The sequence below is a fragment of the Arachis stenosperma genome, chromosome 1, assembly GCF_014773155.1.
Source record: "Arachis stenosperma cultivar V10309 chromosome 1, arast.V10309.gnm1.PFL2, whole genome shotgun sequence".
NCBI classification, from domain to species: domain Eukaryota; kingdom Viridiplantae; phylum Streptophyta; class Magnoliopsida; order Fabales; family Fabaceae; genus Arachis; species Arachis stenosperma.
In genome coordinates, this window is record NC_080377.1 from 115,658,571 (window position 1) to 115,767,160 (window position 108,590).

The 108,590-nt window shown below is 35.7% G+C and overlaps 7 protein-coding genes and 1 non-coding gene across 10 annotated transcripts; 4 read left to right on the forward strand and 4 right to left on the reverse strand.

Moving 5' to 3' along the window:
- The first annotated feature begins 12,724 nt into the window (after positions 1-12,724).
- On the forward strand, positions 12,725-13,318 carry LOC130983905 (pectinesterase inhibitor 3-like). The gene has a single exon (XM_057907562.1). It carries the CDS (start codon positions 12,725-12,727, stop codon positions 13,316-13,318), a length of 594 nt encoding a protein of 197 aa, XP_057763545.1.
- Positions 13,319-32,990: 19,672 nt separating this feature from the next.
- On the forward strand, positions 32,991-41,562 carry LOC130966908 (uncharacterized). Its single transcript, XM_057891730.1, has 18 exons — positions 32,991-33,562; positions 33,886-34,411; positions 34,554-34,814; positions 35,081-35,172; positions 35,636-35,845; positions 35,931-36,329; positions 37,279-37,457; positions 37,539-37,632; positions 37,737-37,793; positions 38,151-38,291; positions 38,435-38,506; positions 39,044-39,157; positions 39,334-39,495; positions 39,592-39,723; positions 39,863-39,964; positions 40,049-40,128; positions 40,445-40,570; positions 40,770-41,562. The coding sequence occupies exons 1-18, from the start codon at positions 33,062-33,064 to the stop codon at positions 41,341-41,343; spliced, it is 3,822 nt and encodes a 1,273-aa protein (XP_057747713.1). The 5' UTR covers positions 32,991-33,061; the 3' UTR covers positions 41,344-41,562.
- Positions 41,563-41,995: 433 nt separating this feature from the next.
- On the reverse strand, positions 41,996-47,908 carry LOC130966914 (3-oxoacyl-[acyl-carrier-protein] synthase II, chloroplastic-like). Its single transcript, XM_057891736.1, has 14 exons — positions 47,266-47,908; positions 45,561-45,766; positions 45,282-45,485; positions 45,000-45,110; positions 44,792-44,887; positions 44,572-44,617; positions 44,403-44,482; positions 44,052-44,120; positions 43,679-43,763; positions 43,070-43,224; positions 42,832-42,912; positions 42,690-42,749; positions 42,432-42,595; positions 41,996-42,328 (listed from the first exon to the last, which is right to left on the reverse strand). Exons 1-13 carry the CDS (start codon positions 47,600-47,602, stop codon positions 42,479-42,481), a joined length of 1,647 nt encoding a protein of 548 aa, XP_057747719.1. The 5' UTR covers positions 47,603-47,908; the 3' UTR covers positions 41,996-42,328; positions 42,432-42,478.
- Positions 47,909-56,225: 8,317 nt separating this feature from the next.
- LOC130941305 (probable inorganic phosphate transporter 1-7) lies at positions 56,226-57,800 on the reverse strand. Its single transcript, XM_057869762.1, has one exon. The coding sequence runs from the start codon at positions 57,798-57,800 to the stop codon at positions 56,226-56,228; it is 1,575 nt and encodes a 524-aa protein (XP_057725745.1).
- A 21,630-nt stretch (positions 57,801-79,430) lies between these two features.
- LOC130937160 (FCS-Like Zinc finger 14) lies at positions 79,431-80,569 on the forward strand. The gene is made up of 2 exons (XM_057867064.1): positions 79,431-80,142; positions 80,228-80,569. The coding sequence occupies exons 1-2, from the start codon at positions 79,526-79,528 to the stop codon at positions 80,364-80,366; spliced, it is 756 nt and encodes a 251-aa protein (XP_057723047.1). The 5' UTR covers positions 79,431-79,525; the 3' UTR covers positions 80,367-80,569.
- Positions 80,570-81,709: 1,140 nt separating this feature from the next.
- On the reverse strand, positions 81,710-86,161 carry LOC130971569 (oligouridylate-binding protein 1-like). Its single transcript, XM_057897120.1, has 12 exons — positions 85,832-86,161; positions 85,454-85,515; positions 85,037-85,139; positions 84,812-84,888; positions 84,666-84,727; positions 84,475-84,562; positions 84,273-84,348; positions 84,127-84,157; positions 83,469-83,588; positions 82,998-83,083; positions 82,624-82,797; positions 81,710-82,264 (listed from the first exon to the last, which is right to left on the reverse strand). The coding sequence occupies exons 1-12, from the start codon at positions 85,910-85,912 to the stop codon at positions 82,022-82,024; spliced, it is 1,203 nt and encodes a 400-aa protein (XP_057753103.1). The 5' UTR covers positions 85,913-86,161; the 3' UTR covers positions 81,710-82,021.
- Positions 86,162-88,707: 2,546 nt separating this feature from the next.
- Positions 88,708-90,271, reverse strand: LOC130941979 (protein TIFY 10A). Of its 3 annotated transcripts, none has more exons than XM_057870656.1 (5): positions 89,968-90,240; positions 89,527-89,647; positions 89,246-89,451; positions 89,104-89,161; positions 88,708-89,026 (listed from the first exon to the last, which is right to left on the reverse strand). In XM_057870656.1, the coding sequence occupies exons 1-5, from the start codon at positions 90,140-90,142 to the stop codon at positions 88,930-88,932; spliced, it is 657 nt and encodes a 218-aa protein (XP_057726639.1). In that variant the 5' UTR covers positions 90,143-90,240; the 3' UTR covers positions 88,708-88,929. The 3 variants fall into 3 exon arrangements, with proteins under 3 accessions (XP_057726639.1, XP_057726633.1, XP_057726626.1); XM_057870650.1 differs by having other exon boundaries at positions 89,527-89,650; positions 89,968-90,234; XM_057870643.1 differs by having other exon boundaries at positions 89,246-89,647; positions 89,968-90,271.
- An 11,956-nt stretch (positions 90,272-102,227) lies between these two features.
- LOC130952665 (small nucleolar RNA R71) lies at positions 102,228-102,331 on the forward strand. Its single transcript, XR_009074847.1, has one exon. It is a non-coding gene; the product is annotated as a small nucleolar RNA R71 (small nucleolar RNA).
- Positions 102,332-108,590: the final 6,259 nt, after the last annotated feature.

Genomic DNA, 108,590 nt, shown 5'->3' on the forward strand with positions numbered 1-108,590 from the left:
TGAAGCAATAACGATCAAGTATATTTCGCTATCGGAAATCATAGAGAGATAGATATTAATAATACACATTTTTTAATATAGTCGTGCAATCACGCATTACATCAAAATTAATTTCATTTTCAATTCGATTAACAATGTTGGTTTTAGACGAGAATGCATGGTCAGAGTTAATGCTAATTATTAGAGCAATAATTCAATGTTAATTGTGATTTTTGCAACGAATTTGAGCTAATCACCGTACCCTTTTTCCCCCGGACCAGATGCATGGAACTTCTTAATTCTTATTTACAAACTGTATTGGAGTTTTACATCCCAAAATAAAATAATAATAATAAAAGCTTAATTAGGATAATGATGATCAGATATATCATGATGTAGGCTAGTCAAATGATTATCTTTCTTAGCTTTTCATCCTTTTTTAAGGATACTTAATTAACAGAAATGTTTAGCAACAAACAAAAATTAATCAAAAATAATTATAATTTATCTTATTTAACATTCATTAATTATTATGATAATTAATAAATATTAAATAAATCACTAATTTTTTTATCTTCCTAACATTATCACTTAATTAATTAGTCACTGATTAATTCTTCTTTACATTGAAAGCCATTTACCAAAAATCTTATTATATTAATAGTTGTTCTTGCTTGTGGAATAAGTTGGTTCTCGTGACAAACGATTGTCGAGCTATCTCCTTGAAAACTGGATGACTTAGCCTTTGAATTCGAGCTTTTTCTTTTGGTGAGACGTGAGAACAATGAACAAAAAGTAGTGTACCTGTAAAAGCACTTAAATGCTTAAGTTAATATTGTGTATTTTGAACTTTCTAAAAAAGATACTTTACCTTGCTTTTGTATGATGAGTTTCTCGTCAGTTATGATTTTAGCATTTACGTCGGGTTGGAGAAGATTGATAACGTATCTGATCATTGTATCGTTTGTTTGGCAGTTACAATTTAAAACGTTAATCGATTGAATTATAGTTCATAAAAACCGAGTTGTAACATCCGATACCGAATTATAGACGAACTATAACGTGCCATACCAAATTATAAATCATATTTGTAACTGCCATATCAGTACTCATTAATCATTATTCCTCAATAAAAAAAATAAGTAGTGATATCAATTATATTGTTGGCACAACAGCTATTAGTTGCGTGCAATTAGCGACAACTAACTCTGTCTAATCCCAATTCAATTAGGTATGAAAAGTTGGAATGCATGGTCTAATAAAGTTCGATTTAAATGACTATATTAGTCCTTTAATTTTGTAAAGAACAAATGAATAATCTGTTGATTAGAATAGAACAAAAGTTTCATACGCAAATTGGTGACCCGAGAAGCCCAGAAAAATAAGATATACGAATTTTGATCCTAAAAGCAAAAGGGAAAAAACCCTAAGGAAAAAAAAAGTATGATAAAAAACAACAATAGGAAATACCTAGTGGGTGTTAAGTGCTTAATGGAATTGGGCCAGTGAGGTCCTTGTATAATCCTAAAAATTAGAGTTACATCACGACCAAAAAAAAAAAATAATAATAAATCGAGATACATCATACATTCCCATTTATTAAATTTAATTGAGGCCTAAAGAAAGATTCCCTTTCTAATATTCTAGACTTGGGTAGGTCTTGGTCTTTTTATTATTTTTTCCTATCAAAGGAACTCTCTTAACTAATTCTGTAGTTAAATCCTCGTTGCAAGATCTTTCAATCAAAGCTCAAGATTGAGTACATGTGACTCGTTTGAACTCTTGTATTATTAATTACTTAATTGCGTGTAATTAAGAACTAACTATTGAAAAATTAATTCCACTAGACAAGAATTTAGTCAACAACAAATTGACAAGTACTTTTAAACTATATTTTATATTAATTAATTATTATTAATTAGTAATTATTTAAATGTTATCTTTTAAAAAAATACAAAATTAATAATTACTAATTACAATTATTTATCTATAATTTTTCTAAAAAATTTCGGCACTTGAGTGAATAAATCCCTTTGATTTAGCTTAGATTTGAAAACTATAAATAAAGTACTACTAACTATGATTTGTGCAAAACGATTCTCTTACATCTACATCTTGCATGCAAATTGGTAACTAACAAGTAGCCGTTTATTGGGGATTGCGCACGCTAATTAATGATGCTTAGCTTTGACCTACAATTTATTATTTCTTTCACCATTTTTCATGCATCATATAGTTCCTCCATGTCGCTAATTGACTTATGCAAGTGTGCAACTTTAGATTTTAGTGTCGGCAATTCCCTGTATTAAGCGATACAAAGTTTGTATTATTTCCTGTTTTTTTTTTCAAATAGCATAGTAAACTTTAATTAATGATGATAATGATACTTATATAGCTTCTTGTGAACTAAATAATGATACTTTTATTCATAACCTTGTTTATTGAAAAACCTCGTTGCTATGTGTCAAACTATGTTCACCTCATGAGGAAACATATTTTTGAAATTAATATTTTTGGAGACTTTTTAATTTGCAATAAAATAATATTGTATGTTGCATACCTAACATAGATTAGTGTTCCTTGGTAGTAAAGAATAATGGGTGCATCAAAATTGAAGAACCACGGCGTTCTCCGCTCCCCACGGGTCTGGCCACTAGCCGGCACAAGTGCATTTATTTAATTTCTTTATTATTGTTGCACTCAAAATTAATATATACTAGACCCTTTTCCTTTTCAACAAAATGAAAGACAATAATAAGTAAAAAAATTAAAGAGCACGCTTTCTTAATAATAGTATGGACCTACTACACATACAAGCAAAAATTCTCTACAAGCGTTACAAGTTGGCCTAGCCCAATAACGCTACATGCGCACTCATTCCCATTGAATAGAGCGTCAATGTCACGCGCGTCACTCAACCGTTACGGATCGCAAAAAAGCACTCGTTATGGTGCACTCTTCCACTTCTCCTTCGAAGAAAACACAAACCGTCAACCTTCGAACAACATTCCAAATTGAAGAGATAGAAATCGTCGCGAAGATTAGCAGAAACCATCAACAAAAGATAGAACTCTCCATTAACAATCTTTAGAAAAAACGAAGAAATATTACTCAAAGTACGTTACTATTTTAGTTATCTTGTAGATTTTTCACATTTCGAAATCGAATAACTAGGTTTTATTGTTCTTCTATGTTCTTCTAGGTTTTACTGTTGTTCTTATTCTATCTCTCATTTTACTATTTTTAATATTCTTCTTGTTCTACGTTTTACTGTTCTTCTTGGTTCTAGATTTTACTATTCTTCTTAGTTATCTTAGGTTTTACTGTTCTTCTTGTTCTAGTTCTTCTCGTAACTGATTTTTAGGAGTATATTGCGTAATTTGTTGGGTGTATATAGCATAATTTGTTGGATATAAATTTCTGAACTGATATAGTGTAATATAATCAACTGTTGCAACTATTCTAATATTGCTTGTCCTTGTAATATTGCTTGTCCTTGGGTGTATATGGCATAATTTAGTGGGTGTATATGGAGTAATTTGTTAGGTGTATATGGCATAAATTGTTGGGTGTATCTGAATCATAACTATGGGTGTATAATACTGATATATATGGGTGTATCTGAATCATATCTATGGGTGTATCCTACTGATATCTATGGTTGTATCTGACTTATATCTATGGGTGTATCTTACTCATATCTATGGGTGTATTTTTCATTTCAGAAAAAATGGCAGCGAGAAACCAAGCTGAAAAAAATGTAAGAACAAATATATGTTTTAGATGAAATCAGTTGTATATAATAGAAATATATCTGACTATAATTTTATTTTTGTTTACAGCAAACCAAAGACCTTAAGTGTGCAACACATTTATTAAGTGAGAACTTCAGAAACATGAGTGAGGAGAAGAAAATAATTGTGAGGGATTTGGGATTCGGTGGCCTGATGCACATCCCGCCACTAAGGGTGAATCACCAAGTATTAAAGGAGTTGGCTAACAACTTCAAATTAGGGGCGCACAGACTGGAAACTGGATACAGTTCTTTTAAAATAAGTCCAAAAACAATAGGTGATGTGCTTGGTATCAACGCATCGGGTAACTCACTAAAAATTATAGGTGTATATTAACTGATTCTTGGGTGTATTTATGTTTATGCTTGGGTGTATTTGAACTAATTTTCATACTATGTTGTTTTCCTTTTTGTAAGGGATCTATTTCCTCAGAAAGTCAATTATAAGAAACTTTCTGAGGATGATAAAAAAATTTTTAGAAGATTTCAGGGCAAGACCCTCAAAAATCTTACAGATGAGATGATGGATATTGGCGTTGGTAACAAATAGGATCGCCTAATGTTCAAGAGGATTTTCATCCTCTATATACAGATGACATTCCTTTTACCAACGACAATAAACAAAATCTCACCTGTGCACCTGGCCCCAATTTTTGAGATGGACACCATAACAGAGCGAAACTTGGGAGGGCATGTTTTGAGTTTTATAATCAAGGGCATAACCGATTACAATGAGAAAAAGAAAAATGCAATTGATGGCTGCCTCTTTGCCCTGATGATAATTTACTTTCATCTTTCTAAAAATAAGGACAAGAAGAGGGCAGAAAGACCTCCAAAACCCTGGATTGCAAATTGGAGTAAGGAGCAGTTAGTCGAAAGAATGAGGGCGAAAATAGAGAAAAATATGGTAAGTGAACATAATATGTTGGGTGTATTTTATTTACCTGAATGCTGCTAACTAAAATTTCTAATATTTCAGGGGATTGTAAAGATGGCTGAAACAAGAAAGAAAATGAAAAAAATAGAGAAAAAAGAAAAAAAAAACAAGAAATAAAGAAAAACAAAAAAAGGAAGGCAAGTTCAACATCGTCTTCGGAGACAGAAGCAACTAATAGAGACAGTTCTACCTCTGAGTCTAAGACTCAAGAAGACTCAGAGAATTCACCAAGAAAATAATCCAGTAAAAAGGGAAAAAAGTAAGTACCATACTTGGGTGTATTTTCTTTATCAAGTTGGGTGTATTTTGTTGAACCATTTGGGTGTATTTTGTTTATCAAGTTGGGTATATGTTGTTTATTAAAATGGGTGTATTTTGTTTATTGTGTTGGGTGTATATTGTGCATTCATTTGGGTGTATTTTATATCTTTACTATGTTTTAAATAATGATTGTTTGCCTTCCAGAATCGACTCCAAAAAAGAAAGAAGAGTCAAGAAGATTCTGATGCAGAATTTGAATCAACTGATGAGTAATGTTCTGAAATTATTACTCCTCTCTTTTGGCTTTATTATCAAGATTTCATGTATTAACAGAAGTGTCTCTTAATAACTTATAGAAGCGAAGAATCATCATCGGTGAAGAAGCAAAAAAAAAAAAGAAAAAGACACAAAGAACACCAAAAAAGTAAGCACTTCTTTGGATAATATTTTGTGATAAAATTAATTTTTTATTTTTGATTCATACTTGTTTTTTCCACCCAAAACACAATCCAAAAAGAAAAAGGTTGTTGTTGAGCATTCATCTCCTAAAGACGATCAATCCTATCATGGGTACAGTACTTTGTAAGCTATATTACCGTCTATCATCATGATTATTTTTGTTAACATGTTCTTTTATGAATGTACTGACAGATCTGAAATAGGAAGTAAAGATCTAGATGAATTCTTAAGGAAAAATAATGAAAATTCTGCTGCACAGGGGTATGTCTTGTTGGGGTGTATATTTTAGATTTTAGCGTGTTTTCTTTGTTAATAACTGTTTCTTGTTTCGCAGGGAGAAGGAAGCTGACCTGCGATCGACGGAAGGTCACTATATCTCCTCTGAAACGTAAGAAGCTTTATTTAATAAAATCTTGTTATCATGATTTAACTGTATGATATTTTGTCTGAATAACATGAACTCTGTTTAGAATACCGGACGTAAACTTGGGAAGTGATGATTCTTCCTTTGAAGGACACACAATACAAAGTAGCGTAAACAGACCGGCAGACAGCATGTAATTTCTCTTTCAAATAACCATTACTTTTGTTCTTTTATTACCTTCTACTTCTAATTCTGTATATTTTTTTTAGAAAAAAAAGCCCTTTATTGTTTTATTCGAGAAAAAAAAGGCAAGAAAAAAAAACCAAAAATTGCAATTATGTAAGTTCTCAAAAAACAAAGCCTGTCTTTCTTTTGAATTGTTCGGGTGTATTTTTGACTTTTTTTGGGTGTATTTTAGAATGAGTCTGGTTGAAGAGTCAAACAGTGAGTCGGCTGATTTGAATATGATGGTTGTGAGGAAAGAGACACCGTCCGAAGCTCTTGCAATGTGAGTTTTTCAAGAATATTTCACTCTTATAACCTTTTTTATTTTCAAAGGCATTGTTAACCTTTCATTTTTCTTCTTGTTTAGAGTTCCGATTCAAGTTTGTCTACCAGTGTCCCAAACAACCGCTGTGCCGGAATTTGAAGAAACACCTGAGACAAAATATGAACCAACCCCTCTGCTACAAATTGAATGAACTACAAAAACGTAAGAAATATTATTGGGTGTATATTGGGTTACAGTTTAGGTGTATATTGGGTTACAGTTAGGGTGTATATTGCCCCTGAATAGTTTTATTTACGTCATGATTAATTTTATGTGTTGTGTAGCACTCCTGAACCCCCCTAAGAACTTGAAGAAAGCACACCCACACTTCCCCCAACTCCATCTAAAATGTAAGTTTATTACAGTAAAATCAATGTTTTAGTTATCATCCGTATATTCTTATTGTTATAATATGTTATAAATGATCACGCAGTAATCCAGTCCCAGAAGACGCTGCTACGTTGATGATGATGGCACGGACAGCATCGTATGTTCCTAAAAAAGATTCATTGCCATCATTCAGCCTTGGCTTCACTGATTCGAGCCAAGAAGAAACAACAACGCAGGAGGGGGCGTCAACGCAAGATGAACACGTGGCAAAAACTCCAGAAACCCCAACACTTCTAGAACAATTAGAGAATCTGGTACATAAAATTGCAAGTGGTGGGGTGACAAAAGAAGAAAAAAGTCCACAGATTCCAAAGGAGAGTGCGGTAGAGAGTTTCGAGAAGTTTGAAACTCCTGTCAGGCCGAATTTAGATACTACTGACATGAAACAGAAATGCTACCACTGGGCTATACGAGTGAAATCTTACTCAAATGAGCGAACTAATGAGTTTGACGACATCGGCAGACTCCAAGCCGGAGATATATACACTTTGTCAAAATTTCACCTTGCATCACTTGCGCCTAAAACACATATAGAAGCTAAGGTAATATCACAACAATATTAATTTTTTTATCACCAAAATTAAGTACAATCATGATTGATGTGTATTCTGTTTTTCTAGATTGTCTCTCCCATGTGCTTCATCTTAAACCAACAAAATATTCAAAGGTTTCAAGAAGAAGTATACTGTCTCCCCCTGATATTGTGGTAAGGGTTGCTTCAACGAATTTTGGGTGTATTTTCTGCATTCCTTAGGATATATTGTTTTTCTTACATTGGGTGTATTCTGTTTATTCATTTGGGTGTATTTTCTGTGTTCAATTGGGTGGGAGTTGTTTATTCGTTTGGGTGTATTTTCTGGATTCATTTGGTTGTTCTCAATTTTTGCAGAACATGGCGATTGTAAATCATCCAAAGGTGGTATTCTTAAACGCTAAAACTAATAGGCCATTCAGGGTGGAAGACTACCCAATGTTTATACCCTTCTTGGACCTTAAAAAATTAGCATCACATCGTTATGTAAGTTTTCATTTCAAAAACTTCTTATTACGATTTTTTACTTATGTGCTAAATAAATTAAAACAGTGTTCAATCTGAACATATTTCAGATTTTTGCACATGTTTGCCATTCAGACCATTGGTGATTATGGATCGCTGATACAAGAAAGAAGAAATTTCATATAGTCGACCCAGTACACAACAAATCTCCTACCGAAGAGAGAACTGTGCTGAATACATTTGTTGTAAGTTGGTTCTGTGTTCTGTATATATATAGTTGGGTGTATTTCTGTTTAATATAAGGGGTAACTATTAACTCCTTTGGGTGTATCATTTTATTGAAATTATTCATTTATTACTAATTTGTTTTGTGTTTTAAGGGATACGTAATATCACGAATTAAAATATATGCTGGGGGGCACCTCTAAAATCAAAAGACCAGGATAGGAAAATTGTAGCACCATACCTTCACATCTCGGGCCAAAAGACAAGGTATAAATCTTTCACTTTGAAAATTAAACTTTCCTATATGTAATTTATAATTTATTTTTCTGTTTTCAGCTATGACTGTGCTATCTACATAATGAAGTGGCTTGAGATATTTGAGCCCGCAAACATTAAGAGGCGAAAGTATGAGTGGGACAATTGGACTCAGGTAAATATGTTTAAAACTAAATAACTCTGTATTACATTACTCAATTAACATGGTTGATTAAACAGAATATTCTTTTTTACTGTAGGACGAGGTGGACCACTTTAGAGTAGAATATGCTTCTCGAATTCTATTCCATGACTTGAATCTAGACAAACATGAAGCCATTAGGGGAAGTAATGCAATAAGACTGTCCAAGCCATCCTCGTTGTTATTGAGTCCATATTGTCAGATAGATTCTGAGGATGTTGACACTGCTTAATGTAATAGATTCTCAGGATGTTGACATTGCTTAATGTAAATCTTATATAGTCTTGTAACAAATGGAAGACATGTTGTAAATATTTGACAATTATAATGCATTTTATTGTGAAATTTCTTTCAATTATTAAACTCTGTGTGCTGTGTTCAAAATGTATGAATTACAGGTACTATAATATGAAGGAAAACATCGAATCAAATATATACCCATAACCTGCCATTTTTTACACCCAAGGAAAGTTGAATATACATCCTTAAATCTATCCCCCTGATGCTTTGTGCCTAAAACCCTGAACCCTAAACACTTAAAACCTAAACCCTTACCCCCTAACCTGTAAATCCTAAAACCCTAAACCCTAATACCTAAAACCATTAAACCATTGTAAAAAAAAATAGAAGATTCTGAAGTATATATATGTATCTATATGTAAAATATGAATCACCATAAAATTCACAAAAAATACACCCAAAATAACATTGATTTTACACCCATATTATGTAACTATACACCCAAAGAGTTGTCTCCTGCTGCTGGTACCCTGAACTGATAATTCATAACATGTCCTTGATATTAGCTGGAATTTGAATGCACCACTGATGCAGCATCAAACAGGTTTATCTGAATATAACAAACTCACATATTAGCTAAACTATTAACGAGAAAAATAAACTCAATCACCACAAATTTAAAGAACATCACTTTTACCTCGCTTAAAACTTTCGTTTTCTTCTTCTTTGTGGCATTTGCAATCTGTTTGTCCAACTTTGAACCTAGCCTATTTTTTGGACGTCCTCTTGTTCGAATCCTTGGGGGGCTTTGAAGCTCGTTAACGGATTCCAAGGTGGCGTCTTCGTGAGATAAAGAAGATGTACCCTTTCTTTTGGCTTTCAATGATTCAATCTCAGTCATAACGTTATCGTACGCCCGGTGCAGAATTGCAGTCAGCTCCTCCGATTCGGATGCAAATTCGCAAATATTTTGCGAACGAAAAATTAATTTGTCAAACCTCTTGCTTCTTGGCTCCAACAGTGGCTCGTCGTGGCTGCTCTTGATGTGTGTGTGTCGCCTCTTTACCTTCTTGCTCAATCGTTCTAGTATATATCTAGGTGACAATTGGCTTACTTGTTCAAAGCTTAACACGCTTAGTGCGTGACGACACAGTATCCCTCTCGACTCGAATAATAAGCATTGGCATTTTATCTCGGCTGCAACTCAGTCGTAAGTAACCACAAACTTGTTGAATATTGAGTTGGAAACTTGTTCTCCAAACTCATATACTGAATAGCCTAGAGCAGAATTCGTTAATCTAGTGATGCAATTCACCTTTCCTCGGAATTGCGCTTGGACTTCCCTAAACTTTTTATGAGTGTACACATCTTGAAACTGAGCTTCAATGGAGGATTTGGTTGCACACGGTATGACCGTATGAAAATCTGCAGCATCTGATTCTCTCTCTGCTTGCTGCCTACTTCTGAGGCAATTATCGTATTGTTTGACGAATTGAATAAGCGAGCAGTTCTGTGTAATAAACTTGTTAAAAAATGAATGCATGTTCTCGCTCCTTTGTGTGCTTCTCATCCCTTCCCAGAAGTGGTGATCCAAATATATTGGAACCCATATATGACGGTCTGCATAGAGATCTGTATAATACACCCAAACACAGACTATAAATACACCGGATAAAGATTAAATTTACACCTCTACTGCATATTTTAACCCAACACTACCTGAAAGCCACTTGTTGTCCACAAGACCAAAATTTAGCAGAAAATCATTCCAATTCCTATCAAATGAGTCTTTGATATGAGAGTTCCAAACAACTTCGCTCATTTGTTGTTCAATATCTGCATGTCCCTTGTACACGTTTAATTTGCTTGGAATCTTCTTCATGATGTGCCAAATACACCAACGGTGAATTGTTGTTAGCATACAGGCCTCTAAAGCCCTTTTCATTGATGCGCATTGATCGGTGAGAAACCCTTTCGGAGCATTTTCTCCCATGCAACAAAGCCAACATTGAAACAACAATTTGAATGATTCAATTTCTTCGTTTTTCATCAAAGAGCATCCGACAAGTGTTGATTGACCGTGGTGATTCACCCCGACAAAAGAACCACAAGCTAAATTATATCTGAAACAAATTACCATAGTGCAGAATGAAAAATAAATACGTACACCCAACAAATGCTTTCTATATACCCGAAAAAACCTAAATATACACCTTTGCGGCAGATTCATAAAACACATTAATTTAGAATCATAAAAAGGGACAGTTTGTTACCTGTTTGTATTGTACGTGGTGTCAAATGAAATAACATTTTCAAAATACTCAAAGGCAGCTCTACTTCTTGCATCTGCCCAAAAAGCAAATTTAATCGATTGATCCTCCTCGAGTTCAAGCTCAAAAAAGAAATTATGATTCTTCTCTTTCATTCTTAACAAATATTTCCCAAATTTCTTTGCATCTTCTTGTTCGGAAATATTCCGCACTTCCTTGGTAATGTAATTCCTCACATTTTTTTCAATAAAATTTAACTCGCGGTGACCCCCGGCAGCCACAACAAATGATTGATAAGTTTTGCTTGGTCTGATACCAGCCTCCTCGTTATTCTCTATTGTACGACGAATGGACATGCTTAGTTCCCTATGCTGTTTGAGCATCTCTGCTTTACTTGAACAGTAAGGGTGTGAATGATCCAGCACAACCTTTGAAATTATCCAAGCACCAACATCCTTCAATGTGTGTATATAAATTCTTTCAGGACAGTTTAAACCGGCTGTCGAATTCGTCTTCTCGGTCGGAGATATTTTAGATTTCCATTTTCCCTCTCTGCTACATGTAATCAATTGATTCTTAATCTCGTTTCCCTTCCTATTTGTGCTCCGAACTCTTGTAGAAAAACCTGCAGCCTTAGCATAGTTCCTGTAAAATTTTCTAGCATCTTCAATGGTGGTAAAGGTCATTCCAACCTTCGGAATAAACTGGTCATCAATAACAGAGAGAGGCTGCATAATACACCATGTCAAAAACTATAAATACACCCAATCATTGCTAATATAATACACCCGAACGGCACCAACTCAACTATAATGACAATAAAAGCCATAAGCTGTAAACACACATGCTGCAGAATACACCATCACAAAAACTAAAAACACAGCCAATCATGTCTGATATAATACACCCGAACGACAACAACTCAGCTAAAATAACAGAAAAAGCCATAACTGTAAATACACCCACACTACCGAAACAAATACACCCAAAAAAGTTCTGATCTACACCCGAGCGTCTGCTATAAATTCCACATAATCAATCAAAACTAATACATTACATTCAATCCACAGATTTATGTTGACGTGTTAGTCTCACAGTCAATGTTCAGGAATTATTCAGCTACACAATACTATACAAATTACTGCAATAAAATTCAGAGTAATCGTATGTAAATCAAACCTCAAGAGCTTTGTTGGATTCAAATTTATAATCCACTTCGCCTTGATTCAGCTGAGAATCTGAGATTGAATCATCCATTATCTTCAAAACGAGTTCAAACTTTAATTTCAAAAAACAAAAAATCGATAGAAAACGAAGTTGAAGTTATAAAGAGAGAATAACGAGAAGAAGAAGAACAAGAAGAAGAACGAAGAAGGAAACAAATCTAGAAATAAGAAGAACGAAAAAAGAAACAAATCTTTTAAATTTGATAGTTATATATACATAAAATTTTTATATAACGTGTGTATTTAACGTAGATTTTGCAGCGCGTTTTGCGAGTTTATTGTTAAAAGGACTTGTAAAGGATACAAGCAGAGCTTTTCCCTAATAGTATTTACTGTCACATTTGTAACTTGATGTCGGTGAAGGTTTGTCGTTAACTGGAAGAATATGAAAACTAAGTTCGTTTGGAAAGCATACAAATAGGAGTGTTTATGATAAAATAATTTTAATTAATTAATTATTAATTACTACTTAAGTACCTAGTAGTAGCGGTATATAAAAGGCCCTTTGCATGCATATATGTAGCACCACCACATCCACACTTCCAATTAACATCACAACACACCAACACTAAGAATATGCAAACACATAACGGAAATTACCATTTTATCCTCCTGTTCATCTTGTTTGTGTCGTCGTTCTCGGCGACGGCGCAAGATCTGCTCCGTTCATCGTGCAGCCACGCAAGGTACCCCGCGCTCTGCATCAAAACCCTATCTCCATACGCCACTAGTTCCGCCACCCCGATGGATCTAGCTCAAGCCGCTGTTAGGGTTAGCCTGGCCCGCTCTCGCTCACTCTCCACATATGTTACCACTCTTCAGTCTCAGATGCAGCAACAGGCGCCGCCTTCCACCGACCGAGCCGCTCTCAAGGACTGCGTGCTTCAGATTGCCGACTCCGTGGATGAGTTGACTCGGACGCTGACCGAGTTGAAGAACATGCGGGTGGGAACGGCGTCGTTCCAGTGGCACCTCAGTAACGCGCGGACGTGGACTAGCACCTCCTTGACCAACTGTTACTCTTGCATCAGCGGATTTGGCGGCAGCGACGGCAAGGTTGGGTTGGACGTGAAGCAGAGAGTGAACAGCGTAGGAATGCTCACCAGCAACGCGCTTTACCTCATCACCCGAATCGGTGGTGCTGATAATGGCGTTGGTGGAGGAAACTGATGATCATCAACATTTCTTTTTTCGCATGCATGCATGTACAATCCTTGTGACCCTTAGCTAGTGCGATTGATTAGTGCGTAAAAGTTTTTCTACTAATCAAGGTCTAAGTTTTTTTTTTCTTATTCTCGTTAATTAAACTTTGTAATGATGATGGTTTTTCCTACATAATATAGTGTAATATAAACTTTCTTATTCAACGTTTCGCAAGAATTATATTATTAATAATTAGTATGATTAATTTCTTCGTTTAACTTAATCGCTTCTAAATCGACAAATTAATAGTATGTATGGTTTGGCAACCAATAATTTGGTCCCTGAAAATTCATGTAATATATATCAATTTAGTTTTTGAAATTTGTGTGTGATATATTCATATATTGTAATGATGCATGGACGGTGGATTTAGATCTTTTAAATTTTAGATTTTATTTTAGAAGAAAAAATATGATCTCTCATGATTTATTTTATAAATAAAATTAAAAAAATATGTAAAAAAATATTTAAAAATAAAAAATTACATTTTATCTTATTTTTTAAAGTAAAAATTTAAAATTTAAAAGATTTAAATTCATAAATGGTTAGACTTTTGTTGGAAAAAGTAATAAAATATAACGAGAAATGGTTAGACTTTTAAAGGAAACAATAATAAAATACAACAATAGATGGTTGGGGTTTTGAAAGGAAAATTAATAAAATATAAAGATAGATGATTGGATTTTTTTAAGGGAAAGTAATAATTTATTAGTAATAATATTAAATTATTAAATTTATTATTAAAAATAATTATTAGTATAAAATATATATTAAAATATAAATTATATATTAAAATTAAATTAAATAATATATATTTATATATAAATATATAATAATTAATTTTAATATACAAATAATATTTTTATTTATCAATATAATTAATTAAGCCACACTCTCTTTCAGAAACCCAATCATCTAGTTACATTATATTTACTGCGTACTTTTCTTTTTTAAAAAAGCTAACCATGTATTATTACATATATCTTTCGGAGATTTAAAAGATCAGAATAACACTTTTGCTTAGGTTTTTTAGAGGTTAATAAGCATATGTGTTGCAAGTTTTTTTACGAATTAGTTGATATATACTATAACTTTACAGTAGTGACTAAATTGCTCATATTACACGCATAGTGTACTATTTATAGATTATTGGATATCTAGTTTGGTTTAAATATTGAAATTTATGTGTGTTTCGTCGAAAAGCATCTAGCTATCTAGTAACAACTCAATAACAAATAATTAAGTTTCAGAATCCTTTTGGGGGAATTAGGATATTTATTAGCTTAAATAAACTCGATCAGTAGTTTTAAAATTAATAACCTGTGGAAAGGCCTGTATCAAAAAATTAAATCAAATGAGAAGCATAAATTCAGTCACATGACTCGTGATGACTCCTATTGAGTGTTGACTAATAAATATCATAAGAAATATTCAAGTAGCTTCTTATGTGTGCTGTGCCGACCCAAGTTGGAACACGTGTTTTTGCTACTATATTATAATTTATAAGTTTATACCAGTACCTGCTACCTTGTAATCCGGAAGGATATGCACAACTTGGAAGATATAATTGAATAAACAAATAACATTGTGGGCAAATAACTTAAGACAAGGATGAAAAAATTACATAAATCACTCCAATTAAAAGTTAATTCATGAATTAATCAGTTTATATTTTTATATAGTTCGAATCATTCTGATTCAAACTTCATTCCTATTTAATTTGAATTATACTAATTCGAATTATTTACACATGCACACACTCACTAATTTGAATCAATCTGATTCGAATTATATCCACGCTAATTCGAATTAGGTTGATTCGAATTATAAAAATTTGGTGCACAAAATTGTGATCTTTAATAGCGTCAACAACTTGGTACGTACAATTGTAATATCACTCTTTTTCACAATTTCGCATAACTAACCAGCAAGTGCACTAGGTCGTCCAAGTAATAAACCTTACGTGAGTAAGGATCGATCCCTCGGAGATTGTCGGCTTGAAGCAAGCTATGGTCACCTTGTAAATCTCAGTCAGGCGGATTCAAATGGGTTATGGAGTTTTAATGATTAAAAGATAAATAAACAGAAAATAAAGATAGAGATACTTATGTAATTCATTGGTGGGAATTTCAGATAAGTGCATGGGGATGCGTCATTCCTTCTGAATCTCTGCTTTCCTACTGCCTTCATCCAGCTTTCATACTCCTTTCTATGGCAAGCTGTATGTAGGGCGTCACCGTTGTCAATGGCTACTTTCCATCCTCTCAATGAAAAAGGTCCTCTATGGTTTCCCGTATGGCTAATCAGCTGTTGGTTCTCGATCATGTAGGAATAGGATTTACTATCCTTTTGCGTCTGTCACCACGCCCTACAATCGCGAGTTTGAAGCTCATCGCAGTCATCCCATCCCAGATCCTACTCGGAATACCACAGACAAGGTTTAGACTTTTCGGATCTCAAGAATGCTGCCAATGGATTCTATATTATACCACGAAGACTCTGATCTCACGAAATGGAAGGCTCAGTTGTCAGGCGAGGCAACCATGCGTCGTGGGTCAGGAATCCAAGAGATACACACTCTAGCTTTCGCAGGTAGAACGGAAGTGTTTGTCAGGCACGCGTTCATAAGTGAGAATAGTGATGAGTGTCACGGATCATCACATTCATCAGGTTGAAGTGCGAATGAATATCTTAGAATAAGAATAAGCATGAATTGAATAGAAAACAGTAGTAATTGCATTAATACTCGAGGAACAGCAGAGCTCCACACCTTAATCTATGGTGCGTAGAAACTCCACCGTTGAAAATATATAAGCGATAAAGGTCCAGGCATGGCTGTGAGGCCAACCCCCAAAACGTGATCAAAGGATCAAAAGATAATCAAAAGATGTTCTAGATGTTCCAAGATCCAGAGATCTGAATACACTAGTAAAAATTTCTATTTATACTAAACTAGTTACTAGGGTTAAACGATACAGAAATCCACTTCCGGGCCCACTTGGTGTGTGCTTGGGCTGAGCATTGAAGCTTTCACGTGTAGAGGTATTCCTTGGAGTTGAACGCCAGTTTGTAACTTGTTTCTGGCGTTTAACTCTGCTTTGCAACTTATTTCTGGCGTTTAACGCCAGAATAGGGCAGAAAGCTGGCGTTAAACGCCAGTTTGCATCATCTAAACTCGGGCAAAGTGTGGACTATTATATATTGCTGGAAAGCCCTGGATATCTACTTTCCAACGCAGTTAAGAGCGCGCTATTTGGACTCTTGTAGCTCCAAAAATTCTATTTCGAGTGCAGGGAGGTCAGAATCCAACAGCATCAGCATTCCTTTGTCAGCCTCTGAATCAAATTTATGCTCAGGTCCCTCAATTTCAGCCAGAAAATACCTGAAATCACAAAAAAACACACAAACTCATAGTAAAGTCCAGAAATGTGAATTTTGCTTAAAAACTAATAAAAATATACTAAAAAGTAACTAAATCCTACTAAAAACTATATAAAAATAATGCCAAAAAGCGTATAAATTATCCGCTCATCACAACACCAAACTTAAATTGTTGCTTGTCCCCAAGCAACTGAAAATCAAATAGGATAAAAAGAAGATAATATACAATAAATCTCACAATATCAATGAAATTTAGTTCCAGTTAGATGAGCGGGGCTAGTAGCTTTTTGCCTCTGAACAGTTTTGGCATCTCACTTTATCCATTGAAATTCAAAATGATTGGCATCTATAAGAACTCAGAATTTTAGATAGTGTTATTGATTCTCCTAGTTAAGTATGTTGATTCTTGAACACAGCTACTTTATGAGTCCCTGGCCTACCTTTGAACACAGCTACTTTATGAACATAGCTACTTTTGACTAGCTTGAAGTTAGTCCCTGGCCTACCTGCCAATGGTTGAAACTAGAGAGTAACGGACTTCTTTCCAGCTATCCTAACCTTCTGGCATGCGAATATAGGAAGGATCAAATTGACCTCTGGCAAAGGCCAAAAGCGAAAGAATTTGTGATCCCTAGCTTTCCACTTAAACAAATGAAGTAGATCGGCCAATATCCATTGCAGGAGAAACCTCTTCAACAACAGCAGCCAACAATTGAAAGAAAACATTGACATTCAATTAAGTAGAAGGGGATTTGTCAGTCAGTGATTAGAGTTGTTGGCCTAAGGCGTGAAAGCCCGGAGGAATCTTGTGAATACCTGAAGCCCGAAATGTCAATCGAAATCATCTAGGAATTTTTCTTGGTTTGCTGTCCTCTGCTCTAATAGGCGAAAGCAATCTTCCTTCCCGCGAACTCTATACACAACATGCCATTATTTATAGTTTTCCCAGCCAATAGTTTGAAGTCAGAAAGAGCACTGGATCAAATCTTAGTCGATTCCATCCATTAGATAGACTTCTCTGACTCTATTCCTAGAGCTTTGGATGGACAAGTTGCCAAATGCTTTTAAAAGAGATACCTCAGATGGTGTACCACAAGCAAGAAGTCGGACTCCATTATCACGATAGTAACTTATAAGGGGTTCATACTCCTGCCAACGATTGGCCAATGCAACGTATATGACTTTAAGCTCTCACCATCAATCCTGACATAGAATAAAAGTTCAATAATGGAAACTCAAATCATATGAATCAAATTGGGATTCATATCAGGCTCTCAAGCCCACGGGGTCCTTGTACCCCGTTTATGTGACACATGACATGTATAGGCATTCTGAAACCAACCGGTTGAGAGGTCCCTCACTGATGGGACATGGTCCCAAAAAACTAACCGAGGTATCCACCTTCTTAATGAATGTGAGCCATAAAAAGAGAAGCCCTGTGCTTTATTAGGCACAGTGCTAGAAGCAGCGAAGGCAGGAACCGCGCGAACAGCAGAGCAAGCAGCCCATGCGAGAGCGCGGTTATAGCGTTAAGGGAAGGGAGCGCGCTATTGCGTTGCGAGCTGCGGTGCGCTCTTTAGTATTGTGTGGCTTCTGAATTCATTCTTCTCAAAAGAATCGGTGGGTAGGTAAAGGCGAAATCTTTAACCGGAATCGTTGCCCGACCAGTAGTCGAGGATGGTGAGGAAGGATGAAGCAGAGGCTTCAGCCGAAGCTGCAACCAAAGATGAGTATTCGGGCACCGAACTATTGGCTTTAGCGACCCAATGTCTGTAGATGAAAGACGAGTTCGGAAGTACTGCAAAGGTGCCTCTCCCACGAAATGTAGCTTATGCGGAACCTATTACTCCTCAACCACCAACTAGCAGCTCTTGATAGAGAAGCTCTGTAAGGGCTATTTTAAGGCAGGCCCCACTCAATGCGGTTTTTGTCTTTTCTTGATGAAATCCAATCCTTATTTTATTTATTCTTTGTGTTGATAGGGAAGCCCTTTCTTTTGACGACATAAACCTAAAAACATCCTCTTACTGGGCAGGTAGTAGCGTTAGCGTACTAAGAGCCCTCTGGTTGCATTGAAAAAAGATGAGCTTTTTCCCCCTAACTACGGTGGTTCAGAAGATGCCACATCTGCCTCAAGACCCACAGCTTATTCAACAGCTTACGCCCCGCGATTTGTTGCTTCCAAGGTTTTCGATTGGTCTTATTTCTACCCGGCTTTCAAGCCATCATCTCAGTCGGTGGCCTAAGATAAGCCAACTTATAAGATCGGATTAGCAAATTATGAAACCTGCCAAAAAAGAGCTTTCAATCGCATATTGCACCCATACTAGTACCTTTTGTTGTACCTACTTAGGCCACATCTCCTTTCTTTTCCTTCCCAGCATGTCTGTCGTCTTCTTTCAAAGAGGCCATTCTTGGTCTTTCGTTGTGGGAAATCTTCCTCCTAAAAAAGAGAAATAGTAAAGTGAAGGAGACCCACATGCCCACTTCTCCTTCCCCGCCCCATTTCTGGGACGGGCCTCGTTCTTATTTGAGGGCTCAAATAAAAACTACAACCCCCGGCAAGAATCTTAAACCCACATATCCTTTACATCATAGCATAGCATAGAAAGCAGTACCATTGATCCTATATTCAATTTAATTGGTGTGTATATCTACTACTAATTCGATTTTTAACCTTGCCCCTCATTCATTCCCGCCACAACCACCAACGGCAATCAAGCCAGCCAAGCCCAGGGAGCTGCTTCACCTTCTCCCCCCCCACTGATCCCACACTTTTCCTAATTCCCACCTCTTTATTTTTTTCACTTTTGTCAAAAATAGATTAGACGAACAGATGGCATCTATAAGATTATGATAGGGTCGGGACCTGTGGGTCCCAAATTCCACCTCTTTGACATAAGAGTCGTATTTCTTAAAAGAAAGAAGTTTCCCCTTGGGGTAGAACAAAAACCCCCGAATTTCATTTCGTTTGTTCAGTTCATTCAGCTCATCCCGGGAATACCCGTCGGAGAGCAGAGCTTTCTCAATGGCCCTTTCTATTTTTACTTGTGCGTCCAGCACTTTTTCTTTCTGAGATTCCGACAACCCCACAAAATGAAACCCCGCGCGCTCATCTAGTTCGGCGCGACGAGTGTTGTCATCCAGTAAAGGATGGTAAACGTCAGGGTCAGGGGCAGCAGGCGGAGCTGGGTCGGTGGGGTCTGGTGCGGAGTTTAGACTGGGTTCGGACTGTGGTACCCGCGAAGATTCTCCTAATTAAGTATGTTGATTCTTGAACACAGCTACTTTATGAGTCTTGGCCGTGGCCCTAAGCACTTTGTTTTCCAGTATTACCACCGGATATATAAATTCCACAAACACATAACTGGGTGAACCTTTTCAGATTATGACTCAGCTTTGCTAAAGTCCCCAATTAAAGGTGTCCAGAGCTCTTAAGCACACTCTTTTTACTTTGGATATCGACTTTAACCACTCAGTCTCAAGCTTTTCACTTGGACCTGCATGCTACAAGCACATGGTTAGGGACAGCTTGATTTAGCCGCTTAGGCTTAGATTTTATTTCCTTGGACCCTTTTATCCATTAATGCTCAAAGTCTTGGATCCTTTTTACCCTTGCCTTTTGGTTTAAAGGGCTATTGGCTTTTTCTGCTTGCTTTTTCTTTTTATTTCTTTTTTTTCACTACTTTTTTTCACTGTTTTTTCTTGCTTCAAGAATCGATTTCATGATTTTTCAGATTATCAATAATATTTCTCTTTGTTCATCATTCTTTCAAGAGCCAACAATTTTAACATTTATAAACTTCACTATAAAAAATATGCACTGTTCAAGCATTCATTCAAAAAATAAAAAGTATTGCCACCACATCAAAATAATTAAACTAATTTCAAGATAAAATTTGAAATCCAAGTACTTCTTGTTCTTTTGTAATTAAGCACATTTTTCATTTAAGAGAGGTGAAGGATTCATGGAGTTATTCATAGCTTTAAGACATAGACACTAGACACTAATGATCATGTAATGAAGACACAAACATAGACAAACATGAAGCTCAAAAACTGAAAATAGAAAATAAATAGACAAGGAGATTAAGGAATGAGTCCACCTTAGTGTGGGTGGCGTCTTCCTCTTGAAGAACCAATGGAGCGCCTAAGCTCCTCTATGTCTCTTCCTTGCCTTTGTTGCTCCTCCCTCATAGCTCTTTGATCTTCACTAATCTCATGGAGAATGATGGAGTGCTCTTGGTGCTCCACCCTTAGTTGGTCCATGTTGTAACTCAAGCCTTCCAAGGAGGTGTTGAGTTGTTCCCAATATTTGTGTGGAGGAAATTGCATCCCTTGAGGCATCTTAGGGATTTCTTGATGAGGATCTTCCTCATGCTCTTGTTTTCCCTCCAAAATTTTCGAAAACAAGGAGCATTAGATCTAAAAATTTTAAGTCTTGTGTCTTTTGTGTGTTTTTCTCTTTCATAATAAAATTCAAAAATAAAAAAATTATTTTCCTTTAATTGCTCATAATTTTCGAATCTCTTGGGTTGACTTGGTCAAAATTTTTTAAATTATATCCTTTTAAGATTTTTAAAATCATATCTTTTTCAAAAACATCCTAACCACTTTCTCTCTCCTCACTTTTTCGAAAATCATCATAAAATATTTTCAAATCTTTTTTTATTCATTTTAGTTTTTTTATTTATGATATTTTTTTAAAAATTTTTTTAATAAAAATAATAAAATAAATAAACTAAATTCACGTCATCTCCCTTTCTCCATCATGGACCTAAGTGGAAATGAACAGTCCAGAAGGACTCTGGGGTCATATGCTAACCCCACTACTGCTTCGTATGGGAGTAATATCTGTATACCGTCCATCGGAGTCAGTAGTTTTGAGTGGAATCCGCAGCTCATTATCATAGTGCAGTAAAATTGCCAGTATTTCGGTCTTTCACAAGAAGAATCAACTGAGTTTCTGGCACAGTTCTTACAAATTGCTGACACAGTACATGATAAGAAAGTAGATCAGGATATCTACAGATTATTACTGTTTCTATTTGCTGTAAAAGACTAAGCTAAGAGGTGGTTAAATAACCAACCTAAGGCCAACATAAGAACATGGAAACAGTTGTCAGACAAGTTCCTGAATCAATATTTCCCTCCTAAGAGGATGACACAACTAAGGCTGGACATTCAAGGCTTTAAACAAGAGGATAATGAATCCATTTACAATGCCTGAGAGAGGTACAGAGAGATGCTAAGGAAATGCCCCTCTGAAATATTTTCAGAGTGGGTGCAGTTAGACATCTTCTACTACGGGCTTACAGAAAAAGCTCATATATCTCTAGACCACTTAGCTGGTGGATCTATACACATGAGAAAAACAATTGAAGAGGCTCAAGAGCTCATTGATACAGTTGCTAGAAATTGGCATTTGTACTTAAGTAGTGAGTCATCCATAAAAGAAGAGGCTAAGGCAGTATCCACTGAACTTAATCCTCTAGAACAAGTTGCTGAAATCAATCAGCATTTATGTTATCTGACAGAACAGTTGGCAGAATTTAAAGAGATGTTACAAGACACTAAGGATGCTAACAGGAACATGGAAGCACAACTTGACCAAACAAGACGATAGTTATCAAAATAGATAACAGAAGAGTGCCAAGCAGTTCAATTAAGGAGTGAAAAAATATTGAATACCTCAACTCAAAGCAGCAGAAAGCCAAGAAAAGAACAAATAATCGAGGATGAGCAGACTGCTACCCAAAATTCCTCTGAGGATAGTAAGAGTCCAGAGAGGAATGATTCTGGCGTCTAAACACCAGAAAAGGGTGAAAAACTGGCGTTAAACGCCCAGTGGACGCCAGTTCTGACGTTCAAACGCCAGAAAAGGGAGAAAAAGTGGCATTAAACGCCCAAATCATGTTCTGTTATGGCGTTCAAACGCCAGAAAAGGGAGAGAATCTTGCGTTAAACGCCAATCCAGCCCCCAATCCTTGCGTTCAAACTCCTATGAGAGGTCAGACACTAGAAAGTGCTGATAATAACCCCCACAAGAAGGCTTCTCAACCTACCTCTGTAGGAAATAAACCTGCAGCAACCAAGGTTGAAGAATACAAAGCCAAAATACCTTATCCTCAGAAACTCTGCCAAGCGAAACAAGATAAACAATTTGCCCACTTTGCAGACTATCTCAGGACTCTTGAAATCAAGATTCCGTTTGCAGAGGCACTTGAGCAAATACCCTCTTATGCTAAGTTCATGAAAGAGATCTTAAGTCATAAGAAGGATTGGAGAGAAACTGAAAAAGTTTTTCTCACTGAAGAATGCAGTGCAATCATTTTAAAGAGCTCACCAGAGAAGCTTAAGGATCCTGGAAGCTTTATGATACCATGCACATTAGAGGGAACCTGTACCAAGACATCTCTATGTGATCTTGGGATAAGTATCAATCTAATTCCTGCATCCACTATCAGAAAACTTGGCTTGACTGAAGAGGTCAAACCAACCAGGATATGTCTTCAATTTGCTGATGGCTTCATTAAATACCCATCATGCGTGATTGAAGATATAATTGTCACAGTTGGGTCATTCGCCTTTCCCACTGATTTTGTAGTGCTGGAAATGGAGGAGCACAATAGTGCAACTCTCATTCTAGAAAGACCTTTCCTTGCAACTGGACGAACCCTCATTGACGTCCAAAAAGGGGAAGTCACCCTAAGAGTCAATAAGGATGAGTTTAGGCTGAATGCTATTGAAGCAATGAAGCACCCAGACACATCAAAAGACTGCATGCGTGTTGATATTATTGATTCCCTGGTACAGGAGATCAATATGGCTGAGAGTCTCGAATCAGAGCTAGAGGATATCTTTAAAGATGTTCAGCCTGATCTGGAGGAACCAGAGAAAATAAAAGAACCTCTGAAAATTCCTCAGAAAGAGGAGAAACCTCCTAAACCCGAGCTCAAACCACTACCACCATCCCTAAAATATGCTTTTCTGGGAGAAGGTGAAACTTTTCCTGTAATCATAAGCTCTGCCTTAGAGTCACAGGAAGAGAAAGCACTAATTCAGGTGCTAAGGACACACAAGACATCTTTTGGGTGGTCCATTAGTGATCTCAAGGGCATTAGTCCAGCCAGATGCATGCACAAGATCCTAATGGAAGATAATGTTAAACCAGTGGTTCAACCACAAAGGTGGCTGAATCCAGCCATGAAGGAGGTGGTGCAAAAAGAGGTCACTAAATTACTAGAGGCTGGGATTATTTATCCCATTTCTGATAGCCCCTGGGTCAGCCCTGTCCAAGTTGTACCAAAAAAGAGAGGCATGACAGTGGTTCATAATGAGACAAATGAACTGGTTCCTACAAGTACAGTTACAGGGTGGCGCATGTGTATTGACTACAGTAGACTCAATACAGCCACCAGAAAGGATCATTTTCCTTTACCTTTCATAGGCCAAATGCTAGAAAGGCTAGCAGGTCATGACTATTACTGCTTTCTGAATGACTACTCAGGCTACAACCAGATTGCAGTAGATCTCCAAGATCAAGAGAAAATAGCATTCACATGTCCATCTGGAGTATTTGCCTACAGAAGGATGCCATTTGGTCTGTGTAATGCACCAGCAACCTTTCAGAGATGCATGCTCTCTATTATCTCTGATATGGTGAAAAAATTTCTGGAAGTCTTCATGGACGACTTCTCAGTATTTGGAGACTCATTCAGCTCCTGTCTTGATCATCTAGCACTTGTTCTGAAAAGGTGCCAAGAGACTAACCTGGTTTTAAACTGGGAGAAATGTCACTTTATGGTGACTGAAGGAATTGTCCTTGGGCACAAAATTTTGAACAAAGGCATAGAGGTGGATCAAGCTAAGGTGGAGGTTATCGAAAAATTACCACCCCCCACCAATGTTAAGGCAATCAGAGTTTTCTGGGACATGTAGGATTCTACAGGAGGTTTATAAAGGATTTTTCAAAAATCGCAAAACCTCTGAGTAACCTGTGAGCTGTTGATACACCATTTGTCTTTGACACAGAGTGTTTGTAGGCCTTTGAGACTCTGAAGGCTAAGCTGGTCACAGCGCCTGTTATTTCTGCACCAGACTGGACATTACCATTTGAACTAATGTGTGATGCCAGTGACCATGCTATTGGTGCAGTATTGAGACAGAGGCATGACAAGCTTCTGCACGTCATTTACTACGCTAGCCGTGTTCTAAATGATGCGCAGAAAAATTACACAACCACAGAAAAAGAATTGTTTGCTGTGGTTTATGCCATTGACAAGTTCAGATCCTATTTAGTAGGATCAAAAGTGATTTTGTACACTGACCATACTGCTCTTAATATCTACTTACAAAGCAAGATTCAAAACCCAGGCTCATAAGATGGGTGTTGCTTCTGCAAGAGTTTGATATAGAAATAAGAGACAGAAAAATGACAGAGTATCAAGTAGCAGATCACCTGTCCCGGATAGAACCAGTAGAAGGGATGTCTCTACCCCTCACTGAGATCTCTGAAACCTTTTCGGATGAGCAACTCTTTGCCATTCAGGAGGTGTCATGGTTTGTAGACATCGCAAACTATAAAGCTACAAGATTCATTTCCAAGGAGTTCAGCAGGCAGCAAAAGAAAAAATTGCTTTCTGATGCGAAGTACTACTTGTGGAATGAATCATATCTCTTCAAGAGATGCGCAGACGGACTAATCCATAGGTGCGTGCTTAGAGAAGAGGCGCAGAAGATCCTATGGCATTGCCATGGATCACAATATGGAGGACATTTCGAAGGTGAGCGAACTGTCACCAAAGTCCTCCAATGTGGCTTCTACTGGCCTACAATCTATAGAGATTCTCGAGAGTTTGTACGTAACTATGACAGTTGCCAGCGAGCTGGTAATCTGTCTCATGGTTACGCCATGCCTCAACAGGGGATCTTAGAGATTGAGTTGTTTGATGTATGGGGTATTGACTTCATGGGGCCTTTCCCACCATCATACTCAAACACTTACATTCTGGTAGCAGTCGATTATGTATCTAAATGGGTGGAGGCAATTGCAACACCCACTAATGATACTAAGACAGTACTGAAGTTCCTCCAAAAATATATCTTCAGCAGATTTGGTGTCCCTAGAGCACTAATCAGTGATGGAGGCGCTCATTTCTGCAATAAATAATTTTATACTGCCATGGTCTGATATGGGATTAGCCACAAGGTGGCAACTCCATATCATCCACAGACAAATAGGCAAGCTGAAGTCTCTAATAGAGAACTAAAAAGAATCCTGGAACGGACAATAATTGCCCGTAGAAAGGATTGGACAAAGAGCTTGGATGAAACTCCATGGGCATACAGAACAGCATTCAATACTCTTATAGGAACCTCTCGATACCAGCTTGTGTATGGGAAGGCCTGTCACCAGCCCGTGGAACTGGAGCATAAAGCCTATTGGGCAACCAGATTCCTAAACCTTGATGCAGAATTAGCTGGAGAGAAAAGATTTCTCTAGCTGAATGAGCTAGAAGAATTCAGACTCAATACTTTTGAAAATGCCAAAATTTACAAGGAGAAAGCAAAAAGGTGGCATGATAAGAACCTGTCATCCAGAGTCTTTGAACCAGGAAAAAAGGTTCTGCTGTTTAACTCTAGGCTCAGACTATTTCTTGGGAAACTAAAATCCCGGTGGAGAGGACCATATGTGATTACAGGTGTATCACCATATGGATATATAGAGCTTCAGGATATTGACTCTGACAAAAAGTTCATTGTTAATGGACAGAGAGTTAAGCATTATCTTGAAAGAAATGTCGAGCAAGAATGCTCAAAACTGAGACTAGATTAAAGCTCAGTAAAAGTCCAGCTAAATACAGTAAAGAAGCGCTTATTGGGAGGCAACCCAATCTTATTATCTATGTTAATCACTTTCTCATTTCATTTTCCATTGTTATTTTATGTTTTCTTTAGGTTGATGATCATGTGGAGTCACAAAAATAACTGCAAAAATCAAAGAAAAATAAAAAACAACATTAAAAAATAGCACACCCTGGAGGAGAAACTTACTGCGTTTAAACACCAGTAAGGATAGCAGAATGGGCGTTAAACGCCAGAAACAGGCTACAATCTGGCGTTAAACGCCAGAAACAGGTTGCAGACTGGCGTTTAACGCCAGGAAAGGAATAAAAGCTGGCGTTTAACGTCAGAAATAAGCAGTAGTCTGGCGTTAAATGCCAGGATTGTACATTAAGGGCATTTTTGCACGCCTAAATGGAACAGGAATTAGAAGTCCTTGACCCCTCAGGATCTGTGGATCCCACAGGATTCCCACCAATTTCAACTCATTCTCTCTCCCTCCATCTCCTCCATTCTCTTGTTCTTCCCCTTCCTTCTTTCTTCTTTTGCTCGGGGACGAGCAAACCTTTTAAGTTTGATGTGGTAAAAGCATTGCTTTTTGTTTTTCCATAACCATTTATGACACCTAAGGCCGGAAAAACCTCTAGAAAGAGGAAAGAAAAGGCAAAAGCTTCCACCTCCGAGTCAAGGGAGATGGAAAGATTCATCTCAAAGGTCCATCAAGACCACTTCTATGAAGTTGTGGCCAAGAAAAAGGTGATCCCTATACAATTCAGCTGGAATTGTCATAGAAGAAGACATCTTCATTAAAGAGGACAAGCCTATCACTAAGAAAATGATGGAGCAAACAAGAGAGCCCACTCATGGACCTCAACAAGAGCATGAGTAGGGATGGCAAGCGGGGAAGCCCGCCCCGCCCCGCCCCACCAGAAGCCCGCCCTTTGGCGGGCTGGCCCGCTCCGCCCCGCCTAGTGAGGCGGTTCTAGAATCTTAGCCCGCCCTGCCTAACTGCGAGCTGGCGGGCTGGCGGGTTAAGCCCGCCAAAGCTCCTCTTTTTTTTTACTATTAACTACTAAGTAATATATATAATTTCACAACCATATTAATAAATTTAATAATTTCTAATGGCATAAAAAATTATATTTTTTATATTAACAAACATTAAAGTCTTTGTAATTATAAATATCTAATAAATATAATTATAAACCAAATTTTCATTCAAAATATAAGTATAAATAATCTCTCCAAAGCAAAATAAACATAATCCAAAACATAATTATAAATATTGTCTCTAAAATAGCATAAACATAATTCAAAACACTCAATTTTTATCTTCATACTCTTGTAAGTTAGGTTGGGGGAAGTTAGGTTTTGGCAAAAAATTACAAAAATACCCCCTCACTAAAAAAAACCTTAGCCCGGCGGGGAAGCCCGCCCCGCCCCGCCAAAGCCCGCCAAACCTCGCTGTTTAAGCGGTGTGGGTTAGGCGGCCTTTTGCTATTTGGCGGTCCCGATTTTCCAACCAAGCCCACCTTTTTTGGCGGGTTACGCGAGCCGACCCGGCGGGTTTAGGCCCGTTTGCCACCCCTAAGCATGAGGAATTTCCTCATCAAGAAATCCCTGAGATGCCTCAAGGGATACATTTTCTTCCACATAACTATTGGGAGCAACTAAGGATAGGAGCACCAAAATCACTAGGGATGGAGCAACAAAGGCAAGGAAGAGACATAGAGGAGCTCAAAAGCACCATTGGTTCTTCAAGAGGAAGACGCCACCCTCACTAAGGTGGACTCATTCCTTAATCTCATTGTCTATTTATTTTTCTATTTTCGGTTTTGAGCTTTATGTTTGGCTATGTTTTGTGTCTTCACTACATGAACATTAGTGTCTAGTGTCTATGTCTTAAAGCTATGAATAATTCTATGAATCCTTCACCTCTCTTAAATGAAAAATGTGCTTAATTACAAAAGAACAAGAAGTACTTGAATTTCAAATTTTATCTTGAAATTAGTTTAATTATTTTGATGTGGTGGCAATAATCTTTGTTTTCTGAATGAATGCTTGAACAGTGCATATTTTTTATAGTGAAATTTATGAATGTTAAAATTGTTGGCTCTTGAAAGAATGATAAACAAAGAGAAATGTTATTGATAATCTGAAAAATCATGAAATTGATTCTTGAAGCAAGAAAAAGCAGTGAAAAAAAAGAAAAAAAAAGTAGCAAAAAAAAAGAAAGAAAAAGAAAAAGCAAGCAGAAAAAGCCAATAGCCCTTTAAACCAAAAGGCAAGGGTAAAAAGGATCCAAGGCTTTGAGCATTAATGGATAGGAGGGTCCAAAGAAATAAAATCCAGGCCTAAGCGGCTAAACCAAGCTGTCCCTAACCATGTGCTTGTGGCATGCAGGTCCAAGTGAAAAGCTTGAGACTGAGTGGTTAAAGTCGTGATCCAAAGCAAAAAGAGTGTGATTAAGAGCTCTGGACACCTCTAACTAGGGACTTTAGCAAAGCTGAGTCACAATCTGAAAAGATTCACCCAGTTATGTGTCTGTAGCATTTATGTATCCGATGGTAATACTGGAAAACAAAGTGCTTAGGGCCACGGCCAAGACTCATAAAGTAGCTGTGTTCAAGAATCAACATACTTAACTAGGAGAATCAATAACACTATCTAAAATTCTGAGTTCCTATAGATGCCAATCATTCTGAATTTCAAAGGATAAAGTGAGATGCCAAAACTGTTCAGAAGCAAAAAGCTACTAACTCCGCTCATCTAATTGGGACTAAGTTTCATTGATATTGTGAGATTCATTGTATATTCTCTTCTTTTTATCCTATTTTATTTTCAGTTGCTTGGGGACAAGCAACAATTTAAGTTTGGTATTGTGATGAGCGGATAATTTATACGCTTTTTGGCATTATTTTTAGATAATTTTTTAGTATGATTTAGTTAGTTTTTAGTATATTTTTATTAGTTTTTAAGAAAAATTCACATTTCTAGATTTTAATATGAGTTTGTGTGTTTTTCTGTGATTTCAGGTATTTTCTGGCTGAAATTGAGGGACCTAAGCAAAAATCTGATTCAGAGGCTACAGAAGGACTGCTGATGCTGTTGGATTCTGACCTCCCTGCACTCGAAATGGAATTTTTGGAGCTACAGGAGTTCAAATGGTACGCTCTCAATTGCGTTGGAAAGTAGACATCTAGGGTTTTCCAGCAATATATAATAGTCCATACTTTTCCCAAGTTTAGACGACGAAAACTGGCGTTCGACGCCTGCTTTCTGCCCTGTTCTGGCGTTAAACGCCAGAAACAAGTTACAAACTAGAGTTAAACGCTAAAAACAGGTTACAAACTGGCGTTTAACTCCAAGAATAGCCTATGCACGAGAAAGCTTCAATGCTCAGCTCCAGCACACACCAAGTGGGCCCTAAAAGTGAATTTCTGCACTATTTATCTTAATTTACTCATTTTCTATAAACCTAGGTTACTAGTTGAGTATAAAAACTACTTTTAGAGATTTATTTTGTACCTCATGACATTTTTACATCTGAACTTGTATCTTTGACGGCATGAGTCTCTAAATCCTATGGTTGGGAGTGAGGAGCTCTGCAGCGTCTCGATGAATTAATGCAAGTATTTCTGTTTTCTATTCAATTTCGCTAGTCTCTATTCTAAGATATTCGTTCGCACTTCAACATGATGAATGTGATGATCCGTGATAATCATCACCATTCTCAACCTATGAATGCGTGCCTGACAACCACTTCTGTTCTACCTTGGATTGAACGTTTATCTCTTGAATTTCTGGCTCACGAGTTTGACTGCCTCTCCTGACAACAGAGCGTTCAATCCGTGATTTCAGAGTCTTCGTGGTATAAGCTAGAACCAATTGGCAGCATTCTTGAGATCCAGAAAGTCTAAACCTTGTCTATGGTATTTCGAGTAGGATCTGGGAGGGGATGTCTGTGACGAGCTTCAAACTCACGAACGTTGGGCATAGTGACAGACGTAAAAGGATTATCATATCCTATTCCAACGCAAGCGAGAACCAACAGATGATTAGTCATTTACATGGACCATTTTCACCGAGAGAATGGCTGGTAGCCATTGACAACGGTGATCCACCAACATACAGCTTGCCATAGAAGGAGACCTGCGTGCGTGAAGAAGGAGACAGTAGGAAAGTAGAAATTCAAAGGACAAAGCATCTCCAAAACTTCAACCCATTCTCCATTACTGCGTAACAATTATTCATTTCATGCTCTTTCACTTTTACAATCGAAACTAAAGAACCCTATTGGTATCCTGACTAAGAATAATAAGATAACCATAGCTTGCTTCAAGCCGGCAATCTCTGTGGGATCGACCCTTACTCACGTAAGGTATTACTTGGACGACCCAGTGCACTTGTTGGTTAGTTGTGCAGAATTACATAGTGTGAGTGTAATTTTCGTGCACCAAGTTTTTGGGCAGATTCGAATTGGGCAGATTTGAATTACTCAATTTAGAACAATTAATAAAAAATTTAAAATTATATATTTATCGAGTGATAACTTAAAAAAATTTATTAAAAAAATTAGTAAAAAAATTAATAATTTAAAAATTAAAAATATATATTTTATTTCATACGTTAAAAAAAGCTAACAAAATATTTAATTACGAAATTTTTTTAAAATATTAATAAGCTATCAATTCGAATTCATACAATATTCTTTTGCCCATTTTTAATAGCTCGTGAATATTTTTTAATAAATTTTTTAATAAATTTATTTAAATTATACTACAAAAAATATTTTATTCTATGCAAAATAATTTAAAAAAAATGGCTTAAAAAATATTAGGAGTACTATAAAAATTTGTAATGTTCTAATGATTTAGGTAAATACATGCATGTACTCAAATTTTAAATAAAATACTCTACATAGTCAATAATAATTTAGAAATTAAAGAAAATATTTTATTCCATACAAAATAATTAAAAATATATTTTATTCAATACAAAATAATTTAAAAAAAGTTTAAAAGATGTTATGAGTACTATAAAAATTTATAATATTCTAGTGATTTAGGTAAATACATGATAAAAATATATTTTTTTTAATTTTTATAGTACTCCTAACATCTTATAAGCCATTTTTTAACACTATTTTGCATAGAATAAAATATTTTTTGTAGTATAATTTAAATCAATTTTATAAAAAATATTCATGAGCTACCAAGAATGAGCAGAAGAGTATTTGTATAGAATTCGAATTGCTCACCGTATAATTCGAATCGAACTTCCACATGCGTAATTCGAATCATGTAATATCTCACCATATAATTTAAATAAATTTATTTAAAAAATTTATTAAAAAATATTCATGAGCTATTAAAAATGGGCAAAAGATTATTGCATGTAATTCGAATTGATAGCTCATTAATATTTTAAAAAAATCTCGTAATTAAATATTTTGTTAGCTTTTTTTAATGTATGAAATAAAATATATATATTTTTTAATTTTTAAATTATTAATTTTTTTAATAAATTTATTTAAATTATCACTCGAGAAATATATATTTTTAAATTTTTAATAATTTTTTTTAATTGAGTAATTCGAATCTGCCTAATTCGAATTACTATGTGCACGTGTTTGTGTATAATTCGAATCAACCTGATTCGAATTAGTGTGGGTGTAATTCGAATCAGGTTGGTTCGAATTAGTGGGTGTGTGAGTGTGTAGGTAATTCAAATCAGTATGATTCGAATTACATGTAAATAAAGTTCGAATCAGGATGATTCGAACTATATAAAAATGTAGAGTGGTTGATTCATGAATCAATTTTTGATTTGGCTAATTCATATAATTTTTTCATCCCTTTAGTTTAAATAAGTTATTTGCCCTAACATTGTGATATATATGAAATTAATTCCAATATACCATTCATGTAAAATTTTCTGTATTATCGATTATTTGTATTTGATAAATTAAGTTTTTCTGAAGCAAATCAAACAAATATTTTCAAGATACACCGTGAAAATTTGTATAAATGCATCTCATATGAAACTTTTTATATTAAATTTACTTTTGAAAATTTTCACCCAATTTATATTCTCAACCAAATATACTATGGATCAATTTTGTTCTCTCAATCGAAATCAAGATATCTACCACCAGTTCACATGGAGCGTTTTTTTTGGACATTTATATGGAGCCTTTTTAGGTCTGTGGCCCGAAGGTTAATAAAAAATTGATTTTTGTTAGACTGGGCCGAAAGGCCCAATGTTTCCCGCGAATCCATAACGCACCGTTAGTTAGCCGCCATCATGAAGAAGAGCAAAAAAAATAACGCATAGCAATAAGTCGTACGGCCCAAAAGGGGTTCTAATTTATTAACCTCTCACTTCACTTGCATCTCCTCGTTGAGTGCTTAAACCTCTGCTGCTGACGGAGCTAGGGTTTTACTGCACTTTCCGGTGATTAATCCGATTACATCATCCTCCATGGACGACTTCGAGATGGACGCACCATCCATCTTCGGGGAAGGTTCGAACGATGATTTCTGCGACTCAATCCTCTCTCGCTTATCCGGCTCCACCAAGGAAAGCCACTTGCATCTCTGCGCCGTAGTCGGTGCCATGTCTCAGGAGCTCAAGGACCAAAAACTCCCCTCCTCCCCTGTCGCTTATTTTGGCGCTGCATGCTCCTCCCTGGACCGCATATCAGTGGAACCCGACCCTCCCAGCCACGTCATCGGTGCCCTCCTCACCGTTATATCCCTCCTCATTCCGAGAGTGCCCGCTGCGGTGCTGAAGAAGCAGAGGGAATTCTTGTCGGGCCTGGTGGAGCGAGTTCTTCGGTCGTTGGTGGCATCAGAGATTGTCATGGTTTCAGGATTGAAGTGCCTATCACATTTGTTGATTAGAAGGGACAGTGTGGATTGGTCGGATGTGTCTCGGTTGTTCAATGAGTTGTTGAGGTTCCTTACTGATTCACAACCTAAGGTATACTAGCTTCTCTGTAAAAACAAAATCCGAATTTGCAGTTTGTAAAAATCAATGGATATGGGGGCGATAGGGATACCATGATAAAGCTTCCACAGTAATGAGGGTATTGTTTTGTGCTATGTCCCCAAGTTCTTACAACTTTTATACTTAGTTGATCCTGTTCTAATAAGAATGGTACATTACCTATGGTTGGGTCTTGCATATAGCTTCTGTCCCGCTTTAAGATTTCTGCCTCTGTTCTTGATTATAAGGATACTGAATGCTTGCTAAACTGCGGTGCATATTCGAATCTTGTGTGTGCTAACTAAATCTTTTAACAGGTTAGAAGGCAATCTCATTTGTGTCTTCGTGACGTTTTGCTGAACTTCCAAAATTCTTCTCTCTTGGCCTCCGCAAGTGAGGGAGTCAGAAAACTTCTGCAAAGGTCTATTCTGCTGGCTGGTGGAGGAGATGCTAATGCCAGCGAAGGAACTGTTGGAGCCCAGCAGGTTCTGTATATTCTTGATGCTTTGAAAGAAAGTCTTCCCTTCTTGTCACTGAATGACAAGACCACCATTCTCCAGCACTACAAAAAACTCTTGGATTTGCATCAACCTCTAGTCACAAGGCGCATAACAGATGGCTTGAGTTTTCTTTGTCTCTACCCAACATCAGAAGTTTCGCCCGACCCATTACTCGAGTTGTTATGCTCGTTGGCTCATTCTATCTCATCAAATGAGACTTCCGGAGATGGAATGACATTTACATCTACTGCTCGCTTGCTCGCTACTGGAATGAATAAAGTTTATTTGAGCAACAGGGATATATGTGTGGTTAAGCTCCCTCTTGTCTTTAATGCTCTCAAAGGTAAGATATCATACCCCCTTTTCCTTTTTGAATGATTTAATTATGTTGCGCTTCTTAATGCTCTCTATGTGCACATGTTCAAATGTGCTTACCTGTTTCCAAGGTACTTCCTCAAGTATTGTTTTTTCCTTTGAATATGCAGATATTTTGGCATCTGAACATGAAGAGGCAATATATGCAGCCACTGATGCCTTTAAGAGCATGATTAACTCTTGTATTGATGCAAGGTTGATTATGCAGGGAGTGGATCAGATCTCTTGCAGTAATGACAGAGAACCGAGGAAGTCAGGACCAACCATTATTGAAAAATGCTGTGCAACTATTGAGAGCTTACTTGATTACCACTATACTGCTGTCTGGGACAGAGTATTACAAGTTGTTTCAGCTATGTTTAATAAATTAGGTACTTTGTTTGCTGTCAGATCTCACTCTTCGTTTTTGCACTGATAACTTTTTGCTTGGTGGTGATTAGACTAAGAGAGGCCAACTAGTATTATTTCTAATATAAGAATTATGCTTATGGTTTAATTTGTCTAAACCATGGATGGTGTGTTTAATTTGCCGATATTTGTTTCACCTCTGTTTTTGAGTCGCCTTTTGTAATCTTGTTCTTTAAAATGTATATACTGCAAATTACTTATGTTTGGGACTTTGCTATCATCAATACAGGAAACAGTTCTCCTTATTTTATGAGAGGAATACTCAAAAACCTGGTAGATGTGCAAAAGCTACATGATGAAGATTTTCCCTTTAAGAAACAGGTCTGTTATTTTCCTATTGAAACATTATGTTTTGTCTTAGTTTGAATGGTTTTCCATTAGAGTTGACTAGGAAAAAGTTGGATATATTTTGTATTCTATTATAATATTGAAGGTTTGAAACTTTAAAGTGACTGGGTTGGTTTTAGCAACCATTTTGTTTCTAGGTTACAAATCTTCGATTTGCTCATGTAATTAGTATTGATAGGGACATTTGGTGCTGTCAATGCTGCTGATTGCGTGCTTAGCAAATAATAGAATAGCTGCTCTGTGCTGCAAACTTCTGTTGATTTTTATATTTATTATGATTTTTCAAGAATTGGGAGCAAACCTTTTGACTCAGTTCCTTTCTTAGCCTATTTGCCCATTAGTATGTTGTTGACAAGATTCTGGATCTATTTTTTATGTTATAGTTTTCTTTGGGCAACTGATTACTTATGTATGGTATACATTCTACATCTTGTAGCTGCATGAATGCTTTGGATCAGCTCTTGCTGCAATGGGACCTGAACGATTGTTGTCCTTTATACCTCTGAATTTGGAAGCTGAAGACTTGTCAGATGCAAATATCTGGCTGTTTCCAATCCTAAAACAGTATATTATTGGTGCCCGTTTAAATTATTTTAAAGATGAAATCTTACCTATGATTGAGCGTATAAGGGAGAAGGCTCGAAAGGTGGGAAACAATTTATTATTTATTTATGAGTTGCAGTATTAGCCTCCCGCAGAGATTTTCGTTACTTACTTTCTCAGTTTTGCAGCTTGAGAAGCAAGGTTTCAAGGTTTCATCAAGGAATGCAGATGCTCTTGCTTACTCTTTGTGGTCTTTGCTGCCTTCATTTTGCAACTATCCTGTGGACACTGCTGAATGTTTTGTGAATCTACAAGGACATTTATGCAGAGAGATAAAAGAGGAACCTGACGTTCGTGGAATAATTTGCAATAGCTTGCAGCTTCTGATTCAGCAAAATAAGAATGCTGAGGAAGCAAATAACACAGATTTTAATGGGCAAGATATGGACAAACAAGGTCTTGTCTGTTATTCTCAACAGGTTGCCAAGGACAATTTGAACGTGCTGAAGTCATCTGCAAAGCACTTACTAGTTGCTCTGGCAGATGTATTCCTGAAGCCCTCAAAAGATGATGGTGGTTGTTTGCAGGTACTAAACTTTGTAAATTGGGAATTGTCTCTTTAGTGTTCAGCAGTGGTGCAGTAATTATGCATCCCTAAATGACTAGTGTATTGCAACATAGAAGATAATTTATAATAAGATGTTAGACATTCTGTTTATGTGGTGGGTCTGTGATAGTTCCCTCTACTTTGTTGGCTACATGTGATATTCATCATTATCATAATTTATCTGTTCTAGAATATTCATATACTTTGTTTGCCATGTAATGCTCATAGGGAATCCTTATTTTGTGTAACTTGGTTGCGGCATTTATGTTTTTCTGTACAATCACTTTGATAGGAGTGATAGAGACTGTATGTTTATTGGAGAAATATTTGGGCTATTCAAAAGCATTAGTTAACACTGTATGTTTAGTAAAAGCAGCAAGTTCATGTGCTATCAATTTAAAAAAATTAGGGGTGCTGTTGAAAGGATTTATGATAGAATACAAAATAAGGAATATCTGGATACATTCTAACTCTTTATTATATTTGTGTCTATTGAAGTCGTCTAAAATTTTAAAGCAATTTTACCAAGTACTATTATTATAGCTTGTACTTATTGAAGAATACTTCTATTTTGTTTTACCAAATATATTTGCTACAACTTCTGAAAAGCCTTATTTGAAAAAACAAGAAAAATAAGCAACTTTAAAGCAAAAACTTTACCAAACCCATCTTATGTCAATGGCAAAGGATCTCCCTCCACCAGTGTGAAAATGAAGCATGTTTTTTGCATACTGTTATTTAATTGTTTAGTCTTTCTATAGACAAGTTGTTGGTATATGAATATTTCATGGTATGCTGTATCCGTTTAGTGATTTTACTAACTGGACTTGTCTTTAGATTCTTCATTGTCTTTGAATTGAATGGATAATTTCTTTGTTACATTTGGCTGGTGCAACAAGTTTATAGAGATGGTTTTGGTCCATTTACAGCGAACTATTGGTGATATTGCTTCCATAGCAGATAACACAGTTGTGGGGAATTTACTCATCCGCAGAATGAGAGAGATGGGAAAACGCCTTAAAGATGCTGGCAGAGTAGACAATTCCCAGAATTTCAGTTCTATGCAGATTGATGAAGCATCAAAAGAAATTTCTTCATTAGTTATCAAGTATCCATAGTCATCTATTTCGTGAATTGTGTATATATGGATTTACTTCATAAAGTTGTGACATATTTCTTTCTATCCCAGGGCACAGTATGTTGATTTTGCAGTTTCCCTGTTGCCTGGTTTAACGGCTGAAGGGATTGATGCATTATATGATGTGATAAAGCCAGCATTAAAGGTCTGACTAAGTATAAGTGTATTTAACTTCGTTCTATTATAGTAGTTCCCCCAACCCCCTTTCACATTTGAAGTTAGAAGTATTATAGTTTTAACTAATTGCAGGACGCCGAAGGTGTCATGCAGAAGAAGGCATACAAAGCACTTTCAATCATTCTCAAGGTAGTCTATACATCATTTGATTTGGTTTTCTGGTCAACCAAAAAGTCTGGGTTGATGTGGTTAAAGCATATTCCTAAAAAAGTATTGATGCTGTATGAACTGTAGCTACAATGCTTCAATTTGTGCTGTTATTTGATGGGGATGCATAATATTGTTGAAAGATTGGTTACCTGTCCAATGGTTAAGTTGAAGTTATTCTAAATATTTCACCACTATATGTTTTCTTTCTTGGATCACTAAAAACTACCTTTAATTGGTGTTTTTACTGCTGAGCTATATTTCATGTTGTGAATATATTTTCTTTGATAGTGTTTACTATTTTGGCTTAAACATTCTGATTTGTGTTTTTCTTGACAGAGTTCAGATAGTTTTGTTTCTTCAAAGTTGAAGGAACTTTTTGAGCTGATGGTTGAAATTCTTCATTCATGCCATTTTTCTGCCAAACGTCACAGGCTTGATTGCCTTTACTTCTTAATAATTCATGCTTCAAAGTCAGAGGTATTAAAAAATGTGTTTTGGCTTCTTTGTTTGTTACCTTGAGTTATTTTTGTAATGATACATCTGATAAGCTGTAGAGTTTTTTGCATCACCTAGTGTTACTGTGTGAACGTAAATAATGTGAAAGCATGCATTGCCTACAGGATAGTTTGGAGGACTTGTGGAGAAAAGATGTTGAAGTTTTCCTTGTCGAAATAATAATTGCTGTTAAAGAGGTAATGTGTTAATTGTGGAATGTTCCAAAATGAGTCGGCATGCAATGTCTTCAACTGGTATTTTCCCCTCTAGTTTATGTATGTATAAGCAACATTTTTCAAATGTGTGGTGTTTTATTTGAATACTAAATGTCTAAATTTGAGCCATCGTTGCAACAGTGCATTGATAAATATTATTGATCAATTTATATTGGGTTTTTTCTATCATTACAAATGTTGTGGACTTTGTTTTTCTTGTGTTATTGACGCTGATTTTGAATAAAATCTTGTTCTGTTAATGTATTTATTTCTTCATTTTGGTCTTGGCACCCGTCAAATTCAATACTACCTAGTCGGTCCTTTTTTTTAAATAGTATGTTGTGGCTGTTCTTGGTGATCATGTCAATGAACAGTGGGTGATCATTCTTCAATGTGTTTTTCAATATGGAGCACTTGGGAATGTTGTTTGGCAAGGACATCAGATTCACCTGAAAATAGTTTCTTAATTCACCTTCATAAGGCTGCTGTGGTGCTAAATTTGGAAGAGTATATTTGCAGGTTAATAAAAAAACCAGGAACAGGGCTTATGATATACTTGTCCAAATTGGCCATGTACTTGGAGATGAGGAGAGAAATGGGAACAGAGAAAAATTGCTGGAGTATTTTGACAAGGTAATATCTCACTTGTGCTTTTACATCTTCATTAGTTTCTTAATAATCAATATCACCTGCACATCCTCTATTTGATGTGATGTACAGTATTCTACTCATCAATCTTTAGTCTTGAACACGTCATTTATATTTCTCCCTCATTGGGTAATGATTTTGTGAGATCTTCATGAGCTCAGATTGCTGGGGGTCTGGGCGGAAAAACTTCACATATGATAAGTGCAGCTGCAAAAAGTTTAGCTCGCTTGTCATACGAATTCACTGATCTTGTTATCCCTGCTTTCGACTGGCTCCAATCGACATATCTCCAACTCCCAACAGAAAATAGAGAGATAATTAAGGTCTGTCCTTCTCTATTTGATTGATTAATGATGATTGAAGGAAATGATATTTTGCCAAACTTCAGGACAATGTGTGTTTTTCATGTCATGCTGCAGGCGAATTTGGGTTTATTGAAGGTATTAGTAGTCAAATTAGAAGCAGAATGTTTAAAAGGGAAGCACCTACGGAGCATGGTGGAAGGTTTGTTGAAGTGGCAAAACAGTACCAAAAATCATTTTAAAGCAAAGGTTGCTTGTTATTTTACGTGTTTTTGTGGAAAACTGCAATTTCATTGATCTGTTATCATGGATGACTGTTGTTTTGTAGATAATGGTGCTTGTTCATGCTGTAAACTGCTAAGTGCTAACACATTCAAATTCTTTGCAGGTTAAACTTCTCTTGGGAATGCTTGTCACAAAGTGTGGACTGGGTGCTGTTAAAGATGTCATACCTGAAGAACATATGAAACTTCTTACCAACATACGCAAGGTAATTTGGACAAGCATTATAGTGTATTTTTTTTCCTTTCCTTTGGAAGAGTTTTTCTGAGATTTTCAATCAATTTCGTAACAGATCCAAGAACGGAAAGAGAGAAAACGGGGTGCTAAATCTGAGGAAACTAAATCACATTTCTCCAAAGCAACCAAGTCCAGGTAATGGTCAAAGTATTTGGTTGCATTATTAGGGACAGAGAAAATAGTTTCAGCACCAGAAACCTATGTGACTCTTGAATTTCTACCCAATTTCACATTTGATGTAGTATTGTTTTGCAAGTGTGTATGATTGTTGCGTATATGAAAGCAAAGTGAATGTTACTATAGTGACTAACTAGAAAAGCTACATCCAGTATGGTGCACCAAATGCCATTTTAAAACATGTTTGTGTATTAATTTGGCATTGAAGCTGTGATTTTTGTTATTATGCACGATTCTTTTATGCACTGACAAATATATGTAAGCTTATTTTCAGGCAAAGTATGTGGGATCATACAAAAATCTTTTCAGATTTTGATGAAGAAAGTGGCGGGAGTGATGTGGACTATCTAAATGCCAAGACAATCTCTGGAAGGGGCAAATCAGCAGCAACTTCGTTGAGGTAAGATGTATCTTCTGACTTGCCCATTCTTATTACTGGCTGGATTCTTTTGCTGATTTTATTATTCTTTTTAAGATTTAATGAGTAAATTGTCATAGGTCAAACATTTTGTAAGATTTGGCTTAATACTGCAAAATTTATTTTGGTATGTTCTAGAACTTAAAAATGGACTGTTCCCAATTGTTGGTTGTTTCTGTAGGTCCAACATCAGGCTAAAGAAGAATTTGCCTGAGCACTTGTCTGACGAATCAGATGATGAACCGCTTGATCTGCTTGATCGCAAGAAAACATGGTCTGCTCTGAGATCATCTGAGCATCTCAAAAGAAAATCAAGGTCCGAAGATGATGAGATGGAGCTAGATCCCCAAGGACGTTTAGTTATCCGCGAGGAAGGGAAACAGAGGAAGGAAAAGCCTGCCGAACCTGAGTACGATGCTAGGAGTGAGCCTGATAGTCACTTGTCTGGGAAGTCTGGGACTAAAGCCCAGAAGCGAAGGAAAACATCAGACTCCGGGTGGGCTTACACGGGGAAGGAATATGCTAGCAAGAAAGCCAGGGGAGATGTGAAGAGGAAAGACAAGCTCGAACCATACGCATACTGGCCACTTGATAGAAAAATGATGAGTCGCCGACCGGAGCAGCGTGCTGCAGCGAGAAAGGGTATGTCGAGTGTTGTTAAGATGACCAAAAAGTTTGAAGGTAAGAGCGCTTCTGGTGTGTTGTCGATGAAGAGCTTGAAACTAAAGAAGAAAGGCAGCAAAAAGAAAATGTGAATAAGGTCAATGTATATTTGTTTATCATTGATGAGGTAGATAACCATCCGGCAGTTTTCTTTATTTATGAAATCGATTTTAATGTTCTCTTTTGTTTTGTCCTCCGCCCAATGTGTACATCACAAAAATTGATTCTAGAGTAGGTCAAAGCCATTTTGAGTAGGTTTCTTGTTTGTTCTCCAGCAAATGCAAGAACTTTCGGATGTACATTTACTGCTACTCGATTTTGTTTTGCATTTACTCCAATCCGAAGAAAAAGTACCTTTGCATCAAGGATGGATTGCTTTTGGTTAATTTCTCGCATTAAACATGAGCAATATCTCAAGGTTTTTCTGATTCTGATGAGCAATTGTCAAGTTTTGAAACTGACCTTTAATAGAAAGGCGGCAAATAAATCTCAATTTGATGCTGTTAAGGAAAAACCAAAGATATTGTATGATGGAAGATAATATCTAACATCAATTGGAATATAAATTGAGATCTATTTTAAAGAAAACGTTATTTGTCTTTGATATTTAGAGCACAAGAAAAAGAATAAGAGTATTATTTTCCAATAATAATAATAAAACTAAAGAGGGCATTTCCTGAGAGATTAAAATCATCCCCCTTTTCCCTAAATGGTCTGGTTTAAGGGCAATAGAACAAGGCAGCGAAAAAATAAATTGCAATTTGTTATTGCACAAACTATTTGGGTACATAGGGAATAAATAAAACAGAAGAGCTTATATATACTGCCAAGTGGATTTGTTTAAGAGTCACATCAAAGTGGGTCAAGTCCTACTCTATAAAGGCAATAGCAGCCATTCATGTTCTTCATCGGTGGATAGAACCGGCTCCACCATGTATCTCGGCCAGACAATCTAAACCACGAAACCATCTCTTAACAATGTCCTCAAGAGTTTCTGCTCCAACCATTTCCACATATATTTTCATCCAATTCATGACTTTGATCATGCGTGTAACAATTGCCTGGCTACCTTAGTAACTTAACATAAAAACAACACACAATTTAATACATGTTCAAGGAACATCCACAGTCATCCAAATTAAATGTTTCTCGTACTAGGACGATATATTTAGAGACATACCTTCTGTATAATGGTAGGGAAGGTATTATTCTGAAACATGTATTCATTCACTTATACGGAGCAAATATGATTGAAGAATTGTGGCCCCCAAAACCAAATGAATTGGATAGGGCAGCCTTGATATCTAGTCTCTCTTTCTTTGATCCCACAAGCACTTTGGCATCCTGAATTTTTCTCATCAATTTGGACATGTTAGATTAAAAGATTAAAATTAAAATTTTGAAATGAAGGATGGAATGATGCAACAAGAAACATTACCACTCCTTGATCTGGGTTTTCCAGGTTGATATTGGGATGCACCCACCCTGTCCTAATTGCCTGTATAAAGAGAGAGCAAACCTCAGGACCATTTTAGTCACAAAACGCGGGGTACCGAACTAAGTGATCCATTGGGTTTTACCTGGACTGTTGCTACAGCTTCCACGCCACCAGCTGCTCCTAGTAGATGACCAATCATAGATTTTGTAGAATTCACTCTTAGCTGAAAAAACAAGACACATTAGTATGGATGACCATATCAGAAGTACCAGTGTTTTACTCAACATGAACTCCAGAAGAACAAGAGATCATGTTTGCCATAGAATTGATCACCAAGATAACAATGTTGATAGTGGTGTAACTTAAAAAGATAGATGTACCTCAGGATTTTGACCAAAACAATGAAGCAGAGCCTGGAACTCCTTAAGATCACCAGCAGGCGTGGATGTGGCATGTGCATTTATGTAGTTCACATCCTCTTTTGATACTCCAGACTGAGCTAATGCCTTTTCAATGCAAAGTATAACGCCAGCTCCTATTTAACATGGAGTAAAGAAACATGAATGCAAGTTCCGCAGGGAGATACAAATCATTCCTTGTCAAGTCATAGAATACAAGAATCATAAAGGAAATGTGGTAAAGTACAAGCAGATACTAATTATGACTAGGATTACTAGGTCCACTAATATATGCATATTATTAAATCCCAGGTCCATATTGTCGAGACAAGTCATGATCGCAACATGCAGTTTCAAATTCCATAACGATCTCTGAAGAAGAAATTCCAGTGCCAAACAAGAAAAATGCAACATATAGTATATTTCTAAATACTTAACCCTAACCATCAGCAAATTGCACACATAATTCTAAATATATAAGAATACCCTTGTCACATTCTTTTGCCTTGTTCTCTTCGGATTTTAAGCATGGTAATCATAGCATGCATAAAAATGCTTTAAATTTTGCTAGTAAAGGATTTGATATTTTACCATCGGGACGTGGCTCTGTCACATGATATGCATCACAGGTGAAGCTTCCACCAAGGAATTCAGCATATATGGTTGCACCTCTTTTCTGCAATGTAAAAGAGATGCATTTGATTCAGTTGCAAGACAAATGTCAAGCGCAGATTTGACGTGAGAAGTAACAGGTGAATTTTTATGACAAGCAGCAGCCTGAAAATCAATCCTAATTCAAGAGAGAACAGGTGTATGAAGTCCTTTAATACTGTTTGAAGGAACTGAAGGATGCACTAAACGAAATAAATTACATGCACGAGTCTGCAGTAATAATATCAAAAGATGCACTGTCATTTCACAAGGGATGTTCTGTTCTAAAATTATTAGATCAGATTTCCTGTACCTTTGCATGCTCCAAGTCCTCCAAAAGTAAAACTCCAGCTCCTTCCCCCATGACAAATCCATCTCGGTTCTGGAATATCATAAACAGCCTAATTAGAAAAACTGAATTTGCCATAGCTCATATCCATAGAAGACAGCATTTTTGTGATCAAAAGGAAAAGTTGTATCTGTGACCATTGTAACGTTAGTTTTTAATAAACTATGCTGTTCAGATTACAAGAAAGGATACAAGACTTGGTCATCAAATTTCATTATAATTATAGTCGTATTATTTCAAAAATAAAAAATGATGAAAGCCTCAGCAATACAAAACATGGTGAGTAGCAGAAAGAATGAGCAGGTGTTGTATTACAATGTCCCAAGGGCGTGAAGCTTTGGTAGGGTCTGTATTCCTCTGTGATAGGGCTCTGCATGCCACAAAACCTCCCAAACCTGTACCAATGATTAGTGGATTCATATCAGCTAGATTTATGGCACGATAACCGTATGCAGGTGAAAAAGAATCAATGGTGAGATCATACCAATGGGTATAATAGCAGCATCTGAGCCACCACAAAGCATCACATCCTGCATGAATATTTTCATATTAAATTTATCAATACATTTTGATGATGCAATGACCATATCATTACACCAAACTGTCTCAGGAAAAAAAGTTAAATAAATAAATAAATAGAAGGTATAATATTGGATACGAAAAATTCACCATCATGAGAGTAATATCAAAGCATGAATACTTACAGCTTCACCTCTTATGATGTGGTTTGCTGCATTCAATATACAAAAGTTACTTGTAGCACAAGCTGTCGAGATTGAATAATTAGGGCCCATCCATCCCTGTAATCCATAAAAGATAACAATGTTTGTTAGAAGCTGAAGACAACATAGCCAAAATAAAAGCTTGGTACGAAACAAAACACCAATTTATGGTGTCCATGCAACAACAGACCAGATCCATCGCAAGTATGGCAGATCCCATATTTGTTGTGGCAAAAGGTACACAAAAAGGATTCATCTTCTTATATGATACTCTTAAAGCTTCAATGGCATCATTAAAAACCTGCTCAATAGAAAAAGCACCAAAAATCATAGTCAATAAAACAAGGGCACAAGGTTGAAAATATAGCACACTCTTCTGCTCCATTTGGATTGCAGTGGCATTAAATTCAGTCCACAACACCAGCTGGTTTTACAAGATTTGTATCTCAACATGAAAGTAAGACAAGGTTACCTTCATGCCACCCATTGCTGAGCCAATCAAAACCCCACATTTTTCCTTATTCAACTCATCCATTACATCTTCAGTAATTCCACCATCAACTAAGGCCTTTTTACCGGCTGTTAGCAAATAGAGCATAAATTTATCCATTCTCTTCGAAAGTTTTGGTGCAACCCAGCCATCGGTGGAGAACGACTTGATCTCACCAGCAATCCTCTGGAAACGTAGAATATTCAGAACAAAAGCTACAACAGACAACAAGAAATACAATTTCAATTATATATAACTTGCCGTTGGATATTCAGCACAATCAAATGTCTCGATCTCACTAATGCCGCTAACACCATCAAGTAAATTGTTGTAGTAAACATCTGGTTCGTGACCAAGAGGTGTAACAACGCCCAACCCGGTCACAACTACTCGCCTTTGTTTTGTAGGAGGTTTTTTCGTTGTTGTGACTTCATGTGCAGGTTCCACAGCTACAGCCATTGTTTTACCTTATAGTTTTGCAATTCAGAGGAATAAGTCAGCAATAATAAAAATTGCATGCAACCGCCTATCATTCAAGAAATTCGTATCAGAAGCATACGAACGGCCCACAGCTTATAGTTCAACATGATGCATGTGTAGTTTCCAATGATCATGATAAGGATATGTTCTTTTGGGAAGTAGAAATGGGGTGAAATTTTTACAATAAGTTCTATGAGTGAAATTACACATGGGCCACATCCATTGTAAATTCCCAACCCATTTTTAACCCCTAACAGAACATACCCTTGGTGCACATTAATGTTGAGCAGGAAATGCAACCCCAGCCATTAACAAAAATATGCTTAGGTTTATCCAAGGTAGTAATTCTAAGACTATGGTAACAAAAATGCTATGAAACCTCGAAAAATTCATCAGACCCAACTTATATCCCTTACTTTAAATCAAAACACTCAAGACCACTGAATACTAGAACCCATCAGGCAGGGACATGCATGCAGCAGTAGTAGACTTGTCCAGTGTGTTAAAAACATACTAAAGAACTAGGAGCAAAAATAACTTGTGGATAGTTTGTGCCAGAATCATCTATTTTACATGATAATTTAAAAAAAAAAATTGAGGGAAAAAAAAAGGAGCCTCTGACTTGCTTATGTGTGCTTATGACAAAGGCATAACTTACCTCCACTATTTTACATAGAGAAACAAAAAACTAGAGAGAGAGGGAGAGAGAGGTAATCCCACGTGGGGGCGATATTTACATAGTAGTTAACTTCAGAACACTTCAGTGTGATTATTATTTTCATGAAGAAAAGCAAAAAAAAAATAAAAATAAAAGTCAAAAGAAATTTATTTTTGTTTGAGTTGATTCTGTGAATATGCTGAACCACCTCAACGAGATTGCAAGAAATTCAAAGTGATGATGCGAACATTAACCAATATTTAATGGGAACTTTATGTAGATACCTGAGTGTACGATAAATACAAGGAAATGAAGTAGGAATGGGAAATGAAAGCAAAAAGCATGGGCAATGGCATAGTGTTGTAGCAACATGTCCTAATTAAGTGACACAGGTGCACCATCAACCTCAGCAAAGAAAGAACAACAACTACCCCCATACTCCTAATATTATAAACCGTACCCTCAAAACAGTTAAACAAAGCAGGTAGAACAACCCTCCACACTAAACCACCAAGCAACCCCATTTATTAGGATGACCAACCAAAAGACAAAGATCCAAGCTAACACTTGTGCATTTTAAGTAATTCAGAAAAAAAAAGGGAAAAAAGCCACACACACACATCCTTCAGAAGACCAGAAAATCAGAACCCAGATTTCATAACCATAATAAAAAAACTATTATTATTATATTAATACAAGAAAATTAAATAAATGAATCAAATTGAAATACCCAGTACGGGGTACAGATTAAAATTGCAAAAAGCACCAGAAATATCTTAACTTGAGGTGATTTAAGTGGGGAAAATTAAAAAAAAAAAAAAAGTTTACCAGAATGAGCAAGTTTATTGAGACGGGTGTGTCTGCGATTGGGAGTTGTGGATCGAAAGAGAGAAGAGAAGGCATTGTGAGTGTTGCAGTAGTCATCGCAGGGCTCGAAGGAGCTTATGAGTCCCTGAATGCTGGATCCGTAGAGCGAAGAAATCAATCTCATGTTCAATTGGGAGGTGTTTGGTGGCAGCGCCTTCGTCCTCCTTGACCTCTTGGATGAGCGAAGCGCTGCCTTTGGAGTCCCGGCGCGGTCAGCGTGGCACGTGACTGACATGCAAGCTGCCACCAGCCACGTGCAGAGGGGTGAGGCCATGGATGAAGCAGCGGAATGTATCATGTTGTCTAAAGCAGAAGCTCGCAAGAGAATCGAGGACGTTTCAGTGAAGATACATGTACATGTATGTATGTATGTATATACAAAGAAGAAGAAGAAGAAAAAGAAAGTGAGTTGTGGGGGTTTTGAAGAAGGTTGAGAGTTGAGAGAGTGAGAAAGAGAATCGATCTGAGAGAAGAAGGAAAAGGGAGGCGTTGTGAAGTCTCAAAGAAAGAGTCTCAAAGTCTCTGCTTTTTCTGCAATCTGACTCTCACTCGCTCCTTCGCTTCTCATTTCATTTGCTTTCCCTATTATTTTAATTTTATTTAATTTTCTACTAACCTCTCTTCTTTTTCTTCGCTATTCATCATTATTTATGCAATATTTTCTACTTATATTGTACTTTATTTTTTTTGTCATTAGTGTAAAACGTGACATAGCATTTATTTTATTCTTGCTTTCAGATTTTCTTTAGTCAAAATAATACTTTATTCTCTTGTAGGACTTTTTTTTTTTACGAAAATTTGAAAGTAAATACCAAAATTAGTTAATAATTAAGAGATAAAGATCAGTTTAACTTGATTTTAAAAAAATATTTAGTTTTTATTTTTTTAAATAATATTTTTAAAAAATTTAAATATTAAAAACGTTTTTTGTTTCTATTTTTTTAAAAGTAAAATATTGTTAACTTTTAAAAAAGTAAATTGTTTAATTTTTTAATAAATTAAAAAAATGTATCTAAATAAATTTAGAATTGAATAAAAAATACTTTAATTTTTTTTTAAAAAAATATTTTTCACTCGAAAAAGCTAATCCAAATCAACACTAAAACCTAATTTGCTCATAAATTTTCATCTAATAATTAGTTTGGCTTTTAAATTTTAAACAGAAGCTATTTTTAACCGTAAATCAAATTAGTTTTTTTAAAAAATAATCTAATTAATAAAATGCTTAAAATACTTATGAGATGCTCAGTTAGTTAAATGTCATGTAAACAAGTTGAGAGACATTACTATCTGCAAGCCACTGATGAGCTGTTAATACTTAATAGTTATCTGCACACATAAGTATTCATGTAATACAGTAATAGAATGGGTGACAAAATGACTTGATTGAATTATAGTTATAAAACTCATTATCAAATTAAGTATGTTTAAAATTTATATTAATTATCAGATCAAATTCATGAATCAAAATTTATCTTATCTCTAATTATATGATAAATAAAAGAAAATATTTGAATTTTTTCTCTTGATGATTATTAAAAAGTCCCATATATGTAAACTAGTAGTTGAATATGATACAAAAAAATGAAATTAATCCGTATATATTATCATATATATTCTAAAAAATAAAGACCACAAAAGAAAAGGAAAAGAAAAATGCTGGTGCATATCAGTGTCTCCTTTTGCTGGCTACGTGACCTGAAATAATGTAACAGAGATGCAAATTGAAAATTAATATTACTTTTTTTTTTTGGTAAGAGAATGGAAAGCACTTCTGAATGCTATGAACCTTTTTCTATTGCGGCGTGCAAGTGTCACACATCCAACATTGTATCACATTTATCACATTACTCAAATTTCAATATCAAATTGATTCAAATTCACCAAAAAAAATTTTTGAAACATGAATATTGGTTGACCTGTCGAATATGACACTCAATGGATACTATTTTGTTTACATGTGTTTCATATATATTAAGTATGTGTATTAATAGAACATAAAAAATACTTTTTAAGTTTTTCAACTATGGCACACAAAAAAAATGAATGAGTTTCTAAGTTTTTTCAAATATAGCTCGCGAGAAAAAATTAATGAGAAAGAGATTGATGGAAAGTGGAGATAGCCGAACTTGATTTATGTTGATTTGCTCAGAAAACAACATGCAACCACTGATTCTAGATTCTACCCACGAAATTCGAAATGCTGGCTCAACTAATGTTACGAGTTGTTGTTTGTTACAAAGTAGTTGCTTTAAATTACTAGTTCCCCAAATATTGTGTAGGCTATATAGATAAAAAATATTACTAGTATACTAAAATTAAAATTAATTACTAATATATTTATATATAAATACATATGTAGTTTAATTTATTTTTAATATATATTTATATTTTAATATATATTTTATATTAGTGATTGACTTTAATAATTGATTTTGGATATATATATATATATATATAGAAAATCGATTTTGTTTCTAGTTATTGCAAATGAAGGAAGGACAATCATCCATACATACGAGTCCAAACCCAAGGAATGACAATTCACAGATATATGATTCTTTTCTAATAAACGCATATTTTCACCTAACATGTGCTATCTCTATACATAAAAGAGTAGAGTGTTTATCGATAGACAATTGACTTTTTATATAATGTGAACAATAAGTTTTAAAATTAATTTAATAAAATAAAAATATATTACATTTCTATTAAAATTACGGAAATTACAAGTAAAAAAAAAGAGATTATTGTATACGTAATTGTATTATTCATTAAATTTATTATCTACCTATATTTTTTTATCAGTATATATTATTTTTATATCAAAATAAGACTTTGAGTGCCACTATAGAAATTAAATCATATTACAATCTAATAATAGTAATACTTCAAATTTAAAAACTTGTTTTAACATATTTGATATAGAATTTGATTTAATATAAAAAAATTAATTGAAAAGTTTTATGTTGTCTATTAAAATTTCGTTAAGCACTACTTTGTTAAGTTTTATTGAAAAAACGTTTGAATACTACATTTTATAGTGCATTTATCGTTAGAATTTTTGTTATAGCAAAATTTTATTAATAATGAAGTCCAGTGTGAGAATTGAGTGAGTTATTTATGTTTCGATTATATGGGAAAAAAAGTAAAATTCCTGAGGAAAAAAGGATAAAATTCTTGTGAATATGATAGGAAAAGGTACCATCTTTGTATTGTGCACAAAATATTCAATTTTTGTCCCAGTTAGTGAGAGGCAGATAATATCATTTATTATCTTTGTTGTTACTTGTACTTATTTGGGCCTGTGAGGATAATATCATCCTTCAAATGTTACTATAATTTTGACCAACCAAAATTAAAAAAACAATAAAGACCCCTGAACTATAATCAGGCTAGTACAATGCAGTAAATTTTTTTTGAAAAAATTAGGTCGGACAACTTTATTTTAACTTTAGATATTATAAATATATTATACACACAATATTAAGAATTTTCATGTATTATTTATTAGTCATAGTCAAATTTCCAATCCAAATATATCTATTACAATTTACAAGATACAAGATAAGAAATTTTACCGCTAAAAGTAAGATTTTAAGTGCGTTCAATGCAATAATTAAATGAGGTAGCTCAGGCTGTGGAATGAACAAACCTATAATACTGCAATTCTGCAAATAAAGTGCTTTTAATTTAAGCCTATTAAGTATTAACTCTTGCGGTGGGTCAAATCCTAACATTGATTAAGGGTATGTTGCTTAATGAATGTTAATTATATTCATTAATTCTCAAAATATGTGTTAATTCAATATATGTTTGGTTTACCTAACTATTGTTGTTATGTTTTATTTTTGGAATTGATTAACTTGTGTTCTTAAAACACATTTTTAAAATGTAATAATAAGATTTGTTCATTATTTTTAATATATTCAATGTATTAATTAGAAATATAAAAACTTTTTTTGGTAACAATTTTTATAAAATATTTTTTATGGTATTTTTTACCTATGTTTTTAGAGTACAAATTAGTAAAATTCTTAATTATTTTTGTGACTAAATTAACTTTAAATGGTTTAACTTTTAAAGATGCATATTAAAATTCTTGTCCATAGAAATTATTAATTTTTTATTTCAATAATACATAAAAATTTTCGATAATTTTGTTTTCAAGTAATAATTTTAACATTATTCTAAGAATACATAATAACTAAACTCTTCTGTAAATAATACTTTAAAAAATTCCACAAAATCATTTGATTGCTTACTTAAATAGCATTACATTATAATAACTCAACTATCTGCATTCTTAAATGCATTCTTTCATTTCTTTTTCTTTTTTTTTTCCTTGCAGCATATGATAAATGAAACCAAGAAGAAGAAAATAATGTCAAGGCCCTATTTAGATTTTGATGGAAAGTTTTATTAGCATTATTCTTGTTGAAATTTTTAAAGGTTAATTTCCTCCAAGAAAAAAAAATAGAGATAGAAGAAGTAATTAGGTGGGCTAAATATATCTTAAATAATACAATATTTAATTAAGAATAATAAGTGAGTGTAATTAATTTTCTTAATCTGTGTCTTCAAATCCTTGTTTTTCTGGGATGTAACGCTCGTCTGGTAATCAATAATAATCAATGTGCTAGATTGGAACTAGGTTGATCTACATTAGAAATTTGTACTCCATCCTTGTAATATAAGCAAGGTTATGGAATAAAGTCATAGCTTTAATTAATTTAATTTGTGCTAACTCCTAAGGTTATGTAATTAAGTGGCTGCTGAGAAAAAGATTTGGCTTAGGAGGTTGGTACGAGGGAGCCAAACTTTTCACGTGCAGTGTGTTTTTCATGACACTAACGCTATCACATCTTAATTATTTGAAATTATTTTTCTAATTTGTGGGGTGCAAGTGCAACGTATACTACTTAATAATTTATCCTATTACCATGAAACAAAAATCATAACAATCTGGAAGCTCAAATTATTCAAAGTGCAATATGGTCCCCTATCTCAGTTTTGTTTGTTTTTTAGCAAATTACACGTACCATGTCACGTATTCATAGATGAAGATAATGTTATCAATTTTTTGCATGAACCTAATTAAAGGGTTGGATAATGCGATACGCTTCTACAAATGTTATCACAGAGCGACCAATGAAATTACTTTAGTCACTCTCTCTCTTTCCCTTTTTAGGCTTAGATGATTTTCAAGCACTCCGATCCATTAAATTACTTAATTAAACGAACTAAATGGGTCTCATCTAACGGTCGAAAGCAACAGATTGTGATCACAACAACAAGATTTGTTTTACACTTTTACTAGCTATAAACCACTCTAAATCTGTGGAGTTTAGACTTGTTTGCTTAAATTTTAGAATACACAATAAATTAAACATGTATGAAACTTATTAATTATATGGGTTCATGCACTCACTTCTCCTCCCGTAAAAGTGGATTATTTGATGAGAAGACTATATAAAAGGTGAAGAGCAAGTTGTGTGTGAGCCAAAATATAAAGACGTAAGTGTGTTTCTTTGTGGACAAATATGAGCGTATTAGAACTCAAACTTCATTTAAAAGGGCTGTTTCCCCTTTTTTCCTTGCTATATTTCCGAATCAAATGGAATGGTTCTTTCATGGGATCCAATCTGTTTTTACTTTTTCAGAAATTTTGGATCCAAACTCCATTATTCTCATACGAACAACCAAAGTGTCAAATTACCATTTGAATGATCTTTTTGCATTCCTAAAAGAATTTTTGTTCTTTAAATTGGTCTCTAGAATATTTTTTTTAATTAAATTCGTCTTTAAAAATTTTTAAGTTGGTCATATTAGTCCGTCGTCCATCAATGTTGACGTTATAATTTACTGATATGGCTTGTTAAGTAATACAAATGTACACACTTAGTTTTAATTACCTACTAACATGATAAGTTTATAAAATTAGATTAAATTAATTATAAAATGTCTTAAAATCTCTTCAATTTAGAGTTGATTTAATCTAATTTTATAAATTTATTATGTTAGTAGCTATTTAAAACTTTCAGGTATATGTTGTGATCAGTGTAATTACTTAACGTGCCACATCAATAAATTTTGATATTGTCAGTAATAGAAAAACTAATATAACTAACTTAAAATTTTTAAAAGATAAATTTGATTAAATTTTTTTTTCGAAAACTAATTTGTTGAACGAGTGATTTTTTATTCTTCCATTTTTTTCATATACAAATAAGGGTAGTGCATATTTATATATTTCAACAAATTTATGTAAACCCACTATTACATATAAAAAGAAAATCACAAATCCTTCTACTAACTGATAGAAAAGAAGGTCATTAGTAAAAATGGGAAAATGAAGAAGAAGAAAAAGTATTGAATGATTACATGTCATTTTATTGTTTGAAAACTTGTACTTCCATAGATAAATGAGAGAATACAATGGATTTAAGTATTTAACTGGCCATCATAGTCCGAGTAGCATGGGTATATAAGTTTTTGGGGTCAGAATGGATTATTATTTAGTAAATCACTAAATCCACAATAGCCACACGGCAAAATGGTTAATTGAGTTTGTTGGCCTGTAAAGCTTATTGGACTGGGCCCGAAATTGTGATTTAAACAATATTGTGATGATAATTATCATTCTAGCATGTCCAAACATAGAAACCGAAAACCTTGTGTATTTTCGGATGGGCTTAAGCATTCAAATATCTTCGAGCCGAAAAGGAACAAAAATAAATAAACAAAATTCTTTTCAAAAAGCATCTAATGAGTATGGTGGTGACTGGTGAATCTTAAAATAATATAGTGTAGGACCATGCTATGAATATCACTCAACATAGGACTCAAATGTCACTATTTGAGGACATGGTTTTATTATTTTCTGTTGCCTCAATTATTGAAGTTGCAAGTACGTAGTGCATTCTTTTGAGTCTTGACGATTCTTCCATGTCATTCCTCTTCTGATGCTAGAGCATCATCATCTAAATTACTAACACCAACCAATTATTTTCCGCAAATTATTCATGTTTTTAGTATTCTGACGATGATGATGTTGTGGGTAATAAGTAGTCAATGTTGCGCAGTAATTCTGTTTAATATTAGCAACTAATCACTCACCATACATTGAAAATAGATTATGAATAGTTGTAATTAGGGTGTAAGTTATCGAATCGGACCGAAAATTACCGTAAACCGAATAAAAAATTATAACAACCGATTTAAAAACCGAAAAATCAATTTTTTTTTCTGATAAAACCGATTGGTTCGGTTCGGTTTTCGGTTGGCTCGATAGAAACCGAACCGAACTAAACTGAACCGAACATATGCATCAATTTCAATGTTTAAATCATTTTAATCTTTAATCTAACAACAAAAAATTTCAATCCCTAACCATTTCAATGTTTTACTCTTATTATTTTAGTTTATTGACTATTTTAAACCTCTAATTATTATGATTCATATTTTTCTCATTAAAAATTAAAAATCGAAAAAACCGACCGAACCAAACTGCTGTTGGTTCAGTTCGGTTCGATTTGATTGTTATAAAAGCAGCAAACTGTACAATTGTGTGTCTGTAAGAACAGAACATATCGATTCGATTAGTTTTTAATCCAAAACTAAATCAAACCGAACCGATAACACCCCTAATTGTAATAACGTTCGTATAAAAATAAATACAATTCCTATTATAATTTATGTTTAATTAATAATCCTCTACCCTTATTAGCTTATCTTGTGTGCTGCCTTGTCCCTTAATCAACTTTCCAATATCATGTTTTTCTCATAATTCATAATTGCTAATAATCATTTAGGTTGTTTCCCATGGAAAGTATTAAGGATATTATTAGCAGTATATAAGTAAGCATCATTAGCCAGGAGACATGAATGCTAATTAACAATATTAAATGTTGGGCACCAAAAAACAGTATTAAATGTCCAATAACAGCAAGAAAATCTATATGATCCAAATTATAAAGAATTTAACTATCATATATCTTTAGAATTTCTAAAGATATTTGTTAATATTGTTGTTACGATGGGTAATTGGAGATTAATGGGCTGGATTCATTAGGTTGGCCCAATTATCTGAGGGGGGAAGCCTTCGAACGGGTTCGCACCTTTGGGGCTTCTGTCCGACTTGTGAACGCGAGTGAATGGGGGTGGTACTTGCAAAGACACTCCGATTCCTAAATTAGCAAGGGTACGAGCAGGTCTATAGAGTATTGGGACTTAGAAATACTTGAGGGGTGTCAGTGTATTTATAGTGGTGAACCAATAACCACCGTTGGAGTAGTTCCATCTTTTAAGGTGGATAACCGTCCCTTTATCTTAGGAAAGTTGCAATATAGCTCCTAGAAGTGGGTTGAAAGATTGTAGGGGCAGTTATTATCTGCCAGCTAATCCTCGTTTCCGACTTCCTTAAAGTAAATCGTGGTGAGAACCGACTTCTCAAGGGAAGGTCGGTGTAATGGGAGGCTCAACCTTGTGGGTTGGACTTGTCGTTTGGACCTAGACCCTAGCGTTGGGCCAGGATATGAACAATTGTTATTATAAAAATATTTAAAATTTGTATTTTAACAAATAAACAATAAAATTTAAACTTTATGTGTCAATTATAAAAAATTTAAATTAATAATTCTACTATACATTCTTATGAAATATATTAGCTAAATTTTTAACTAAAATAGATAGAAGTGTAGTGCGTCAACTGAAAAAGTATAGGTAAATAATGTTTTTTATAAATAATGTAAATAATGGGTCCAATAAAATAAAAAGTAAAAATATATTACACTTTTAAATTATTTACCTAAATTTTAATACTAAGATAACCATCCGTACATCTAGTAAATTAAACATCCGTTGTTCATATTGTTCAAAAAAGTAATTGATTACCTACCATCCCGCGTCAAATAACACAATTATACTTTATTTTCAAGTTCATCTTCCTGCTCATGCTCACCTGATATCTCCTCCAAAGATTTTCCTTTTGGCTCAGGCACCAAAAATGTAAACAAGAACCCTAAAATGTTAACAACTCCTAATACTAGCAAGGAATTCTTGATACCGATACCGGGAGGATAACCGGCATCTGTCTTGGTCTTGTCCGGACTTTGAGCCAAATATAGGAATCCAAAAGCACCAATCATAGCACCAAGCTTGCCGGAAGCCGAGGAAATCCCATGGCATGTAGAGCGGAATCTTGCAGGGAAGATCTCTGCAGGGACGACGAAAGTGGTTGAGTTAGGTCCAAAGTTTGCGAAGAAGAATGTTAACGAATACAACACCACGAATCCAATGCGATTCTCTTTCAGAGTCCAGTGCTCATAAGGAATTGCGAGGGCGAACATGAACACTGTCATGAAGAAGAAGCCAACCAATTGGATGGTGAATCTTCCGATCTTATCAATGAATGCTACTGTAAACCAGTATCCAGGAATTGTACTGCAAAGAGCTATAAGCGTTTGAGCTCTCGCGATCTTGAAAACTTCTTCCAATGCGTTCATGGTTTTCGCAGGAGGAATCCAACCGATTGCGCTGAAGATATCTTTCTGGAACAGATTCTGACTGTAAAATGCAACATCAAGCAAGAACCACGTACTTGCTGTTCCAAGCAAATGTAAACCATGGCGTGCAGCGAATTGCTTAGATAACAAGCCAAAATCCTTAGTTTGATCCTCTTTCTTCAACTCCTCTGCTTGGAGTTCCACTTGCATAACTCTAGACATATCTTTTGCAGCCTGCTCCATGTTCTTTGCAACCAATGCCGTGTAACGCGCGGTTTCTGGCATCTTCGTCCTCCAATAGTATGTCAGTGCAGCGGGAAGAGCCCCAAACATAAGAATTATTCTCCACGCAAAATCTGCTTCTGGAACAGTTGAACCTACTGGATCAACCTCATAGGGAGGAGCATCGAATTTCGCCTTGAATATTGATGAAGTAACGATTGCAAATATGCCTCCGGCCAAGATTCCAAACCCCTGCATTGCGAAGACGGCGGCGATAAACGCACCGCGAGTTTTCTTGTTTGCGTACTCCGACATAATGGTTGCAGAAAGCGGATAATCTCCTCCGATACCGAATCCCAGCCAGAACCGGAAAAAGCAAAGCGTCGTCATAACCGACTTTGGTTCCCGGCCGAATGATAGGCCAGAGGCGACAGAGCAAAGCACCATAAGCAGCAGAGTCATGCCGTAGACTTTTTTTCTGCCGAGCTTGTCACCTAGCCAGCCAAAGAAGAGCTGGCCAGAAAGTGTTCCGATGAAGGCTACGCCATTAACTGCGGCGGAAACATTGGGCGGCAAGGTTCCTGGCTTTAGTGCACCATCGACATGATAGTATATACGGCCAAGTAGCTTGGTTACAAGAGAGATACAAAACAAGTCATAGGCATCGGTGAAAAATCCCATTCCTGCAACGATAATTGCTGTGAAATGGTACCATTGTGTTTTTGCCACATCAAGTGCATTCAACACTTGAAGTTGATCCTTCGCCATCTATGTATAATTATCTCTCAAGCTTTGTTTAATCCCAAATAAACTGCACCTGCAACTGTTGAAAAGATAAAGAATGTCCAAGTATGAAGTATAGACTTATTAGAAACTATTGTATTGTAAGTTGTAACCTTGATGATTATATACTTCTAAGGTAGAGTGTACAATGACTATCATTATGCTAGCTATTGCGATTATATAATTTTGGCAAACTTAAATATGACACACATTTTTATATTTTTATGAAGATTAAAAATATACATAGCAAATAAAATAAATACCAAAAAAGAAATTTCACAAAATATAACATTTATTTTTTTCCTGCATCTCTGTACATTCTCAGCATGTATCAGGCTAAGTACTTAATAATAAATTAATAATCACTACTATAACATGCTACTACTATTAATTGAAACACATGTAAATAAAGTAATGTAAATAAACAGTTATTCTTCAAAACAAAGAGACAATTAATGACTTAAATTTATTTGGATAATGTAATGCTAGTTTTTGTATGTCAATGTAGATCTTTTTAAAGAAAATTTATGTATAAATTTATTTGGCTAATGTAATATACCACAATTTTTTTTCTCTTAATGATGATTGATAAAAAAAAAAAGAAAGATGTAGTCACATAATGTATGTATACATAGTAAAATTACACAAGAGTGAAAGAATGGAAAAAAGAGCTAACTTAAAAACTAGAAATGAAAGAAACTTACCAGCAAAAATGTGAGAAGCTTTAATGAGTTTTGACTTTTGAGGGAGAGGAAGAAGAAGAAAAGCAAGTGAAAGAAAAAAGAATTGGCTTAGCGCAAATACGGTAAAGAAAGTAGACAATTATTTATAGATAACAAAATCGTAGCAAAAAATAGAAAGGGGAGAATTCAATAATTCATTACACAGCTATAGCCTACAGTTGTGAGTTTTGTTGCTCACCGAAGATTTTGGGATTAAGGTTGTTCTCCTTTCATTTTGATCCCTTGGATTGATTTATATTCAATCAAATGGTTCTCTTTGAGTCAAGGTTGTTATAACTTAGATTGACTTCAGATTCTGACATTTGCAACTATGTCATCTGTTTGATTTCAACAAAATTTTGTAAAATGCTACCGATAAATATAAAAATTTAGAGAAAATAATACTCTCCTCTTCTACGACATGTTAAATAATACTTGTTTTCTTTTTTATTTATAAAATATATATTTTTTTACAAATTAAATAACATATATTTTGAAGGTTGTGGTAGACTTAGAGAAAGGAGTTGAATCTATGCCTTTCTTTTAAATTTGTTGTTATGGTCTTTTTTAAACAAACTTACAATTCTGATTCTGTTTGAACTCAGCAGCGAAAATTTATGAGACAATTTATTTTTGTCTCATGAATATCAGAAAACAGAACTCAGCAGAGAAGAAAAAAGCGAACACCAGCATGTATCCTGGTTCGGTTGCCTTATGCTATGCAACCTACATCCAGTCTCCTCCACAATTATGGAAGAATTTCACTATAGTTAACAGAATTACATACACCAATTTCACACTCAAGTTCTATCTTAACTTGACATTGGCTATGCTAACTCCTAACTATTCACTCTTAGTGCTAACCCAACTAAGAAAGGGATACCAAACAGGTATAAGATACAAGACACTTAGCCAACCTAAAGAAATCACAAAATAACTCTAGCCTTTTCTCTCAAATGTATCACTCAGCCTTTTTCCACTCATGGATTTTATTTGAGCTTTCTCACAATGCATTTTCTCACAAGAAATTACAGAAAGATAAACTTGGAAAAGTACATTACAATTAGAAAAACATGAAGGAGATTGACTTCATCAGCAGCCTCTTTGCTATGTGCAAAACCAGATTTGCAAACCTCAGATACAGTTCTTCAATGTTGGCCGAATGTTTTTTTTTTTAAAGAGAGCATTATCCAAGTAGAGGAACTTTTCAGAACACAACTCACAAACTCTAGTTTTCTCTCCTTGCCTTTGAATGAACAGAAAATTTTCTTTTATCTCATTGCATGTTGCTGGGTTCTTCTTCCAAGGTCAACACCTTGAGCCTTGAGCTTCACCAACCCACAGCTTCACCTTTTCACCTTAATCCCCAGAGTAGAAACTTTCCCTCTGACTTCCTCATCTTGACCAAAAGCCACAAAGCAGTAACCATAGAAATCTTCTCATGGTCAACTTGATCTTAGCCATTGAAAAACTACTTGATCCCCAAGTATCACTTGTGATCGTAGATGTGAAACAGAATAGGGCAGAGAACAACTTTTCCTTGAATGCCATTTTCGGATAGAGCAGAGAGTTGGGAAGAAGAGATGAGACCGAGTTGCATGTATGAGGAAAAGATTTACCTATAACCTAAACTTGATTTGGTTTGGATTTGTTGAGATGACTTCTGCCTTTCAAGCTTAGTTTCTCTTTCTTGCTTCTTTGGTTATTTGCTTGGTGAAGAATCTCTTTCACTCTCGCTCTCTTTCTTACTTTTCTGAAGCTGATTTGACTTGGTCAGAGAGAAGAGATACGTTGCACATTTTGGAGGAATGAAGAATTCAATCTTACAAGAGAAGCTTTGTGGGATGGATACGGGCTTGGATCGGTTTGGTTCATGTAACCCGTTTGGCCCATCTGATTTCTTTGGCTTCTATCTTTTGCTTTTTCTTGGGCTTCTGATTTTTGCTTTCAGCCCAATCATCCTTGCTAATTGCTTTTTATTCTGTTTGGGCTATTGAAATTTTGGCCTGCACCAATAAATAATTAGTAAAAAATAAATATAATCAATCAACACTAATTATTTATTTTACCCAAAAATAATGTTTGTCATCACTAATTAATTTAGTTAATTTCTTAACTCAACAATCTCCCCCTTGATGACAAACATAATTTAAGCAATAATTAAAAGGAAATATATTTGAGTAAGGTTTAGAAACTCCCTTTGATTTTTGTCATTTGCTTTTATGTTGCTCCCCTATTTCTTTTCAAGATTAGCTCCCCCTGATTTTGTGCTTTCTTCTTTGTTCCTAATTTTCTTTGATTTTAAGGAGAGCACAATAAAGAGCTAAAATACATTTATCTTGACTAAGGGATATCAGATAAGCAATCATCACATAATCAGCTCAATATCAAGCTAATACCATCAGCAAACTGGTTCAGTCATGTGAAATCAAGTATTAATGCAGCAAAGAATATTCAGCATGCAAACTCAAGTATTAATGCAGCAAACATTCCAAAAGAAGTACTTGAATCTATTGTCCTATTGCTATTACTCCCCCTTTTGTCATCAAGGGTGGATAATAAGCAAGATCAATAAAAACAAAGTCTTGCATCCTGCAGAGAAGAGTTAGTCCATAGTGCAAATTACTGACTAAACTACCAAGGGTGCAGCAATATCTAGAGTTATTACAGTCATCCAAAAAACAGTTCAAAAGTAGCTAAAGAAACAGAGTTCATGAGATAAAAAGAGAGCAGCAGCAGCAATTTTTATGAGACAAATCCTAGGCATCAGAATCATTTCCCTCCGAAGCGTCTTCCTCTTCAGCATCAGTGGCAATGTCTTCATCATTATGGAGGTTATCAATGAAGATCATGAGCACAGCCACCCTATCTCTTGATTTCTTCAGGAAGTTTTCATGCTTGCTAGCTAGCTTCCTTTGTTCCTTGCTCAAGGCAATTAAATGATTTGATTGGGAAACAAACTCTTGAGTAACATCCTTGACCAGATTCAGCAGAGCAGATTTCTTTCCAGTGGAAATGGAAGTACCCTCAGTAGAAGGAGGAGGAGAGTCATCTGGGATGTACTCTTCATCATCATCATCTAGAACCACTCTCTCAGATTGAGTTGGTCCTTTTTGCTGTTTCACTGAACCACCTCCCTTTAGATATGAATATCTATTTTCATATTTCTCATTGGTCAAGTCAATACCAAAATACTAAAAAATACAAGTTAGAAACATGCCATAAGGAAGTGCTTTGTCTTTTTCACTCCTAACAGAATCAAACATGTATCTAACCATCAAATATGCAAATGAAAGTTCAGTTTTGGTGAGAATGGCATATAAAACAAGAGTGTCAGTGTATGAAACCCTTTGATATGAACCACTTTGAAGAAGTATGATGTGGTTGACCATTCGGTGCAACTGAGCACGTTCATATCCTAGGGCTTTGTGAGTGGGTGTAATACCATCAATTAAGGAGACATGTTCACAGATACTAGCCAGGGCATCATTGTATGAAATACCAACTCCTTCATCCCACTTAACTGAAGTGTAAGTACTAGGCCCAACATCAGTATACTTCAAAGCATCACTGATAGTCTCATTGTTTAAAACTATATCTCGGTCCTTTACATATGAGTGAGCAGTGCCTTCATGATAAGTTATATTAGCATAAAATTCTTTGACCAACAAGGAATAAACAGGCTTTTTGATATCAAAAAGATTATTCCAGTCTAGAAAAATCAAGTTATCAACAAAAAGAAAACCTTTTCTTTTCAAAGATTGCAGATCAGCTAGAAAAGATGGACACAGAGTACGATACTGGATAACCGCTTCATAAAAATCATTGTTCATGGCAGATTTGAATCTATAAGGGTTATAGTTCGAGTGAGAGGTCAAAAAGTGAGCTTTGTGATCAAACGGCCCAATGTCAGGTTCACTAACTGATTTGAGAGGAACTCGAGTTTTACCTCTTTGTGGGCGCACAGGAACTGACCTTGCCCTGGGTTGTGGTGGCTCGGGAACAGGTTCCTCCGTCGCCGGACGCTTCCCTTTGGATGAGGATGGCTTTGAAGAGCCAGGTTTTGAAGAGGCAGGTTTGGAAGGAATCGCCTTTGGTGGTGGTGTAGGTTTGGCAGAGGCAGGATATCTTGGAGTGGTCTTGGTACGAGCCATGGGGTCAGTTCGAGGAGGAGAGGTAGGAGGAGAAGGTGAAGGAGTGAAAGTGGTGTCTTGAGAACGAGTTGATGGTCTAGGATATCCTGGAAGTTTATGGATTTTCCCACGAGGTGCTCTTTTAGCAATGACTTTCTTCCCCATTTTGGTTAAATTGATGCTTTTGATGGAAGAGAGATAGTGGAGTGAGAGGGAAGAAACCGAAGGGTTTGAGGAGAAGTTATGGAGGGAAGAGAGGGAGTGTTGGTAACCGTACCCAAAAGTAGTTTTCCAAAACCATGCAACTGCATCACCTTTTGAAATGACATGAAAAGACCTGACCTCATAAATTTAAGATTTGATTTGATTTGAAAATAAAACAGGAAATAAATTTTAAATTAAAAAAAAAACCAAAAAATAAACTGAAAATCTTTTTGGATTATAAACATTAAATGAAAAATTATTAAAAAAAACACACAGCCCATCACCCAAAAAGTGTAACATTCACATATGGTCCCAGAGATAGTTGGATTTAAGGAAACACAATGGACCACTCTAGATCTGATTTTGAGGTTGGCCCGGATTATCTTTCATTTGAAACAAGTCCAGAACACGCTAGCTTGATGGAGACGTTCATCACCTGCCCAGAATTGTCTCATACCTGTTTATGAGACAAAAATCTCCAGCAAATACATCAGCAATTTTCAAATAAAGAATCATAACTCAAAATTCCTAGACAAGTCCTAAGCATACTGAATCTATCCTCAGCTAATGGTTTTATAAAAATATCTGCTAATTGCTCCTCAGATTTAACAAATTGAATGCTAATATCCCCTTTTTGGACATGTTCTCTTATTGAGTGAAATTTCACTTCAATATGCTTCGTCCTTGAGTGCAAAACTGGATTTTTAGAAATATTAATGGCACTCATATTATCACACATCAAGGGAATATTTTCAGCCTTTAATTTGTAATCAGCAAGCTGTGTTTTTAACCATAAAAGCTGAGAACAACAAGAAGAAGCAGCTATATACTCAGCCTCTGCAGTGGATAAGGCCACTGTTGGTTGCTTCTTACTTGACCAAATATTTAAGGACTTTCCAAGGAAGCAACATAAACCAGAAGTGCTCCTTCTATCAACTCTATCACCAGCAAAATCTACATCACAATAACCAACTGCAGAAAAATCATCAATCTTAGGATACCAAAGACCAAAATTAGATGTGCCATGAACATATCTAATGATCCTTTTAACTGCAGAAAGATGTGACTCTTTAGGTTTGGATTGGAACCTAGAACACAATCTAACACTTTGCACAATATCGGGTCTAGAGGAAGTTAGGTACATAAGAGAACCAATCATCCCTCTATACCTAGTTTCATCAACATCTTTCTCAGTTTCTCCCTTATCTAATTTAGAACTAGGATGCATGGGAGTTCCCATGGGTTTGGCATTTTTCATACCAAATTTCTTAACTAATTCCTTGGCATACTTTTCTTGATGAATGAAAATACCATTTTCAGTTTGTTTAATTTGCAGCCCAAGGAAAAAATTAAGTTCACCTATCATACTCATGTCAAATTCGCTTGTCATGAGTTTTCCAAATTCAGAACAAAGGGATTCATTGGCTGATCCAAAAATAATGTCATCAACATATATTTGGACTAGAATAAAAGAATCATTAGAGTTCTTGATGAATAGAGTTGTGTCAGTGGTGCCTCTTTGAAAATCATTTTTCAAAAGAAAAGAGCTAAGTCTCTCATACTAAACTCTAGGAGCTTGTCTTAAACCATAGAGAGCTTTAGATAGTTTAAAAACATGATCAAAATGCTCTTTATTTTCAAAACCAGGAGGCTGCTCCACATACACTTCTCTATCTATCACTCCATTCAAGAATGCACATTTCACATCCATTTGGTATAATTTAAAACCACAATATGCAGCATAGGCTAAGAGAAGTCTTATGGCTTCCATTCGGGCAACAGGGGCAAAGGATTCATCAAAGTCTATTTCTTCTTCTTGGTCATATCCTTGTGCCACTAGTCTTGCCTTGTTTCTTGCAACGCTACCATCTTCTCCCAACTTGTTCCGAAATATCTACTTGGTACCGGTCACTTTCTTTCCACTTGGCCTTGGAACCAAGGTCCATACTTGGTTCTTTTTAAACTCAAGAAGCTCATCCTCCATAGCTTTAACCCAAGAAGGGTCACTAAGTGCTTCCTTGACGTTTTGAGGCTCTATTTGAGAAAGAAGGGCAATGTTTGTTCCTTCATTTGCCTTTCTAGTGGAAGACCTTGTTTGCACTCCATGAGAGACGTCCCCAATGACAAATTTCTCAGGATAATTCTTCAAGAATCTCCACTCACGAGGTCTGGTGGACTTGGAGGCAGATTCAGTCACCAAGGGATTTTGGGCGCTGTTGGCTGCAGGATTTCCTTCAGATTCATGAGACAAAATGGAATTGTCTCTTGAATTTTCAGCATTTGCTGTTTCTGGTTCAGCTTGTCCAAAATTTTCTTTTCCATGATTTTGAGCAGCTTCATCCTCCTTTTGAGCTTGATTTCCTGCATCACAATCTTCCAAAATGCTTTGTACCAAGTTAGTATCACAAAATATAATACGTATGGACTCTTCAATAATTCTAGCATCTTGATGATAAACCCTATATGCTTTACTAGTTGTGGAATATCCTACAAACAAACACTCATAAGCATTTGGATCAAATTTTTCCAAGTTTTCTTTGTTATTTAAAACAAAACATTTGCATCCAAAGATGTGCAAGTAATCTAAGTTTGGTGGGTAGCCTTTCCAAAGTTCATAAGGGATTTTCTTCAAAAATTTCTTTATGATTGTTCTATTTAAAATGTGGCAAGCTGTGTTAACCGCTTCAGCCCAAAGGAATTTTGGAATATTACTCTCACAAAGCATAGTTCTTGTCATCTCTTGTATGCTTCTATTTCTTCTTTCCACAACACCATTTTGTTGTGGTGTTCTTGGACAAGAGAAGTTGTGAGATATTCCAAATTCCTCACAAAAGGATTCAAACAAATTATTTTCAAATTCAGTTCTATGATCACTTCTTATAGAAGAGATTTTCAAATCCTTTTCATTTTGAATTTTCTTGCAAAAAGGTTCAAAGGCCGAAAAGGCTTCATTTTTGTGTGCAAGAAATAAAACCCAACCAAACCTAGTATAGTCATCCACAATTACTAAACCATAATGTTTACCACCTAGGCTTTGAGTTCTTGTTGGACCAAATAAATCAATGTGTAGTAACTCAAGTGGTCTTTTAGTAGAGATGTCTTCCTTTGATTTAAAAGAAGTTTTTGTTTGTTTTCCCATTTGGCAAGCATCACAAGTGATGTCTTTGTCAAACTTTATCAAAGGGAGACCTCTTACTAATTCTTTCTTTACAAGCTTGTTTATTTGAAACATACTTGCATGACCCAATCTCTTGTGTCATAACCACTTTTCACATTCTTTAGAGTGAAGACAAGCTACATTTTGATCCTTTAGTTCATCAAGAGTAAGTCTATACATATTATTGAAACGCTTGGCAATGAACATCACTTCATTTGTCTTTTCATTAACAACACAGCATTCAAGCCTTTTGAAAACAACTAAATATCCTAAATCACACAGCTGACTTATACTCAAAAGATTGTGCTTTAAACCACATACCAAAAGTACATCATCAATGAAAGTAGATTGCTCATTACCTACTTTTCCAACAGCAATGATTTTACCTTTACCATCATCTCCGAATGTCACAAAACCTCCATCATACTTATTTAGTTTGATGAAGTAGGTTGACCTTCCAGTCATGTGCCTTGAACATCCACTATCCATGTACCACATGTCCTTTTTGTTCTTGGATGCTAGGCAAATATGCATGATGAGTTTCAAGTAGCCTTAGGTATCTAAATTGATTTGGATCCTTTGAAGTTAATCCATCTTGGTTGCCCAAGTGCATTGAAATCACAAACAATATTGTAAACTTTGTTTCCAACAACTCTTTTTTCAATGAAATATTGTACATATGAGTGACCAAATTTCTTGCAATTGACACAATGATTTTCTGATGTGTGTCGCTGAACTTGAGGTGAGTTATATTGCTTGAAATGATTAAAGTGTTGAAATTTTCTGGTTTTTTGGAGGAGATGCATTTCTTTTGACAAACTGCTTTTTATTAAAGTTATTCCTTTTTACAAAAGCATTTTCACCAGAATTTTTTTGAACATTTTTACCTTTCGAATATGAGGTTTTGTTGTAAAATGGTGGTTTCTTGAAAACAGCCTCATTTTTCGAAATGTAATCCAAACCTAGCCGGTTTGAACTCGGTTCAGTTCTTGGTGAAGGCTTAGTTTCACTTGTGTATACTTCATCAAATTTTTCTTCAAGTGTTGGAGTATTTTCAATACCAGATTTGTTTGGTATGGTTTTGGTATTTGATGAAGAAGCCACAAATTTTATAGAGGAAATATTAGAAACTGCATCTTCCTTTGCTATGTAGCCTAAACCAGATTTTTCAAACAGTGGTCTTTGACTTGCAAGTAATTTGTCCAAGTTACTAGAACCTTGAGCAAATTTTGCTAAGGCACAATTCAGTCTTTTAATCATATCATTTAATCTTTCATTTTCAGCAATTAACTCATGTGAAGGATTCACAATGTGCTTTCCTTTTAATTTTTCAAGTTCAGATTTTAGAAATCTGTTTTCTTCAATGATGTCCAAAGCACATTCAGTTTCCTTCACTTTTTCTTTTAAAAATTCATTTTCAGCTCTTAACACATCTCTTTCAGATCTGCATTCATTGTATTTATCAAGCAGTTTTGATGTGTTTAAAGTGAGATCATCAATAATAGCATGCAAGTCCTCAATGGTCAAATCATAATAGTTTACCTCATTAAGATTGTTGTTTCCAGCCATGAAGCAGTCTTTGTCATCTCCTTCAAATTCTTCTTCTTCATTTGAGTCATTCTTAAGATCCTCCCAAGTTGCCATGAGTACTCTATTCCTTTCCTTCTTTCCTTTGTCCTCCTTTTTGAGCTTTGGACAGTTTGACTTGAAGTGTCCAGCCTCCTTGCAATGATGACACGTCACCTTGCTCAAGTCTATCTTGTGCTCCTTTGAACTTGAACCATTGTATTTGCCCTTGCTCTTCATCATCCTTCTAAATCTCCTAGCAAAAAACAAAAGCTCATCATCTGAAATACCATCACTAGACTCACTCTCTTTTGGTTCTATTTGTGACTTGAGGGCTATTCCCTTTTTCTTTGAGTCTGTGTTTGTGTGTATGGCTTCATAGGCAAGGAGTTTTCCTCTCAGCTCATCATAGGTTATGGAACTTATGTTGTTACTCTCGGTTAGGACAGTGACAGTGTTTTCCCACTCTTTTGTGAGGCTTCTCAGGAGTTTTCTCACCAAGGTTTGTTCTGCATAGTTTGTACCCATAGCATCAAGGTTGTTGATTATGATTGAGAATCTCTCAAATGCTTCATCAATGCTTTTTCTATCCTTCATGCTAAACATCTCGTACTCTTTTCGCAGCATATCAATCCTCGTTTCTTTGACTTGTTTAGTGCCTTCGTGTGTAACCTGGAGTTTTTCCCAGATTTCTTTAGCTGTCTTGCATCTAGACACCTTCCGGTACTCTTCAAAGCTGATAGCACAGTGAAGAAGGTTGATTGCTTTAGCGTTCAGCTCTATCTTCTTCTTGTCATCTTCATTCCATTCAGCTTCTTCTTTTGGAGTCACCACTCCATCAGCACTTGTTTTTGTTGGGATCTTGGGACCACTCACAACGATCTTCCATATGTTGTAGTCAATGGATTGGATGAAGATCCTTATCCTTTCTTTCTAGTAGGAATAGTTCTTCCCGTTGAAGAAAGGTGGCCGGTTGTTTGACTGGCCTTCAGTGAGGGTGTAAGCAATTGTGGTTGTACCCAAGTTGTTCGCCATTGGATCTTTGCTCCAAGCGGTTAAGCTTGATTCTTGAGACCTTAGCTCCTGATACCAATTGAAGGTTGTGGTAGGCTTAGAAAAGGGGGTTGAATCTATGCCTTCCTTTTAAATTTGCTGTTATGACCTTTTTTAAACAAAATTACAATTCTGATTTTGTTTGAACGCAACAGCGAAAATTTATGAGACAATTTATTTTATCTCATGAATATCAGAAAACATAACTCAGCAGAGAAGAGAAAAGCGAACACTAGCATGTATCCTGGTTCGGTTGCCTTGTGCTATGCAACCTACATCCAGTCTCCTCCACAATTATGGAAGAATTTCACTATAATTAACAGAATTACATACACCAATTTCACACTCAAGTTCTATCCTAACTTGACATTGGCTATGCTAACTCCTAACTATTCACTCTTAGTGCTAACCCAACTAAGAAAGGGATACCAAACAGGTACAAGATACAAGATACTTAGCCAACCTAAAGAAATCACAAAATAACTCTAGGCTTTTCTCTCAAGTGTATCACTCAGCCTTTTTTCACTCATGACTTTTATTTGAGCTTTCTCACAATGCCTTTTCTCACAAGAAATTACAGAAAGATAAACTTGGAAAAGTACATTTCAATTAGAAAAACATGAAGGAGATTGACTTCATCAGCAGCCACTTTGCTATGTGCAAAACCATATTTGCAAACCTCAGATACAGTTCTTCAGTGTTGGCCGAATGCTTTTTTTTTTTTGAAAGAGAGCATTATCCAAGTAGAGAAACTTTTCAGAACACAACTCACAAACTCTGGTTTTCTCTCCTTGCCTTTGAATGAACAGAAAATTTTCTTTTATCTCCTTGCATGTTGTTGGGTTCTTCTTCCAAGGTCAACACCTTGAGCCTTGAGCTTCACCAACCCACAACTTCACCTTTTCACCTTAATCCCCAGAGTAGAAACTTTCCCTTTGACTTTCTCATCTTGACCAAAAGCCACAAAGCAGTAACCATAGAAATCTTCTCATGGTCAACTTGATCTTAGCCATTGAAAAACTACTTTATCCCCAAGTATCACTTGTGACCGTAGATGTGAAACAGAATAGGGCAGAGAACAACTTTCCCTTGAATGCCATTTTCGGATAGAGCAGAGAGTTGGGAAGAAGAGATGAGACCGAGTTGCATGTATGAGGAAAAGATTTACCTATAACCTAAGCTTGATTTGGTTTGGATTTGTTGAGATGACTTCTGCCTTTCAAGCTTAGTTTCTCTTTCTTGCTTCTTTGGTGATTTGCTTGGTGAAGAAGCTCTTTCACTCTCGTTCTCTTTCTTACTTTTCTGAAGCTGATTTGACTTGGTCAGAGAGAAGAGATACGTTGCACATTTTGGAGGAGTGAAAAATTCAATCTTGCAAGAGAAGCTTTGTGGGATGAATACGGGCTTGGATCGGTTTGGTTCATGTAACCCGTTTGGCCCATCTGATTTCTTTGGCTTCTATCTTTTGCTTTTTCTTGGACTTCTGATTTTTGCTTTCAGCCCAATCATCCTTGCTAATTGCTTTTTATTCCATTTGGGCTATTGAAATTTTGGCCTGCACCAATAAACAATTAGTAAAAAATAAATATAATCAATCAACACTAATTATTTATTTTGCCCAAAAATAATGTTTGTCATCACTAATTAATTTAGTTAATTTCTTAACTCAGCATATTTTAATCTATTTAATTAAAATACTCTTTAATAACTATTGTTTATATATAAATTAGTAATAATTATTTTATTATTTCAAACAAAGAAATAATAATATAAAATATATACTTATTATTATTGTAATAGTTTTTATATTGATTAATGAAAAAATATTAAAATAATTAAAATTTATTATATTCATAGTAATATATATTTTATAATATTATTATAGTAGTAAAAATAATAATATAAAATGCATTTATTATTATAATATATTTTATTTATTTTTAATTTTTTATTGATCCTGAAATATATTAAAAAATTTAGATTAAATACTTTTGTAAAAGGTTAAAATATTTTACATCATATAATAATAATAATAATAATAATAATAATAATAATAATAATAATAATAATAATAATAATAATAATAATAATAATAATAATAATAATAATAAATTATTGTTAAAGTAATAAGTTTTATTTATTTTTAAGATTTTATCATTAATTATAAAATATATAAAAATTTTAAATTAAATAATTTATAATAAATTAAAATATTAAAATAAATTAAATTTATTATATTAATAGTAAATATAAATTTTATAGTATTATTACAAATATATTTAATAATAATAATTAATTATTATTATTAAAGAGTATTTTAATTAAATAAACTAAAATATATGTTATTTAATTATTGTAAAGAAGGAAGGTGTCTATTTTAAAAGTAGTGGGGTGGAAAATGTGAAGTTAATATATTGCATACGTTATTATAACCGAAAAAGGAAGGAGGAAGAAAAGTGATAAGTATTCCATGCATAAATATGTAGCATGCATGCATCCAGCTCGATCACATACATGTGAAATAATATTATTATATTTGTAATTTTCTTAATATGATAATACCTACACATACAGGCGTGAGGCGTGTCGAAAGATAGAAGGAATTGGATTATAGTGGTGATGTGGCTGCATGGAGATAAATTAAGGAAATTAAAGGTACATATATATGTCAATTTAGGCAGGTAGGTTGTCACATTGCATTGCATAAACCTGGCCTATTCTGGGTCTTACACGATTATCGTATTAACTTGTTAGTATGTAGTATGTACACATATAATTATAAATTTGTAACCCTTAATTTCTTGCTGTAATGTACCTCTTTCATTGAGAATTCACCTCTAATTGGTTTCTTTGAATTGGTAAACAATAGTTGTTTTAATTGGTTATGTGTGCATGCATGAATGAATAGATATAGTTTCATGTGATTTTGTTTTGAATTGAGAGTTATGGCATGCGTGTGCTGGAAGCCTTGTTTTGATTATTGGATTTGTTCTGCAAAAGACTTGCATCACAATAATTCAGATCCATTATTTGCTTAGAAGGCCCAAAATGGATATAATCTCAACTGCTATCAGATCCCACTTTTGTGGATAATATCTAATTCTTTAGACAACTACATATTTCATCCGATAAATTCTTATTTTATTTTTATTATTTTAAAAAAATATTGAATTGTAATTTTGAATGGAAAATAAGTATAATTTTGACCAAATTGGATCAGATTTGTTACGATATGCATGATGACGTGGATGTCTATTTAATGGGCAATGATTCACTTTTTTTTACAGATGAAAATTTACTTTTTCAATGTTAAATGAAATTAATTAACACTTCTTCTGTATGCCTATAAATAGACATGAACTAATGAAAATATAAATATAGCAATAAAAGTTAATATTTTCTTTTCTTTCTCTATAGTAACAAAACAAATGCAATTTTTTCTCTTTACTTTTAATATTTTTTTCTATCTTTACATATATATACATATTATAACATATAATATTAATGTATATATATAAATCATTATTGAGTTAATTATATTAGAACCTTCTATTTATATATTTTATTTTATATTTACATATTCCTTATTTATTTAGTTGTTTTACAATAAGATTCGATTTTTGTAGACTCCAACATAAACCGAAGGATATAAATGTAATTTGATAGTGAGCAAGAAATCACTTTCTGAAAGTGAAATAGGGTGGGGTCAGCTATGTTGTTCCTTTCAATAATGGGTGTCCAAATACATCCTTCATCCAACTATGCAAATACTTTCGAATCTTTCTTCTACCACAAATAAAGACAGTTTAATCTCGGATACTAAGGTTTTTTTTATTCTAATGTACTTTTAATATATTAAGAATAGGGTAAAAAACACAAATAAACCATAGGAGGAAAGTTTTTACATGAATAAGTCAAATTGAAGATTGATTCACGAATGAGCCAAAGCATGCTTATATGTAATTCGAATCTATTTGGTTTGAACTACATTTGCAGATAAATCGAACCTATTTGGTTCGAACTTCAAACACATAATTTGAACCTAATTGGTTCGAATTACACACGAATAGGTGTCATCACATAATTCGAATCTAATTGGTTCGAATTACGCATAGTTGTAAATCGAATCAACATGATTCGAATTACTAAGGAATAGATATGAGTATGTTACGTGCATGGGATCGTAATTGATGAATATATTTCGTTTAAGGAGTTTTAAACGAAATGTCTGTTGAACACACATGGGAATAAATTTGTCTACGAATTAAATTAATTAAGACATGATGCGGAAATTAAATAACATCAAAACGCAAAGTACAGATGTTTCATAGTAACACACACATACATCTAAAGGTGGATACGAAGTAACACTGATAACAAAATACATAGACCAAGATAGGTAACATACAACTCGGCACAGAAATCATCTAAACAGGTGCGACCCCGTGAAGCAACGACGTGGAACCCGTGTCCTCCGACCTCTCCGGATAAGCGGCTCCTCATCCTCGATCTCGTCGTCCTCGTCCTCGTCCTGCGAGACTGGCTGTGCAGGCGTCCTAGGCTGGACATGTATCGGTCGGGATGAGGATGGCCCGAGCCGTGCACTATCTATCTCTGCTGCTAGAATCTCAGCTACTGCCTCTTCCTCATATCCTGCTATCTTGATTTCCTACGATATTTCGAGTTGGATGAAAAGATCAATGACCTTTCCTCATTGGCCTTCGGCTTCAGCAAATTGATCTGGGACCTTGTTTCGGTATAAGGACTGGCTTCCGCTCCTAGGTTGAGTTGTACGCCTACATAACTTACTGAATGTGACACAGCAGTATGTGCCGAAGCTGGGGTACCACCCAAAGCGAAATACTCAGGAGGAGGCACGGGGGGAGGCTCATTCAGATCGACATGTAACGGTGCCTGTGTCCTCGTCGTCTAAGTCCGCCCACGGGCAGTGTCATCATCATGCATGATGGCACTGATCTCATCTAAGTAAGGAGATCCACCAAAATCCCTATCATACCCAACACCGGCAAGGAAGTCTGAAAACGTGCTGCCCGGACTCACCCATGGCGTACTCTCCTGAAGTGTGTGGTCGTCAGAGGGAACTCCAACAAAGTAATCTCCGAGCGGCCCCTCCCCAAGTCCAGCCTCACCATGGGCAGTGGGATCTCTGGTGGTGTACCCCTCTCCACCAAGGCCGCCATGATGGGGACTAACAACCCCGACTGCACCCCTACCCCCACCGTCCACGTCATGAAGATCACCATCGTCGTGGCCCGCAACGGGTGCCCTCGTCCTCGACCACCACCCCTACCTGCCTCATCAGCCTCCCCCATAGCCTGCTCTAGCCACCTCCACTCACGCTGGCTCTGTCGTGTCCCGACACGAGCTCTCCTCTCAACCCGATGCCTATCAGGGACGTCGTCAACTCGATCCATGTCAAGAACTCGCCCAGGACCCCTCTGTGACGCCTCGACAGGAATAGGAATGCCCCTCGGATCCCCTAGATAAAACTCGGGTGATAAGAACCTCTTTCCATACTGAATCCACCAGTCTAGGTAGGCGTGCAAAGGACCAGGGTCGGCAACAACATCGAACCGGAGGACGTGGTCCGCACGAGTCTCCCAAAGAATATGCCAATGCTGTAAAGCGGAGGGGAACCAACGATCACCGCCTCTCCCGTCCTTCAACATCAGAAAGTCGATGTTAAGGGCGAGACGCGGGAGGGGCTGCACACCACCGAACTGCGGTAGAACCCTATCTACCTGATACCACTCTACAACGACAAAGTATATCAGCGACGTGACAGACCGCCATACCGCCATGTGTCGAGGCTCCAATGCCTCCGGATGCACAACCTAAAGTACCTCGGGTGAGCTATACGGCATCCAGATAAACTGCACAAAAAATAGCTATGTTGTCACGCCAACTATTATTATACAGAAACATCTAATGTCTAGTTATTCAAATAAAAGTAACCGGAACAACACTCACATCCCTGGGCTGTAACATGTCTATCTTCAGTCTCGTGCTCTGTACTCTAGGACCCTTCTCGCTGTAGGAATGGCTGTAACCTGATCACCTGCAGCGCACATGAGTGTTATGTTTAATCAGAAGTATGACAGATTTGTAATACAGTACAAGCGTACATGATCATTAGCTATTTTAACTTGAAATAGAAAAGCCTGAGTAGCGTACCTAGATGCCAAAGGCCAGCTGCACGTATCATACCCAGCAGGCCTAAACCTGGGAAAGCGCCAGAAGATCCAAGACTGAAGTAGCTGAAGTGGGCCCGCTAACTTCACCCCATGTCTGTTTGCCACTCGGCACATGCACCGGTACAACCATGCCAATGCTGCAGACTCCCAAATGTAGGAACCCATCTCCTCAAGCCTAGCTACGTAGGGAAGCCATCTGATGTGAATGCGGTTGCCGGACTTGTCGGCAAACAGCTGAGTGCCCAACAACATCATGATATAGGCACGAGCAAAGCGCCGCATAGTATCCTCATCGGCTCCCTCAGGGCACTCTCCGAAAGTCTCTTGGAACCAGGTGCAGTTTACTGCGAACTTCTGAACCTGGCTCGGAGGAGGAATCACTCCAAGCAACTCCTCGAACCACACCCAAGCTGAACGTCCACCCTCGATATACATATGAAAATCTGTAAGCCAACCGCTGACATAACGCCCGTCCACTGCCAACCCCAAATGGTACGCCACATCCTGAAGCGTGATCGTGCACTCTCCGAAGGGCATATGGAAGGTGTGTGTCTCAGGACGCCACCGCTCGACGAAGGCGCTGACAAGGGGCTCATCCAACCGGAACCATCTATCGTTCTACCTAGCCAGATGGTATAACCCGGCCATCTGCAGGTAGGGAACATAACGCTCATCGAGTGGCATGCCTTGTTGCCGCCGCATGCTCCTGATGCATCGCTGTGGCTGCACATTAAATGGACCGCATTATAAGAACAACATACAATACTAGTAACAAAAATAAAACTAACATAATAAACCACTTAGATAAAGCACTTACATAAACCATCAACACAACCGTATATAAAACCACTTACAAAAAACCACTTACCCCAAACCACCAACTAAACCGCATGTAAAACCACTAAAATAAACCATTTGTAATACCACTACAATAAACCACTAACAATACTACCTAACATAAACCATTTACATAAACCATTAACACAACCGCATATAAAATCACTTACAAAAAATCACTTAACATAAACCACCAACTAAACCGCATGCAAAACCTCTAATATAAACTATTTGCAATACCACCACGATAAACCACTAACATAAACTGCCACTAAAACCACAGACAAAACCACTAACTCAAATAAACCGTGTGCACAAAATTTTCTATGTACTAACCTCGTCGTTGATGATCCCGGCTATATGAGCAACCCCGTCCAACCGGTACAGCCTTGCAGGATCGTCCCCCATCAGCTGAGTCTTCGGTTCTACTATTTCTCGGATCGAATCTGGATCGTTTTCTCTGGGATTTAGTGGGGTATGGAAAATGAGAAGTGATTCGAATTTGCTTGATTCGAACTCCTTATATAGCCCAATTGTTCGTAATTCGAACCAATTTGGTTTGAATTAGTAGTGGAGCTTAATAATGAGTAATTCGAACCAATTAGGTTCGAATTATGTGATGGCACCTATTCGTGTGTAATTCAAACCAATTAGGTTCGAATTATGTGTTTGAAGTTCGAACCAAATAGGTTCGATTCATGTGCAAATGTAGTTCGAACCAAATAGGTTCGAATTACATATAAGTATGCTTTGACTCATTCGTGAATCAATCTTCAATTTAGCTTATTCATGTAAAAACTTTCCTCCCATGGTTTATTTGTGTTTTTTACTCTGAAGAATATAAAAAATATTAATTTGTGTTTTCAACAAGTATTCTTTAAATAATATCATTTTTAACAAGTTAATTCCTACTTATAATAAACTCTGCCATTTAGTCCAAAGACTGGATAAATTATTAATATAATAAAAAAATTTAGCAGATTAATATTTTTTAGTTGATAATTTTATTTCTTTCTTTCAAAAAGAAAAAAATATATATTAATTAGTTGATTTCTTTTTCTTTCTTTTGGTTAAATCTTAATCAGATGTAGACTATAAAATTATTGATCATGTAACATAACTTATATATAATTATTCAAATTAAAGTTTAAATATATTGAACCTTGTTTTCTTTGAGATCCTATACCACTATGGCCCTATGGGTGTGTTTGAATTTGTGTTGGAGAAGAGAGAAGCACATTTTAGCTTCTTGAATGCTTCATATTTGTGTTTGGCAACATTTTTATACTTTAAACGTAGAAGTGATTTTTATACTTCAACCCACGTTTACCAAAAGCTATAAATTCTAACTTTTCTGTTTAGCTTTTCACGTTGGATTAAAAATTATGTTCTATGTACCAATTATGTTCTTCATTATTCATATGTTTGTTTTTTTATAATATTTTTTCTAATACTCTCTTATACATATTATTATTTTTTATAAAACTTCTATTTTTTTTTGTTTATATGAGTTTTTTTATTGTTATTGTTATTTTTTTACATGGAATATTTTCTTACTTTGTATTATGATTCTATTAATCCTATTAGAATACTAAAAAAATATTAAAATTTATTTAAATATTTAAAATAAAATTATAAGATAACATAAAATAATTATTTAAATTTATGTCATTTTCTTTAATTTTTCACCTAAAAGTGATTTTGAATAATGTAATCCAAACAATATTTAGTTTACTATAATCTATTTTGAATAAAAATTACCAAACATAAACCACGTTAATACTAACTCACTTTTGATCAAAATCAATTTTATACACACCTCAGTTTACAAACTGTAATCCAAACACACACTATATCATTTGTAGTTGATTTTCTTCTGTCTAGTTGAATACATGTTTCTATTAAAATTAGTTTTGATATGTTGTTAATATAAAAATATAGTCCAGTTACATATTTAAATATTTTTGACAATCAAATTTAACTAAGTTGTTCCAAATTCAATAAAAATCACATTCATAACATTAGGGTATACACACACGCATTTCAATAACGTAAAATATATCTTTCTTCGTCTTCTTCTTCTTCTTTTCCTTCTCTTCCTCCTTCTCCTTTTAAATTTGTGCACGTAGATTCTTTTTTCGTTATCGTCATCACCAACAACACCAATATTTTGCTAACATTTTTATTGTTTCTGATTTTTTCTGTGCTATCATTAAATAATTTTGATTCATTTTTTAGTTTATTTCGGTTCATTTGTGAATTAATTGAGGTTCACTGCTAATAAGTATTGACCAAATTTTTTATCTCTTAAATAATTTTGGTTTATTTCTTGGTTCAATTGAGGTTCATTTGAATCCATAAATAAATTGTATGTGTTTTTGTTGATAATTGAGTTTTTTTAACTGTTTGTTCTAAATTGAACTGATTTTGATTCATTTACGTGTCAATTGAGGTTCACCTGATGCTTAAGTAATTTTGATTCATTTCTTAGTTTTGACCAAATTTTTTATTTCTTAAGTAATTTTGATTCATTTCTTAGTTTGTTTGAGGTTTATTTGGATCCAGAAATGAATTTGTTATGTTTGTATTAATTGAAATTCACTTGATGCTGCTAATAAGAATTGACCAAATTTTTTAACAAAGAAAAATAAAATTATTTATTATCACTTTATTCAATTGTATTAGATTCCACTCTATTCCATTCAATCAGTTCAAATTTGAACAAGCAGTAAAAAAATCTCAATCATCAACAAAAATTTATCAAATTCATTTTGGATCCAAATGAACCTCAATTAAACTAAAAAATGAACCGAAATTATTTAAGAAATAAAATTTTTTTTTGTCAATACTTATCAGTAACATCAAGTGAGCCTCAGTTAGTGCATAAATGAACCGAAATTAATTCAGATTTAAACAAATAGTCAAAAAGTCTTAATCATTAACAAAAACACATCAAATTCATTTCTGGATCCAATTGAACCACAATTAAACTAAGAATTGAACCGAAATTATTTAAAAAAATAAAAATTTCGGTCAATACTTATCGGTAGTATCAAGTGAATCTCAATTAATACACAAATAAACTGAAATAAATTAAGAAATAAATCGAAATTATTTAATGATAGCATAAGAGAACATCAAAACTAATAAAGATGTTTGCAAAATGTTAGTGTTATTGGTGACGAAAAAAGAAAAAAAAGAAAGAGGAGGAGAAGGAGGAGAAGAAGAAGGAGAAAGAGAAGGAGAAAGTGCTTAATTTAAAAAGTTATTATAACAATTTCGTTAAATTTGATTAAATATTTTACTTAAATATAAAGATTTATTGATAAAAATATTTACACATATATTAAATCATATCTTATCACACTAGTTAGAATTCTATTAAGATTACAAGTTTAAAAACCATTTATACCAATAGAGGCACTATGTATAAAAAGAAATCATAATCTTTTAATTTTTACTATTAAGGATTTATTTTTTTCAAAATCTTTAATGCGAGTTGTGCATCCAACAATAAATAGATTTTTACACCAATATACTATACAATTATTACACTATAATCTGCTTAATTAAATAATAAGAGAGGAATAAAATATTAATGTTTGGTAGCAATCATACCCAGCATAATTCCAAGCAAAACTAGGTGCTTAGTCCAACCACTCCATGAATGATAACGATATTAACACATCCCACTAACATAACAAAACATAAACATCACTCTTATAAATACAACCCCTCAAGCACACATTTCCACTCCCCAAATTCTCACAAACAAATTAACAAACACCTCCCCTTCACTCACTAAACAACAACTTTTCCGATCATGTTGATGTTGGGGAAGAGGCCCAGCCCAATGATCGGAAAGTTGTCCGAATTATTGGTCTCCGGGGGAGGCCGTGCGGCCGCGGTGCTTCTAGACACCGCAACAACTGGTAGCCCAAGAAGCCCCTTGGATATGAAAGCCCAGCAATCATCGCCAAGGGGCTTAAAGGGCTATGATCTCGGTGGTGTTGGTCTCAAAATTGTGGTGGCTCTTGATAACGAAGAGTTGCCCAAACGCACCGTTTGTGTCCCGAATCTGAACCGATCGAAGCCGATCCCGGTTTGTTCCATGAGAAAGCCAGATGGGTTCCAAAGGGTTTCTCCAAACGAGAATTTTGACGTGGGTGGAAGCTTGGAAGATTACACGTACGTGACATGTCACGTGCCTAACAAGACCTTCACTAAGGTGTACTATGATGGTGGTTATAGTGATGTTCCAAGACATGTACGGTGCTACAACAACAACAAAGGCGAAGAATTAGACGCTGGTGTTCTTAGAACCCCATCATCAGATTTTGTTGAACCTTCATGCGAACCAGTATTCCCCACATCAAATTTTCTGAGTTCATGCCATTTATGCAGAAAGAAACTTGATGGCAAAGACATATACATGTACAGGTAACGATTATTTTGATGTTTGGCAAGTGATACATATACCGGATGGAGTTTGGTTAATAATTGTTTGTGGATATGGCGTGTGCAGAGGAGAGAAAGGGTTTTGTAGCCCAGAGTGTCGTTCAAGACAGATGATGATGGAGGAACGCAAAGAGCTTTGTAGATCAGAAGCTGTAGAACTGTCATGGGAAGAACAAATATTCTCAACCGGGATTCTTGCCCTTTAATATAATCAATATACAACTCTATTTATCTACGTACATATATAGTGTACTATTAATTTGAGGCAGCTTGATTATCACTGTAACCATAAAAAGAAAATTTTGATCGGAAATAATGCTAGAGGATTCCGTTCCGTTGTACTTTTCCTGTATGCTAGTATGTTGCCAATAATTATCATGAACATGAGATGTCAAGTTTTTCTTCTTAAGTCCGTGGATACATTTAATCAAAGAATTTTTCTGGTGTGTGATAATAAATGTGATATTTGAGTTGAAAGCAACGGGAGTGGACTATGACGATGGAACCCACTGCCCACTTGCCATGGGCCCTACCATCCCCACTAACAAGCTAAGGATCACAAAAGTAGCCAACATAAATCATCAACACTTGATCAAAATCCCAGCTACTTTATGCTTCGCAACTCCCCTTTTAATTGTTCTTCCGAATATGCCATTAGCATATTGTATAAACCATTCTTTCTGGAAACAAAATGTATACAGAGAAATGCACCGGATTATTCAGTTTTTGCACCGCACATCGGATAAAACATTAGGGCATGGAAGACAATTATTAAGGATACAAATAAACTTCACTAATTTGAGAAAAAAAATTAAAATCTGATTAAAGCATGCTTTATATCTCAATCAAGAGTTTAAATTTGGGACAATCAATATAAAAGAGTTCATAAACATTTATTCGTTTATTAACATGTAAATGAAAGCATTTGATTAGTGAGTATTGTCTTATTATGTTATGCCTTCAAACGAGTATAACTCAGGCCAAATTCATTTGCTGTTCATTTGAATTCTTTCCATTCTATATAAGCAAAGCAAAAATTACGAATTATACCATGCTTTATGCAAAAATAATTGTAATATGGTCCCAAAGCACTTTATAGGTACTGTTGGTCACCCAAGAGTTAAACTAAATCTTGAACATATCCGCTTCCTTAACCTTTTCACGCTCCATTCCTATTAGTTTGGGTTTAACAATTTTCTTTAGTTTTAGAGCTAGCATAGTTGGCGTCCATTGGCATTAAAGATTAGAATATTACCAACTACCAAGTATCGTGGTCTCTCATTAAGAGCAAATAGGAGGTATCGTGTGTGTAATCTTTAGTCTCGCTAACAAACTAAAAATCATGGAATCAACAAGGCAAAACGGCCTACTTAACATCTATGTTTGAAGACCTTCTATAGAGGAAACCTGAGTAAGTTTGAGTATTTCTCCCGCAAGTAGAACTTGGCACATCTTTCGAGCATAGTTTATAGAAAAATATTAAAGGTTTAAAACATTTTGACATGGCGAGCAGGTTTTAATTTGTTATATATTAGGAAAAACACAATCATCGGCCACCCAACAGAATCATGCAATCTTTCCAATTAGAAAACAAGAGACACTATCAGTGCACACAGGACCAATTATAGTAATACACATGTACAAAAGCATAAATAGACGTACAACCAGCAACCGAAAAAATTATCTAATGGAAAGAGCTAAACATACGGGTGGAAGGAAGAGGAGAAGAGAGAAAAGAGAAAGAGGGGGGGGGGGGGGGGGGGACCCCAAAAAAAAGAGTAGATGATACTGTAGCTGTATTCTGGAGGTTCAATACTATATAATACTCCCTTCTTTAACTAGGGGAGTTGCATAACACATTTTACTGATAGTACATAAGGTGCTGGTTAGGAGCACCCATTCCCATGGCTGCCTGCTTCATGGCAGCATGCTGATTCTGCTGATGCATAAGCGCCGCATGCGCACCACCCATCTTGCTAAGAGCCATTTGACGTTCATACGCTGCAAGTCCCACAGGAGAAAAGCCAGGCACATGTGCAGTACTAGGTAGGGGAAGAGGAGTAGAGGCTGTTCCAGGAGGAGTGGGCTTGCTACCCCATGAACACTGCCGAAACACCAAAAATTTGGATCAGATACAATGCCATTATGCAGAGCCTTTTGAGTATGAAAGATTCCATTTTCCATGACAAAATTTATAGCAAGTTGTTTTGAGAGTTTGCGAGACAGGAGTTCCACGGTCAATAAGCTAGTTGGAATTTCACCAGATCAAATAATAATAATAATAATAAAGCCTCCAGTTGACAGCAAAATCCAGTTTAATAAACCCCTTAAACTTGAGATAGGAAAATATGAAAACAACCAAGTCATATGCCACTAACACCATCTTAAATAACACAGAGAATAGCAATACGGCATCAAAGATAATAGAATTATCGGCAAACAAATATCCTGCAAACAGCATACCTTGACAGGTTTGCCAAACAGAATCCGAGCATTACCCATCTGGATAGCAAGAGCTGCTTCATCATGTGTACTGTATCTCACAAATCCAAAACCTTTGTCTCGTTGCACCCTAACATCTTCAATAATTCCAACACCAAGGGCATGAAAATGGTGATGAAGATCAACAGATGTAACCTGCAATTTCAATACCTATGAGAACTTCTAAAAAGTAATTTTCGATAAAGCTTAATTTGCATGAATATGTCGCCTTTTATAGCTAGCAACCTAGCATATCTGTACTGCTAATACAGACAATTGACTGCCAAAGCACTCCACCTTTCAATAAAGCTATAAGACTAGGTTATATCAAAATGGCCAAAAAAAAAAACCCTTGCCTCTGGAGCGAGATTGCCAACATAAACAGTGGTATATTGAGGATTCTTCTCTGGTGCATCATCACTGGTTACTTGCTGCGGTTCTTCTGCAATTAGAAAACAAGATAACCATGAAATGAAAATCATCCACCAAGCATAATCTACAATCAGGCAACTACAAACAATAAATGGAAAAGTATCCCTACATTAAAAAAATAATTATTTGAAAAACATCAACTATGAAATATTATGATACACATCAGCAGCATGAACACATAATATACTGAAGTGCCACCTTAAAATGATAATAAGAAAAAAAAATCATGATGTTAGATCTCATAGGAGCTTTCAAAAAGTAGGCAATGAATTCAACAATTTTCTACAGTCTAGATGCAAACCACAGGAACAAAATGAAAAAGAGAGAAGGGGGGGGGGGGGGGGGGGGGGGAGCCACTAAATAGAATTTTAGAAGAATAAACTCAGTAATCTCACCCGATGTTCCATTAGTTAACTCCACAACACTTTTAGAATCCGAACTCTGCTTTTCATCATTGCTGTTAGCCCCTTTAGTGGCCCAGTTACAACGTATCTGTCTACTTCCAAGCCACTTACCTAAAGTGTCAGAAAAATATTAAAAGTTTCATAAACAATGGAAGGTGCTAATGTGTGAACTACAAACTAGGAATGGGCAAAAATAAAAACAGCAGCTTATAAATCCAAGGAAAACTATCATTATCAATGATGAGAACCTCATCACCACAAAATATTTTCTCAACACTGATATAATTGGGAAAAAAAGGGTTATTTGATCCTTCAGCCCAAATATCTGGCCAATTAGGCCCCCGTCATCAGTTCCCCCCACCTGAGGCCTCGGCAGTAACAATATGGAGCAACATATATTAAATTTCAGAGTTCCTGAATAAGGTTTTCTATTATTAAGCTATCACATGGTTATAGCCTGTAGCAAGATTTGATATCGTAAGTTTTCCAAATATATATATATATACAATGTTCCATTAAGGTGTAAAGAAGAAAAATATGTGATGAAAGAGACATAAATTTTCTATAACAAATATAACATATAACAGACATAAACCAAAGACACAATGAGAGAGATAAAAATCTAGCAATTCCAAAACAAAAATCTTACCAGTTAAATCATTTATGGCACTTTGGGCATCCTGATAAAGTATATTACAAAATAAGGACACTACATTAGCATGACAAACACACAAAATAATCCCAAAGAATATTAAGATAGGAAGAGAAAAATGTAATAAGTTGAAGATTTTATGCCTGCTGATTTCGAAAAGAAACAAAGCCAAATCCCCTGGACCGCCCTGTTTTCTGATCCCACATTACCTTCGCATCTCTGAAATCAATTTATCACAAGTTTATTGTTACTATGAATTGAATTCAGGTACATACTCAAGTCAAATTACTTCTCACGTCATGTTACATGTAACCTACAATAACAAAATGACATTTAGAAACTTACGAACAAGTGGGATACACAGAGAAGCAAGCAAACAAGGTTGCATCTGTAACCTCAGGGCTAAGGTCACCAACAAAAATATTAAAATGACCTGAATCCAAAACAATACAAAGGGTAAAGTTGTTATTCCACAAAACAAGAACTGTAATAAGACATTGCAAAGTACATTTCAAGGAAAAATATATATATGTAACCTGAAGTATCCTCTCTCTGGCTGCTAGCATAAGCCCAGTTAACCTTAATAGGCTGGCCAAAGCTGCATAGTACATGCAACACATCATAGTATGAATCTAGTAGAAGCTGTTCCATATCTCAAACAAAAAATTAAAATCAAACTTACATGTGCCTTCCATTGAGAGTTACAATTGCAAATGCAGCTGCACTGCGATCAAAGTAATCAACAAAGCCATAGGACGACTGCAAATTAAATGATTGAAGAAAACCATCATTGTGAGATGAGAAAGAAATACATAGAAATATCTATTTCCAATAGCTGACAGGAATCATGGACTCTACTGTAAGTCATTTTATTGCATTTAAAAAGAAGAATATTAAGAAAACTGACCTTATCTTTCCTAATGAGCTTGCATCCTTCAAGTGCGCCTGCACTTGAAAAAAGCTCTTGAAGAAGGGATTCTGAAACCTGAGGATGAATGTTGCCAACATAGCTGCATTTCATCAAATTTGATTAACGATTAGCAAATTAAAAAATAAATACACATCAAAGAAAAGCGCTTCATAAACCTAGAACATAAGAGAGTCAACTTGCCAACTACAAATACATAAACCAAGCAGAAACTTTTTTTGAGAAGAATTCTTGCAAAGGATATAATAAATTATCTAAGAGGCAGTGAAGTCAACGAGCCACTTCCTTACGGTACTAAAATACGGGAAGATGAACATGTCGAACTAAACAAAAATACTCGACATTTTAAAATAATATTTTTTAAAAAAAAGTAATAAAATGTTCATTAACACTCACACACTGCGGCATGAACTTGAATCAAAGCCAGGAGGCAGATTTCCACTCAAGATAGGCTCAATCTGCAAAATAAAAATGTAAAAACAAAGGGGAAAAAAACTAAAATCAAAATCATCTACTATTCTACTCTCCTCACAAGTAATCTAATTAAAACAATAGGAATCATAGCGTAAGTACCCAGCGTTTCACCTAAATTCTAGGGTAATTCAAACGTATCTAATCTAATCCCAAAACATAACAAAAAAGCTTGAGCTTGACGAAATAGCTGAAAATTTAAGCAGCAAACAGTAATCACAAAGAAAACATGCTAAATTTTGAGAAGAAATGAAGCTGAAAAAAATCAACAATTAAAAACAAATAAATAAAGAGTAGATGAACCTGTGGAGGAGTTAGGAGAGCAGGGTGGTGGTAGAGAGAGTGCTGCATCATAGCATGCTGTCTCAACCTGTGTTGCTGCATCTTCGATTCCTAGGGTTAGGGTTTGAAGACGATGATGAAAGGATAATAACAAAAGGGAAGAACCAAAAAAAAAGGAAACGGAACAAATCAAAGTTGAAAACACAAAATATAAGACAAACAAAAAAAAAAGAGAGAAAACAAAAAGGAAAAAAAAAGAAAAAAAAGGGAAAAGAAAAAACCCCTCGAAAGGGAGAGGGTGTGAGAGAAAACAGAGACAAACAAAGACGAAGAAGATGATACTGGAGAGGGACTCAGTCTCAGATACACTTACCCCCTTTTAATACTTCAAAAATAAAATAAAAAATAAAAAACAAACAAACTAACTTCAATAATATTTTCCATTAAAAGAAATGGGGCCGGGGGTGAAAATGGAAAAGCATCCCAAAGCGTTTGCGGATAGATTTCTTTTACATATTTTGTAGGGGAGTTTTTTTTTTTTTCTTTTTAAAATACCACGGCAAATCGGTTGTGTTTCACTGTACTGACCGTATTCAATTGAACTAATTTTTTTTTTTTCGGTAAATCTTTTGTTGTTTTAAATTAAAAAAAAAAAAGAAAAAGAAAAATACTCAACTAGCTCTCTTGTTTCTGGCCTGAGTACTAGCTTTGTTTTGTCATACTTTAGTTAAACTAACTTGGATTTTTGTCCAAATCATACTGGTCTGAAAATTATGTTCTTGTTTGTTGTTTAGTTTTTGAAGAATCTTGTTGGAATAAAAACAGGGAAGTTCAATACCAATTCCATTATGCCGAAAAGAATCAAACAATAAAATAGGGCACTCTTTCTTTTTTGGTCATGGATTGGGTTGGACCCAGCCAACCAAACCAAGAAAGAAGACCCGGGTAAAGTTGTAGCAACTACATGACCAATCGAAGGTTGTAGCAACAGGCAAGTGATCAAAAATTAAAAACATAACAACTGGGCCTAAAGTGTACTCAATGAAAGTATCTTGACAAAAAATATAACATGTTTGATGGGGCAACCAAAAATACCAATTCTTATATATTTTTCGTTTATTAGAATTATAAGTTCAATTTAAAATCTTAGTTCCTGTCCAAAAAAAAAATTCTTAGTTTGTTGTATGATACTATATTACTATGATAGTGATATCTACATATGCGTATAGTTAGGCCTTGGGTTTTATGTGAAATGTTATTTTGTTCTATTGTTATTGTTATTAGTTTTTGTGGCTGTAGAAAAATTCTAATTAAGAGAGACAAAAAGTGTTTGTTTATACCTTATACCTTATGGTTCTTGGCATCTTAGAAGAAAAAGAAAAATTCTATTCTCTGATTTGATAAACACCCTCCCTTCTCGTCACTTTTTTCTTTTTTCACTTGAGAAATGGAAAAATAAGCGCACATAAAATGGTAGAAAAGTGTAAAAGTGTCAATCTAGTGCCACTGCCTTGAAGAACGAAAATTCTTATATATTTAGTCGCAACACACAAAACATGCTTTTGACCTAATAAGATACGTGTGCGCAACTAATTCATTTCACTATCTATATATTTTTTATTTTTTGAAAAAATTAATCTCATTTTTCTGTAAAAGGTGAATGACCATCTTATATTAGGCATAAATATTTTTTTGTTTTATGTTTTTGATTTTCTACAAAATTATTCTTCAAACTTTGATCCTAAAATATTAAAAAGTGTTTATTTTAATATTCTTTCGTTAGTTAGTTTGTTTGTGCCATTAAATAATAATGTAGGACATTTTACCATGTTAATATTTTAATATTAACATTTAACTTATTATGTAATGAAAAAGCTAATAACAAAAACAAACAAACCTTTATTAAAATTTTGTTGGATCAAAACTAAAATAAAAAATTGAATATTTAGGGATAAAAAAGTTATTAATCTTAAGCATCTATAGCTATAATAATTTTGTTTAAGTAGATTAAACACATGTTTTCAATTTGTCTCTAAAATGTTTAAAAAAAACTACCACATGTTCGGTAATTATTAAGTACCATTACTCAACCAGATCTCCTTCATGTTTGGCTAATTTTTATTTTCTTCTTCGTATGTACCTAAAAAGATTATTAGAGGCTTGTATACATAAGATGTTCTCTCATAATGAAATACACAAGGAAAATTATAAAAAAGAGTACCATTTAGTTCATACTTGTTGTCTGGTTTAAAACATCAGTGTTTTAATTATTTTAATTATTAATTTTAATTAATATATTATATATTTTTTTATAATTCATATCAACCGTTAAAATATATATTTGTTTCAGATATACTAGAAACTTCCTAAAATATATATTTGTTGCCTTCTTTGACTTATAACATTGGCTGAAAATGAGTAAATTTGTTTTCTCTATCTTATCTCCAAGAAAGAATTATTTCTACATGCCAAAATAATGTTATCGGACTCTCTTGCATCAATATAGCTGTAAAATAGTGATGCCACATCATTCAAGAATAGTGGCAGAAAATGGGAAGAAGGTGCGCAGTTATAAAGGGCACAAGCACTCACGTTCCCTAACTTCAAAATCTTACCCTAACTTCAAAATCTTAGGTGGTTGAGGCATGCGATACAGGTGCCAAAAGACGGGACCCACTTAGTGACACCACTCCAACTTTGACCAATTTCCTCCCTTTCCTTGAACCACCACATATAAATTAGTAGTTTGACTCCCAAAACGTGTTAATCATTTTGCTTTATCACAATTATTATCAGATTTGGATATCATATAATATTTTATTAAAGATTAATTTTATTATCATTTCGATTGATGAGGAAAGGAATTATTAACAAGAGGGAAAAAATTCATAAAAACATAAAAGAAATGGAATGAAATAGTATTGAATCCAAAATGTTTGAGATACTAATAATTACAAGGAAAGAAATAACTAGGCAGAAGCTAAATAGGAATAAAGTTAGATGTATATTTGTCTTAGTCTTGATATATAGCAGTGGGGATAGGGTGAAACCAAAATAACAAAAAGCCTAATTGAGCAGTCCACCAATTATGAACAAAACTGCTTTTGATAGTGTGTTGATTAAGCTCCTAACCCAAGCCATGCCATAGACGACTCAGCTGCTTTATTAGGGACCGAGACGGGGCTGCTGCTTTGATATGGTGCTTTTGAAGCAATTCTGCAAACACAACATAATAATTAGTCAATTAGGCCTCCAATTGATAAACCAAGCAAGCAATTGTTTGGGAAGCCTACCTATCCTTTCTCTTCTCCAGGAAGCGATGCAGCGAAGCCTTCCTTGCAATAGGTAGATCTGCACATAAAAATGAAATTTACCATTAGAGAATAACTCACAATGATATATCATTTTTACTCTAAATAAAGGAAAAGAAATTACCACCAACAACAGGTGCGGACTGTAGCTGGGAGTGGGGTTGAAACAAGTAAGGCCGGGTGTGCTGAGTAGAAGCGCATGCACAAGAGTTCCCTCTTTTAGCCAAGGACAGAATCTCCTCCGCTTTCTCAGCAGGAATGTCATCAAACACCATCACTTCTCCACCATAAAAGATTGTTAACTGTGCACCTTTACCATCCTTCAATGCACTGCACATGAGTAATTTTGTTAAACGCAGAAAAGAAACGGTGCGGTGCATGAAAAGCAACAAGAAACACGCATACCTTGTGTTTGCATAAGCAGGAGCACGTGGATAAAGAAGATCCATGGTTGTCACATTATTGTTCTCCTTTGTGGGAAATAACTCCATGGTTGTTGCAGAATAGCATGAGTTCTCAGGTGACCCTGCTGTCAAATAATAAACAGATTCAGAGAGCCGTAGAGAACGGAATACATCATTCAAGTCCATCGCACTCTTAGGATAAAAAAGATGATTAAGCAAATCCCTTAATATATGATTATCCTCCTCGTTCCCCGGTATCCACGAAATACGGTTTAATCTTATCCCAAAAAAAGAGAAATAAAAAAAACGTGACTCCTCCTCTAACAGAATGTTGAGAAAATTGGGAGCGGGTAACATGCATGCACTCCAAAAATCAAACATATACATTTCGTAACAGAAAATAGAAACGGAATAGGGGGCAATTTGGGAAATTGAGAGGTACCGTGTGTTTCAGGGGCGGGGTTGCGTTTTGTTATGCCGAGGGTGAGGTCACCGAAGGAACCGTTTTCTCTGAGGTATTGGCTCAACCGATTACAAGTCTGGGAAAACGTGGAGATCTCCGGCGACTTCACCGGATTTTGGCCGGAAACTCCAGAATACTCCGATGAGCTGGACATTTTTGCAGATATTGGCGAGGCTTTGATTTCTGAAGAGAGGGCGGATGGTTTCGTCGTCCTGATGAGACTTTTATTTTATATAGGAGAGGGTTTGTAAGTTGGAAAATTGAAAAAGGATTATTTTTAATTTTAAATTGCGGGGTCCAGGGAAGAGGGAAAATGAAATTGAAATTGAAGCACGAGGAATATGTGGGTGTACTCTTCCTTTTTAAATGCTGCTTTCGGCCTTTCTTTAATTTGTTGCCTTCCATGACTCTCCCCAACTCTACTATTAGACTTTTCCGAGTCCACTCTCCCCTTTGTTTCTTTTCTATTTTTTTTTTCCATTCAAACTAATAAATTATTACTAAGCTCACAAAAATTAGTGAACAAAGGATAAAGATATTTGTATATACTTGATATTTACAATATTTATAAAAAAATAATTTATAATATTAATATGTATTTTGTAAAATTACCTAAAATCAATATAATATGAGTCTAGATCTGGATTTTTTGGATGAAATTTTCGACTTGATCATTTGATAAAGAAAGCTATCCAACAACACTTTCAAATGGATAATGATGGTATTTATAAGGGACTCTATTACTTAAGTCAGATCTCTTATTAATTTATCGGGAAGTAGACAAACAGACAAAAAGACGAGATCCTCTTGACTTACAAGTAATGGAGAACCTAACCTTTGTAAAAGATTCAAATTCAAGTAATTAGGGACATTTGTGATTATAAAAACTCTAAATAAGTAATACAAGAGATACAATTGGGTTTACAAGGGAATTAAAAAAGAAGTTAATGAAGACAAGGAAGATGAATCTTTTTTAGGACTTCTACTTCCACCTGATTTTAAAAATGTTATTAAGAAAAATATAGCACAAGTTAGGATGGAAGAAAGCAAGAAATTAAGTAAAAATTCAATGATAAAAAGGTGATTAAAGTGAGAATAACAAGTTCAAAAAAGAATGAAAGCATAACTAAGGGAAGAAGAACAAAAGATCTCACAAAAAAAATAAGGGAACGATCACACATCTATTAAGAAGGAAAGGCATAAAAAAAAATAAGAGAAAAGTACCAAACAAAGAAGAAGAGAAGTGTACAAGATTTAGAGAGAAAAAAAAGACCCTAAAACAAGTGATGCTAATGATATAGATGACTCAGAGGAAGAAGTAGGAGCATGAAATTTGCGCTCCCAACTAGGTTTACAATGTAGTAAAAAAAAAACTGTGGTGGATCATTTTTGCAACGTAGGGCAGAGAAAAAATATCAACACAATTGACTGTACAATAAAAAAAAGAACCAAAAGAAGACGAAGAGCGGCGTAAAACTAGCGCTACTTTTGTTTATAAAGAATAATGTGTCCAAGGTATCTTTTGAAGAGTTAATGTTAGTGCCACGGTGTTTTGGTTATTTTTGACTTTTCGAGTAGGACATATTTTTTTATTTGATTTTTGTGTTGTGTCCGATGTTTTGGTGTGCCTTTTGTTAAGATGGAGTAGTTGTTTTAATAGTTAACTCAATTTAACTGTTTCGTTGAACCTTTGCTCTTTGTTCTCTGTTTGTGATCGAGCAACCCAACTAAAGATTAAAAAAATGTGTACTGTCATTTTTTTTTAAGTAAGAAGCTCAGCACATAAAGTGGAACAAAAGAAGACATCCAACAGAACAACTTAAAACAAATAAAGAAAAATAAGCAATGCAAAGAACACTAATAGTTATCTCCTTCTCATTTTCGGCATTGCTATCAACAATAAAAAGGATCCACACCTAACCACTCCATATAGTTCAAAAAGGACAAGTTGATAATCTCGTCAACCCCTTTTTCTTTATTCTGAAAAATCATTCTATTCCTTTCTAACCAAATGTCAAAATAATCGCACAAAAACACACCATCCACCTCTTGCACTCCTCCTTGTTAATTGATATCTGAGTCCAACTTTGAAAATGTTCATTTAGTGTCCTCGAGTAAGACCATTGCCTCCTAATAAACGATATTCATGCACACCAAATCTGCCAAGAAAAATTACAACCAAGAGATAAGTGGTGACCATGTTCAACACTTTTGTTACATAACACACATACAACATCTTTCTGGTTAACAATCCCAAACTGACTCAGCCTCTCCTTCGAATTGACCTTGCCAGTCAAGACAAACTAAACAAACAGTTCCACTACCACTCTTAGTGAAACTAGACCTTTCCAAATAGTCCTAATAAAGTTATAACTTGTTATATCCTCCGAAATCATTTTTGCTTGCAACACCTGCATAAAAAAGTTAGTAGAAAATACACCTTGTTTATCAAATTTCTACACAACTCTATTTTCTCTATCATATGCAAGTTTAACCAACCTTAAGGTATCATGCAACTGGTTCACTAGATCTAACTCCCATTGGAAAAGCTCTTACCTCCATTAGAAGTTTCATATCCACTCTAACCCATCCCCAAACCCACAATTCTCTATTACAGATCTCTTTGGTTTGAAACTGAGAAGAGTCTCAGAAACTGATCTTCCAAAGAATTACCACGCAGCCAGACATCTTTTCAGAATCGAGTCTTTCTTTTATCATCAACTTTCATAGACAGCCTAGTAATCATTTTTTGTCCAATTTGTTGATCCTTAAACTGTATCTGACAAATATTATTCCACATATTTCCAAACAAATAATATCTGGAATGACAATAAGACATTTGAATTTAGGTTATTACAATAGCAAACCATCTTTTTTCATAATAAACAATCCTCCTTAAAAATATAAATTATTCATATATGTACTCAAGTTAGTCTAATTCAATTCGCTCAATTAACGTCTCTAATTAGATTGGCTCATTTTGAGATGATTTAATTAACAAAAGGCCTCTCATTTTTTTTATTGGGTTAAGCTTATCAAATAACAAAAATTTAGATCATATTACCTATGATCTGACGTAATCTAAAAAACAAGTTAAGAATTCTCTTACTACTTTATTTATTGCTAGTAAGATAATAATAAATTCTTTCAACATATATAATTTTTGAATTTGGATCCTCTAAATTTTAAATTTTTAATTTAAAGAGTAAAGTGTGATCTTCCATTTTTGAATAATTTCTCTCTCATATTTACTTTTAATCTCACCTATGAAATGAATGATGAGAGATCACACTTTACTCTTTAAAGTAAAATTTAAAATTTAGAGGATCCAAATCTATAATTTTTCATATAGTAAAGAGTATAATTGTCCACCATCACTAAAAAATATTATATTATCTCTACTATAATCAAGTTATTACCCTATTTTATAAATGCTCAAACAACTTATGTACTTTTCATTCAACTCAAACTACACCTTATTAAAACTTATTACTAATCTAAGCATCCAAATTTCTTCTTTTCAGGCACCCTTCACCTTTGTCTCTTTTTTTTTGACAGGGACCCGGGCCAACAGACCAGCCCAAGTCCAGAACAGAGATCGATGCCCCCCAAATCGACCCGTTATTCCCCGACCCAACCCGTTATCCCTTCCTGTATCCCACCCTTGCCGCGAGAGTAAGCAGCTCATCGAGGTTCTTCTCTGCACCTAGCTGGCGACCCCTGCATGGTTGCTGGCGCCACCGGATTGAGGACCACGAGGATTGAGGAAGACGAGGGGTTTTCCCATCTGAGCCGCCGTTGCACCACCTTGTCTCCTCAGCAGTACCCGGGCCTCCCCAACAGCGAGCACTCTCGCCATCTAGCACAGATCCGTCCCACCTTCTTTCCGACAGCAGTTCGGAGCAAAGAGAGCCCTCTATTGCCATGTAGCGAAGATCCGTCCCACTTTCTCCCTTGCCCAGAACTTGGACTCCACGGCCTCCATAGATCGCAACCCCTTGTTGCCAAGGACTTGGATTCCGCGGCCTCCATAGCTCGCAGCCCCTGAAACCACACTGTCCCCCTCTGCCTCACAATCTCGCAGCACCATCTCTGAAATAGTATCGCCTTGGATTGCATGCAGATCTTCTGTCTCAGATCATTGATGATCTGGATGAATTCCTTACTTTTCTATCTCATTGCCTGGTTCGAGCACCTCCAATCTGCCTAATTACAGCCTTCTTCTTGTTCTTTTGTAATCGTTGCTTCACATATAAGCCTCTCTTGTAATGATGCTTTGTATATCTACAGGTGGTTTGATGCTCCAACTTGCTCGTAATGTTTCTGTTTCTGCTGCTTTTGTCACTGCATGGGTGATGATTGGATTTTTGACGGTTTAGAATTTCACTAATGAAATCTCGTTGTAAAGTATAGTTTCTAAACCAAACAATAATCCTTTCATACAAAAAGTTGTTTGTCACTAGTACAAACCCCTAAAATTTATAAACTGAAGTATTTAGACCTCGGGTCGTTCTTCCTAGGAATTGTAATGAAGTGTCTTGTTATTGGTTATGAGTTATTTTGGAGTTTTGGATAAGAGGCATGAAAGTGAATGGTAATGGAAATAAACTAACAACTAACAAAGCTCTTGGCAAAATGTGAGAACTAGAAATCCTATCCTAGTTACCTTTCTCAATTGTGATGAGAATTGTTCATTGCTACCACTTAGTTAACCTCTAACTATGGAGGGAAGTCAAGTGGATGAATCAATTTGATTCCTCAAGCCCTAATCATCTCCTAAAGGAATGATTAGCTTTAGAGATATTCAAATTAATTAGCAACTTCTAATTATCAATCAACAACGGAATTAGATAACTCAAGAGTCACTAATTACTCTACCTAGGCCAAGAGGAACAAAACCTACACTAAAATCCAACCAAGCATTTCATCAAACACTTGGTAGGCATAAAAGGAAAACATAGTAAATCAACAACAAGAACAAAATCAAACAACAATTATTGAAAGGAATTAACAACACAAATCAAAAGGAACACAATTATTATGATTTACCTTTATTGAATTGGAAGAGAAAAGAAGGAACAAAAGTGGATCTACAACAAAGTATAAGAACAACATAAAGGAAATTACAACAAAAGAGTAGAGGAAGATGGATGTAACAACAAGGAATTAAGATGTAGAAGTAGAAGAAAGCAAAGATTAAAACCTAGATCTAAGACTAAACCTAATCCTAATTCTAGAGAGAAGTGAGAGCTTCTCTCTCTAAAACTCTAAAACTAATCCTAAGTATATTCTATCCCTAATTGTATGATTGTATAATTCTATTGTATTGTATGTCTTCCCCTTAATCCTTCATCCTTATATTCCTTTCCCTTGGCCATTGGCGCCAAAAATGGGTTCAGAAACCCTCTCAAATCGCCAGGCACGTATTGCATTAGTGAGGTCATGTGCCGTCATCGACGCGTGCGCGCACGGTACGCATGCGCGTCCTTGGCTTGTGGTGGACGAAATTGTGATCCTTATTCTTTAAGTTGCACTCCTTGTAAAATTATGGAATTTGAAATTGGCATGAGTGGACACAACTCCGTTCAACTAACCAGCAAGTGTACTGGGTCGTCCAAGTAATAAACCTTACGCGAGTAAGGGTCGATCCCACAGAGATTGTTGGTATGAAGCAAGCTATGGTCACCTTGTAAATCTCAGTTAGGCAGATTAAATTTGTTCATGGTTTCAAAAATTAATAATAAAAAGAAGAAATAATAAAAGGGATAGGATACTTATGCAGATTCATTGGTGGGAATTCCAGATAAGCGAATGGAGATACTGTATGGCTCAAGAACGCCTACTTTCCTATTACTTTAACTCAATCCTTCTTACTCCTTTCCATGGCAAGCTGTGTATAGGGGTTCACCGTTCGACGATGGCTACTTTCAATCCTCTCGGAAAAATGGTCCTCTGCGGCTGTCACTCGCATGGCTAATCGTCTGGAGGCATCACCTGGCCGAAGGCTACATCCCATCCTCGCAGTGAAAACTACGCTCACGCGCTCTGTCACAGCACGGCTAATCACTGGTTGGTTCCCGCGCCTACTGGAATAGAATCCCTTGATTCTTTTGCGTCTGTCACTAACGCCCAGCACTTGCGAGTCTGAAGCACGTCACAGTCATTCATTACCGGAATCCTACTCGGAATACCACAGACAAGGTTAGACTTTCCGAATTCCCAGGATCCTACTCGGAATACCACAGACAAGGTGAGACTTTCCGGATCCTCATAAATGCCGCCATCTATCTAGCTTATACCACGAAGATTCTGTTGGGAAATCTAAGAGATACACATTCAAGCTCTGTTGCATGTAGAACGGAAGTGGTTGTCAATCACACGCGTTCATAAGTGAGAATGATAATGAGCGTCACATAATCATCACATTCATCATGTTCTTGGGTACGAATGAATATCTTGGAATAAGAATAAGATAGAATTGAATGGAATAAAATAGAATTGCATTAATACTTGAGGTACAGCAGAGCTCCACACCCTTAATCTATGGTGTGCAGAAACTCCACCGTTGAAAATACATAAGTGAAAGGTTCAGGCATGGCCAAATGGCCAGCCCCCCAAAGTGATCAAAAGACCGAATGGTCAAGAGATAATAAATACATTAGTTAAATGTTCTATTTATAATAAACTAGCTCCTAGGGTTTACATGAGTAAGTAATTGATGCATAAATCCACTTCCGGGGCCCACTTGGTGTATGTTTGGGCTGAGCTTGATCTATCCACGAGCTGAGGCTTCTCTTGGAGTTGAACTCTGAGTTATGACGTGTTTTGGGCGTTCAACTCCGGATCATGACGTTTTTCTGGCGTTTAACTCCAGACAGCAGCATGTACTTGGCGTTCAATGCCAAGTTACGTCGTCAATTTCCGAATAAAGTATGGACTATTATATATTGCTGGAAAGCCCTGGATGTCTACTTTCCAACGCCGTTGAGAGCGCGCCAATTGGAGTTCTGTAGCTCCAGAAAATCCATTTCGAGTGCAGGGAGGTCAGATTCCAACAGCATCAGCAATCCTTTTGTCAGCCTTTTTCAGAGTTTTGCTCAAATCCCTCAATTTCAGCCAGAAATTACCTGAAATCACAGAAAAACACACAAACTCATAGTAAAGTCCAGAAATGTGAATTTAACATAAAAACTAATGAAAACATCCCTAAAAGTAGCTTGAACTTACTAAAAACTACCTAAAAACAATGCCAAAAAGCGTATAAATTATCCGCTCATCACAACACCAAACTTAAATTGTTGCTTGTCCCCAAGCAACTGAAAATCAAATAGGATAAAAAGAAGAGAATATACTATAAATTCCAGAATATCAATGAATATTAATTATAATTAGATGAGCGGGACTTGTAGCTTTTTGCTTCTGAACAGTTTTGGCATCTCACTTTTTCCTTTGAAGTTTAGAATGATTGGCTTCTCTAGGAACTTAGAATTTCAGATAGTGTTATTGACTTTCCTAGTTAAGTATGTTGATTCTTGAACACAGCTACTTATGAGTCTTGGCCGTGGCCCTAAGCACTTTGTTTTTCAGTATTACCACCGGATACATAAATGCCACAGACACATAACTGGGTGAACCTTTTCAGATTGTGACTCAGCTTTGCTAGAGTCCCCAGTTAGTGGTGTCCAGAGCTCTTAAGCACACTCTTTTGCTTTGGATCACGACTTTAACCACTCAGTCTCAAGCTTTTCACTTGGACCTTCATGACACAAGCACATGGTTAGGGACAGCTTGATTTAGCCGCTTAGGCCTGGATTTTATTTCTTTGGGCCCTCCTATCCATTGATGCTCAAAGCCTTGGATCCTTTTTACCCTTGCCTTTTGGTTTTAAGGGCTATTGGCTTTTTCTGCTTGCTTTTTCTTTTTCTTTCTAATTAATTTTTTTTCGCCACTTTTTTCTTTTTTTTTTCTTTTTTTTCGCAAGCTTTCTTTTTCTTGCTTCAAGAATCAATTTCATGATTTTTCAGATCATCAATAACATTTCTCTTTGTTCATCATTCTTTCAAGAGCCAACAATTTTAACATTCATAAACAACAAGATCAAAAGACATATGCACTGTTCAAGCATTCATTCAGAAAACAAAAGGTATTGTCACCACATCAATATAATTAAATGAAATTCAAGGATAAATTCGAAATTCATGTACTTCTTGTTCTTTTGAATTAAAACATTTTTCATTTAAGAGAGGTGAAGGATTAATGGATTTTATTCATAGCTTTAAGGCATGGTTACATACTAATGATCATGAAATAAAGAAACAAAACATAGATAATATTAAAAACCGAAAACAGAAAGAAATAAGGAACAAGGAATGAATCCACCTTTAGTGGCGTCTTCTTCTTGAAGGTCCAACAATGTCCTTAAGCTCTTCTATGTCCCTTCCTTGCCTTTGTTGCTCCTCCCTCATTGCTCTTTGATCTTCTCTTATTTCTTGGAGAATGATGGAGTGCTCATGATGTTCCACCTTTAATTGTTCCACATTGTGGCTCAAACCTTCTAAGGAAGTGTTGAGTTGTTCCCAATAGTTGTTGGGAGAAAAGTGCATCCCTTGAGGCATCTCAGGGATTTCTTGATGATGAGCTTCCTCATGCATCTCTTGAGAACCGTGATGGACTTCTCTTGCTTGCTCCATCCTCTTCTTGGTGATGGGATTATCCTCTTCAATGAGGATATCTCCTTCTATGATGACTCCAGCTGAGTAACATAGATGGCAGATAAGGTGAGGAAAAGCTAGCCGTGCCATAGGTGAGGGCTTGTCAGCTATTTTGTAGATTTCATTGGAGATGACCTCATGAACTTCTACTTCCTCTCCAATCATGATGCCATGAATCATGATGGCCCGATCCACAGTAACTTCAGATCGGTTGCTAGTAGGAATGATGGAGCGTTGAATGAACTCCAACCATCCTCTAGCCACAGGCTTGAGGTCCAGTCTTCTTAGTTGGACTGGCTTGCCTTTGGAGTCTCTCTTCCACTGAGCTCCTTCCACACATATGTCCATAAGGACTTGGTCCAACCTTTGATCAAAGTTGACCCTTCTAGTGTAGGGGCGTTCATCACCTTGCATCATGGGCAAGTGAAACGCCAACCTCACATTTTCCGGACTAAAATCCAAGTATTTCCCCCGAACTATTGTGAGATAATTCTTTGGACTCGGGTTCATACCTTGATCATGATTCCTAGTGATCCATGCATTGGCATAGAACTCTTGAACCATTAAGATTCCGACTTGTTGCATGGGGTTGGCTAGGACTTCCCAACCTCTTCTTTGGATTTCATGTCGGATCTCCGGATACTCATTCTTTTTGAGCTTGAAAGGGACCTCAGGGATCACCTTCTTCTTTGCCACAACATCATAGAAGTGGTCTTGATGGCTCTTGGAGATGAATCTTTCCATCTCCCATGACTCGGAGGTGGAAGCTTTTGTCTTCCCTTTTCCTTTTCTAGAGAATACTCCGGCCTTAGGTGCCATTGGTAATGGAAAAACAAAAAAAAAGCTTATGCTTTTACCACACCAAACTTAAAATATTGCTCGCCCTCGAGCAAGAGAAGAAAGAAGAGAAGAAGAAGAAGAAGAAAATATGGTAGAGAGGGAGAGAGGTATGTTCGGCTTAGGTGAAGAAGGAGGGGTTGTGTTGTGTGAAAATGAAGTAGAATGGAAGGGTATTTATAGGGAAAGGGGGGGAGGTATGTTCGACCATTTGGGTGGGAATGGGAGGGAAATTGGTTTGAATTTTTGAAGGTAGGTGGGGTTTATGGGGAAGAGTGGATGGATGTGAGTGGTGAATGGGGTAATTGAGAAGAGGAATTGAGGTGATTGGTGAAAGGTGTTGGGAAGTGTGACATGGGGAAGAGTGAATTTGGATTAGGAGAGTGTGATTAGGATTAAAAGGTAAGGTGGAAATATGTTAGTGTGGAAATCCTGTGGGGTCCACAGATCCTGAGGTGATCTTGTGGGGTCCACAGATCTTGAGGTGTCAAGAAATTCCATCCCTGCACCAAATAGGCATGTAAAATGCCTTCGTGCATCATTCTGGCGTTTAAACGCCCATTGGTGCACATTCTGGGCGTTCAACGCCCATGTAAAGCATGTTTCTGGCGTTGAACGCCAGTTTCATGCTTGTTACTGGCGTTCAGCGCCAGTTTTTCCTCTCTGGGCACATTCCTGGCGTTCAGCGCCAGAATGTTGCTTGTTTCTGGCGTTCAGCGCCAGAATGGTGCTCTGTTCTGGCGTTGAACGCCAGCCAGATGCATCTTACTGGCGTTGAACGCCAGCCCGTGCGTCCTCCAGGGTGAAAATTTTTTTCTTCTGCTGTTTTTTATTCTGTTTTTAATTTTTATGATTTTTTCGTGACTCCTCATGATCATGTACCTAATAAAACACAAAATAGCAATAAAATATAATAAAATAAAATTAGATAAAATTGGGTTGCCTCCCAACAAGCGCTTCTTTAATGTCAATAGCTTGACAGTGGCTCTCATGGAGCCACAAGGTGATCATGTCAATGTTGTATAGTTGTCCACACCAAACTTAGAGTTTGGATATAGGATTTTAACACCAAACTTAGAGTTTGGTTGTGGCCTCACAACACCAAACTTAGAGTTTGACTGTGGGGGCTCTTCTTGACTCTGAACTGAGAGAAGCTCTTCATGCTTACTCTCTTCTGTCACAGAGGAATGGCCATGTGCCTTAAACACAAGGAAGTCCCCATTCAATTGAAGGATTAACTCACCTCTGTTGACATCTATCACAACTCCTGCTGTGGCTAGGAAAGGTCTTCCAAGGATGATGCAATCATCCTCTTCCTTCCTAGTGTCTAAGATTATGAAATCGGCAGGGATGTAAAGGCCTTCAACCTTTACTAACACGTCCTCTACTATTCCATAAGCTTGTCTTAATGACTTATCTGCCAGTTGTAATGAGAACAAGGCAGGTTGTACCTCAATGATCCCCAGCTTCTCCATTACAGAGAGTGGCATAAGATTTATCCCTGACCCCAGATTACACAGAGCTTTTTCAAAGATCATGGTGCCTATGGTACAGGGTATTAAGAACTTGCCAGGATCTTGTTTCTTTTGAGGTAGAATTTTCTGAATCCAAGTATCCAGTTCATTAATGAGCAAGGGAGGTTCACTTTCCCAAGTCTCATTACCAAATAACTTGGCATTCAGCTTCATGATAGCTCCAAAATATTGAGCAACTTGCTCTCCAGTTACATCTTCATCCTCTTCAGAGGAAGAATGGTCTTCAGAGCTCATGAATGGCAGAAGGAGATTTAATGGAATCTCTATGGTCTCTATATGAGCCTCAGATTCCTTTGGATCCTTAATAGGAAACTCCTTCTTACTTGAGGGGCGTCCTAGGATGTCTTCCTCACTAGGATTTTCGTCCTCCTCCTCCCTTGTGCATTCGGTCACTTTGACTATGTCAATTGCTTTGCACTCTCCTTTTGGATTCTCTTCTGTATTGCTTGGGAGAGTACTGAGAGGAGTTTCAATGACTTTCTTACTCAGCTGGCCCACTTGTGCCTCCAGATTTCTAATGGAGGATCTTGTTTCACTCATGAAACTGAAGGTGGCCTTTGACAGATCAGAGACTACATTGGCTAAATTAGAAGTGTTTTGTTCAGAATTCTCTGTCTGTTGCTGAGAAGATGATGGATATGGCTTGCTATTGCTCAGCCTATTGCGTCCACCATTGTTAAAACCTTGTTGAGGTTTTTGTTGATCCTTCCATGAGAAATTTGGATGATTTCTCCATGATGAGTTATAGGTGTTTCCATAAGGTTCACCCATGTAATTAACCTCTGCCATGGCAGGGTTCTCAGGATCATAAGCTTCTTCAGAAGCTGCCTCTCTAGTACTGTTGGATGCATGTTGCCATCCATTCAGATTTTGAGAGATCATGTTGACCTGTTGAGTCAACACTTTGTTCTGAGCCAATATGGCATTCAGAGTATCAATTTCAAGAACTCCTTTCTTCTGAGGTATCCCATTGTTCACGGAATTCCTCTCAGAAGTGTACATGAACTGGTTATTTGCAACCATGTCAATGAGTTCTTGAGCCTCTTCAGGCGTTTTCTTCAGGTGAATAGATCCACCTGCAGAATGGTCCAATGACATTTTCGAAAATTCAGAGAGACCATAATAGAATATATCTAAAATGGTCCATTCTGAAAACATGTCAGATGGACATCTTTTGGTCAGCTGCTTGTATCTTTCCCAAGCTTCATAGAGGGATTCACCATCTTTTTGTTTAAAGGTTTGAACATCCACTCTCAGCTTGCTCAGCTTTTGAGGAGGAAAGAATTTATCCAAGAAGGCAGTGACCAGCTTATCCCATGAGTCCAGGCTATCCTTAGGTTGTGAATCCAACCATACTCTAGCTCTGTCTCTTACAGCAAAAGGGAAAAGTATGAGTCTGTAGACTTCAGGATCAACCCCATTCGTCTTTACAGTCTCACAGATCTGCAAGAACTCAGTTAAAAACTGATAAGAATCTTCAGATGGAAGTCCATAAAACTTGTAGTTTTGTTGCATTAATGCAACTAGCTGAGGTTTCAGCTCAAAGTTATTGGCTCCAATGGCAGGAATGGAGATGCTTCTTCCATCAAATTTGGACGTTGGCTTTGTGAAGTCACCAAGCATTCTCCTTGCATTATTATTATTATTTTCGGCTGCCATCTCCTTCTCTTGTTCGAAAATTTCTGAAAGGTTGTTTCTGGATTGTTGTAACTTAGCTTCTCTTAATTTTCTCTTCAGAGTCCTTTCAGGTTCTGGATCAATTTCAACAAGAGTGCCTTTTTCCTTGTTCCTGCTCATATGAAAGAGAAGAAAACAAGAAAAGAAAGAGGAATCCTCTATGTCACAGTATAGAGATTCCTTTATGTTAGTAGAAGAAGAAAGGGGTAGAAGAATGAAGAAGGATGGATTCGGATTTTTGGATGGAGAGAGGTGAAGAGAAGTGTTAGTAATTAAATAATTAAATAGAATAAGAAAAGGGGAAGAGAATTCGAAAATAATTTTAAAAAGGGGTTAGTGATTTTCGAAAAGTAAAGATAAAATATAATTGAAATTAAAATTTGAAACAATTAATTAATTAAAAAAAGTTTTTGAAAAAGAGAGAGGTATTTTCGAAAATTGAAGAGGGAAAAGTAGTTAGGTGGTTTTGAAAAAGATAAGAAACAAACAAAAAGTTAGTTAGTTGATTGAAAAAGATTTGAAATCAAAGTTGAAAAAGATAAGAAGATAATAAGTTAGATAAGATATTTTGAAATCAAATTTTGAAAAAGATAAATTTTTTTTGAAAAAGATCAAATAAAAGATAAAAAGATTTAATTCAAAAATTTTGAAATTATTTACTTCACTAACAAGAAACTACAAGATAGGATTCTAGAACTTAAAGATTGAATCTTTCTTAACAAGAAAGTAACAAACTTTAAATTTTTGAACCAATCACATTAATTATTAGTGAATTTTCGAAAATATGATGTAAAGATAAGAAAAAGATTTTAAAAATATTTAAAAAGATTTTTGAAATTTTCGAAAAACATAAAAAAAATGAAAAAGATATGATTTTTGAAAAAGATTTTAAAAAGATAAGATTTTTAAAATTGAAATTTTGACTTGACTTGTAAGAAACAACTAATTTTTAAAAATTTTTGACCAAGTCAACCCAAAATTTCGAAAATTTGGAGGGAAATAAGGAAAAGATATTTTTTTGATTTTTGAATTTTTAATTATGAGAGAGAAAAACACAAAAATGACCCAAAACATGAAAATTTTGGATCAAAACACAAGATGCATGCAAGAACACTATGAATGTCAAGATGAACACCAAGAACACTTTGAAGATCATGATGAACATCAAGAACATGATTTTGAAAAATTTTTGATGCAAAGAAAACATGCAAGACACCAAACTTAGAAATCTTTAATGCATAGACTTTAACAAACAAAAAATGCATATGAAAAACAACATAAGACACAAAACAAGAAACCATCAAGATCAAACAAGAGGACTTACCAAGAACAACTTGAAGATCATGAAGAACACTATGAATGCATGGATTTTTCGAAAAATGCAAGAAAAGATTTTTAAAGCATGCAATTGACACCAAACTTAAAAATTGACTCAAGACTCAAATAAGAAACACAAAATATTTTTTATTTTTATGATTTTCTAATTTTTTTGGGATTTTTATTAATTTTTTCGAAAATAAAGCTTGGAAAAACGAAGAATAAAAGAAAAATTTTGAAAAAGATTTTTGAAAAGAAAATTACCTAATCTGAGCAACAAGATGAACCGTCAGTTGTCCATACTCGAACAATCCCCGGCAACGGCGCCAAAAACTTGGTGTTGTTGCCGGATTAAAACTTGGCACCATTGTGGTCTGGAAACAATTGTGAAATTGTTGTTCGAAATTGATTGATCCCCGGCAACGGCGCCAAAAACTTGGTGGACGAAATTGTGATCCTTATTCTTTAAGTTGCACTCCTTGTAAAATTATGGAATTTGAAATTGGCATGAGTGGACACAACTCCGTTCAACTAACCAGCAAGTGTACTGGGTCGTCCAAGTAATAAACCTTACGTGAGTAAGGGTCGATCCCACAGAGATTGTTGGTATGAAGCAAGCTATGGTCACCTTGTAAATCTCAGTTAGGCAGATTAAATTTGTTCATGGTTTCGAAAATTAATAATAAAAAGAAGAAATAATAAAAGGGATAGGATACTTATGCAGATTCATTGGTGGGAATTCCAGATAAGCGAATGGAGATACTGTATGGCTCAAGAACGCCTACTTTCCTATTGCTTCAACTCAATCCTTCTTACTCCTTTCCATGGCAAGCTGTGTATAGGGGTTCACCGTTCGACGATGGCTACTTTCAATCCTCTCGGGAAAATGGTCCTCTGCGGCTGTCACTCGCATGGCTAATCGTCTGGAGGCATCACTTGGCCGAAGGCTACATCCCATCCTCGCAGTGAAAACTACGCTCACGCGCTCTGTCACAGCACGGCTAATCACTGGTTGGTTCCCGCGCCTACTGGAATAGAATCCCTTGATTCTTTTGCATCTGTCACTAACGCCCAGCACTTGCGAGTCTGAAGCACGTCACAGTCATTCATTACCGAAATCCTACTCGGAATACCACAGACAAGGTTAGACTTTCCGAATTCCCAGGATCCTACTCGGAATACCACAGACAAGGTGAGACTTTCCGGATCCTCATAAATGCCGCCATCTATCTAGCTTATACCACGAAGATTCTGTTGGGGAATCTAAGAGATACACATTCAAGCTCTGTTGCATGTAGAACGGAAGTGGTTGTCAATCACACGCGTTCATAAGTGAGAATGATAATGAGCGTCACATAATCATCACATTCATCATGTTCTTGGGTACGAATGAATATCTTGGAATAAGAATAAGATAGAATTGAATGGAATAAAATAGAATTGCATTAATACTTGAGGTACAGCAGAGCTCCACACCCTTAATCTATGGTGTGCAGAAACTCCACCGTTGAAAATACATAAGTGAAAGGTTCAGGCATGGCCAAATGGCCAGCCCCCCAAAGTGATCAAAAGACCGAATGGTCAAGAGATAATAAATACATTAGTTAAATATTCTATTTATAATAAACTAGCTCCTATGGTTTACATGAGTAAGTAATTGATGCATAAATCCACTTCCGGGGCCCACTTGGTGTATGTTTGGGCTGAGCTTGATCTATCCACGAGCTGAGGCTTCTCTTGGAGTTGAACTCTGAGTTATGACGTGTTTTGGGCGTTCAACTCCGGATCATGACGTTTTTCTGGCGTTTAACTCCAGACAGCAGCATGTACTTGGCGTTCAACGCCAAGTTACGTCATCAATTTCCGAATAAAGTATGGACTATTATATATTGATGGAAAGCCCTGGATGTCTACTTTCCAACGCCGTTGAGAGCGCGCCAATTGAAGTTTTGTAGCTCCAGAAAATCCATTTCGAGTGCAGGGAGGTCAGATTCCAACAGCATCAGCAGTCCTTTTGTCAGCCTTTTTCAGAGTTTTGCTCAAATCCCTCAATTTCAGTCAGAAATTACCTGAAATCATAGAAAAACACACAAACTCATAGTAAAGTCCAGAAATGTGAATTTAACATAAAAACTAATGAAAACATCCCTAAAAGTAGCTTGAACTTACTAAAAACTACCTAAAAACAATGCCAAAAAGCGTATAAATTATCCGCTCATCAGCTTGTTTCGCAATGTGCGTGCGAGCGCCTTGTGCGCGTGCGCGTGCATGGCCTAGATCACTTCTTTGGCTTTTTGTGCTTCTCTCCACTTGCATGCTTCCTTCCTTGCTCCTTTGATCCATGCTTAGCCTATTTCAACCTGAGATTACTAACAAACACATCAAGGCATCGTATGGAATCAAGGATGAATTAGAATTCATCAAAATAAGGCTTAAAAAGCATGCTTTTACACTTAGGCACAAATACGGGAGAGATAACAAAACCATGCTAATTCATAGGCTAAATGTGACAAAAGGTTATCAAAACACTCTAAATTCGATACAAGATAAACCCTAAAAATGGGGTTTATCAACCTCCCCACACTTAAACCTTAGCATGTCCTCATGCTAAAATAAGAAGGAACTAAGGGTTATGACATTTATTGAATGCAACTAAACTATATGAATCCTATCTAAATGCAATTATCTAAGCAAATGGAAATGCTTAGTTCAAACAAATCAATTCCCAAGAGAACATGTGTAAGCACAAGAGCTAGGCAATAGGAATTAAGTCCAAACCACAATTGTATTAAATTATCAAAAAGAGTTCAAACTTGCAAGAATATAGATAATATGGGTGAACACATGTGGTTGAACTTTCGAACCCTCACCGGATATGTATCCGCTCTATTCACTCAAGTGTTTAAGGGTCAATCCACTCAATTCTCTTCTAATCATGTTTTCCAAAATTTGATTTCCTTCTAACAATCAACACTTATTCAATGTATGCATACATTCATCATGAGGTCTTTCATTTGGGTTATAATGGGGTTAGGGTCAAGGTAGGATCATTTATGGTTAAGTGGACTAGGATTTGAATCTTTGATTAGCATAGACTTTCCCACCTAACCTATATAATGACTTATACAGTTAAGTACTAATCTAACTACCCATTCTTCACTTTTTCACATACTCATGCATTTTCTTTTTATTTCACTACACTTATGCATTGATTCTTATTAAGCTTCACCTTGGGGCATTTTGTCCCCTTTATTGCTCTTCTTTTTTTTTTCTTTTTCACTTTTATTTCTTTTTTTCTTTTTCTCTTCCATTTTTTTCTTTTTTTTTTCTTTCAAACTATGCACAAGAACATCAATGCATAAGGTCTATACATTTAATCAATACATGAATATGTTCCCAATTCCTAAACATGAAAGTGTACTACCCTTTTTTGTCCCATCCAATGTTCCCAAGCCTCACCAACTTTGAATAATAAACACTCTCACTAGCCTAGGCTAATCAAAGATCCAAACAAGGGATTTTCATTAGTTTTCCGCCTTGGGCTTGTAATGTGCTAAAATGAGAATAAATTGGTTAATCATAGGCTCAAATTGGCTAACAATGGAGAGTAAAAGGGTTGGTTATTTGGATAAGTGAGCTAATGAAGTGATGGCCTCAATCATATAGATGCATAAATACAAGAAATAAATGGACATATAGAATCAAGCAAATCAAGGATCATAATCATAGAAAGAGAGCAATTTCACACAAGAATGGAAGATGAGTGGTTATAAAGTGTAACCACATCAATAGGCTCAAGTCTCACAAGCTTGTGTTCTCAATTCAATACATGCTTCACAAAGTATGAAATTCAAGCAAGTCTCACCAAATTTTTTTTTTCAATCAATTGGGTTAATGCCTTATATTTGAATTTCTTGAAAAATCTCAATGTTTGACTAAACATTGTTGTGATTGAAAAATTCAAAAATTTTCTTAGTTCACCCTTTCCTTTTACTTAAAACCAATTTCTTATGCAAAAGGGTGACACTAAGTTTGCAATTCACAGTATGATTTCTAATCACAACCACAAACTAAAAAGAAAGATATGCAAAAATGTATAAAGAAAAAAATCCAACTAAAAGTATGGAATCTATCATCCAAAACATCTAAAAAAATATCCAAAAGCATCAAAATATCTAAAATCTCAAAATAAGCAATAAAAGTATCCAAAGTGAACTAAAAATGCATCAAAATATATACAAAAGATGTGCGAAATAAGATAACTAGGCCGAAAAGTTCACCGGTTCCCAAATAATGCTACCGGTGCCCTCCCCACACTTAAAATCAAGCATCGTCCTCGATGCTAAACGGGAGGATCAGTGGGAGGTACAACGATAGGCTCTGGCTCTGGCTGTGGCTGTGGGACCAGCTCCTCATGAGTCTGTGGTGGCTCGGTAGTGTCAGGGGCATCCTGCTGAATCGGTGCCTCCGCATCCTCCTCCTGATGATCCTGCTCATCGGAGGCCGGAGAATCGGGAAGCAGAGG

What these genes read in the sequence shown, in the direction of transcription:
- LOC130966914 (XM_057891736.1), bottom strand. Translation starts at nt 47,602, where the DNA reads ATGATACATTCCGCTGCTTCATCCATGGCCTCACCCCTCTGCACGTGG. An exon ending in CCATACTTGCGATGGATCTG is followed by an intron (nt 44,888 to 44,999) that starts GTCTGTTGTTGC and finishes TATGGATTACAG; the next exon opens with GGATGGATGGGCCCTAATTA. An exon ending in CTTCACGCCCTTGGGACATT is followed by an intron (nt 44,121 to 44,402) that starts GTAATACAACAC and finishes ATGATATTCCAG; the next exon opens with AACCGAGATGGATTTGTCAT.
- LOC130966908 (XM_057891730.1), top strand. Translation starts at nt 33,062, where the DNA reads ATGGACGACTTCGAGATGGACGCACCATCCATCTTCGGGGAAGGTTCG. An exon ending in TTACTGATTCACAACCTAAG is followed by an intron (nt 33,563 to 33,885) that starts GTATACTAGCTT and finishes ATCTTTTAACAG; the next exon opens with GTTAGAAGGCAATCTCATTT. An exon ending in TTCATGCTTCAAAGTCAGAG is followed by an intron (nt 38,292 to 38,434) that starts GTATTAAAAAAT and finishes CATTGCCTACAG; the next exon opens with GATAGTTTGGAGGACTTGTG.
- LOC130941305 (XM_057869762.1), bottom strand. Translation starts at nt 57,800, where the DNA reads ATGGCGAAGGATCAACTTCAAGTGTTGAATGCACTTGATGTGGCAAAA.
- LOC130937160 (XM_057867064.1), top strand. Translation starts at nt 79,526, where the DNA reads ATGTTGATGTTGGGGAAGAGGCCCAGCCCAATGATCGGAAAGTTGTCC. An exon ending in AAAGACATATACATGTACAG is followed by an intron (nt 80,143 to 80,227) that starts GTAACGATTATT and finishes TGGCGTGTGCAG; the next exon opens with AGGAGAGAAAGGGTTTTGTA.
- LOC130941979 (XM_057870643.1), bottom strand. Translation starts at nt 90,142, where the DNA reads ATGTCCAGCTCATCGGAGTATTCTGGAGTTTCCGGCCAAAATCCGGTG. An exon ending in CCCCGCCCCTGAAACACACG is followed by an intron (nt 89,648 to 89,967) that starts GTACCTCTCAAT and finishes ATTTGACAGCAG; the next exon opens with GGTCACCTGAGAACTCATGC. An exon ending in GTCCGCACCTGTTGTTGGTG is followed by an intron (nt 89,162 to 89,245) that starts GTAATTTCTTTT and finishes TTTTATGTGCAG; the next exon opens with ATCTACCTATTGCAAGGAAG.
- LOC130983905 (XM_057907562.1), top strand. Translation starts at nt 12,725, where the DNA reads ATGCAAACACATAACGGAAATTACCATTTTATCCTCCTGTTCATCTTG.
- LOC130971569 (XM_057897120.1), bottom strand. Translation starts at nt 85,912, where the DNA reads ATGCAGCAACACAGGTTGAGACAGCATGCTATGATGCAGCACTCTCTC. An exon ending in TCAAGTTCATGCCGCAGTGT is followed by an intron (nt 85,140 to 85,453) that starts GTGAGTGTTAAT and finishes GATGAAATGCAG; the next exon opens with CTATGTTGGCAACATTCATC. An exon ending in ACTCTCAATGGAAGGCACAT is followed by an intron (nt 84,728 to 84,811) that starts GTAAGTTTGATT and finishes TGTACTATGCAG; the next exon opens with CTTTGGCCAGCCTATTAAGG.